We start from the raw sequence: 144,179 nt of genomic DNA, 5'->3' as shown, positions 1-144,179 counted from the left end.
ATGCTGGTATTTGTATGGAGCCTTGAAGTCTCTCATGAGACACACTTTAATCTGGCAATGATTTCCTATGACAAGCTTCTAGACTTACACAAATTCAAGACTGGTGTTTTTAGAAATATTGCTCCAAAAATATATCTTATATCCTACTCAGGTCTTGCTTTCTATGAGCAATCCAGAGCTGTGTGCTGGAGTCTGTCTTTAAGTCCCAAAACAAAAATGGACCCAGGTTTGATATGTATCAAAATAAAGTGAGCAGAAGTGTGAACAGGGTGGGAGTGAGCACTTTTACACATGCAGTGAGTGCCAATTAACAGACACCAGAAGTTTGTGCCAGTGTGAGGCATGCACTCCCAGCCCCGCAACTCACCACAGGCTCTGCTCTGCAGGTACTCTTTGCAAATGTGAGCCAGAAGCTGTCAGGGCTGTGGAGACAAGGGAGTGCCAACCTGAGATTATCAGGAATAGAAAAGAGGGCAATTAGGATGGTGGGATTGATTTGGGGTTCTGGTCTGTGGACATGGTGTGAGAAAAGAGGATGGAGCTTCATATCCAAGCATTTAAAAGACGGGTGATGTGGGAAGCGCTGCTTTGAGGATGTGGCACAGCAGGGATGGGACCTCCTAGTAGTCAAATCCAAAAGCTTTTTCTCATAAATATTTACAAGCCTTTCTCCCTTTTTTTCTTTTTTTCTTTTTTTTTTTTTTTTGGATAAATATGATTCTTTTTAGCTTCCACCAATTAGCTGTATACTAATCTATTAAATGTATACATTCTTGATAATGTAGGGATACCTTTGCAATCCAAATGTCAAGTGGCAGATACAAATGCCTCTCAAAATTTAAAGAAAATGCATGTGCTCTGTTCCTTTCATGTGCAATATTTATAATCTCAGCAAAAATGAAAGCAGATTTGCCTGACGAGATGTAGCATGAAACATTGAAATCCCCCTTTGCCCTGGCTTGCCAGCCAAATAAATCACAGACCACTTCATTGAGTCCCTGTCTGAATACATAAACATGACAGGACAGCTTTGGGAACATCTAGTAAATCTCATTAAACACTTCCACTGATAGCATAATAACATGCTAAGCATATTCTAGCTGCCACACTGCGCTGAGAATCAGAGTGCTTCTCTCCTGCTTTTTGTAATGCTGAGCCTTGCTTCCATAAAAAGAAGCCTTGCTTCCATAGTTTTGTTTTAAAATACTGGCTCACCCTGCAGGTTGTATATTTTCAAAACTCAGCTTTTCTCACTCTCATTTTTGGGATACATCATTTGTTAACCTTGGACTGCTCTCCTGACAAGGTGAAAACTCATTAACCACCTCTGTATAATTTAAACACACAGCTTTGTTACTATGCTGGCACCAGCCCACAGGGAAGGCTGGCTTCCAGTAGCAATAGCTTGTTCTCATGGCAGGTACGTCCTCAATAGCTTTCTTTGGGACAGAGGATAATTATCTGCCCAGTAAAAGAATCACAGCACCAGAAAATCCACAAAAATGCTGTATGAACTTGTAAAAGGCAAGATCACCTCACCCAAGACTGTCATAGAGCAGAAAAAAATAATGCCGCTCTTGAGTTTCCCTTTTCATGTTATCTGAACAGTCCCCATGGGAACGATTCCTCTCCTTGTCTCTCCCAGTACCTGATGGCATGAGAGAGAGAGGCACACACAAAAACTTGCAGCTCTCACGTCAAACACTTTTCTTCCCTCAGCAGCCATTCCAGTGGTAGACAGCTTTTCAAAAGTGATTGTTCTTAATAATAGCCCAGGAGAACAATTTCTCTAATACTTTATATCACTGTCCCCTGTAACAGGCAAAGAAACACTAACATTGCTGCAGGGGCTTCAGGGAAGTGGCAGATAGATCCAAGTGGCAGAGGAATGGCCCCACCAGTTTGGAGCCACCTTCCTCAGCACCAAGGCTACATCCAGATGATTTCTAATTACATTTAGTTAATATGGGCTACTTGTGGTTACCTGTCACCCCTCTGCCAACCTCCCAAGTGTTGTTCAAAGCCTCATGGCACCAGGGATAAAGGCTCCTTCAGCGAGGATCGCTGATTTTATGCTTGCTCATTGCTCCAGTGACTGGGTGCATCCAGCACTGGCAGACTTCCAAAGTCACCAGAGACCCACCAGGCTTCAAAAGCTTGTGGTAGCAATATCTGACAGCAAAATCAAGACTGCATCACTTAATTTACAATAGTGTGGGAGATGGAAGCGAAGTAGCTTAGCATGGTAGGCACTGGGTGAAGGCATTAGCAAACGAAAGCCACTGGAACCCTTATGTCAGATTTCCATGCATGCATTTATTTCTAGGCTGAATACTAAGCAGGATCTGTCTACTTTCCAATTTCAGTTTGAATGATGCCAAAATCTTTTGAGCACAACCCAAGGAAGTCAGAGTGGCAGATACTCATTTCACGAAAGAAAAATAATCTAGGAAGCTCTCTAGAGTGTAATAAAAGCCCACCCACAGAGAGCCCTGAGATGTGGTTTGGCATTCACATTGCAGAGGGCTTCTGGCATTTGGCAAGTCCCCCACACTGCCACTTCCCATATCTCAGGTGCCACCTAGAGCTGCTTGCTATCTCCTCTGATGAAGATACAGTGTCAGTCCAGGGGCAACAGCAAGAAAGCAAGATGAGAAAAGAAAATTTAGTCTAGCATTTAAAAAGCCAAATTCACCAAATTTTTCTCAATATAATTAAAATGGCATGAGACAATTTTGAAGGGATCAAACTAACTTTTTCATATGGTTCACCTTATCTCTCATATGCTTCTTCATCCCATTCTCATAATTTTCCGCCACGGAACAATTAAGGCCTTTAAAGTCCTTGCCATTCCACCAGAGCCTTTCCTTATTTTTCTTTCCTGGTCCTTCAGATCAGGACTTGACCACCTGCCTAAGGGTGGTCTAGATATAGGTAAGGTTTGCAACACCTAGGAACCTCATTTCTCACCACGTTTGCCTGTGTGTAAGGCTCTGGGTGGGAATAAATCCACAGTTCTGGCTCACACCTGGAGCACTGCACCAGCTCCAAGAGCAGCACAGCAGCTAGCCTGTGGTCCATGCTGACAGGGAGATACCTGGCCCTGACTCAAACCTCCACAAGTTAGTGGCAACACGCCCATTGACCCAGATGGAGTCTGGATCAGCACTGTGGTGGGACAATTACAGAGATAATCTAAGTGAAAGACTCCAAGTAAATGATTGCCAATGAATGAGGAGCTGATGAGCAGAAGGGAGAGATTGTGGCAGGAGGGAAAAATTTTAGCAGAAGGAGCAATCAGTCAACAGTGGTAAAGTAGAATAAACAAGATTCCTACAGGATGATACATAGATAACTTGTCATAGATTCCTCTCTGTAACCCCCTCCTTGCAAATCTATTTTATTCACACATAGTTTACATTGGCACTTACTTTATCTCCAAACCTGGACTAATGCATTTCAGATCCATGCAGCAAGCACATTTCATAGCATAGACAATAGAAAGCTCTCTTTCTCCCTCCCAGTTCCTTCCCAATTCACATTTGTGTGGATCCTTCTCCTTCTTTGGGATAACAAAAGCTGTCTCTGTAGTCACAGCAGCAACTTGAAAATGAAGTCTTAAGGAAGTATTTAATGTTGTTTATTTGGCATCAATTTAGAAACTACCCTTTTTTAGGAAGGTGACCAAACCTCTAGGCAGAAAATGCCAGTGAGGCCTTTTACAGTAAATCAGTGCATGGAAACTGCTGGTAGAACTATGTGGAGGCTAATGCCAGAGATGTATTCCCCAGATCAAGCTGTTGGCACTTAAAGGAAGAAGCTGGAAACCTACAGTCCAAGGTGAAGGAAAGAGAACTCCAAAGGCATCCTAGACTGGGTTGAGCCCTCTCATAAGGTACCCTCCTCCTTCCCTCACTGTGGAAGCCAAATTTTGCCTAATACAGACCTGTGTTTGGAGGAGACCTGGAAATGGATCTTGTGAAATGGACTGGCTGCTGAGGTAACACGAGACTGAGCAGATGAAACCACTGGGATCATTTTTCCTTTTAATCATCTAGTTCTGTGGCATTGGAAATAGTTGATGTGGGCAGTTGCTCATGCAGGCAAACAAGGAAAATTTTGGAGGGCAGCAGGATCAACCAAGCACCCAGGTTATCAGCGAGTTTGTCACGATGGGGCAGGTCCTGCAGGTCAGGACCACACTCCACAGAGGCACCCAGGGTGAGAAGTGCCCTGGAATGGCCAAGGCTGTGGAGAGCTGGAGACCTGCACTGCTGCTGCATGGCCAGGGCAGGGACTGGAATAGGGCCCTGGCCCATGGGCAGGATGGGGGGAGGTCCTAAAGGAGGTCAAGCAAGTCCAACAGGGCCTGTTAATACACTAAAGACCCTGGCAGTAGCTTGGCTGTAAATGTTCATGGAGTCCAGCTTCATCGGATTTCATTAAAACTAACGGGATGAAATCATACCTATTCATAATGTGTCTTGCCCTCCTTTTTTAAAATTTAAAAGTCACTCACTGTAAGCAGAGCCTTGAGAACAGCTGCAAGAATGGCTTGTTATGAGGAACCCAACCTGCAGTGCTATAGACTATTGAAATTACCTGAATTTTTACCACTGTTGCAAATTACTCCTGTTGTCAATGTCCCCATCCTGTCCAACCCATGATATGTTATCATTGCCTTTGAATTTTGATTTGAATATTTGAATTTGATTTGAATATTCCACAATGCTGCATTTGTTGCAGAAGGAATCTATTAAAAAACAACATGAAATTTAGAGAATACTTTTGATTACAGATAGCCTGAGTAATACTACATTAACACTCATCAGTCTTCACTAATTTATTCTTGCTCCCTTGTAATACGTGTGCAGACACTCTGTAAACAGGAGCTCTATCAGAATGAATGATGCAGTTTCGTTCCTCAAGCACAGTAGACAGATTCTCACTCCATAAATTGTTCTATTTGTAAATTATCCTATAGGTTAATAGATTTTAGAGCCTGAAGGGACTTCTGGCATCATCTAGCCTGTATTAACTCTTGCATGACCACTGCATATATTAGGTGTACAAGTTTATCCAGTGACTCCTAACAAAGAAGAAATTATTCTCCCAAACTTAATGCAGTTGGGGATCTCTGAGGGGAAAACTATGAATGAGATAAATAATCTTTTGCCCTTAAAAATTACTTCTAAAAGGATATTTCCTTGGTATATAAATCACCAGTAGTTAAAGGCACATTACATTTATAATAAATCATTGATGTTAGATGTTATCAAAGTGATTTCAGGCTTCACTCCACAAAGGCACTTAAGAGTGAATAGCTTTAAACTCATGAGTTGCCTTGTAGGTGTCCGTGGGATCACTCCTGGGCTTCCAACAGAGCCTGCATGTAAGAGCTTGCTAGAATAACTCTTGCAAAAGCTGGCTGAATACATCTATAAAACAGCACCAGATGAGCTTCTCTGTGAACTAAAACTCCAGACTCTAATAGTTGCACTGCAGCAAAATGCCTTCAAGGCAGGCCTAGAAACATTATGGTGTCTTTGTAGCACACCCAGCTGATTTCAACTTGTCTGTGAGCATGGTGATATCCCATTTTAAAATATCAACCCTGGTACATGACACTCAGGCTTGAAAATCTTGGATTTTGCTATCAGTAATCACAAAATGATGCTCATTTCTGCAGCACATGGCAAGAAATAGTTGGTGTCTGTGGTACATACTGAGCAAAGACTGGCTTTTAAATGGTGACTACAGCAGCTGTGGATGTTTGTTTAGCTGAAGCCACCTTCATTTACCTGCCTTTTGAGAAGACAGTATTGTCACAACAGCTGTGTCATGTCATAAACTCAACCCCAAAACAACAATAATTGGAATCCATGGGAAGCACCTGATACTTTTAGGAAAACACAAAATTGTGTCAAAACACATCAAAGTAAATTAAGTTGTACAACAAGAAAGATGTCAAAGTAATATCAATATAGACAAATAAGAAGGTGAAAGGTTAAATGCAGCAAACATTATTGCCAGCTTTTGGAAATAACTGCAGAATATCCAGGTGACTGAATTAATTAATTGGGACACTGGGAAAAGAACAAATTAGCTCACTGGGTATGAGCAAGGGAACTAACAAAAACTAACAAGACTGAATAATACAGCTTCAAGGTATACTTTATAAAATCTATACAACAGCAAGCTGATTTTGGGATATCTTCAGGTAGACCATGGTCCAGTCTATATCTTAAAGAACATCCTTTTTTCCACAGGTTTGTCCCCACCTCTGATGCTAAAGATTCTTTTATCATGAGCTCTGAATCAACTACTTAAGCCTCTAAAGAGCTCCACTCAGAGCAGAGCCTGAAAAAAAACTATAGTACCTTAGCAGTATCAATGACAAAGCTCCTCCAAAGCCAGTAGAGATATTTCTCTTTACTCATCTCCTAAGGTAGCAGTGAAGGGGATACTTGCACTAAAAATTATGAAGCAGACTTCTCAGTTAAGAATTTATCAGCTAAGGTACTTCCCTACCTTGTTTTTGCGGTTGTAACTTGAAATTATGTTCCAAACCTCTAGAGAGGTTTGTTAGTGGCTATGAAGACAATAAAGCGACACCTACAGTTGGCATACTGAGGAGCAAAAGGAATGCCTTCACTGAGTGAAACAGCTCCATGCTAACTGCACAAGCCACCTACACCCCACAAGCAGCAGCAGTGCACAGGGTGCTCCTGAAGGGCATCTTTGGTTTAGTTAAATTTGAAGAGAATTCAATCTGTGTGCTCCAAGACCAATTTTTGATGTGAACCAAAGCATGCTAAGGGGGCAGTTGCTGCTAATGCACACTCTTACTTTGCACTAAGGTATCACTGGCATATTGCCTGCAGGCACCAGCCTGCTCTGCTGGGCTCAGAAGCTGAGCAGCAAGTTAATGCTTCTGGCAGGACTTGAAAACAGGTTTACTAAGGCTCTTCGGGATTTCTAATATAAGTTCAATACTCAGAGGGAAAGATCAGGCCTTCAGGTGTTTTGCTGTAGCGAGCTGCTGTTGAGTTCTGAGTGCCAAGGTAGTCACAAAAGACTTCAGCAATATCTTTGAAACTAGAAAAAGAAATCAATCCTCTTCAAGTTTTGTACAGAGACTGAAAGTCTCATAAATGATCTGAGGTGAAAAATTTCAAAAAATTAGCATGGAGACAAGAGTGTGAGATTGAAGGATATGGGCACCCAAAAAATTAGAAAAGCTGAAGAAACCACTGCAAGGGCTCACTTTCTCACTATAAAATTCAGCAGAACTTGGAGGACTGAAATCTTTGGCTGAAGGATAGAAACACAGTGAGGACCAGAGGTGCAAAAAACTGTGAGTGACCTGCTTTGAACTTTGAATCCCAAGAAGGAAATCAGCAATACAGAACAGAAACTTGTCCAGTAACAGTAGGTCCTGCAATCTTCTTAGCCCACATCTGTTTCCTGCTGTAAGTTTCTGTTTTGTCACTGAAGCATGCCAACTGCCCAAACAATTGTTTTGTGCAGGTACAATCTAGACACAAACAGGGTACAAACGTTTTGGGGTTTTGTCATTTGGTTGCTTCTAAGAATGATTTTCCTGGCTTTGCAAAGACTAGTCCATGTCCAAACAGATGGCACACAGAGTAAAAAAGACAGAGCAAGTTTCACACAAAGCAGTATCACATCAGTCCCCCTTGTCTGCCTTGTCCTGTACAGTTTTCTGTACCAGGACCAATACCCCACATGCTCCCCATGCAGCACTATCAGACCAGTACATTTATGCAGTGGGTTTCTAGCTGCAGCTCTCTGAGACACTGTGTTTTCAGGACATGTTTTCAGATACAAGCATCACTCTGCTACCTCGGCTAACTTGAACATACCTTAGCAACATGGCCAAAAATGAAAAGCCTCAGGCTTACAGACAAGTTGCCAGGCAGTGACGAATCACTGTGTGTCAGCTACCCTGCAGTGGCTATCTGCACTGATGCTGTTAAATGTCTGCAAGGAAAGACTTGTGGCTGTGATTCACTTCTGCCACAGACTGTGTGCACAGTTGCAGCACATCAGCTGATAGGAGGTCATTTCTTTCCCACTTTCATCCTGCCTGTGCTGCCTGTAGTATTTTGCTGGCTGATTTGACAGGCCTGTGCAGACACAGGCTGTGGATGGCTGGAAGCTTGTTTCTATAATTTCCCACTTCGCTCCTGTTTGAAGGACAGCCTGGCAGTGTGTACCCACAGGCGTGGGTCTGGCAGGCATTGGTTGGCAGAGGGCCCAGGGAAGCACCCATGGAGTGGGAAGAAAACATTGGCTGTGATTTAGTGGTTGGGCAGAAGAAGAAGGAAAGAAGAGGGCATAGAGAGAAAAATTGTGCAAATGTTTCTCAGTGGAGTGAGGACAATGAGGGTTCATAGAGGATGGAAGATAATAGCTGAGAGTATGATTGTGGTTCTGAGGACATTGATTCAAAACAAAGGAAAAAGCTGTCACGTCAAGCAGGACCCTCGCCTCACTCCCTGTAAAAGCATAAAGATATTGGGAAGAGAGAAGGAAACAAAACCTGCTTATTCTCTTCTTGTTTTCTTCTTTTTCTCTGAAGTACAGAGAAAAAGTACAATACAATAGGAAATTTAGAAGCACACTGAAAAGAGATTTCAATGAAATGCCTTCTCTGAGAATAACCTGTGAATTAACTTCAAGACTGAAGCTCAAAAATATTTTACTGCTGTACCTCTTTTTACACCAAAGGCTTCCTACAACTACTCAGCATTTCAAATCAGCTTATTTTAAAGCTTACAGTATTACCTTGTTACAGTTCCCATTTGAGCCTAGTTAATTTTTGCAATAATAAGAAAATAAATTGTTTCAGTGAGAAAATAGCTACTGCAGATATTTGTTCGCACTGTAAAAGTGATTGGGTCAAAGAACAACTTCCCCAGAGGGGAAAAAAATAAAGAGATCCAAATAAAACCAGAGACGTAAACAGAAACATGCATCACATCTCTATCCTGGCAACCAGCATGAGGGTTCAACAAATCTGCACCAAATGACATCCAGCTCAAGGTCCAGCATTTTGCCTTTATTATTTAGCTTTTTTGATTAAATCTTTGGAGTTTTTTTCACTGTCATGTTTTGAGTGATTGAGACATGCCTTTCACAAATTAAAATGTCCTTTTTTCTTTAAAATGCTGGGGTTTGGTGGCTGGCAGGTCACATGTATTTCAACAGAAAAACTGGCACTCTCTTCTTACTCAAGCTGACTACATAAAACAGCATAGATTAAACTAAGCAAAGTCACGTGGGAATAATAGACAGGGAAACACATACACTCCAGAATTTGCTGGATTATTTATAAAATGTGATGACTTTAAATAGGTGGTTTCTGTAGCAGCTCATGGGTCCTCTGTGTACTTGAGATTCATGTTGTTTCCTTTTTTTTTTTTTTCATTTTATCTCCTGGGTTTCTTAAAATGTAAGTTGGATATTTCTGCTTGTTTGCATTCCCTCCCCAAACACCAACAAAATCTCTGGAATTGGCACTAGCACTCTGGATGCATAAAGAATCAACTTTTCAAATTAAGCCATGCACAATTTAATTTCTCTTGGGGTCTTAATAACCACAATATCTTTCAAACATAAGGTACAAAGTTTCATTTCAAAAAAAGTTAAAAAAAGGCTTCAATTTGTACATGTCTGCCTTATTCCCCTACTAAAGACAGTATCTCAAAGCAATAAAGCAACAAAGGTAGAGGCAACTATTTAGTCATCTGAATTTGTTTATCATCATTGTTTACTATTTATATCCCAGTGGCATTGTATTATATACACTGCAGTATGGATGAAGACAGTCCTCTGCATCACACAGCTTACAGAGATAACGGTAGCTAAAAGAAAAAGGAAGAGCAGGATGGTCTCAATCTCTCAGCCTTTGGTGTTCATCACCTTTAAAAGGATGGTATATGTGCTCAGAATTCTTGGTCATGTGTCTACCATGGAAAAAAGTGATAGTAAGATATTTAAGTAGCTAGACATTTTACAGACTTCAATGGAGACATAATTTCAGCACTTCTAGCTTCCCTGTTGTATGTGGAAAACTCAGCACATTAGTTACAAATGTGGGCTACATGTTGTGGGAATCCTAACAGCTGAAAGACAGAGGGAAAACAAGACCACAATTTATTACTGAATAAACTAGAAAGCACCATGTATTATGAAGGCTGTTCTCACAAATTTTAGATCTACAAGTCATGGTTTCAAATATTTGAGGTTGCAGGCTTTGCCCCTGCATTTTTTACTGCTGCCTGTGAGTATAGCAGCAGTCTCATCATTAGCACATCTTTATGTTATTCTGCAATATGTCAAGAACTGCAACCTTAAAATGTGTAGATTTGAAAGTATGAATTGGCAAAATTCTCACCTTTTTCTTTTACTGTTAGAGAATGGTTAAACAAACTACAAGTGTAATCTGAAAAAACAGATGATAAACACTCAGTTGAACTGGTTGGTTTCTGGTTTACAGGCTCTTACATTCTGCTCCCACCAGTGGGAGGATCAGATATGATATAGTTAAAAAATTTATTTGCAAAAATAATTCACAGTTCATTTATGGTGGGAATCGTTTGTTTCTTACCCCTCAGGAAGTTTCACTTGGTTGCTTAAAGAAAATTGGAACAATTCTTCTGCATATAGGAGAAGGATCTTATATTTTTTCATAAACCCCTTTCCTCATCACTTTTCCCTTTTTACCTTTGCTGTGTACCACTCTGTCTTGTGGGCTGCTATTTAGTTAAGAGAAGATAGATATACTTTGCTCCAGAACACATCACTATGAGGAAAAGCCACATAAACACTAACCGTGCAGAAGAGAGGACTGAAAAAAAGGCAACTCAGAGTCAACCTGTGTAATTAATCTCCATAGGAAATATATGTAATTAATTAAACATTGAAAGAGAAGACTAAAAGCTGCCAGCTGGGTCATCAAGTAAAAATAAAAAAAACAGTAAAACAATAAAAAGAGATCCAAGAGGCCAACTCACCAACTCAGTGAGTGAGGGCAGCTTCTCTGATCAGCTAAACCACATATTACTTTCAATGCTACCCTAATATATCTCAAGAATTTGCAGGATAAAATCTGCTCAAAAGCTTAATTCCCTCTCCTGTCAGAACCTTCTCAGATTCTGCCTTTCATATGTGAACTGGTTTCTCCCTCACCAAGCCACTGTGGCCTTAAATGCCTCCAGACTGAGCTCTATTATGTATTCTAGCTGAGCATACCTAGTAAACAGATACATGAGCCAAACTAATGATCAGGTTTATAAAAACCTGCTGCACTGTCATCTCCTCCCTTCTCACACATACCACCTGTTCTCCAGCTCATCTGGTTTGGGGTGTTTTTTCCCCCATCCATCTGTTATACTTTCCACTGTCTTCAGTGGTAAGCCCTGTGCTACATCATTGTATAGTAAGCAGCACAAAATTATACCTGCCAGCACTGAGCTATTAATTAAGTTAGCAGTAGTGGGATGATAACAGAACCCTGGCTCAGTACAATTTTCACCTGAACCAGCTGAACACATTTACCTAAAGGAAACAAAGGCTGCTATTCCAGCATTTTATGTATTCACAATTTTTATTCATGGCACAATTAACCATTTCTACCATTACAGACAGTGCTGGACAGTTTTATTTGAAAAGCAGTCTGTCTTTCCAGCACTGAGCAGTAAAGCTCTGACCTCTTGGTAGGCAACAGCAGACAGGCTTGCTTTTGCTCTGTAGTGGCAACAGGTCCCTGCAATGCTGTAATAAGAATGCTGTGACAACCAGTAATGACACCAGCCAGAAGACATCTGACAAACACTGCAGAAATGTTGACATGAACAAAATATTTAACTCTGCAATTTCTTTACAGGGAAGCCAGATTGGCTGCCTGCTGAAAGCAGGACCTGGTGCAGCTGCACAGGGCTGGACTGGGACAGTGACCACTTTGGTGTGCAAAGAATAGTGTGTAAAGACTGGAGGTTTTGGTTCCTTCTCTAGAAAGCAGAAGACTGTCCCTTACATGCCACACATGATGTATGCTTGCACAGATATGTATTAAAATATGTCTGCATAAAGTAACCTGCCTTTCTCCATCTCTCCCAGTCAAGAGAGATGGAGAATGTGTGTTCATCAAACAGCCAAGGTGCCAAGTAAGCAAGTGGAGTATTTGTAACCCTCCTTTTTACCTAAAAAAGCTTAAGCTATGCATATTTTCTTTATTTTATACTTCCATGCTACATTTGCAGGGAGGAATTTCTCCTTCCCTGTGTCTGAACATATTTGATTTATGGAGGAACTAACCATTTATCTTAACTTTGACCTCAATTCTAAAGCAATCTGACTGTTTGAACAGGGGTTGAAAAAAGGCTAACAAGTAAACACAGCAACTTTCTAGAACCTGTGTCCATCCAAGCATTTCACTCAGCACTGGCTGTTGTCACAGCCAAGTAAATCCCAGTTACCTCCTCCCTTACCAGCTCAAGAATGTATCCTACGAAAGATGCATAATCAGGAAAAAAACAAACTGCTGCATTTAATCTCCCCATCCATGCACTTTGTACAACAGCAATGCTTTTGTCTCCTCTGCTTTCTTTAATTAGTGTCACATCCATTACTGAGCTGCAGCAAAACTGACATTTCAGGAAACAATGTCTGGCTCTTGGTAATCGGAAGAAAAGCTGTAAATCTCACAAGGAGAGTGGTTTTAATTTGTGCCTATGGGATTCTGATATTGAAATACTGGCTTTAAATATCTGCTTTGTGGGGAGTTACTGCTGCACATTAATTCTGAACTTACCAACTGTTGAGCTGCAATAAGACCAAAACAAAGAGTGATGAGTGACATAACACTATGTCACAGAACCAGGAATGCTGTAGCAAACACAGGAGTGCACTCACCCGTGAAGCACACCACACCAATATTCACACCCTACACACAGCCTGTACTATCCACTTGGAGGAGGAACCAGCTTCAGACAGCCCAGCTTCACCAGAGATCCACTCCTACATACACAGCTGTGTTGCTGTTACATGGAACAGCAACACAGCCCATCAGAGAGACTTGGGAGGTCACCATCCAATGTGCCACTTCATGCCTTATTTTGTTTCTTTGGCTATAATGACTCATATTGGGACATTTCGAAAAAAAAAAAAAGGGTCAGATTAACTTAGGAAAGTTTTCAGAAGTGCCTCTCTCCAGCTTAACACACTTTGTGATTATGCAGTTTCCTATTGTTTTTGTGAGGTGCCATGAGATCATCATGATTCATTCAAGTTGTCCATGGTTCACTACATTTACTACTGGAAATGGCACTCCAGAATACAAATGCCCTTCAAATTCCGCAATCAATGGAAAAACTTCTGCACCATATTTAGAAAGTCTCAAATCTCTCTTTGCTGTGGCCCTTCATAGAGGAACTTTTCTCAGGGATGGCTGTAAAATGGATTGCTGCTTATTTTTTAAGGTGCAGTAAGACAGTTTAAGGGTCTGTCCATTCTTTAGAAGTCTTGGTAATACACATACCATTACTTTTTTGCTTTTCAATAAGCCTGTAAAAATATGTAAAAATTCAGATTTCCCACATTTTACATGCAAAATCTTTCTAATACCAAATGGTATCAAAAATATATTTGGTAAATGCAAAACTACAAGGAAGTGTCAATGGGATGGAGGCAGAAGCTCTCCTTTTCACATTAGATAAATATCTATATTCATATAAGCTTCAATTATGATTCATAAATATCTCAGAATTATTAGCAGCCTTGTGGCAGCTTCCTGAGGCACAGTAATGCTGTCATGTCTGCTTCACAGAGGAGGAGCTGAAACACTGAGGTTCACCTCAGAGAACTTTTAGTTTCTTAAGCTGAATTATTAACCTGGGTTCCTCTCATCATGAAGCAAAAGAGAAGCAGTCAATTTCAGAGTGACTGGTCCTTCCTAAACTAAGCCAGTTGAAATTACACTCAGACATTATCTCACCCTAAACTAGGAACATGGAGAAACTGGAGTGCTAGAGGATACAAGACACTAATTTTGTTCCTGTGCATAGGGACTTTATTAACAAAGGAAGTATGCAGCAAAACATGATTTTGACCTCATATTTCTCAAAAGTCAAGCCCACATCTTAACTATTGAGTAACATAAAATAGTGGGCAAGACAATAAAATAAGCATTTGCTAAAATTCTTTGATCGATTTGATGCAATAAGGAAATTACAAGATTAGTTTAATCTATCAATAATTCTATAACACAGCTATTATAGATGCAGACCAAAGTAGCTTGTTTGAAAATGCTTGATAGGTACAATGATGTATGAAAAAATTATTACATATGAGAACGGTAAATCTAGTGACACAGCTGAATACTACAAATAACTCAAAATTGCATGCAGCAAGTCATCAAACACATAGATGGATCATGCAGTTGTTTTTTCTTTTGAATCCACTAGAACAGGAAATTAAGCAGTAAGGTCAAAAGCCAGTCTGGATTTCTGGACTAAAATGTACCAACTAATCAACTAAAAATGCGGATTTAAGGAACCATCTTGTTCATTTGTCAAACATAATTTTATTTGCTTTTCTTTACTTTGTTTCTATTTCCTTGAAATATTCCCCTGTCACAAATCTTTCCTGGAGCTTCGGCATGAAATATGTCAGCTTTCAAGTAATACAAGGGCAGGAGAAATGAGCTAGCATCCAAAGAGAAAGGAGAGAATGAAGCCACAAGAGCATAGTTGAGTTTTAAGTGTGTTACAGTTATCTTATAAAATTCTCATCAGTTTGGTTACTTACACTGCAGTTTTTCCCCAAGATTTCTTTTCCAGAAGAAATGAAGTGTAATACTGTGGGTTGTGTTCAAAGTCAACTGCTATCACTGATTTCAGTCGAGCTGTTCGGAGTGTAAAGCTAAGTGCAGAATTGTGGTCCATTTTGTACAGCTAAATGAAAACAGGTGTTTAGAACAGACAGAAAAAGGGTGGCCAAACCATAGGTCTGTTCAAACTAGTATTAAATGTATTCCACATTTTGGAAGCTGAGTCACAGCCAAAGTGTTTTGGCTGTTGGGTTTTACATAGTGTGATTTTATTTATTTCACTTTTACAATGATTTGACAATAACCAAGGTAATCAATTATGAATTTCAGGCAAAGTTCTGGTTTCTGCTGGACTTGTTTTTGTATGCTGTGGTACAGCTGAGAAACACATAAGGAATATTCCTTCTTTTTCTTTACCAAACCTGGCTGGTTTTCAACATTTGTATTTATTCTGAAATCAATTCAGATTGACTCACTTCTAATGAGCCTGCTCCTACATCTACAGTTTTAAAGAGGAACCAAAATGCTTTAAAATAAATGTATTCCAAACCTTGCTTACTCTGGTAACCAGGGTTTACATAGTGCACAGGCAAGGAAATGCCAAAGCATTGAAAAAAAAACCCAAAGAAGCCAGTCTGTAGAACTGATACACAACTACGCCACAGCAGCTACAGAATCAGAAAAAAAAGGAAAAAAAGGCATAGCAGAGTGTTCCTATGGTTTAGACAAGTGGTTCCAGGCAGCTTGTCAATACACTGGCTGTAATATCCCTTGCGCTCTTTTTACGTGATGGAAAGGCACACATGAATATTTAGGTCAAATAAATAATACATGTCTCATAAATAGTAGAAACCAGTGGGCGTGTCCTTGGAGGTTTCAGTTTAGTGGACAACATTTGTATCTTGAAAACAGATGCAAGTTTGCTTTAACCTTTTGTATCAAGATGTGCTGGTTTGGGCTGGGGTAGAGGCAATTTTCTTCCCAGTAGCTGGTGCGCGGCTGTTTTGGATTTGTGCTGGAAAGAGTAATAACTTGGGGATGTTTTGGTTACTGCTGAGCAGGGCTTACACAGGGTCAAGGCCTTTTCTGCCTCTCACCCCACCCCTGCAGCGAGTGGGCTGGGGGTGCACATGGAGTTGGGAGGGGACACAGCAGGGACAGCTGACCCCAAATGACCAACGGGATATCCCAAACCACGTGGTGTCATGCTCAGCATACAAACTAGAGGGAAAGTTGGCTGGAGGCTGCTGCTCAGGGACTGGCTGGGCACTGGTCATTGTTTTTTATTTGCATCACTTATCTCTATAGGGTTTTATTAATCTCTTTATTATTATCTTCTTTTTCATTACAAGTTATCAATATTATTTTTTTAAATTTTATTTTATTTCAATTATTAAACCATTCTTATCTCAGTCCAGAAGTTTTATCACTTTTACCATACCAATTCTCTTCCCCACCATCCTTCTGGCAAGGGTGGGGATTGAGAGACCAAGTGTGGTTCTTAGTTGCCAGCTGGGGTTAAACAACAACACAAAAGCACTGGTGATTTAGTGAATTATATAAAGGTCCTCTTTTTTTTTTTTAATATCCATATCCAGAAGGACGCACTTAGCAAAACAATACAAAACCAAAACAAACAAATGAAATTAACAAACAAAACAACAACCAAAAAACCCAACAAAAACAACCAACCAAAAACAACCAAAAAAAAACCAAAGAAAAAAAAAAGAAAAAAAAACAAACAGGAAAATAAAAATCAAGGAAACATATTCCAGGCATAAATGATATATACTGGGTCAGCTACTGGTTGCTAGCTCGTTTTCTCTCATAAATAGGTCTCTTACCTACTTTTGTATAGCTACTGAGTAGTCCAGAATTTTCTTCTTTCACTTGACACAGGTTTGAATTCTGAAATAAAGACTAAAATTAAGACTATAAGATTAATCACTTATAGAAGAGTACACAAAAGCATGGCAAATTAGGAATCAAAATACAGACAGAGAGATGAAACCCTCCGGCAGTCTGAGACCAACAATTGTGCATTCCAGCTTCTATTATAACATGTATTTATTTTTTCTTTATATCATACCACACATTTTCCTATTCACTATCAGCCAGCTACTATCAGGGATGACCATGTGCTCTCTAACTCACTGCTTTGCTTAATAATGCACTTGCTATATCTTCTTGTCTCACTTACTACACTTGTCACATTTCCAAGCACCCATTTCAAGCAGCTAATTACAGTCATAACTGGGGCACTTTCAGACCAGCATACATGCCTCGTGTTTGCCAGATGGTGGATCCAGATCTCCCTGTCTTGTGTGTACTCAGCAAACAGATATAACCACAGCCCAACATTTTGGAAACCTGTTTTAGATCAATGTTGCATCAGTATGTCACTGAGAACTGATTTGGCCTACATCAATAGAAGGTAGTTCTGCTTAACCTGTTTCATACTGAATTTCCCCAAGAGCTGCTCTCATACTAAAAGACTTTTGACAAAATATTACAAAGATTCTAACCCCTAAAAGGTGTAATTTGCGCCTCTAAAGGTGCAGCTTGCCAATCTGAATTTTAAGACTGCTATGACAATTAAGGGCAATAACAACTTCAAGGTCCTGTCACTGGATGCACTACTCAGGATTTAACATATGTCTGCAGCTCAGAGTTTCACAGTTTTTGTACTCACAGCTTGTCCTGCTCAGCACACAAGTAATAATGTAATGACAGGCCAATCTCAAGCTGACAATGTATAGCCATAGAATTAATCAAAAACATCTAAGAAGAAGAAGAAATATTTAAGCTAGAATGCTTACAGTTCATGGCTTGGAGCGTTTCTGCCACAGGAACTTTACCGTTGCAAGGATGTAAGCTCAGGTATATTTACTTTTTACATACAATTGCCACTACACAAGAGTTCAGAAACTTCTCATGTTACAGTTGGTCAGCATTTTACTCCTTCATCTGCCCACTTATTTTCCTTCTGTCCTGTTCAGTGCACCATCCCTGTGCCACACAGCTTTAGGAAGAAAGATGAAAAGAAGAAATTACCAGTCACAGCATCCATAAATGAGGAGAGAGTATTGTTATAGCTTCTGGTCAGGCCATTTCTGCAGTGGTTATTGGCATATACAGCAGCTCTCCTGGAAACAGCTGAAACCTGAAGGATTACAGCAGCCTTTGTGGCAAGACTGTTAAAAACAGAGCAAATAACAAAGCGATAAAGATACAAAAAGCAAGGTTAGATTCTTCAGTGCTGGGAATGAGTTTGCTGCAGTGTTAAGCTATGAGTATGGACTAATTTTACACAAAGACACTGGAACAGCATTACTTTAGATTCAGAAGTGGTGCTTTCCCCAGGGAAGGCTCCCAGGAGAACCACTTCCAACAATTTTTGTCCCATCCCCCTTTCCTCTCAACCATGTGAAGAAGTGCTGTATTTCCATCCCTGTCAGAGAGAGAAAAATGAGAGAAAAATCATTCTACCAGGCTTGAAATCCCCAAATGCTTTTAGTGGTTGTAATTTCCCCAGTGAGCAATTTTTAGCAGAATGAGCAGATAGAATTACACTGCAAACCATCAGACTGCAAACCATCTTCATGATAATCAGGCATTATTCTAGCAACCATTTCATCTCAGGAATTCCTTGCATATTCATCCCTCTTAAAGGCAAGGGGATAGAGGTCTCTGAATAGAAGCTGTATTCAGGAGTTCCTCCTACATTTTACTGCAATAGAAACAGTGGCTGTATTTACAGGGCCTGTATTTGCTGTTCCATCAGGGTAATCCATGGCAGCCCAGTGTTCCCAGGGTACAGCAGCTGCACAGTTGTACCATCACTGCACCAGCCCTGGGTTCCCTACCAGGATTGTGAGAATATTAAATACCAGTCAGGCACTGAACCCAAATATTTACAGGTGACATCGAGCGGTTATAGATTTACAATCATGTAAATGAAATCATGATGAACCACCAGCTCTGCTCATCACACTTTTCCTCCTGGTCCTCAATCAATTCAAGTACCATTTTTTATTTCATATGACTGCAGTGAAAAATGATGGCTCTTATAAATCTGCACAGGTTCAGATACTTAATCACACACCTCCTGCATCTATGACCAGGGAAGAAGCCCTATAGACCTGGATTTATGAGGCCACATTTCAATTATCAGCTCTATGGTCACGTATTTTACCATTCCTCTTTCCTTCACAGTTTCTAAATGTCAGATGCATAAAATATTTGACATTTAGGGAAATACCAGCATTATAACAAATATAATTTTCAGACAATACATGCTAGTAAGCATGTAATTTTCAAGACTTAATTTCAACCCTAGTATGCATATTTTAAAATCACCAATTTTAAAATTTAAATTAGAACAATTGCTAGTATAAAAAAATTAATTATAAGCATGATCACTGAACCAAAAATAGGAGTGAGTTATAATTAGCATGCCAGCATATAAATGCCATAGTAGGAACTGACACTGGTTACAAATAATTGATTGTGAATAGATATGTTCTCTGTGAACTTCAGAAATCTGTAACTCAGAATTATTGTCATTACAGAAACTGGTCATCTTAGGTGAAAATACGTCTATGGATGAATGATCCAAGAAAATTAATCACTTTTATGGCCACAGAAAGAGGTTGTTCTGGGTCACTGTTCAGATAGTAAAATATTAGAAGCCTGTGATCTTGTTTATAATTCATGATAGGCTATAGTTAGGCCTACAGATATTAAAAAACTCTTTCCTCTCCTGAAACAGAGATTGCTCTAGAGAGCAAACCTAGCTCTTAAAATTTCAGTATTGCTGTATTGTCCAAAAAGTACAATAATAACTTTATCACATCAGTATTTGTTTAACAGAAAAGTGGGAGTGAATGTAAGATGAGTCAATAGGAAACACAGGTTCTAACTTTTACCACAGCTTTGCCTTCAAAAGGGAATTCTGAAAGCAATCAAAAAGAAGCCCATGTGTTGATGTTTCATTATCTGTCACTGGGATCATGGTCTGCTGTCTAATGTCCAGCACCAGCAATAATAGTAATAATAATTCTTTTTCTGTGCATAAATTTGGTCTGTATTAGCCAAATGTGAAGATGCTGCCTAGACAGCTCAGTAGCAAAAGCAGCCAGAGGAGCAGGAGGATTCTGAAAAGGCTATTTCTTTAGATATCACATAAATTAATTGAAAAATACAAAAAAGGCTTATTAAATACCTCTGTTTTATACAAAATATGAACACTTTTAGAAACATGATACACAGAATTAAAATGTAACAAGTATACCCAGCTACATACATGACACAGAGCATGCACAGCACAAAGATCAAATAAAACTCAGAAATCATTGAGATTCCTAACATTTAGGACCAAAGTGTATCTTTTAATCAACAAGTCTGACCTCTGTAAGATCACATCTAATAATTCTTACATTTGAATTAATCAGTCAACAGCTTAAACAGTCTTTTGAAAGGGGATTATGAGGTGGCAACAAAGATGTTTTACAGGACACACATGCCAAGTGTCAAAGGAAGTGATCAATAGGTAGCAGAGGATGGCTCCAGAAGCTCGTTACAGGTCGTGAACACATCTCAATACTAAATTTAACATTTCCTGAAAGGTATTGGAAGTATATATTCAATATTTGAATATAACGTCATATTTGAAGTTTCAGAGGCCACAGTCAATGGAAGGTTGTTAAGAGTGGATTAAATTGTTAAAAGCACTGGTCTAGGTAAGTGACCTCTGCAAGCAGCATTTTGGATGGATATCAGCTGGAGAAGGCTCCATTTGTTGAGGTTGGATAGAATCGTGCTTCAGTGACAAGGGACTGGGCAAGATTTATCACCATGCAGGGGGTGAAGAAAGGCAGTGTGATAATCTAAAGGACATAGCTTGAGTCTGAATGCAAAGAGACAGGGCTGAGTTGGAGAATAAGAGAATAACCCATGAAAAAATAAGTGGGGTGGTGACCACTGACCAAGGTAGGAAATGACCAGGAAAGTCAGGTAAAGAGGTGACACTAGCCATGCCACTCTAGGAAAGTTTCATAACACAACTAAATGTGTTCCCTTTTAATAAAGTAGGGTGAATAGCTTCTGCTCCTGTCTGGAATGCTTTCTTTCACTCATGCATTCCCTAAGGAATACACACACACACACACACACACACATACACATGTATTTCCTTTTTCTGAAGATGACTGGCTGAATAAAAAGCAATTTTAACTTGCCTTTGTTGTGATGTCTTGATAGAAAACTTAAAAGCGGTTCTGCTGCTCTAAAGACATGGTCATATGTGGTACCCATTGTTAATATTTAAGATTTGAGAGGTCTGGCTAAGAAGTTTATAGTAACTAAAAGAATATTTCTTTCAAGTAAAAACTAACAGTGATGGTTTCCAGCTCCCCAGTTTTCCACATCATTAACTATGATCACAGATAATTAAGCTTCTGTCTGACCTGTCCTAAATTGCACTTGCATTATTACACACTTGGATTCCTCAGATGTCTGACACAGGTATTTACAAATAAACAATTCAGAAAGGTGCTCTCATTCAGAGCGGAACTGCAAGCCTTTTCTTTCAGTGGATTTTTCCCAGGGAAAAAAAAACAAAAACTAACTTCCAATTGATTTCACGGATTGAAGCATCACGCCTATGGAGGCGATAATTCTGTGAAAGACATGTGGGATCCACAAAGAATTTCTGACATTTTCTGCTTTGACACAGGAGAGGAAGTCAAACTCTTCCATTCAGTGGATTTTGCCACCAACCAAGCTCACAGCTAAACCCCTCTCACTGAACATCCCATGTAATACAAAACAATAATCAGACAATGAAGCTAATGTTTCTGCAGGAGGAGTGCATATTGCTGGACTACCTCTCCATCCAACAGTTAACATTTCCCATATCATGCACAGTAACACATCTGACTTCAATACTCTTTTAATGACATTTGTGAGCTTGATAACATATCTTTAAGCATTATTACCACAGTTTCCACCAAGGTGCAAGCATGAATATTTAAATCATTTATATGTCTCAATCAATCAATCATCAATCTCAATCAATCATCATTTATATGTCTCAACAATATTGTCACTTACCCTTCAGAGAACTATCTGTGCTTTTCAGAACACTCCCAGAAATACTCTCCATGCTTTTAAGAGCCATGATGCCCATTATCTCCTTATAAAATAGCAGAATAATCAACATGCCTCAAATAATTTTCCACTTTGGGATACTACTTTGCTGGCCAACAGAGCAATCAAATATAGCTGCAAGCCAGCCTTACTACTTAAGCATGGTCAATATAGGGGTTTGTAGCACTAACTTTTTCCAGGACAACATACACCTTTTAATATCTTTAATATGCTGCCTTGTTTTCTCTTCCCTGATGTCTTCTGTGGTCTTTTGAAGAACTCCAAGTACTTTGTGGGGCTCTAAGGAAACTCAGTGCTTCTCACTCATTCATCTCACGCTTTATGCCCAATGGGTAAATGAAGACTGTAATGAAAACCATTTTTGTTGATGTAATAAAAAACTAGCAAAAAGCAGCTTATAAAAGTGCACTTTCTTCAGTTCCAGAATAATCCACCTATGATAAATCCCACACCCCGCCCCCCCCCCCCAAAAAAAAAAAAGAGAGAGAGAGAGGAAGTTATTTAAAGTACCTATGAGAAGAAGTAAAAGAAAAACAGTCAGTTGTGTTAAAGGGAGCAGGAAAGAGACACTAGATACCAAGAAAAACATGAGATATATTTGCAGGGAAACATGCCCCCAAGACAGACAATTTTGAGGACTGTAAATATTCAGCCATTTATCAGACATGGGCAAAGAGCCCATCAGGATAGGACAACTCCTCAGAGCAGTCCAGACTACTGAGAACCCAAGGGAAAAGGGTTTGTTTTCAAACATCTCAGACCATCAGAGTACTATGTTCTTTCATCTGAAGAGAACAAATGGTGAGTTATAAGAAATTTCTCCTTGCTATAATGGCCCATAAAAAGGAAAAAATTAAATTACTACTAATCCACTCTCATTTCTCAGTACTTTTTAAAACACAGTGGCCTGGACTGTACAAAGTTTTCAAATATTGATTTCATCAGTTCCCTGTCCAGAAGAAATAATTATTTCCCTGCTTCTGATCATGATTCTCCTTTTATCACAGCAGCCCTCTGTCACAGCTCTGCATAGGGAACTTATATACAACCAGCTATTTCCCATTCACAGTCAGTGCTGGCACGTACTCGGTACCCTATAATGTAGGAATTAATATTATTTTTTTTGTTGTTGTTAGAAATACAGTTATGTTTATAGCTGTATATACTAAAAAATAAATTGCCTGAACAAGCTATGTTACAAAAGCTCCCCCCTCACCCTGAATTCTCTGATGTCTTCTTTGTTTACCATGATGTCCACCTGTCTTTACAACATGTCCATTCTTTGCCTGTTCTGTGGGTTATGGAGTAAGTGCAAATCTAGCACAGGCTCTGGAAGCTGGTGTTTTAAGAGGTTGTAAGAAAACGGGTATTAATCCCCTTCACAAGAATTTTAATGAAAATTGGCACTTCTGTTATAATGGCATATGATAAGAAAAGTGCCTTTCAAAAATCTGTTGCATCTGTGGAGAAACAAAATATGTCTTCCCATTGTAATAATATCTGTGTGACAAGACTTTTTTTCTATTAAATTGATATAAATTGGCAAGTATTCTTTTATGCTCCATTCTCTTTCTTTCCTTTGGAAATGGGCAAAGACTGATTTAGAATAAACCCAAAATATTCTCTATATAACCCCTACTTTAGTTATGCTCCTAATTGTTTCCAACTTGCCTAGCAATTCAGAAAAAAATAAGTGAAGACTTCAACATGTGATTCACTTGGGAGAGAAAAAAAGGAGAAAGTTAAAATAAAAAACAAAGGTTAAATGGGCTGTGCAGTGCTCAAAGATTCTGAAAGATCAGTAATAACTACACAGTTCTGTGCATGGGAAGAATTTGGTTCATTTCATGGTCTGAGTGTCTAAATGACATTCATGTAACACTGAAGATTAAATCAATGTGAAGATGAAATGTCCTGAAAGGAAATTCTAACAAAAGCCATTTCTACAATGCACACAGGCTGCTGTCATATATTTAGAGTTTTCACACTTCTTTTGTACAGCAAACCATCACTATCTGCAAGAGTTGTTACCAGAATATAAACTTTATTTTCTTAATTTTATTTAAATTACTGTAAGACTACATATGGGGAAAAATAAAATTCAAAGGAAAAATAATTCCAGGTAATGAAGACTCACACTTGAGTAGGTGCTCCTTCAGGGTGGTTTTGATTATATGGATGAAAGACTAGGAGTCAAACCACAGAGATTAAGAATAGAGAGAGGGTGCTTAGGAAGGAATAAGAGAGGCATGGGACCCTACTGGATTTCCTGAAGGGAGGCTTGCTAGATGGTAGGGACCCAGTGTGTTATTTCAGGATCATTTTTCTATTTGAATGGTACTGTTTAGTTTCTGTGGATAGCTCTATAATTTACTGGCTGGTAACTCAGGATGCATCTCAAAGCCTGATGCTCCTACTGTTCAGACCAGGAAGGCAATGGAGGAGATGACATTTTTCATCCCTCAACTGTATGAAGAGGCTCCCCATCCATGGCACATGGGGTCCTGGAAGCACACATGCCCCTCAGGACATGGCTGGGGCATAACCCCGGAGAGGAGATTGCCATGTATTGCCAGTCACAGATACCTGAAGGAAAGAAGGGCACGTCCCTGAATTCAGCCAAAGTCTTGGACACAGCAGGTCACTGACTGCCTTAAGAGTGTGAAACTTCCAGACTATGACCAAGACAGATAAGAGCACTAGACTCCACAGGTATATTATTCCACACAGGCATATATATTCCTCAGGATATGCCATTATTATGCAAAGTCATGTTGTGTTACCTGAGCTGGGCCAGAGTATCTTTGTACATCACCATGGCAGTCACAGCGTCAGACACAGATCCTAAGATCCTGGGCCCAAAGCCAGCACAGCCCGACCTCTGCTTCCAGTTCCAGCACTAGGCTGTTCTGTGCTAGCTTGAGGGTCAGCAAACATCTCTATCAGCAGATTCATGAGAGACAGAAATAAATAGCAAGATAGCGGTACAAAAGCTCTTTAGCTATGACCTATCACTAATTTTTGCATCTGGTAATCTTCATATTGCCTAAACAGAGATTTTCCTCTAAGTGACAAGTGTTCCATTTCACTGGGTGAAATCCATGCCAATGCCATTTGCCCTAATGACAACAGTCTCAGGAAAAAGTGACAAAGTGGCAATATCCTGCAATACAGGATACAAACATTAGCTTGTTTATAATGTGTTATAATTGGAATGGAAATCATTCACAAATTAAATAAGTGGATAAACACAGCTCACCAAAGTCCCAAATTTAAATATTCAATTGAAACGCTTGTCTTAGTCATTTGTGAAACAAATGTTAAAACATTTGAAGAAAAGCTTTTGCATTTTTATTGCAACTGTTCTAAATGGAAGAGTGACAGATGATGAAACACACTAAACATATTCAGTCCAGATCACAGGAAAGTATTTGTCACACTGTCACATAAGAAATCACTGGATAAAACTAGAAGACAATGATCAGCAGCAAGGTGATATCCATTTTTAATTCTTGTTATAAAGCAGGAGGGGCACCAGAAATATGAATGAATCATCTTGAGTCATCCAGCAAAGTTTCACAAGGCTTAGCACAGTGACTGAGGTTGATCTGAATGAAGGATGGCACCATGCAGACTTGCTGAGTCCATAACTCAACAACGGAGAAGGATATCTGTTCAGATTCCAATCATTCCCCAGGGCCTGATTTTCCAGAGGGTTTTAGGTGTATAGTGGTGTAAATGAGGACAAAGTATGTTTTCCTAAAACTTCCCAGGCTCCTCCTCTTATCCCACTGTTTTGATATGCCCTGGAGGACACACTTCTCTCCACTGACTGTACAGAGGAGCTTGAGAGACTATTTTCTGTGCAGAAACCATCTGCATCTGGCATTTAAAGCTGTTTGGTGTGGCTCCTCTAACCCAGTGGCCTGTATCTGAGTTCAGTTCCAACTCACTCCAAGTCCCACTGGCCTGCCTGCACTACTCAATATCTAACAGCTTTGTGTAAATATGACCATGTGTCTCTAATGTCACCATCCAAAGATGGCAGGCACCCCCATGGCCATGCTACCCCAGCAGGCACCCTGTACAGGCAGAAGCTACCTGCTCTAGACCAGACACTGGGCATCACTCTTTCAAATTTTTTATACCATATTTTCATTTTCATGTGGTTGTAGACCACAGAATAACAGAATGGTTGAGGCTCCAGAGTGCCTCTGGGGGTGGTCTGGTCCAGCCCCACTTCTCAAAGTAGGGTCAGTTAGAGGAGGTCATTCAGGACCTATTGGAAAGGAGGTCGTAGCCAGGTGGAGATCGGCCTCTTCTCCCAGAAAACATGGATGAGAGGACACAGTCTTAAGCTGTGCCACGGGAGGCTTAGGTTGGACATGAGAAGGAATTTCTTCAGAGAAAGAGTGATTTAGCATTGGAATGGGCTGCCCAGGGAGGTGGTGGAGTCACTGTCCCTGGAGGTGCTTAAGGAAAGACTGGCTGTGGCACTCAGTGCCATGGTCTGGTTGACATGGTGGTGTTCAGTCATGGGTTGAACTCAATGATCTCAGAGGTTTGTCCAGCCTAAATGATTCCAGCATTCCATGATTCATTTTCATATGGTTGTAGACCACAGGATCACAGAAAGGTTAGGCACCAGGGTGCCTGTGGTGATAGTCTGCTCCAGCCCCACTTCTCAAAGCACTGCCAATTAGAACAGGTCATTCAGGACCACAGAATCACAGAACAATAAAATGGTTTGGGTTGGAAGGAACTTTAAAGACTAGTTTCAAATCTAGTTTCAAATGCCCTGCCATGGGAAGGGATGCCGCCCACTAGATCGGGTCACTCAAGACGCCACGACACGTGGCCTCGAACACTACCAGAGACGGCGATGTCATCAGCTTTTGAGTTACCTCCAGAGGCAGAGACACCACAACCTCACTGGGCAATCCCGTGCCGCCAGCACTTGACCAGCCCCACAGTACGAGGATAACTTTCATTTAAATAATTTCAGGCGGCTCTCGCTGCAAGGGAAAAGCCGGCTGGTCCCCGCGGAGCAGCGGGCGGTCAGGGGCCAGCCGGGCCGCAGGGCCGGTACCTCGGGGGCGGAGGAGGAGCGGCCCGGGGGCGTCCGCCCCCTTTTCCCCCCTCATCACCGCCTCCCACGCGCGCACCTGCGCAGGCGCGCGGGCACGAGGCGCGCCCCCGCCCCCTCACTCCCTCACTCGCAGCCAGGCGCACGCACACGCCCTGCGCGCGCGCGCGCGGGGGGCGCGCACCTGCGCTGCGCCCTCAGCTCCCCCCCCTCCCCCCCCACCGCGCGCGCGGCGCCGGCCCCGCTGGCGCCTGGAAGGGACCGCGGCGACCCCTCCGTGCCTCCTCCTCCTCCTCCTTCATCCATCCTTCCTCCGAGCCGCCGGGGGACAGCCCAGGTGATCCGCCGCTGGGGGTGCGTGGGGGATTTGTGCGTGTGTGTGTGTGTGCGTGTGTGTGTGGTGTCCGCGTCGAGTTTATAAGTTCTCAGAGGATATCGCCCTGCTCTCCCCCCAGCCCGGGCGGGGTTTCCTCACTGGGGGTCGGTGAAAGATATTCCGCCTCCCCTCCTCCTTCCCCATCCTGTCCGCCACCTCCGTGGCCAATATAGCCCCGCGTTGAAATCGCGGCTGCAGGGTACCGGGGTTTACGCCTCCCCGCAGCCAGCCCCCACCCCAAATTGCGGCGCTTAGAACGGGCTTTAGCTGCTTTATGGGCTGCCTCCCGTGCCCGTGCCTCCCTCCCTGTGCAGGTTACCCTAAGGATCACTCAGCCTCCCTGCCTCGGTCCCTTGGAGGATAATCTCGGGCAGTTTTAAATATCCTTCCCCCTCCCCCGTTTTTGTTTTTATTTTCTATTGTCACATTTATGTAACAAGTGCCTGCCTGCACATCAGGCTGGTGTTGCTGTCTAGGGCGTTGCATGCTCCGGGGGGGCGATGTATCCAGTGCTGTGGCTGAACATTAAAAACAATGTCTTTCTGTTGAAGAAGACAGGGGTTAAAATGAATGAAGATCTGAAGGTTAATTTGAGCTGGCTGCCTCAGGATCATGTAGAAGCCAGCTCTACAGAGAATGCCTCAGCTGCAGGCTCCTCCCTGGTTCCTGCCATAGACCCTGAGCCAGAGCTTTTGGTAAACCCCTGGGACATTGTCTTGTGTACTTCAGGGACCCTTATCTCCTGCGAAAATGCCATTGTGGTTCTGATAATTTTCCATAATCCCAGTCTTCGCGCCCCCATGTTCCTCCTGATAGGCAGCCTGGCGCTGGCAGATCTCTTAGCAGGCATTGGATTGATCATCAATTTTGTTTTTGCCTACCTTCTGCAGTCAGAAGCTACAAAACTGGTTACGATTGGACTGATTGTTGCCTCTTTCTCAGCATCTGTTGGCAGCTTGCTGGCTATCACTGTCGATCGTTACCTCTCCCTGTATTATGCTCTGACTTACAATTCAGAGAGGACTGTCACTTTTACCTATGTCATGCTTATATTGCTCTGGGGAGCATCTATCTGTATTGGACTGCTGCCTGTAATGGGCTGGAACTGCCTCAGAGATGAATCCACCTGCAGTGTTATCAGACCACTCACTAAAAATAATGCAGCTGTCCTTTCGGTCTCTTTCTTGCTTATGTTTGCCCTCATGCTGCAGCTCTACATTCAGATCTGTAAAATCGTGATGCGCCATGCCCATCAGATTGCCTTGCAACACCATTTCCTGGCCACTTCCCACTATGTGACCACCCGAAAAGGAGTGTCTACTTTGGCCATTATTTTGGGGACTTTTGCTGCTTGTTGGATGCCTTTTACACTCTATTCTTTAATAGCAGATTACACCTATCCTTCTATATACACCTATGCCACCCTCCTGCCAGCTACCTACAATTCCATCATCAATCCTGTGATATATGCTTTTAGAAACCAGGAGATACAGAAAGCACTTTGGCTCGTCTGTTGTGGTTGTATTCCTTCTAACCTGTCTCAGAGGGCAAGATCACCCAGTGATGTCTGATTGGCAGCCATGGGGACGCTCCTTAACATGTTACTTTCCAGACATTCTGTCTTTGGTTTAGATGCATTCATTAAATGGTGTGTGATGGGTTCACGTAAAAACCACAGGATGGACTGACCTTTTTGTAAACAGAAAACCCCAGCGACCGAAATCAATCGAGTGGTTTAAGGAAGATTTCCAAAATCAAAATAATCAGTGTTCTTAACAGATTTATAATGTTGCTCAGGGTCTTTTTGTCATATTACCCAGACTTTGCCATGTTTGCCATGATTTTACATTGTTTTCTAATTAAAATTAGATTGAAACAGCATACTTCTTTAAAATTGTTTATGTGATTGAGTTTAGTCATACTGCATATTGCAGTCTGTTGTTTGGATATTTTTTTCCTCTTTAATTTGTTTTTAAACAGAAAAAAAACCCTCAAACCAAATCCTGTTACCCCATCTGTATATCATCAGAATACTCTTCAAAATAATGGCCAATTGTACTGATTTATATGGAATTTATTGTAATAATGTCAGTTCAACGAATTTGCTCGAGTGAGAAAGTATTTGTGCAGCTTTTTATTTTGCATCTCGGCATGAATTAGGTTGACAGTTGTTTTCAAGAGCTACCTGTTCTCTCATGTGTTCTGGCTGGGTGTTAAAGCAAGAGATATGCATTGCTTTCCTTTTCAAAAATCAGACATATGTTTTCACTTGCATGTGGGACATTGGAGCTATGCTGTTGATTTTAAAACCGACAGGGGTATCTTTGAAATTGATTAAACAATATGGCCTCTTTCAGCTATGCATTTGTAATAGACTGAAAACTAGGTTTCTCAGACAAGTTTATCTTTTCAGAAGAGTATAAGAAATGTTTCATAAAACAATCTATAGATTGCTTGCAGCACATCTTTAGCATTACATGAAATGTTTCCCCTACATTTTTTACCAAGTCAATCCTATTACCATTTGTTTTCACTGTTCTCCTATGTAATTTTAAATACCAACATTTATAAATTCTCAAAGCATATCTGGTTCATAATTGTATGCAACCAGGACTGCAAGATGAAACAGTGTTTTCTCCTTTTCTGGCAGTTTCATTCTTTGCACTGTACACACATCAGTTCACTTCATTATAGGATTTCATTATAGTTCTGGTCTAGAAAGCAGAGCTTCCTCTCATGAATGGTTAAATTTCGAACTGCTTCTAACCTTCCACTGAAACCACATTAAAATGCACTAGAAATAAAGCATTGTTTTCTGATTTGAAGACTACTTGATTGTCAGAGAGAAAATCTTCCTGGCACTTGTCTTCGTGAAACTTACAATGTACCCTCATGTCAGCGCATGGGAGTTTAGAGTACCGCTTCCATTAGTGTTGATGGGAGCTCAAAGTGTTCATGCCCTGGCATCAGCAGGAGGTTATACTCCCTTGGATGTCAAAGTCAGCATATTGTATTGTTGCTTCAGTACCTTCCATTAAAAAAAAAAAAAAAAATCCAAAACTCAAGTGTAAAACTAGCAATATTTACAATTCAATGAAAAAATATACCTGTGTAGTAGAGATAGTAGAGACAACTGCGCTGCTGGTCTGGATTTTTCCAAATGGAATCTGTCCTTTCCACGTGGACGTTTGAATGACTGTAGCTTTTTGTGGCAAAGTTTCTGTGACGTTAAGAATCATATGCTATACACAAAGCTGAATCTCAAATGTGAGTTGTCTGTAAACAAGGCTCTGTAGAGATTTTTATGAGCAATAATTAATTTTAGTTGCAATGCTGGGTTTAAATTCCATTATTTATTTGGTTCAGCCTTCATGATATTTGGTTCTTACTTGGTAATCTGATTAGTTTAATAATAATTGCATGGCATGACCTAGTAGAGCTGTGAATTTAAGCTCCCCTGGCTTCCCTGTGATTTACAGATGCTCAGCAAGTTAGACTATGACCTCTGCTCAGTGTAGGGTATCGGTGTTCTTTATCTACTTATGAATGTTACTGAAACTCTTGTCATTGAATTTTCTTACATTTTTTGTATAAGAAATACTCATTTCATAAATATCCATGATACATATGTGTGCAGTTTTGCAAGTATGCAAACTATTGGGAAATAATAGCAGTAAAAGTCACGAGATGAATAATGTAGAGAGGCTGAATAATGTAGGATGGCACTTTCAAAAGACAAAGTAAGTTAAAGTCATGCAAACTTTGCTCCCCCCTGCTTTTTCCCTTGTTTGTTCTTCAGTATCAAATTGCTAAAAGTATGATGAAGATGAGCAGCTACAACTGTGACCAAAACTCAGTCCTATGTGCAACTGTTGTTTTCCTTATGCAAATGTGTTCTCATCCTCTTGGATAACTTCATAGGCATTAGTGCTTTTGTCTAGGCAACACCTGTGTGGTAGAGAAGCCAGAGAAAAACAGCACAGAGGGAGATAATGTCATTCCCTCTTCTCATGCGGTTTCACCTCGTGTCCTTGTCATCTTCCTCATTCCACAGACTGCTCAATTCTGCAGAGGCTCTCCAGTGTGCCGGGGGAGCCGACCTCTTCCTTGTGCCAGAGCAGAGAGATTTGTAATTGGAAGCTTCTCTCCTGAGGAGCAGAGCAAGTCAAACGGAGGAAAGAAGGATTAATTATAGCAATCCCACAAAGCTGGCTCATAGGGATGGGATTTGCCCTTGTTTGAGGAGTTGTGCATGGTTGCCTTCCACCACAAACAGATGAGAAACGTGATTCTGCCTCCAAAGATACTGCTGTGACCTCCAGTAAGGATTTTGTCTCTTCCAGAAATATGTTCCAAAACTGAGACTGTGCAGCCTAGGCCAGAAAATCCTACTGAACACAGGTTTGCCTGCAGCTGTCAGGCCAAACTTTATCATAGTCTGCAGCACCGGGATGGGTGCTACATAACACACCTCTGAATGAGCTCTGGGAAATATGGGCAGAGCTGTGGGTGCAAAGCTGCCTACCTTGCTCACCCAGAAGAATTGCTTGACAGCCAGCCACCTTTCAGACCCTGCAGAATTAAGAAACTCTGCTGTCCCCTCAGAATGACAGTGGAGGCCCCTGTTCTGTATGGTGGCTGCCAGCATCCATCCAAGGGCCTCCTGGAACTGGCAGAAATCCAGCCAACTTGCAGTTTCTGATACTTTGGTGTCCCATCAGACAACAGCCGTGCATAAGACCAGGGGGGTTATATTCACCATTCTGTGTACAGAGAAGTAGCTTTCATATCTCTCTTGTAATGACAAAAGGGTTTTTTTTTTTCCTTAATATGTAATTTAGTTTAAAGAATTGAAGTTCATGTTTATTTATTAACACACTTGACCCAAAGTTAGTAACGGGTTGTATCCTGATGGGAAAAATTTATTGTGGTCAGTTTTTCTCATACATTCATCCATTCGTCCTCAAAGCTTAGGAGAGGATTTTTAAAATTGTCTTCTTTTTTTTTCTTTTTCTTTTCTTTTTTTTTCCTAATCATTTACCCCAATAGTAGTATTTCAGCAATAAAGAGAAATATGGTTTTAGCACAAGAGCAATAAAATCCTCCATGATGTGGATACTATAAATGGCTGAGTAAACTCATAGCAATAGAGAGGAAGCAATATATACTTTAGACAAAGAAAAATAACTTGCATAAGGACTTTTAGTAAGCATAAGTCTTCCTTTGTTAAGCAGATTCTATCAGACCAATGTAAGACATTATTTCTGGTTGATTTGTTTTATAATCATTGAATTCCTGAATAGAATTACACAGCAATAACATTTTACCTTAATTCTTGGATCTTGAATTTGTGCTATTTGCTGGAAGAATTATGTACTGCATTGGGGAGTTTTATTCTTTTCATTGTTTGGCATATAGTTGTACAGCATTCTGTGGATAAATTAATAGTGTTCAAGATTTCCAGTTATAACTTGATCCCGAGAATACCTGAATTGGTCATGCTCATCAGGGTGACTGATAAATGGTGCTAGCCTGTTCTGAAGACATCTTGGTTATGATACCAGTGAAGAAAACCCCTACCAATACCCAGGCTCTTTGGAAGCAAGCTCAAAGGACTGATACTGCTTCTGTATCTTCCTACCATGGACACTCAGTGACATAAGCAGTTGCATCCATCCTTTAGTGTTCAGGGACCAGCCTTGAGGCATCTTGGAGTTGCTAAAACTCCTCCATGGACAGCAGTGAACTTTGGCATAGACCAGTGCTCATGCTGTCCCCAAAGAACTATTATTCTCTTGCCTCATTTTCTTAGAGATATTTTAGCTTTTAAAAACAAAATACATGTGACTTTATTTCCTCAAGGTGATTTATTTCCTCAACCTGCTGTGTGACTGGAAGTTGGATGAAATAACATTGCTACAAATCAAGCCCCTGAAGCATAGCTATACACTCATTGCTTAAAAAAAGAAAACAAACAAACAAACAAAAAAAAAGTGATTCTGTAACATTCAGAACAATGTTTTCAAAATGTTGGCCCTGGCTTTTATTAAGAGAAAGTATATAGGGTCTTTTTTTTCTATGTACAAGAAATAAATAAAAATAAGAATTGGACAGAGCAGTTGCTATTTAAAAACCCAGCAGCAATCCTGTCACTTCATATGAGATACTGAGTGGTTCTAGCTTGGCTTAGCGGTAGTCCAGAGATGTTCCATGGAGAAAAAATAAGATCTCTAAATCTCTGCTTATAGAGAACTAAAAGGAAGGTACTATAAGGGAGTGGTATAATTTATATCTCATGAATAAGCAATAGGTCAGGAAAGATAAATTAGGCATGTGTATCTCCCTCATCTGTCAGTAAAAGAATTATGGTAGTCCCAATAAACTTGAAAGGTCTACTGACTGGAAATACTTTTTTGGTACAAGAGGAAATTACCCCTTAAAACTGGGTGCTGCTGTCTTATTCCGACCAAGAAAATGCAGTTCTTTTTAATGGATCAGAAATCTGAATGAAGTGCAAGGATATCTACTTTCATATTAAGTGGATGATGAAAGATGAGAGATGGAAGTCTTTATAGCTTGGTGAATCAGCCAGATTCAATCACTCGGTGCTTGGGGTTGGCTGGGAAGGATGCTTGAATAAATGCACCCCCCGTAAGAAGGGTGTTTAGAACTGTCCATTTGGAACCTTACCCCAGGTACACAGAGCCCCCAGGAGGGCCCCTGGGGCTGCCCTGCTTCCAGGGTGTGGTGCAGCAGTCCCTTGCCCTTGGGGCTGGCAGTATGGCTGCCCCTCATGAGTGGTGGTCAGAGAGCAGAGAGGAGGAGATATGATCAGAAGTGAGGTATCCCTTCCTTGAAAATGTTGCCCCATATTTTATTCAGATTATTACTTGTCTTGTTAGCACAGTCTTGTGTGACCCCACTTGAAATCAGAAGAGGGGTTTTGTAGAAAAATACTGAAAATTCAAAGTAGGACCACCAGAATATTATTTTACAGTAAGTCATTATGTATTTCTGTTCCTTTTGGGGAGCAGCTAAGTCTGTAACTTTGTAGTAAACGTTTCTTTGAAAACAGCATGCCTTTGCTCTAAAAAAGTCCATGCTGTGGTTTATTCACAAAGTTGTTGTGATCTTGTAAGCCCCACAAGAAGAAAGAGTTGCACATTTCACTGTTATCGAAAAGAAGGGAAAAATCAAATCCAAACTTGAATGTAGGTTAGATGAAACCATATTTCAGTTAATTAGTGTGTCGCTGCTGTGATGCAGACCTGTGGAAAAGATGGGGGAGATTTTTTTTTTTTCTTTTTAGTATTTTAACTGAATGGTTCACAGTTTTAACTGATGGCCATAGGATTACAGGTTGGGTTATTTTTCTTTTTCTCCTTCGCCTCCCCACCACCCCAGCCCCCTGCAGTAAGATGTCTGGTACAGTCATTTTTGTTTCAAGGCAAACATTGGTTTGCAGTTGGACTCAATGATCCTAAAGGGTTTTTTTTCAACCTAAATGATTCTGTGATTCTAAGTACCTGCCTCTCATAAGTACAGTGGTGCATTCCTAGGTAAAAGCTGATTTACAAAGTTTTTAATAGTTTGTTATAACCCTTTCAAACATATCAGCAGCCCTTTTTCATTGAACCACTTCCCTTACACAGGAAAAGTCTGATTCACCTGTGGGGAGGGAAAGCAAGTGTACTGCTACTGTTTTCTTTACACTGGTAATAATTTTTTTCCTCTAACCACTTGATCCCAACCATATGATCTACCATGATGCCTAAGCACGGGCCTAATCCTGGTTTCTCAAGGAAAAAATAAGCCAATACCAACTGCACATGCTGAAGACTGCATCCTGCAATGATTTACCTTAGAAAACAGATGGGCCTTTCCCTTTTAAGAAATAGATGCCAACAAAATAGATTTTTTTTTCTTTTAAGTGTAAACTCATTCTTAAAAGGAAATACCTATGTCCAGATTTAACATACTAGTTATATTACATGCTGAGTAGAGAAAGTTTCTTAGAGTATTTTAGTATGCCATTAACTTGATTAAGTGTGATGAGCTATCACTTTTAAATAGCATAATTACATACTTAAATATAATATATATACATACATAATTATTACAATTATTTAATTTAGTTTCTATATGTATGACATGCCATATATCATGCTCTATACCTTCATTGTGGATGTGGTTAAAGTGTAACTTCTTTGCTGAGCAGTTTCTTATGATCAAAGAAAAATATTTCCTAACATGTATGAGTCTTGGAAACACTTAAAGATTCAGCAGTAATTGATATTTCAGCAAAGACAGGCAAGAGGATTTGGAAGGGAAGCAAATTCTCATGTCTTTAATTTTGACAAATACCACTGCCATTTTTGAGATTACAGGAATGTTTTCCATGACCACAGATGGTACAGAATGTAGGAAGGGTACTTGCATGGGCCTATGGTACTGACAACCACGGGCCTATAAAGCAATTACAACTTTTTCCACACACTGTTCCCTCTTCTCTCTTGTTTTTTTTCTGTCTTCCATAGGTGCTTCAGTAACAGGACTGCACAGATCATAATTCCACAGGCGGACATTTTGCACTGGCTGATGCTAACCTGAGGAATGTTAGAGTACCAAAAAAAATTACGCGTTCATTTTTAAAGGGCACACAAAATACATATATGCTTCAGGGGTTTTCTGGGAAAAAGGCCTAGGACCTCTAAGATTTAGGGCCAAGGTATAAAGCTCTAATGCACTGATCACTTATGGTCAGTATAGACCCATAGAATTTTCCTCTTACTTCAGTGTTCACTAGGATTAAACCCATCAAAATTATGAGGAATTTGGCTTCCCCTCCTTTCAGGGGAGAGATATTTTAGAGTATGCAAATAAAAGCAGCATGACCTGGCCCTTCAAACATTGAAATACCCACATCAGAAAAGGACAAAAGGCTTGTGTCCACATGGAGTGTGGGCAGTTGTGCCCCATCCATGGGTTTTTGTGTTTTGCCACTCTTTGGTTGCCCTCTGACAATGTAGTCCATCAATATATGATCAACTCTCAGTCCACCTTGTGGTGCCTCTGCCCCAGAGGGCTCAGGAGAAAAGAGCGCAGAGGTGAGGCTTTTCTGCTGTGTTGATCACAGGTAACAGCACAATGGTTTTGGAAGGGAGCTCTGCTCTCAGCACAGAGATTTCTGAAGATGTGTTAGAAAATAGGGAGCCTTCTTCAATCACATTCCAGCCAAATATTTTCTTTTGTATTGCCCTCTCAGTGTAAGCAGAGACTTTCCTTAGTCCAGGAGGAGGAGGGTGAGTGGTTGCTGGGAGTTAGCATGCTCCAGCACACAGCTTATTACACGGTAGCTATCCCAGAGCTGAGCAGCTGAAGGTACAGTAATCTGGTGCTGAACTCAGGCTGGTCCCTCTAGGAAGAAAATGCACTTTTCCAGAATGCAGGAACAGTGTGTGTGATTTGTGCCAGAAGTGTGGAATGAGTATTGCAGCTGAAGAGGCAGGTAAATTGCCTGGATTACACATACAGCAAAATAGTCAGGCAGTCTCTAGGGTTACTTGCATGTGCTCAAATGTATTTTTTGTTGAAGCTTATAGCAGTCCCATATATGCATGGAGAAGGAGAAGAATATGGACTTTCCTGTTGGGCCTCAGCCAGAGCCAACCAAAGGAAATGGGCATTCTTGGTTTTGTCATTGTTTCTGGAGAGAGACACATTACACCTCTGTCCATTTTGATGTCTATAGCTTTTTACTCTTTGGGGCTAAAGCCCTCCTTTGTTTGGTCTGAGCTTTACTGTCACAGCCAAAATCTACAGAAGTTGATTGTAAATGTGTTTACAAATGGAATTTCATAGGATAAGTGTGCCTCTGAAATAAAGCTGTAAACTCTGTCTTTAATTTCAGGCCGTGAAATTTGGAATACCTGGGTAGTAGAACCACTTGTGATTTTCTAGACTTACTAACTAAACCACCACAACTTTTGTTGTCAAATGCAATTAAAAATAACCTGTGGTTTACCATGTTCATGTCATCAAATCCTCAGAGAGAACTTTTCCTAGGAAACATTGTACAATTCAGGTAGACACCTGATACTACTGACTGCAGTGTAGTTCCGTGCTGAATTCTAAAAGCTTTAGCAAAACCATCTGCATGAAGGATAGTTCTCATGCTCTATATCTCACTAGGAGCCAGGTGGATTGAAATCCTGCATGTTGTGCTTTTCATATGAGAACCAGTTACTGGTTTCATACATAAAGGCCTGTGGTTATTTTTTATACTAAATTAGGTTTTTGGTCTGTTGGTTTTTGTTTTTTTTTTAATTTAACTGTGGTTGAAGTTTGAACCATAGCTTGCCAGTGTATGAAGTGATTTTAAAAGGAAGTGAAACATCTTTGCCTCAGTTTCTCTTAAGCTTAAAGCTTTGAATTGCAACTACAGAGCTTCTTGTTGTATACAAGATAGTAATTTAATGCACTTTATTTTAAAAAGGCACAAATTATTTTCTTTATAAAATATTACAATTGCACTATGCTGTAAGAATTGGTTACTAAATATAAACTGTACAGTTTTGTAGTCAACATTGTGTTTAGTCATAAATGATTGAAACGATTACATGTTTCAGTTAAATGTTAATTTTATATGTGGTGTGTGTAGCCATAAATAAATCTTCCTTTTTAAAAAAAGAATGGTTCATTGTTTCATTTCATTGAATTCCCCATTCTGTTTCAAATAACAAAATTATATCCTTCTACAAATATAAGATTTAAGTGTGTTCCAGTGCAAAGAGATGACAGATGACACTGACTAAACTTGGGGTATTAAATTCACATGTGCAAACTTAAGTTGAATTTTTGTAGATCCCCTGCATCTACAACAATGCAGAAGGAAATACCAGGCACTACAGACAAAAACCCTGAAAGAAGATCTAACAGGAGATCTTGAATGTAGCGTTTCAAGAAGTCTTCCATGTCTACCTTTCTTATTCAAGTTAATTTATCTATACTGCACTCCCTTCTGACACGCTGCCTTTTATTATCATTGTATACACTCAGTTTTGGGGAACAAAATGCAGTATGGATTATAAGAGGTTCTGCATTTGGTCGTGCCAAATGGATCTAAATACTTAATATTTGCATTAGCAGTCATTAACTGGGAGATGTAAAAGTTACTATGGAAGTAAGAAAATATGTTAACCTAGATTTTTTTTTTTAGCAGTTTGGTCCTAATCCTTGAATCAAGTAACTGAAAAATCAGATGCATGATCACAGTTCTGTATTTCCAGTTTGACTGTTTTAGACAGGCTAAAAGAAAACGGTGGACTGTCTCCTTTTCCAAATTAAGTTTTTGTATAGAACACATAACTTAATTCCTCTGAATGGTTTTCTTGCACACCCATCTTATTTTCCAAGCATATAAATTGATGGAACAAGTTACATCTCTAACCATAGGACTGTCACGCACCATAGCCATTGAAATGTGGCTTCTGAAAGAAATGGGACAGTGACTGACAGATATCCAGGTGAATGATCAAGAGTGAGGCTGCTTCCTTTATTCTATGTAGGACTACAGTCCTGCATGTCAGATGGATCCTGGAGGAGATTATAGGGATGTTTACTTCTACCAGATACAGCTGTCGTCTCCACTTCTCACCTCAGCATTAGGCACCACCTGTTTTGTCTTGAGAAGAAGAAACTGGCATCATGGTGCAGGAGCAGAGATCCAGTTTGTTTATCTGAGGTTAAACTATATCCAAAAGGACTGCAGCCCAGTGGTGACCAGGATGTATTTGATAAAGGTAACAGAATTATGAAAAATGGGTATGCAACTTATGTGGCCAATAATAAATGGCCACTGAACTTACAAGGATGAAACAGTTGAAAGCTGTCAGGACATGAAATAATTTCCATGCTACAGTAAGCCAAACAAAGTTTCATTGTATGAGGCCCACAAGTGGAAATTTAAAAGTGTCGTTTCAGTGTTCTTTAGTTCAAGGATGCTTGACCGCATCATTCCAGGTGTGCCTGCCTGTTCTTAGGTTCATTTAAGTGTCTGTAAGTCACACCAGAAATGCTGAGTTGAACGGACTTTTGGACACATGCAGCATATCTTACCTTCTTACTAAATTCTTATGAATTGTCTTAGTTACAACAGGATGTCAGAGAGTGTCTACTACTTCACCACTGTCCTATACCATGAATCTTTGATGTCCATGCAAAGTGTGAGGCCAGTGCAGTTAATGGAGATTTTACATTCATTGCTGAAAATTTTATAGGATAAATCATAAATCTGGCATTTATGACAAAGACAACTCCATTTGCAGATATTTTTAAAATCCTCAATTTTAAAGTTATTTTGAAATTATCTATAATTATACATATCCAAGTGTTTTTTTTCTCTAAAATTGCTTTTAAAATTAGCAGCTCAAATTTAATTTTTCTTTTTCATTTTTTTTAATTGAAATGTCACCCTCATAACAGAAATGCTCCATGGGATTGGTACTACTTTGCATTCCTCTAATGTGGATGTGAACTGAGCTACCCCACTGCTGTACAGCACATCACAGCCAACACTGCATGCAGATCAGCTCTTACCTGGGCACATTCTGCTTGTGAATTTTATTGGGATTTTCTTTGCTATCTGCAAAAGCCTTTCATCCCCATATTTTTCACTAATTGTGAAGCTGGTGGTCTTTCAATGGAGACATTGCTTATCTGACAACAAAAGATATTTTCATGTAACCAGGACACTGCCTTCCCACCAGTGGCCTAGCAGAGTTGCTTTCACCTTCATTTTTATCATGATGTATGGCATTTAAATGGTGCTTGACTGAAAGCCTATATAAACACATTTTCTAAGATACATTGAGTTTGCCGTCATCATCATTTTGAGCTGTCAAGCTCAAAACCACACAATTTCCAGAACAAGATCAACACATTCCAAATCATTCAGCTTACAAGGGGAATACAGAGGATATGGCAAACTTAAAGTGGGAGAGAGCCTCACAACCCCAGTTTCAGGCATTAGACAGGTCTAAATGGCAGCAGAAGATTCCAAAATCTCAAAATAACCTCAAGATTTCCTTCACTTCCCTGGCTATTCCTACTCTTTCACCTTTCCATAAGGGGTGACAAAGAGGGGGCTGGTTCTTGTTTCCCCCCCACACCCCTCACATGGCATCAGTTGCTGCAGCCTCCAGCTCCACCTTTGTTTTTTCCAAGAGCTGGAATTCCTCAGTGGTGCCACTGGTGATGCAGGGCAAGGACGTACATGGAAATTACTGTTAACATGGCAAACCATGAATCTGCAAGGGCATCAGGCTGAAGAAGGAAGCTTTTGCTATATGCCAGTTTAGCCCAACCAAAAAAACACTCCCTGACATCCAAGAAAGTCAGATAGCCTCACTGCTTTCAGTGCTTTTGGCACTGGCCCTGGCCTAGAGGCAGGGACTCTTGGGGTGGAGGGGCTGGTCCCTGCCCAGCCTGCAGACACTCCCTTGGCTCTATTGCTCTGCAGAAATGGTTGAGTTCCCTGCCTGGCAAAGGAACTGAGCCAGGGCCACATGGCAGCAGCTCATCTCTCCTTGATGCTTTGGATCTTTCTGCAGCCTTTTTTCTTGCTCAGATGGGCTCCAGGATTTATTGTCAATGCTGGATTCCCAATCCCTTCACAGCTTTTTGTGGGAACTAATAAAAATTTTGTTGTTTAATTAACTATATTAGTGTCCCTGGAGCTCTCTGCGCTGAGGTTGGTTTTGGTTTGGGGTTTTACCCTCTCCTAGGAAGATGTCACAGAAAAATGGTGTGGTTTCTTAATGTTTGGTCCATTTCATCCATCATGCTTTTTCTGGAAAGTGTTTGCTTGCCTTCCACCCAGCCACAGCTTTACACAAACAGTCAGCCTTGCCAATAGATGTGTCTGGTGTTAGATCTGCAAACCCCTGTGTCTGCCATCAGAGGGTCATTCAGGCTGGCTCCCATTCAGCAGCTGCATGTCAGCTGCGTAGTCGCGCTCAGAAGCCGCCCCCTTCCCCAGGAGCAGCAGCAGCAGTGACCTGCCTTTGCTAAAATCAGGTGTTTCTGCTGGCAGAAGGGGCAGCCAAGAGAGTGTTCCTTGGTGTGCTGTTTGCTGCTGCAGTGGTCACCACATCCCTGGGGCCTGGGGATGGTGGGTGTGAGGGTCAGACAGCAACAGGCACCATTCAGGGAGGCTGATTTCCTTCCCTTGTGACCCCAGGTTGCAAGCAGGTGTAGGAACAGACATTAACCTGTCCAGGATATGTTTTCTGCTCAGCCATCCATGGTGCATCTTCCCTCTAAGATTCACCTGGCTAGGTGGGTGCTGATAGATGCCAGTTCTGCCCTGTGGACATGCAGTGAGGCTGTGCTGTAGGAGGGTGTACACTGGAGACCCACAACAGCTTGTTGGCTTCCAGCTCACATCAATTCAATGTATTTCCTTGCCTTACCAAGGAATGTTGTATTCTTCTTCAGAGATGAGATAACACATTCATCAGAGCTCAGTAGTTTCCCTTATTCTCTTCAGTGTTTTTCTGCTTCTCCTTGATTCTATTAGAGGCTGTTTTAGTGAGCAGTCGTTGATCACACGTCTGTCTCCAGAGATCTAAACAGCAAAATCTCCATAATTTCCACTGCTTCACAAAATGATAGTGTTTCATTAAAGACAAGTTAAAAACAGAACAAAATGCTGCTCTATGTCCCTTTCAATCACCTCACCTTCAGCAGTCATTTGTAAAAAGACTGTTCCTTTATCCTCTGCTTAGAAGTTATTTTTTACACCATTTAAATGACAGCTTAATCATATGATAAAAGGACTTCCCTGAGCACAGGTCTTCCCCTTGTGTCAAAATATCAGTGGATTCCATATTTAACATCAGACGCAGCTGCATTGCAGCCGTAGGTAAAGTTTCCCCTGTTAATAGCTTGCATGGTATTCCATCGCTGTGGAGAGCACTTCCTCTTGGAAAGCTGCTCAGAAACAAAAGTCAGCAGGCCTCCAGCCCCCACAGTGGAAATCAGCAGCAAAAATCCTGAGCAGCAACTAAGTACCTGTAAAGATGTCAGTGTTCCTGGAAAGGTGAGGCCTTGTATAGTATAATTCAGACTTTCAATGATAAAGTAGCAATATTGTTTTGAAAGATACAGAATGCTTGACAAACACCCATAAAGTGCTTCATAACAGATGGCAACTTGAGCACAAAGAGGTCATATCAAGCATGTGGCAAACACAAATATCTGCTGCTCTTCCTTCTTGCTTCCCTAAGTGTTTGCTGTGAGAATGTGGCAGATAAGACTAGTGCTCTCTGCCACTGTGCATTGTGGGATTAATGTCTAAAATAAATTATTACAGTTAATTTAACATTTACTTAAAAGCTCTGAACAATTTCCACTCCTCAACTAGGATACATCATGTTACATCACCTGTATGTCTCCCTTACAGTAGCTTATATCTGGAAAAGTGCACCACCACACAGCAGTTTGTAAAGCTTAACATAATATTGCCTTGTTTCAATCTTAGAGTGTAAAACAGGCTGGCATCAGCCTTCTGCTGATGCAGAAGCAAATAGCAGCATAAAAAAAGAGATGGCAATTTGAAAGTCTTCCAGTAATGGGGCAGGGGAGAGATAGGGATACTTCACAGATTCTGTAAGCTTTGGGCACTGTGCCTCCTCTTGCATGCCGCAGACATGTTTCCAGTCTGAGCCAGGGAAAACCCAAGGGGAGAGACAGCAAGTGAGAGTTTCTGGGCAGTGCATCAGGTTAGAATCTATGAGGCCTAAGGTTTATTTGACCCATTAATATTTACTAAAAGTCTCGCTTCCAAGAAGGTTTTGCCAGATGCTTTTCTTTCCTGGTGAAGCTGGAGCCCTAGAGATATTTTGCAACGACATCCACTAGTTCAGCTGCAGCAGAGGTACAATTTCCTGCAGAAAGGTCACAGGCCATTTGCAGCTTTCCGAGTCAAAAGCAGTCCTTAAAACTCCATCTAAAAACCACCTGGCAGCAGTTGTCAACCACTGTAATTGCCCCTGTGTTGTAGCAGCTGACTGTGAGAACCAGAACTCGAAACAAAATCCTGCCCAGGAGAGATTATGGGTTTGTTACTGATGGTAAAAGCAGAGCAAATGTGTAAGTGGAAGAGCAGGATGTTGCTTTTGAGTGCACAGCATCACGGCTGGGATACAGTGTTCCAGAAATAAGTGGGGTAATGAGCTGGTGTTATGTGAGAGCTCATCTTATCTACAGTGAGCATTGTAAAAGAATTCAGGAAGCAATGCAGGAACTTTTTGATAGCTCTGCTTTCCCTCTGTTTCAGCATCAGGAGAAAGAGAGGTCTGGGTAGCCGGTGAGGTATAGAGATGGTATTTCAGATCACTGTGAGACAAAAAGGCTTGGAAACCAGCAGGGCAGCTGAGAGGGACACAGTTTGGACCAGCCTGGAGGAAAGGATTTTAATGTTGATGCCTGAGTTTTGATATAAAATCAAATTTAGCAGATGAAATCACTAGAGAGGAACTGATGGGAAGCTCTGACATTTATGTAAAACATACAGACATCTGTCCTTTAACCTACAAAGGCTTTATAATGCCTAAATTGTCATCAAGATAACAGAGGTCAGACTGCTCAACAAATTGACATCATCTTGTGCTGCATTTGCGTGTTAAGAGATTTGTTGTATAAACACACATCCCTACAGGTAAGTCAGAGGTTGCACAACAGCCTGTGAGGAGATGCTGGGGGAGCTTGGCTCGTTCAGCCTGGAGAAGATCTGGCTTCACAAGAGCCCAAAAAAGCTTGTGGAGGTGTTATGAAGACAACAGATCCAGGATCTTCACATGGTGCATGCTGAGAGCCTGCAGGCCCAAGTGAAACAGTGAGGAGGAGACTGGACATAAGGAGAAACTATTTCCCCATCCTGACAGGAGGCAGTGGCACAAGTTGGCCAGAGAGGTGGTGCAATCTCTCTTGGAGGTTTTCAAGACTCCACTGGATAAAACCTTGAGCACCCTGGTCTGACCCTGCTTTGAGACAGAGGTTGAACCAGAGACCTCCTGAGGTTCCTGCCAACCTGAACTATCCTGTGATTCTGGTGGACAATGAGACACACCTGTGGGTGTCCATACCATGATCTGGAAGGCTTAGACCTTGACAGAGCATTATCATAGAATTCTAGAATGTTAAGGGTTGGAATGGGCCTTAAAGATGATCCAGTCCCAACTCCCTGCCATGGGCAGGGACACCTCCCACTCAGCCAGGTTGCTCAAGGCCTTATCCAACCTGGCCTTGAACACTGCAAGGGTTGGGACATTCACAGCTTCTCTGGGCAACCTGTTCCAATGTCTCACCACCCTGATAGTGAAAAATTTCTCTCTAATATCTAACCTAAATTTCCCATCTTTCAATTTGTACCTGTTACTCCTTGTCTTATTTTTAGGTCATAACAAGGAGGTAGATGGAGATCAAGCCTTGGAAGATACTCCCTAGGAAATAGGGGATCTCCATCTCCTGCCATGTAGATCAGTTACTGAAATAGCTTGAGGCAAGCACAAATCTACTGGATTCAGCAGAAGAATAAACGACAGACAAATTAAAAGAGCCTATAAAAAACTGGTGGTCTGGCTCAAAGATCTAGTGGACATTTCTGGAGTTAAACAATAGGAATCAATAACCATGGTCACAGCAGAGGCATTGACACAGCCTCCACAAGTTACATATTGGATCTTCCTCCTATACCTCTTGGTATCTGCTGCCTTGAACAGTAATAAACAACTTTGGTGCCTTCCAAAGAGGAAGGGCAGAGAAAGAAATTCCAGCCTTTTTTTTTTTTTCCTTTTTTACACTATGCCCTTCATAATTTTAAGGATTTCCCCTATTATTCATAACATTTGGTGCTCACAGAAGGTAACACATTTTAAAATTTCAGACATTACAAAAAGATCTGCCTTGGGGCATGAGCATGGAAATAAAATTAATTAAAATTATACCAAGATCTTCATTGGCCCATAGTGGGTTTATGTCATATCAGAGGCAGTATTTAAAATAAAAAGTTAACACTTATGTGTCAGTCTATTCAACAGATAAACCAGAACAACAGAAAGATCAGAGTTACAGCATGAGGCAGCATTAGCATTTGGATTCTGAGTGGGAAAATTTTCCTAATACCATTAAAAGCATGTTCATTGTCAAACCAAACAGCTCACAGTCACTCAATTCCAGCCCAAGTTGTAGGCAGATTGCAAGTCTGCAGGGCCATATTATCTGGAAGAGTTAAAGCAGAACCTTCTGTCTGCAGGATACCTGGCACATACCTTGGTCCTCACCTTAGAATCATAGATAACCTGTGTTTAATGCAAATAAAAAAATACGACTATCAATCACAATTATGAGTTCACTGTGATTTATTTATCTACTTGAAATAATCTGAGGGTATCAGTCTAGTTGGTCATGACTGATCCATTATTCCTTTGATGTTTGACTCTTATTCACAGACTGGAAAAGGACCAAGAGCACAAAAGTAACTTAAAGACATCCTGTCCTCTGTAGGACTGAGGTACAAGGAAAAGCTTGCACAATTTCTGGATGGAGTGAGCCTTCCAGTCGCTTTCAATGCTGAAGTCACAAGGGGGGAAAAAAGGGATGAAAAAAATCCTGCCTCTGCCAGTATTACTAATCAAGTACTAATGGTTATGACATGAATATTTTCTATGGCAGCTAGTGCATTGCTAAACTCATATATATTCATTAATACTATTTTCCATAGGATTATGTCTGGCCTTATCTCTCTAGAGATAATACCATTTTGCTGCTATAACAGAATAAAATACTAAACATCCACAGTTTATAGAAATGCCTGTTCCCTGCTCTGTCTTTACAGTGGACCAAACCACCTGAGGATGTGAAGTAACAGCTTGTTTGTCAGTGTCTCAGCCACCTAAAAACCCCTTGCTAGGAATCCTGGTCAAGCTGCTTTTAGGCTTTTGTCCTGTTGAAAAGATTCATTGAAAGTCTTGAATCTGCAACAGGAAATTTTTCCTGACTTATATTGCATGAATGTTTAAGAAACGTTCACACTCAAAAAATATCTGATGGAAGTCTCCATATCAGCCATCTGGACCAATTACAATGGCCCCACCACCATCCTGCCCAGCCAAAACCTGCTCACCTGGCAGCTTCCATCTCCATCAGCCAGAGAGAGAAACACGTCCCCAGTTCATTTGCAGCTGGTCGCTGAAAACCCCGAGTGCTAACTGCTGAGTGACATTCAGGGAGCCCACCTGAAACAGAGCAGAAGGTGCCCTACAAATCCTCAGCAGCTCAGCCTCGGAGGGTGTGAGGCTGCCAGGGAGAGTCATCACTTAGTCTGGGGGAAGGCTTGTCTTTAGGAGAATGTGGGTTATAAACTGTGCCAGGTTTCACCTTAAAAGAAAAGCATTATTTCCTAACTTTTCATATAAGTGGAAAAAAACATACCCACACAGAATAGGGTGAAAAAAATGTCCCTCCTTGCCATATAAACCTGGGCTCTCTGACCTGGGTTACTCTACTGACCACCAAAGGCCACCCTTTGGGTAGGAGGGAAGTTCTCAGGAAGGTGTAGAAAGTGAGACCTGGGGGACACGTGTTCACATCATTCCCTGAACACTTGTGGAAATGAAGGTGTATGGAGAATCCCTTCCACATGGAGTGTATTCCCAATGGAGACTAACAACAGAGAGATCACGAAGCTCCAGACGTACCAAAAATAATAGTGTCACACATTTACACCCATCTATAAGGCAAAGCCTGTCCATGACCACTCTGCTCCCTGACAGGAGAAGGAGCAGCTGATGAGAGTTCCTGGGCGAACCTGCTTGGTATTGGTGTTTTCCCAAGTGGGGTCTGAGCAACAAAAGGAAGTGGAGCTTACACAGCTCAGCAGAGCTGCACATCAGCTGTGCAGGGTACCTGCCACCTACCTCTGCTACAGCACGAAATTGTGTGTGAAGAAGAAATCTGCCAAGAAGCTGATCTGAGGTGCACCAGAACACATTCTCACTTGAAAGACAAAGAAACTGAAATAATGAAGGAAGAAGTTTTGTCTTTATGAGTATAACTCCCAGGATAGCAGGGCTTTCCCTCAGCTCTATATAGCCAATAAAATGGAATTACAGAAACCACTTTACTAAAATTTTCTTAGGCCCATGTATATTCCTGCAAGCATTAGGAACAGATTAAAACCAGAGCAGCTAGTAACAGTGCTATGTCATCCAAACGATTTGCCTACCAATGAGAGACTGCTTGTGTAACGCTGTCCCAAGGAGAAGCCAAGCACCAGGAGATGAAGGATCCCAAAGCTGCTGCAAGGCAGCCCTGGTGTGAGCAGCAGGGCAGAGGTGTCCTGACTGAAGCCCAGGAGGATGTGCAGGACAAGCTGCAGTGCCACCTCCCTTTTTGTCCTGTTTTTTTTTTTTTCTCTGCCCCATTCTAGCAGGTATTCTCTTCTCCCTTTCTGCTTCCTCTCTGCCTCCTGCCAAAGTAGTTCAGGAATTAGCAGGGGATGCTCTTTGGCCTCCTTGTCATTACATTTAATTAGAAGACACCCTCATTTGCTTTTGCTCTCCTACCTGGCAGAGTAATTTGCATTTCACAGACCATTCTTGAGTCTTGTTCTTCCTCTGCTTGAAGTGAGCAGCACAGAGGGTTACACTGAGCGGCTTAGCAGAAGCAGCTGTGGCACAGCCAGAGTCGACAGCTGAAAGAACACCTGAAAAGTCTACAGAACTGGTTAAAAATTAATGAAAAGGGGAAAATGCTGAACATGCAGCAGGCCTGGGCTGTCTAAGATCAGTGCAGACACGGAGAGCATCACAACTAGGTGGCACATGGAGAGCAAATTGAACCCCAAGCACCTCTCCAACACAGAGTGATAAGAAATTCATAGCAGTTGTATGATCTATGCCCTCTGCATGTGCCTGGAATATCTGGACAGCAGATATAGTTCTGGAATTCCCATCTCCTCTTTGAATGGCACCGCAGTGAGGCAGCAGTTCTGCTTCCAGGTCCCTTTGTTGTCAAGCTGTGCCAGTGCTGCTACCAAGAGCAGCAACTCATACCAGATCCAGTGCTGAGTCACTTTTTTGGCTTCATTGCATAATTTGCAGCAGTATCATAACAAACCATCTGCTTTCAGAGACCAGACATCTTTGCAACACCATGCCCCATACCATAAGTTAGTAATACAGCAACCCTCATGGGTACCCAGATGAAGATAATCACAAACACTTCCATAATGTATGAAATAAATCTGATCTTTCAGGAGCAGTCACCTTCTCAGTGGATGCTAAGCACATTGCAGATCTCTGCTATTATAGTACAGATTACAGACAGAACCATTTCAGATTGCTCTTGACTTTGCTTTTGTCCCAGCTGTGCTTCCATGGCTGAAGCTTCCAGCCTTCAATACTTACAAGTAAAATTTGAACCTTTGGATGTGCATAAGCTTTTCCTCAGGTCCGCTCTTAAACTGGCCAGGAATTATTAAAAATACTAGTGGGCCAGGAAAAATATGTATGTTGCTACATGGAATCCTAAAAGAGATTCACTGCTGAGGAGGCAATCTAGGAACAGAATGATGAGAAGGATCCTGTCTGCTCTATTTCTTGCCACCTATTCACATAAGGCTTTTTTAGTCTGGTTCACTTAAAGAAACAGCAGTCATCTGGCAGAGCTGAAATGCAAACAAATCAAAATGCCAGCCCTGGAATTTGTTTTGGCTAGAGATTACAGAGATAGGAAAATATAACTGTACAATTCACAAACTCTAGGCATTTCAATAGAATTATCTATAAGCCATGTTAATTACCTTGAAAGAAATAATTCAGAATCTGCTCTTTCCTAGAAAACATCAATATGTTTAATAAAATTTGCAGTATCTAAAGTTTTCTTCCATATTTTTTTGCCGAGATAGGGCACAACCAAAGAAATCAAATTAATTCCTCATGGCAGCATGGGAAATAAGGAATGCATAGTAGATATAGGCTTTAAATGCTGCCATAGATAAGAAGTTTTACAGAAAAAAAATTGTCTGTCTGTACATGGTTTTGCTGTATACACAAAAGCAGCTGCATTACAGAAAGTTATTAATCAAATAGGTTCAGTACTTTAATTTCTAATCCACAAGAAATTCTGAGAAAACTGCATTCTAAAGAAGTCACAGTTTTGAGTAAACTACTTGGAAGTCATTACATGTTCTCTGAAAAAGGTTATTTTTGAAGCTATTAAAACAGCCCATCTGAAAAGCCATCTATTTTCCTCCCACTCCCACAATTTTGTCATCCTTCTCCCCCTACTTCAGTCCTTGTGCACCTGCTGGTTCTTCTTGCACCTTTGTAAGCACAGAAGACAGACTTAACTTGGTTGTGCAAGCTGATTAAAACTGGAGGAAAAGAGGTGATGTAAAGAACCTGAATAAAGTTAATCTTGGACTAATGGCTGTATTCATCATACAGAAGAATAGAGAGCATTTGTGGGGGGGGGGGGGGGGGGGTGAAAGAAAAATAGCACAACTTGGAGAAGGTGCAGAAAAACAGTCAGGGAGTGTCAATACTCCAGCACATCATGTTCACTGTGCTCTGCTACTGTGAATCATAGCACAAGGTTTTATGTACCAACCATGGCCATTCAGTCAATTTAAATTGTATTTCCTGTTGTAACATGCCTTTGAAAAGAGACATTGTTCTGACTGAAATGTTTTCTTTCACTCTCACTTCTCCCATCTATTCAGAGTCAAAGCACATTATAGCAAAATAGAGCCTTCAGAATGGCTGAAGCAGATTGTTATATGGCTCCAGTTAGCTCAAAGGAAAGAACAAAAAAATATCAAGTGGCAGGAATGCTTTTCTAAGACACAGCAGAAATGGATGATGGACTGGGAATCACACCATTGCTGTAGGAATGGCAGCAGGTTCTTTGCAGGGAAAGCTGGGTTTAATCTGAACCCACTCCTTGTTTGGTATCAGTACAGCGTTAAATTGAGTACAGCTTGGTCCATAGCAAATGGGCAGGCTTTGAGTCAGGAAAAAGTCAAGGTTACTGTTCAGATAATGTGGCTGCCCATCAACTACCCCTCAAATTCAGATTAGACTGCAGGGACCACCTTTTCTTTCTGTGGTTATGCACCACCTGCATTGCAAGCTTCTGGCCGTAACCTCAAACAGCAACAAAATGATGAAGACTGCAACACATTTCCCATTCAGAAAGAACAAAAACCCCATCTGGAAACAGCCAATATATCAAATTTATTAAGAGAGGATAAAATGATAAAACCTTTTATGCTATTAGTACTATTGACTTGTAATCTCTTGATGCAGTTTAGATACTATGGGATTTCAGACTTAATATTCTACCCAGAGGATGATATAAAAGCCATTATTGATTTCCACTCCTTATAAGCAGACTTCATCTCTATGTAAATTAAAGATTGTATAATATATTTCACAATATAGATTAGTTGTCATTCAAGCGTTGATCAATTCTCATACCAACAGGCAAGTTCCAGGCAATAACACACCCAGTCAAATCTGGTTAGACCTTTGGCCATTAACACTCACATCTACAGGTACATCACCAAACACCATAAGGAAAATTTGGGATGTATTTCTTGTGAGAGGACTGGTGTACACAGCAGTGCTGCAAAAAGCATCACTCACAATCATTGTCCCAGGGGAATAATTACCCCCTTTCTATTCACCTGAGGAGGACAGGGGAAGACAGCAATGTCTTCCACCTACCAACTACTCAAATCCTTCAGATATTTGGAGAACTTCCAGAAGAGGGAAAGTAAAGCAGCAGCATCCACATGGCAAGGTCTCCCACACAGCACCCCAGCCAGCTTCTCCCCTAACACACACGTGGGGAGCAGGGAACTTGGGCACTGCCAACAGCTCTCCCCGTCCCACAGTGAGGTGTTTCCTAGGTGCTCGTCCCTTAGTGACCAGGAAGCATTTCTTTTCTCCTCCTCAGAGCAATTGAGACTGTGGTCTCAATCATTTGGCAGGGGAAAGCTTAACCCCACCATGAATGTCCTTGTCACACACTGGAGGGGAAAAAAACAAATGTTACTGTAGGCATCGGGGCCACATCAAGCCTGGAGCAGCTTGGTTTGACCCTGTTGCGAGCAGGACACTGCACAGGAGAACTCCTGAGGCATCCTCCTGCCTGAACTACCCTGTGATCCTATGAAAGAGCAACCTACTAAGAGTGGCTTCCACCACACAAAAGAGCAGCACTGGAGTCTAAGGAAACAGCATTAGCTCTTGTTGCTGAACATACTTCCCTTCCTGACTAGGGGATGAGTTTCAAATCACCTCCCCATCCAAACCTGTGCTTGCACACAACAGAATGTAGGGAAACTTGTCTGCCAAAACCCCGTTCTGACCCTCCAGTCCTTCTCTAAAAGACAGCCACAAAACTCTTACCTCCTTGAAAAACAACCTTACCAAAACCAGCAAGGCCCTCAGATTATTTCTCATTAGGCTGCCAATAGGTTTTAGAAAACCTCGCTGGGTGGTGAAATTCAAAGCACATTACCCAAGCAAGGGTGGAGAATAATCAAGGTTTTCTAGTTTCGTATTAGGCTCAGCTTCAGCCATTGGAAATCTGATGATGAAACTTGCTGTGCAACTAACTTTTTCTTTTACCATGTCACTCAGAAGCTGAACAGCACATCCACCTCTAATCACACACCATTTTCCCTGTAAAAAGAGAGACTCACGATTTTTAACTCAAGCGTTGCATTTACAGCAACAGTTATTCAGCATTGATGGGCAGCACCTGTAGAGCTCAAGCACACAACTTAAAGCAATGGGCACAAAATGACACACAAGAGGATCCCTCTAAACATCAGGAAATGCTCTTTCACTGTGACCCTGACTGGGCACTAGCACAGGTTATCCAGAGATGCTGTGGAGTCTCACTCCTCTGAGATAATCAAAAGCCATCTGGATGTGGTCCTGGGCAAAGAGCTCTAGGTCATCTCCTTCAGTAGGGGGCTGGAGCTCATGACCTCCAGAGATTCCTTCTCACCTCAAGCCCCCTGTGATTCTGGGAATGAAAAGTTTAAACATCCAACATTAAGCAATTCATATCCCTCTCCCAACTTCCTTGGAAGCCTCTGCTTCATCATCTCATAACCAGGGCAGGCTCAGGGGACTTGTGAGGACATTTACAGGTGGGAGCTCAGCCAAGGTGCAGTAAGTTCCTCAGCTGTCAGATGTTGTCGCTTCGGTGCTTTTAGCTTCATGTCAGTTTTACATTTCAGAGCACTTTGTTCCAGGTTTGCCAAGGACCGAGACTCTGAGTCTCCAGCAGTCAGCACAGTTGCACATGCACAGAGATTTTTCTGTACATCCATTTTTACCACACTACCACTCGATAACTAGGAGAGGAACGTCTCTCCCTCTCTCTAACTCGAACTTCATCATCTTCTCTCCGTCTTCCTACAACTAAATTTTAATTAGAACAAGCACCTATGATTGCCCCGTTTGTCCACTGGAGGTCAGTCTCTTGCTATAGAAAGACTGTCCCTCTTACCTGGTGGGTCTGCAGGGCACAGAAATCTTACAGGAGCACCTCATTTTCCTGTCACAGGATTTTGAGGCTTTGGGTACAAGATGAGGAGAGAAGCCTAATGCAGTCCATAATGGAAGGTTGCTCCTGGCATGTCATTTCCCAGTCAAAGTGACACAAAGAATTGCAGGAAGCTCAAATGTAGTGTTTTCCCAGCTACTGAGTAGGTTTGATCCAAAAGCTGCACGTGCCCTCCTGCAGCTCTTCCACCATCACTGCAGGAGCCAAGTGCCAGACTCCTCCCTTGGGTTAAAAAGCATCTCGTTGGGCAGGGAATTCATAACTGATGAATGAGCATTTTGAAACATTTTCATGCTTTCTGCATTACCTGGCTTTGTATGTAAATCAAACACTAAAGTGTAATTACCAGCCAACAGATTTTTACTATCTAGTAAATCCTACTTGGCTTGTGTGCCAGGATGAGCTCCACAGAAGGCGGCTGTTTCGGCTGCTGCTCAGGCTGTGTAGGAAGGTGCTGCACCACGCTGCTTTCAGCAACACCCGCTCATTAGCAAGGCTTCCTCAGCTGCTGCCAACACTTTGCCAGACATTCAGCACAAAGATATGGGTGTTTGCCTCTCCCAGGCTGAGCAACAGATGATGTTGAAGGATGGCAACAGCAGCGACCGGGAGCCAGGGAGTGTGGCAAGGAACGGTGAACAGCCATGAGAACAGGGCTGTTTGGCAGTCACACACAGAGCACAGGCACTGGAGTCCACACCAGTACTTTAGTTTGGATCAGAAGCACTTTGGAAGCAAATCTGCTCACTCCAACTCTCCATGCTGTAATTCCCACCATGGAACAAGCATGTGAATTCAATTCCTGCCAGATGCAGGTAGGCACAAGACCTGCTCTCACTACAGCTCCAGGCATTTAGTTTGCATGAAGCAGAACTGAAGCCCAGCACCTGCCATGCCCTGGACTATAGACTGGCTCCCTTTGAGCCCCACTTCTGAGTCACCTGGACATGATCTCACTGGCCAGCAGACATCAGGGCTGTGTAGGCTGCAGTTTCAGCCATTAAGACTGATGAGACAGTCCCCATGCTGTGGATCACAAGACCTGGAACTTTCAAGTTCTACTTTATTTTCTTTAACTGCCATGCTAAGAAACTAATGGTGCCTGCTGTATCTTCAGTTCCATCCTGGCAAGATCACTGATGTTCTCAGAGGGAAATTTTCTTCTTTCCATCCCACTAGCTCTCCATATCATTCCATATATGCTTCCTAAGGCAACAACATTTTTCTGCATTTCTGCATTTCCTTTCTACAGCACTGATACCCCTGTTAGCATTCAAGCAGTTGGGTGAGAATAAATGGTTGTAGCCCAAACCTAGAAAGAAGCAATACCTGCAGCAGGCTGGTAATTGCAGCAATTGTGCAAAGCTCACATCTGGAATCCTTAAATCAGAGCAGCACTTTAGAGGTATGCTTTATCCACACATTCTTTTTATATATCCTACCACCCTGAGTATAGTATGTTTTACTTTCAGAGCAGAACACATTACCAGTTCACTAGATTACTTAAGCAATTTTTGTATTCATGAATTTTAAAAAAGACCTATTTACTATTTAAAATGTCAGCTTAAGTATATTAATTCTAATCAGGTATCGAGGCCAGCAGCGCCGCCAGTGCTATTTGTACCCTCATGTCTCATCTGATCAGTGAAGGAAATAAAAGCTGAGGCAGGCAGATGGCTGAATCGAAGAGAAAGGTCATTGCATACAGCAGCTGATAAGGTGAAGAGAATAAAAGGTGATCTTCAGGGAAAAGGTTAAAACGTAGCCTCACCATTTGGAGGCTTCTGTATGGAGATAAAACAAATACAAAGAGATGCATCATCAATTTCACCAAAGCACTTTCTCCTATTGTTTAGAACAGAAAAAAATTCCAGACCTTTCTCTTCTTCCCCATCACTGTTGTAAAAATCTTTATTTTCTACCTCCCATTTAAGAGACAGAAGAATGGCACAGATCTGTGCTGTTATTCTCTCCACGTAAATGATGCATCCATGCTTAAATGCTTTCACTTGGCTAAAACAGTAAATAAGAAGCAATGTTATAGACAACTCCCATATCTCCTCTCGAATTATTTTAGCTGTTGGCAGCTGCTTCACCATTTGGTGTATTTTAACTAGGTTTGAAAATCCCTAAAAGTAAGGATTTATTATCTCTTTCAGTAAAGTACGAAGTAAATCTATCAAACCATATAAATTATTCACATAAATTCTAGAAACATAGCAAATAATAGAGGACAGGAGGGGCACCACAGGAGAGGGATGGAGCATCCTTTACTTAAAAGCCTGTGGTAGATCTAAATTCAGTTTTCTAAGCAGACCATGTCAACTTATAAAGGCAGCTCTTAAAAACTTTTAGAAGCATGGGTTGTCACGATAGTCATTGTGGGTTTTGAAGAGAGTACAGGAGATGATAAAAAATGGGATACTCTTTCAGGTAAGCATTTGGCTGATGGCAGTTGGTTGAGTACTGATGCCTTAAGTTTTAGCTTTCATATTTTTTAGATTCTGTGCTGCCTTAGTGTGTGACTCTGAACTTCATATAAAGTGTTAGCAAGTTCTCCTCACAGTTTAGTTAGACAAAACAATCCTTTTCCAGCCCAAGAACCAAGGACACCATTGCAGCCTCAGACCAGAAAGTATAAACAACAGTAAATTTTGGAGAGCAATCTGGGAGGATGGGACTTCATAAACTGAAGCTCTAATTGGACAATGAACCCCAATATGTAAATGGACCAAAACTTATAAAAGTGTAAAGACTCCTGACTTGGGGTCCATCTTGGGTAGAGCCTTGGCCAGGCTCTTGTACGGCCCAAGGTGTATCCTTTGAAGGCATTTCAATATATACCTACTTTATTTCTTTAACACTGTCTAGCCTCTGTTTCAGGTCAGCCTCTCACGGCCTCAGTACAAGGCAGCAACCTTGCTTATCTTTCTGTAAACATTTGTGAAATGTCACAGTGGTGCTTTGCATCACTTATGCCAAATCAGTGACTGGTACTGGGAGGAGCAGTGAGCCAGCAGGATCCAGGTATTTTAAGGTAAACCCCAAATGCCCCAAGGAACTGCAGACGTTTATAACTAATCAAGCTCACATCACAGCATGGCACTGCACACATTATACATCTTAACAGTCTCAACACAGTCTGATTAAATATTCTGATGAACCTATACAAAAGTTCTTCACAGCAATACAAAAACTTTACCATCTGCTGTAAGGAAAACTTCTAAACCTTTGTTACAGCAAAATGTGCTATTAATACAAGTTATGTAGAAATAAATTTATGGGGAAACTTTAACAGCCATCCTTGAAAGTGTTACTTTGGTTGTCATTCTGAGCACATGAAACAAACAAAAATCCTTCTTCCTTAAAGACAGAAATAATGGTTACAACATAATGGTAACCATAAGCAGTGTACCCAGCTGTGTGAAGGTAACCTAAGAAGAATTTTAGGAAGCATACTAAATTTGGAATGAAACACAAACAGAACAGAAAAACCACTGCAACTGATGCCTTATGAAAGCTGACCTAGAACAGAAGCTAAGCAGAGTTAAAGAATAAAATAGGTATTTGTTAAAAGGCCTCAATGGATACACCTTGGGCAGTACAAGAGCCTGGCCAATGCTACACCCAAGATGAACCCAAAATGGTCACAAAATGGACAACCAGTCATGAGGTCTCACACTTTTATAAGTTCTAGTCCATTAGCAAATTGTCCAATTATAGCTTTAGGTTATGAAGTCCCATCCTTCTTGTTTTTCTCTCTTCAGTCCACATTGTTTATGCTCTTGGGCCTAAGATTTGGATCAGTTGTCCTTGTTCCAAATTTAGAAACGGAATTGTTTTGTCTACCTACTCTGTGAAGAGAGCTTACCATCCCTTAATAGGAAGCTCAGAACTACACACTAAAGCAGTACAGAATCTGAAAAACATAAAAACTAAAACCTAAGGCATCACAGGTATAGCTGAAAACACTGCAAAACCAGACCAGAGAAAATGAATAGAAACAAATATGAAAGAGTGTCTCAAGTGAGGCTAAGGTGAGGCCTCACATCGTTAAGCAGCAACTTTAAAAAGTCTTAGTTTAGTGACAAAGTGTGACTCAATGATAAACAATCCTCCTCCATGGAGAGGAAAAGCCCTGTGCCTTGAAGCAGCACCCCTTTTAACATCCACTGGTACCAGCACACTCACAGAAAAAGGATCTACCCAAGAGAAAGACACAATGGCCAACCAACCAAACCACAGGTCCTGCTGAAACAGGGAAGTGGAATACCCTTGGCTGGTAACGTGCAAACCATCTACAGAAAACCAGGAGGACGAGACTCACAAGGAGAGGAGGCAGAGGGACAGGCTGCAGGTGACTCCTTGCTGGGCTGTGGAGTTCAGGAGAGCAAGGGCACTGCCACCATGGCTGGTGACTGCATCCAGTTTGTGAAGGGTGACAGGCAGTGGGCATGGGCCATTCAGAAAGTAGAAAAGGTGACTGGTAAGGGACTAGAAAGTTAAACTCACTAGCAAAATCAAGCATTAACAGCAGGATGACTCAGAAAAACTTGACTAAAAATTTCATCAGCACTATCAGATACCAAGAGAGCACCTGATTTCCAGGAGGAAAGAGATGAGTTCTGCCACCCCCTTCAGTGTAGTTGGCAGGACTTCTGTTTAGAGCTGCTACCCCAGACAAAGAGGACAGGCTGTCCAGTATTAACTGGCATTAGGGTAATTAAGGTAGATTCCCAGGCCTCTCTTCCCTCCTCTACCCTACACCTGACTGGCAACGAGTGACTGCTGAACAGAGCAGTTTTCTCATGGTGCCACAGCACATGAGAAGTTGAAATGCCAAGTGACTCAGAAAGACAACATGCTTAAGACAAGCTGCTGAGACTTCTCAGAACAGTGGCCCTCAGCTCTAATCTCCAAATCACTCTGCACATAACCCCCTGACAAGAGAAAAGCACAGAACTCCACCCTACTCAGGCTAATCAGATAAGAAGTTCTCTATTTATCTGCAGCAGTTAGAATAATCTCCAAGAGACTCCTATATTTAGCTAAGAATCTTAGGGGCAACTTGTCTTCTTATGTAGCTGAAAAGCCCAGCCCAGCACAAACCTGAGAGTACTTTCCACTTGTAGGAGTGTACATCTATGTCACCCACAGATAAGAACACATTTCTCCAGAGAAACCTAGAGAGACAGCACATGAAAAGAGATTTCTTTGCCTGTTAGTAGAGAAAGTAAGATATGAAATTCCTTCTCCCTGCTTTATACCTAAAGGACTACTTTTTCTCAGTGTTCTTGTTCTTCCTCTGATTTTTAATGAAAGATGGGCAAATTGGGAGCCCACAGTCCTTCTGGAGTAGCCACACTTCCTCTAAAGTCCAAGGAAACTGGGAAGGGTGTTCAGTGGTAAGCTCAAGTCTCTCATGACTGTTCTGCAGCAGACACCAAGGCCTGAGGGATTCTAGTAGGGATCATAATTTATTTCTATTCCCTATATATCACATTCAGTGTTTTAAGTACCTGAATGCATTTCTGCCTCAATATGCTAAAAATTCTTGGACTTGAGTTCATGTATCTATGTGTATGGACTCACTTTTACCAGGAATGCTTGACTCAGAAGTAAAATCCACATCCCTACAGGGCAAGCACTTTTCCCCAAAGCAGATTAGAGCAGGCTGAATTTCTGTGGTTTTCCAGAAAGAAAAAATGTGTAATGTCACCTTAAAGAAAACTCACTGTAAAAAACCATCTCTGGATAAGCTGTTCTAATATTTATTTTACTTCTTGGCTAGGTACTAATACCTCAGCTCAAAATTTAATTTGTACAACTTCAGCTTCCAGTCACAGGATTCCAATGAAGTCTTCATTATTATCAGGTTTACACTCAGTTCAGTTCACAGTGAGATTTTAAACAGTTTTAGAAATTACATCTTTGCTGTACCCTTAGGTATGTTGTTTCAAGGAGAAAAGAACACCTCTTCATTATTAAAACAGTGCCCAGCAAAGGAGAGAGAACATAGCTGAAAAATACACCAAGCACCAATTTCCCAAGGAGATATTTCCCTTCCTCACAACTCCATCTGCATACCGCAAATGAGTTCAATTTGGAGCTTGCGCTCAACACCATGTGCCCCCTCTTACAATAAAGGACATTCATCTTAGTAAAGAGAAATCTCAAATACCCAAAAATCCAGTTCAGCTTAGTTCCATGAAAATTCTTTAAAATGAAAAGGACAACCACAAAAGCTGTAGAAGCAACATGCTGAGTGACCATCAGTCCTAACTCCAACTGAGCTACAACAAGCAGTTATAAATGCTTTACTAAGAGAATTTTTGAACCAAAAAATTTCAAGCTTGCATATTCAGTTTTTATGCAGAACTGGTGCTAAGAATTGTGGTCTAAATTATTTGAATTAAGTTCAAATCAAGAAGTGGGAAATTTGAGCGAAGTAAGAACTGAGAGTCAGAGGACTGGAGTTTTCAGTTAAACAGAATAAAGATTAATTTATTTTCCCAAGAAACAACCAAGTCTAAGATGCATAAACAAATCTGTTTAATTTACAATTAACCTACTATATTACACAATTGGTTTATGTAAGTTCTTCCCAGTAGGATGAAAAGCCTCTCCTGGCTTTAATCTGATTACCATTAAAATATTAAATTTAAAGTATTTTTCTAGTAGGCCTACATGAGTTTGTATTTATAGTATTGTGCTGGGTGTCACTAACCTACAAAGATAACTTCTTATTAAAAAAGTGGGCAAGAAGACTTGCTGATGTAACTTGTATTTTCTGCTTCTTTCTGGAAGCAAAGCTGGCATTTAATGCATTACACTGGAAAAAAAACCCTAAAGCTACCTGTAGGGAAATTTATACCTGCCAGGAACTTGGAGCTTGAATCAAGGCTGCAAAAAAACAAGTATGGATGTTAGCAGGAGCAGCAGTACCTCAAGGGAATCTGGTATTGTAGACTCCATCCTTCATCCCAGGAACATCATGCCTTGGGATCAGAGATAGCATTTGCAAGTCTTATATCTTCACTTCTGTTATTGGCAAGTTAAAATAAAGATTAACAGCACAATCTTACTCATCTAAGGAAAGAAACACAGGTTCAAAAGTGAGATTTTATTCATATTTGTTACTTATGCACAACCCGAAGTATGATAAAACTGATAAAAACAGCCTAGAATAGTGTTTACATCACTAAATTCAATTCACATTTCGTCCATAAAATACCAAAAGGAAAATTACAACATTGCAGGTTCAGAAAAACAGGTTGGCTACTATGACTGAAAAATCTACACTATCTTCACTGGTCACAACTGATTGCTTGTTTAATGCTTATTACTTAAAATAAGCACAAATTACAAAATTTTAGACACACCCAGCTTCTGTGCTCATAAAATATATCTTCTGTCATATCAAATTTCAGTAGATTGGAAAGAATTTTCTGTTGAGACATTTCATTTCAGCATGTATCAAAACAACATCAAGAGTGCTCTCACCACCTATGCAGTGATGTAACACTGAGGTCCCAGTTGCACCTTCAGCTACCTCTCCAAAGAATCATTTTGCAGGCCACTGTGCAAGCACACCATGAAGGTAAAGACAAGTCATCTTCAACACGATGATGAAAGCCACCATCAGGCTACAGCCTAAATTCTGTCCTCCCTGGTGGACACGCAGACCTCAGACTCCAGGACACAAAAATAAAGCACCCTTCAGCTCTGCATTTTAAGGCAAAGACAAAACCAGCTCCAAGTGGGACGGCGATCATCAAGTACCTTCAGCTGCCCCTGGTTACCAAGAGCTGTGGTTGCTCACCGGTATGCAGAGATTGGTCACACTTTGTGTCATAAATTTTACCACCAGCCCTGAGGCAGCATGTTATCCCTCTACCATAAAGGCAGCCACCAAGGATTGAAAAATCGTATGCAGATTAAACAGCAATGCAGTAGCCAACAGTTTGCATGCAAACATTGTGTTAGACTGTTACATTCTCAGGACTAAAACTGTTAATGGTGTAAACACAGGTTAGATAATCACCTTCCATTTCTCTTTTTATTTTACATACTTCTTTTAAGAACAGATGGGGGGGCCTCACAGAACAAAGGACGTTTACCAAATGTTAGACCTGGAATTACACAGATTTCTGTTACAAAGATTAAAACTGTGATCTGGTAAGGAAAGAAATCTTCCCCTATTATGAATAAAATTTAAAAGCCTCATTAGGCAGAGCAGCAGCCTGACTCTTGGTCCAGAAAAGGAAAAAAAAAAAAAAAAAAAAACAAAAAAACTCAAAAAACCAAACCAACCAACCAACCAAAAAAACCCAACAAAAACCACCAAAAAACCTCCCAAAACAAAACAAACCATTTTAATACTGTACAGTTGATAAAAAAAAATGGAAAACAAGGAAAACAGAGACAGTCAAAGCAGACTTTATGGGAACAACTATGCCTAAGAAAGGACTAAGAAAGTGAATGTGTATATGTATATATATATATGGCATAGTACCTCAACAGCCATCAAAGCTGCTTTAACTGCCCATGTTTTATCCATGGGATGTACTGGGAAAGAAATACATTCAAAATAAGAGTTCTGAGTCAATGTGCCACACAACTACACATGTACAAATCAACAACAACAGAACTTATTTACACACATTTATACCTACAGGCATAAAGACCAAGTTGAATACTTGTGAAATGTATCTGATTGCTAGATCCAGACTGTTTCAATCTTTAGCAATACCAGTAGCCTTTCTGCACTGCAACAGCCACAGGGTTTCCACCAGGTCTATCCTGCATGCAGTTGATCTTACTGTAAGACTGAAAAGCTCTACAGGTATTTTCATTTCCATTTATAACACGGACGTGCATCTGCTACCCAGCAGAGACCCCACCTAACACTCTTCCCAACAAGCAGCCAGCAACTTAGAGCTGGTACTGTTGCAGATGTATCTGTCTGCTCACCAAATGTTCTTTTTGGATCATGTGGGTTCATTCTTCAAAGAATACATTTAATCATCTGCTACATTTTCAAGATAAAAAGGAAGCTAGTATAAAATCAATTCTGTATGCATAAAAACTTAAGCCCAGAAGTGGTCAAAAATAGACTAATGTGGGCATAATTAGTACCTAATAAAAAAGCTAAAGGTCACATTTATGGAACTCAAGACTTCACTCAGGCACACAGTTAACTGCCTTCAAAGACTAACAACCAGACCAATTCACAAGTATCTAAGTTGTTTACATAATTAAAAGAATAAGATGTAAAGTCAAAAAAATATATTTTATCCCTTCAAGAACAGGAAAGTAAAATAAAATGCTGGTTCTGTAACAGTGCAACAACTGCATCATATTTTGCACGCAGCACAAGAGTTGCTACATTTAGTGGCACTTAAGTATTATGCAGTAAATACTGAAAGTAAGACAAGTTTCTGATCTGCATAAGCATAATCACATCATTATTACCAGAGTTGCTAAGCTACAGCATTCTGAATAATACCAATTCAATTTTAGCACTTCCCTCACTAGCCTTAATACATGTCAATGTCCTGCTTTACATCTTGCTAACAAAGCAATCACTGAAGCCAAGTATTTAATGTAGTTGCCAGCAGGCTTGGACCACGTTCAATCTGACCAGTCGTTCTCGTCAAACTCGGAGTCGTCGTCGGAATCGCTGTACTCCACGGCAATGCGCCTCGACAGGATGGTGGCCACGTCATTGCCAACGGGCTCGCGCTTCGCCTCCTGCTCACGCTGCTCCTGCACCTTTTTCAGCTGAATTCCTGCAGAGACAATCACTCTCAGAAAAGTTTTCCAGGCAAGAGATTTCGTATTTGACACTGTTATTGGTGAGTTTGTTGTATTCTTACAAAATACTCAGGAAGGAGGGGGAAAAAAGAAAGCGAGCATTGAGAGAAGAGAGCCTCCTTGAGCAAGGAAGAGGGAAAGACAAAAAAGGCAGATGGGAAATAATTCTCAGAGACTGAATACTTCTGGACTTCTAAAACTGTCAACAGTATGTTGAAGCTAAATATTCAAGACTGTAGAGGTCATTTTGATCTGAAGATGAAAGTTTTTAAAACTGTATTTGGAAATAGTGTTAGACCTACAGCTCCATATTGTAAGTGAGGTCAGGAAGAGCCGTAAGTCACTGGTTAAAAAAATCAGTGCGCTGAAGCCTGGTGTTGGGTAATTCAGTTCTTCTGAACAGAAGCAAAAATCCATGTACTTGTACTGGCACTTTACATAATGAACACAAGTGCTGTGTTCATTAGATTAAGTACACAGAAACACTAGAACATGCTTGACAAAGCTGTGTAGCTTTAGGTGCTAGAAAATGATCCAACCTCATGGCTGCCAAGTGTCAGAACAGGTGTGTGATACCTGTGGTTAGTGAAATCTTCCCAGCTGGGAAAAGAAGCCACAAACCCATTTCAGTGGAAAACACTGTGCTCTCACTGAAAAAAAGGAATACTTCAAACTGAGTGTGCACTTACCCATCCTGATGGCAGCCAGCAGATCACTCCGTGCATCGCTCATCGGTGCCTGCTTTGCCTCCGACGCTGGAGGAGCGTGCATGGGGGAGGAAGAGAGGGATGCACCTGCAGCAGGAGGGCCTGGAGGGGGAGGAGGTGGGCCAGGAGGAGGAGGAGCACTGACAACAAGCCCACCAGAAGGAGGAGGATGAGTAGCTGCATATGTAGAGCCAGTCACCAGTCCAGAATGGGAAGGTGGCACAGGAAGCTGAAGAGGACTAACAAATGCAGTTTGTGCTGAAGGAATCATAGGAGGGGGAGGAGGAGGGGGAGGACCTGTAGGATTGTAATAATCCACCATCTGAGCTGGGAGCATCCTATATAAAACAGAACAAAAACATTTAATGCATTCAAAGTTAGAACTTCCAAAATTATCATCCCTTAAACTGTACTCATCCAACCTCAGGTAAAACAAAAATCAGAAGTAATTTAAACTGGTGTCTTAAATATACAAGTGATTATACAGGTAAGAATTGTCAAATTGTCAAATATTGCTGATTTGAGATTTAAGACAAATGTTGAAGTTAAAAAGGCAGTGTCCTTTTAGCACTCTACAAAGTGAACCCCTTTATCTTAACTCTCCTGCCCAGTTACGTATGAAGCTGTATTTCTTATTGAACATCTACTCTGTGGGATTGTGAAGTGCAAAGTCTTTGAAGAAGAAGGGACCAAGAAAACTGCAGACTACACCCTTCAATTCCATAGAAGGTCAAGAGGTAACAGAGGACACAAACATGGAGAACAATGGAAAGTATGAAAGGAAAGATTTATCCAAGGGTAAATGTATCTCATGTGCTTCTGTTGTGTTGTTTTTTTAAGAGTTTCGAAGTTTTTTAAAAGTTTTTTGTTTTTTTGATGTTTACATATTTCTACTGGAGTTCTCACGCACTGTTTATGTAAATAATTATTGTTTTGCTGTTTTTTTTGTGGGAGGAGAAAATTGATAGACTGTTAGTTTGACTAGTGTAGCTGGAGAAGTAGCAATTTCATCCTCCAATTCACTTTCACTTTTAGAATTTTATATATCGTGAGGTCAGAAATAAAAGCTACTTCCTTTTACCTTTTTGATCTTAGCGTGAGTGCATGAGTTATTTCATGTCGTAATGTGACATGCTTCTTCAGTCAAATTTATCAGTTTAAATACCATTTAATTAAATTGATACATTTGATCGATTCTTTAAATAGGAGGCACAGGGAAGAGCTCATTTCTTTGTTAAAATGTCATTGAAAGAAATCTCAATCAGAAAAAGAGAATTGGTAAGAGTTATGAAATAGGTAAAGAACTAGATACAGGAGAGAGGAGTTGAAGCAAAGTGACTGATGACACTGAGTGACACATGCCAGTATATAACAACTGCAACACCCTGACAATGGTCATGGACCTGAAGATTAAGCCCAGTAATGTCTTACACATTGGAAACAACAGAGAAAGGGCAGGCTGGAGCAGTCACTCCTAACTGAGTCATCTGCAGCACGACAGCCATGAATCAGGCAAATGCTATCCCAGGATGTATCAAGCAAGGATGACAAATCTTGGCTTGCATGGTAAAAAACAACACAGGCAAAAATGACTATAACTTTCCTGGGGTTACAACTTGAAAGTTTAAGCTATTTACACAAAAGAACAGACACAGGCTCATTATAAAACAGATGTTTTCTTGCTACAGGAGAACTAGAACTCTGGAGCAAGCCTTCTTTCAGAATGCATTCAGGCAAAGTGTCTACACAGGCGTTTGATAAATCTCTGTCTTGAATTAAAAAGTGGCATTCCTCCCGTGGCAGTACAGAATTTGTGTCTGAGGAAACCCCTTCCAATTCTGTCACAAGCTTCTCTAAAAAGGTCTTTTAGGGATTTCAGGGATGCAACAAAGACTGCCAGATTAATCACAATCAACAATACTCTTTCTGCACATTTCCTGAAGTTTAACATATTATCCAAATTATCCTGCAACTACTTTCCACTTTAAAGGAAAATTATCCCTTCTTCAATATTGTATTAGGCATCCGTAATATTTTACAATCATACTGACTTCACCAATACACACTTCATCAATACAAACTTGGTTATTTCTGCTTTCACAATTTCTTCACTTAAATTCAGTTCATACATAGAAATCATACCAATTTTCTTCTGTCCTCCCCAGGGAGGTAACTAATGTATTTGGGGTCTTTTTCTTTGATGCATTACACGTTACAATGGTTACAAAAAACATGCATTCCTCTGGTTTTGCCAAGAATCCCCTAGAATAAATCAGACTTACCCATATTCTGTTGGTACCACAGGTACTGAGCTGTGCTGGCCATCTGAAGGCTGGGGTGGAGGTGGAGGTGGCTGCTGAGGTCTGTTTAAAGTAGCGTGTCGGACAGTAGTGGAGGGCGGTCTGTATTCATGCTCATGGCTTTGGGATGCTGCCATGTACTGTGGACCATCTCCTGCTCCATAGGAAGGCATTGCTATCTGCTGATGGAGGGAATGATTCGGAGTAGCAGGATAAGAATAATCCGTAACATCGGATGCATGGGACCTAAAATTAAAGTAAATTGATGCAGAAGAGCAGATTATGTGAGTGTAACAGGGCATTACCTAAATAACTGACACAACAAGCTAAAAAGAATACAATCAGCATTATTTTTCTTGCAAGAGGATTCCCCGATTTATCAAGTACCACTCCCTTTAAAGTCCACAGAAAGCACAAGAATTTTAGTAGCCATAATGAAGCTTATGGTTTTTGTCAATGATTTTGACAGTCCATTGTTTGAAATGGCAATACTTACCAGCCTGCCTCAAGTTAACAATGGCAGCAGAAAAAGAAAAGCAATACTACAAGCACTCGCAATTATGCAGAAGAACATATTTCACCAATGCAGAGAAAACCAACTTTGAAAGTTAGAAAATGCTTTTTATTTTGTTTGCACAATTAATTTTGTTGGAAAGGCTTAAAGAAACTGGGAAATGTAAGTATTAGTTGAGCAGAGAGTTCATAAAGATACAAAGTCTAGGATGTTCTGTCAAATAAGCCCAAGAGAGGGAGCAAAAGGATCTTTTCATCCCATTACTGTGAAGACTTGTTTTAGTAATGAACAATGGTGCAGCCTGGCTTTTAGTGAACACAGTGAACTGATGCACTTATCTGTGAGACTGGAAGCAAGGTAAGCAACAAAAAGCCAGGGCTTTGAGCAAAACAAAATAACAAACCCTTTGGGCATTTTGTCCTCTTTCATGCTTCCTGCCTGTTCCATTTTCTTTGCGTCACTCATGAACTCAATGCCCATTTTCCTTCTCTCCCACTCTTCTTTTCTTGTTCTTACTTTTCTCACATTAATTTGCTGGTTTCTGTTTGGATTCAGCTTGTGTTTCTCTCTCTAAAGTACAATAAGTATAACAAATACATTGTAAATTGCCAAACATCGGGATGTTAACATTTAATGCTTAAGTCTTACAAGTAGCAAACACAAAGAAATATGACCTTTTTTTTTTTAACTTTAGCAATAGGGAAAAAAAGACAGTATAACCAAATATACTTATTTGGGACCTGACAAAACATTGCTCATGCAGTAGCTGGCAGCATGAAAATGTCTCTCAGGCCAGTACATATTTCTTTATGTATGGATTTTTTTTATATAGCTTAAGACTACTCCAAGGTGATAAAATAGAAAGCCCTCTCTCCACCTCACTAGCATTCTCAGAATTAACCCTTTACGGATGTAAAACAGATTTCAGGATTCAATCTCAGATATTTGATTCACTGAAATGTAAAATACACCATAATTTATAAAATATAAAAGGCTTATGTAAGTACAAGGTATCTGTCACACAAGCAACATCAAAATCCAACACAGATGCATCTCTACGATTTCTGCTTTAAAAAATCCCACAGATTGTGAATACTACATATCTGCAAATAGCCAAATACATGTTGACATTGCTGGGAGATAAAAACAAATCAATTCAATATGATAATTTAAACTCAGGAATCCTGGAAGCAAGATGTTAAATCTGAAAAAAAAAAAAAGACTCAAAAAGTGTGAAACAGAACTCCTGATGAAAAAATCCACAGCTTTTACTAGATCAACCCATGTAAAGCTATGTCAGTCTGCAGTGTTTCATTAAGACTAACAGGAGACAAAGTTTTGCATTAGAAACTGTAAAATAAAACCAACCAAACAACGACTTTTAGACAGGGAGGGAGTCTAAACACATTTTTGAAAGACCAATAGCAATATCAAGTACTATGTTTCAATTACAAGTTCATTACTTTTCACTAAAACCACAACATTGCAAAGTTCTGAGCTGATTTTCTTCTTTTAAATTAACCTCCTACTGGACAGTGGACTAAAGGTATCAGTCCACACTCTTGCAGTGGTAGCTGCCTCCTCAACCTAGCCATTCAACAATTTAAACACTTTTTCCAGTGGACCCTATTTATTTCTATGCTTATTGCTAGTACTTAATCACAACAGACATAGGAAATAAAATAAGTGGGAAAATCCTCTGGTGAAACCAGCTTAGTGTAAAAACTGATACTTCAATGCACATCAGTTAACTCCCACTGAGCTCAAAGGGAATCTCAGTCAATGAAGATGAATTCTGCTGAGTATCTCTAAGCACAATTTTTTGTTATTTCAAGCAGTAACATCTCATCTGGTTTTGTAGCTTGGTTTTTAGACTAATGTAACATCAAAAAGCTGAACTCTTCTTCCACCGAAGCATTCCTTACAGGCAAAAGTATTCTCGACTGAGTAGATCACAGAAAAATATTTATTAAGCTACCAGCAGAGCAAACAACAAACTAGACACTAAGGAAGAGCTACTGACATTATCTAGTAGAGGCTTAAATTATTTGTAACTACAGCTACTGAAGATGAAATACAAAGCATGCAGCAAACACTTCTTTCTCTGCAATATATAATATTAAGATGACAAAATGCTCATGTGAAGCTGAGGAAGAAAAAAATCATTATGGAATCTGTTATGTCATTTACACTTTAAAATAAATTTGAAAAGAATGTTTTAAACATGCATTGTATGTTTTGTCTAACTAATCCCATCCTACAAAAACACCTAATTCTACTCAGTATTGCTGAACATACAACTGTGGTATAACAAACAGCTTTGCTGTAAACAGACCTAGTATCTGGGGACAGTGATCCCTCGGAAGATGCTCCATGGTACAGACTTTGAGACAACCTGTTGTCAGGTCTAAGCTCTTTGTCATATGCCATCATATTCCACTCCTGGCGTCTGTTCCTGGCTTTTCTAACCTTTTTCACCTCACGGGTGGTGCCATCTATACGCTTTTGCTCCTAATGTCCAAACAAAAGAAATAAAGCATGCAAAGAGAGAGAAAAAAAGGAAAGGGAAAAAGCTGGTTAAAATGTAGTTAGAGTGCATGAAAATAAGACCAGATTTACAGATGAAGCCAAGTCTTCATAAAATTTCTCTGCACTAAAATATCTCCTTACACTATGAACCTCATTAGTAGCAGGACTTTTGGTTTGCCTTTGCCCTGTAAAGATGCATGTTCTACTTTGATGCCGATCTCCCGATTCTCCTAATACAAAAATGTGACCATTTTTAAAAGCCAGAAAGTTTCATTTCTTCTGATGTCATGTCTTTTATTTAGACCACCCTAAGGCACTTGTAATTTTCATCTCCTGAAAATCAAATTTCTGAGAATGTTAAATAAGCTCAGGACTATTCTGGTTATTCATTATGGTCACAATCAACAGGGCCAGGGGAAGTATGGAGAAATTGGACACACTTCCCTAGTCTATGTGAAATTATTTTTGTTTGTTTTAACTTCCTCTCCCTTCTTAGCTCTAATTAACTACCAAAATTCCTCCTAGTTTCTCCTCATCATTGATTTAAAAATTAATTACACTAGTTCTCTCTGCAGTGAGTCAGTAATACTCAGGCCAGCAGTATGGGCAAGACGGCTTGACAGGTTCATGACAAACTTGGCTGCTTTTATCTTTCAATGTAACATCAGGCTCAACCAATGTCAGTGTTTATCATACGTATTTGTCTTTACCTCACTGACAGCAAGATCTCCTAATATTGGGACCCAATGCTTTCACACCTTGGAAATGTTGTACTCACCTACTTCTGACTGCTCAGTATGAATATAAAACTCATACTGGTGCTTCAGCACAAAAAATGAACAAGATTGCTCAATTCAGACTGAGAAGGGTCTGTGACTCTTTTTCTCAGTATTCATGAGAACATAGGGGTTTTTTTTTCAGTCAGCTCTAGATCCCACACCTTAGAATACATGTCTGATCTATTAGGAAGTTGGTATTAAGCCTTTGGCTGATAGAAAAATAGTTTCTCAGGAAAGAATTATACTGCTATTCTGAGAATGCAGTCAATGAATTGCATTGAGAGAAGAGCTTGGTCAAATTCTGGTAGGCAAGCCTTTTATTGGGGAATCTAGACCCACAAAATAAGGGATAATAGTTGGAAAGCTAGCTCAACAAAAAGTTCATCACAGATGAACACAGGTTTTTTATTCCAACTGTCGAACAGCACTGAGTAAGTAATTTTGATATAATGTGTTTGGCATTACATAACTAATAAAAAAAACCGAATAAATGGTTTCCTTGTCCTTGTTTTGGTTCTCCTGCTTGTTCATGCATGTTTGCATGAGGGACCTGCTGACACTGCTAACATTTAGAATGACAGAAAAGATTTCTTGAAGTTCAACACCAAATGTTTTGACAACTCTTGCTCATTTCTACAGTAAACACATTTTTGGTCTGATTTATGTTAAATATCAATGATCATCTTGGTTCTTAATCAGTTCTATCAAAATATTTTTCCTCCATTAAGTTTTTAGAATCACACCCTTTTTATGTCTGATAACGACTTTTTCATCAAATTCTGCCAATACCAGATTTGAAGCAGAAAGGACACATATTTGGTCATGCTTTATTTTAAATATATAAAGTTTTGCTAATTTCAATGGCTGAATATATGCTTGTTAGAAGCTTTTCATCTGTCTTTTTCAATTACTTGTTGCAAATATTTTGGGTTTTTTAATTTTCGACTTTTATCCTGATTCATTTAAGATTTTGTTACCTGAGTCATGTTGTATTTCAGAAGAAAGCTCAAGTAAGCGTTTTCACTGAAAACATTTAGTTTTGTCTTCTTTCATAACAACAATTTTGTCATCTGGGGGTCATAACTACGTATTTCTTACAAGATTCTAAATAAAATATTCACATTTTAACCAATATATGATGCTACTGGGAAGACAATCATTTTGATACAATTCCTGTACAATCATGACTGCTTACATGACTGCTTACAGTTACTGCTTACTCTTTAGAAGCTTAGTTTTAAAGAGATCACCTTTTTTTTAATGGAAAGGTAAATACATATGGATGCATAAACAACAAAAAGTAAGTACAAAGCTTAGCTGGTTTTAATTGGATCAGATTTCAGCTGGACAGGTTGTTCCAGATCAGCATCTGTAAGCACGCTTGAATCCTTTTTACTCAAGCAGTACTAAACACTACTGGTAACAATATTTTGATTAAATATTTTATCAATACATCTCTAAAACATTAAATGTCTTCCAAAAGTGGGGCAGCCCTATTACTACCAGCTGACAAAACTACATGAACCTCTAAGAATAGTTCTAAGTTGTTCCAGCAGCAGTTTCATTCCCTTGACAATGGTGACAGCTCTAGCTTTACTACCAAGGGCAAAGATGACAGCGTTTTAGGGGAGCTGAAGCCTTTCTAGATAATTACAGGTGGAAATATTTCTCAGAAAATTAAAGTAATATTAAGAGGAGTTACGTTTTCTTAACTGTAATAGAAGCTGTGGCAGACAAGTGGGTGCTGTAGATTAAGCCAGAAAAAAAGTCATTCATGTTGGCAGGAAATTATTTCAGCAAACACAAAACATATTAGAGCCTTCAAACAGGGTTAATTTTAAGTTTGATATGTGCATCAAGAATTAGCAAACAATATTTTAAGCATCTTAATAAAGAATTAAGAGCTAGTAATAAAAAGCAGCTTCAGCAAGTATTTGCAATACTTTCAAAAAAATGGAAGCACAAGCCTAGAGTATTTTCCTGACCACAAATTTATAAAATCCTATCAGAACATAAGTCATCAAGAATGATTTCTGAAATTCAAGCTTTCCAAATCTAAAAATTATACTTGCTTCAATAGCTAATTAGTCTCAAATAAAAAGTCAGTACAATAAAGAGCAAATTAGAACAGCTTATCCTTTGTTTAATCACAACTGCACTACCTACAGTCATTCAATTTCTAATACTACTGGTACATACCAAGTCAAAACTGCACTGAACTCTCAGACACTGATCTATGGAAAGTAAGAAATAGGCTACACAGATTTTAAACTTAAAGAATTAAAATTACATTTTTCTTCAGAAAATTTGCCTGAAAGAGCAAAATCAGAGGAAGCCTGTCAGATATTTTCAATTAAACTGTATACAGAAACAAAAAGCATGATATTTGAGGCAAGAAAATTAAACAGTTCATAAACCTCCTGCTGCAACAGCTCAAGCACTTAGGGCAAATTATCAAAATAATACTGGAAAACTGATTCTCCGGATTCTCTGGTGCAGGGACTACGCTCAGATTTCACCAAGCACCTAAAAAATTGAGGCTAAAAACTAGCTGTATTTGGTCAGCTGAGTAGGATGGCATTTGGATATCTAGCTTGTACTTTGTTAAACAACACACATTTATTTCACCTGCACAGTTTCTCAACAACTATCAAATTTTGTGCTTCTGTAGAGCACAAATTGAGTAAAGAATTCTCATTTAATAGATTGAAAATTTAAGTTCAGCTATCAAATTGTTAATAAATGCTCTGGATTCATTCCTGGTTACTGCTACCATAAGGAACAGAACAAAAGAAAAAGGACATTTGGTTCAGCAACCTGTGGAACAAAGCGTGCCTGGGAGACATCTCACCCAAACCATCCTGCTCTCCAAAGGACACAGATCATAAAACGCATGAAAACCATCTTCTGGAAAGCTAAACCTGAGATTTCTTTCCATCACAAAATTAACTTTATCCACGCAAACTCAAGTCTATGCTGCTTTCTTCTTAGTTGGACTTGGCATATATTTAATCAAAACATATAGCACTTCAGCTAGAATTTATCAAGTGGTATTTCTGTGATGTTTGGCTATAATCTGACATGATTGGAATTGAGCATATTTGTATTTGTAGACTGCAATAAGAAAATTAAAATCTACAAAAAATATACTATGGATGGAAATAAGCAGGATGTATTGCCTAAGTCTAAAAGTAACTTTTATATATAAATTAGTTTTGTAGAAATAATTCTATAGGAATAGAGAAATGCTCAAGTGATTTTATTAATTCTTATAAAACCATCTCTATTTTTTCCTTTAAAATCAGAACAGAATAAATGGGACACTGGAATGGAAAAAACTCTAATTCCAATTCCTTTCCTCTCCCATTACAGTGTCTTTTTCTGGAGCATAACAGGGCCATTTTTTCTGGGTACCAATAAACAGATACTGGCAAAAGATTCAAGACAGCATCTTGGAAGATAACCACAAGCACTCCTAAAATTCAATTTGCTGCCTTCTTAAAATAGACAGGATAAGCTATAAAAATGGAATGCACTAAATCTACAGCCACTCAAGAGGAACAATCTTTCCATGCACACAAACTAAGTATGACCTGGAAATTTTTATGTTCGGACAACTGCACATAAAGTTGTAATGCAAAATGTGCTATAATGTTTCTGCTTTTACCTTTTGTCTCCTCTTTTCTTTTCGCTTATCCTCAGTATCTTGTAACATTTTTTCTTTCCAAAGATCGAAAAAATAGGAAGGATCAGTATAGAACTTCAATCCATCTTTCTTATCATCCCTGGAAAAACAGCAGAAGAAAAGCTAAAAATACATGAATTAGTATGTTTTAAATCCAGAAAACTTACATTTGATAATCATCCAAGCCTCAAGTTGATCAATAACAACCCTTACTAACTGGATGTCTATGAACAAATACCACCACGGTCTGTAGCAGCAGAAAAAACACATCCCTTGGTCATAAATCCTACACATTTACCTTCCAATTAAAAATTCTTAAAAATTAAATACACTGCAAATGCTGTGCTATACCATTCCTAAAAAAGAAATAAATTGTTTATTGCAGATTACGTTTCATCAATATTGAAAAATAAAATCTCAATAATCAATACAGCTTTTCCCTTCTGCTATAATTATTCTCTGCATACAATTAGGAAATAAAGGGCAAAGTACAAGAAGGTAAACAATCAATATTTCCTTACCTATAAGGTGAAAGAATATTCAGAGGTGGTGGTTTGTCACTTTGATTATAAATATCAGCCACCGGGTTCGGAATGCTGTTCTTTGAAACTACCTGCTGGTCTTGAACTGTTGAGCTCTTGAAGGCTTTTTTCATGTTGATGTCCTGTAAGGATACTGTTAGAAACAGAAATGTATTTACCATAGGACTGAAATGAATGAAAGTGGATACACAACATCCATTTTTCACTAATTTTTTAAAATATTTTGAGCAAGTTAACAGAAAGACAGGTTTTCCCGTAGTGGGTAATCCTGACATTTAAGTGCAAAAGGCATGTAAGAATGCCCATAATAAAAAATATTTAAGTCTCACTTGGTCCAGAACCTCACTTAAAATAATGGGATCATGGACTGTATCTTGGAAGATGATGCAAGAATGCCGTCACATGCAGATGTCCAACCATTTCCCCTTTTTATAAGACTTACCCTGGAGTTCTAACAGCAGAAACACCGGCATCAAGACTGAAAGTTCCTCTGACACAGTGTTTTTTATAATTGCACATGCCATCTATATAAATTCCAGCCTATTCTAAGTATAATTAAATTAGAGCTGCGGCAGTCTCTTGTGAGAGACAGACTTCCACTTATTTTACCCTCTTTCAACTCCTATGTCTTCCCATATAACTAAACCCTCCTTGCTTTTAAGTTTTGCTCATGTCTCTACAGAGAGAAATACTTGTACTCTCGTACTTTCATTTTATCTTTCCACATACACAGGTCTGGGGAAAATGACACCAGGCTTTTCTTTCTTTCTTTTCAAATGAAAGGTTGAAGTTGGTTTTAATTGTTCCTGTCACTTTTATCAAGACTTTCTTTCACTCGTAATACAAGTTTTCATGAGATGCAGCAATCATTGTTAAAGAAGCTCCAGTTAAAGGCCAATCACAATTTAGAAGTGGCAGTAAGCTCTTGCTATCATCTTCCACCGCTAAGCACGTGAAATACAGGTTTTAGACTGCAGTTGAAGAGGATGTTGAAATCTTCACTGGGATGTCTACAATGACACTGACCACTCCTGGATTCTATCCAAGTGTTTTATAAGAGTGTAAGCTGTAAGACTTGTGCAAACAAAATGCACCGGCTTAGACTCCTTTTATTCCCACTGACATTTCATCTAATACTTCTTGCCCATTCATCCAATTTATTGAGTCTCAAGAACAAACTGTGAGAAATTTCACAAGGTAAATTAACAGTAATGGCCAAAAATGTAGTATACTGATGACCTGAAAAAAGAAAAAGGGATGAAATTTTACACTGTTAATTAATTGTCTGTCATGATGGGCACCAAATCCCACTCAGACTTCTCTGCCCAACTATTTTTGGTATCTGTGCTGAGGACTTGCTTCTCACTCCAACAATTACTTAGTTTCTTATGTAACTTCTACAACAGCACAAAATCAAAAATAGAATATTTCATGTCTAATACTCATTCCCCCACTCACATCATCTGAAATATCAAAACATCATTTATGAAAGTACTTTCTATTTAAATCTGCCTGTAAGTAAAAGGTAGTTCAGACAGATTTTTTTAGATGGGTATATCTGAATTGTTTCATTCTTGTTTGATGGAAGACATTCAAAAGAACAAAAAAAATTCTGGAGATTTTTAGAATAGGTTATTTATATAGTTTTTAAAACTTAACCTCAATTATTTTAAAATTTTTTTAAACTGTAGTTTTTTTATATATAAAATATTTTTATACACACTGTATTAGTTATAGCTAAGAATATAAGAAATCGCTGATGCAATCAAATCTGAAAGGCTTTTTAAAACAACCTTGCAACTGACATTTTGCTTAAATGCCAAAGCTATCCAGAAACATTCTATTTTTGACAGTACAATGAATTATTATAAAGACTTCAACTTCTACAGCAGAAGAGCTAATAAATTTACTACTGACTCTAAGGTGACAGCAGTTTGTATATACAGCTTATTAATATGAAGCTTGATTAGCAATGCAAGAGTAACAACTGCTGTCAATTTAAAATAAACACTGATTAAATTCTCAGTCCATACACGAGTTTCCCCTTCCAAAAGATTGCTTTTAATTATTCTCCAAACTCTGAAAACTAGCTAGGTGGTACTGTATAACACTAATGAGACATTAACTAGGCATTAAAAAAAAAAGAGGGAAAAAAAACACAAACCAGCAAAACCAAGATGAAAACTGTCATTTCCAAAAGTACAGTATATTAATATCATCTAGTTTGCTCATAGTACCAACACAATATGCCTCAAAACTAAGCTGAATAGTGATCCCATAGGAGCTTATTTTATGTTCTCATAAAGCTCTTGACTCCTAAGGCAGCAAAATGCAGGTGCTTGTACCAAAAAATCAGAGTGGTTTGGTTTGGAGGAGATCTTAAAGATTATCTCATTCCAAAACCCCTGCCATGGACAAGAACACCTTTCACTTAACCAGGTTTCTTTGGAGATAGGGCATCTACACCTTCTGTGGGCAGCTGTGAAAGTCTAACAGTTAATACATTCCAAAACCATAAAATCATGACACGTAGTAATTTCCAGACAGTAACCAGCTAAAAAAGGAAGGCTAAATATTACACCATTACACTATTAAATATCAACAGTAAAATTTAATATTGGCACTAATAATTGGCACTATAAATATATAAACCACAAAAACCAGAATGGCATGTGAAATATATAAGCCATATAAACAGCACTATTAAATAGCTCACAAGTAGCATTAACTACTAGTGAGTCAATATTACACTACTGTACTGATATAAAAAGCTTTTATATTTTAGTAAATGTGAGGAATCATCTCAACAGGAAGTACAGGCATTGGCTGGCTCAGACATGTAGCATGGAGGCCAAGATGCACGTTAACAGCTTTTAAAGCTAGACAGAGAAATGCTTTATCTACCCAAATAAGTGTTTTCAAACAATATAATGATGTTACTTAAATACTTTGTTTTTACTGTGTAGTTATGAAGTGAATGACCAAGCTCGTAAGCAGGAAATATTTTTAAAGGAAATGCAGTTTCTAGTGAGTAGAATCCCCTAAAGAATTTCACCTAGTTGATCCAAGCATAGTGCCTTGTTTAGATACAAAGTATTATAAGATCTTTGATGACCACAGAACAGACTAATGTACTAACGAAGTTTGTACATTACTCTGAAATTGATGGGGACACCCAGTGTCTCAAACTTTTTCCAATATTCTGACTTACTCCCAGTAAGGTCTATATTTATTCATTTATGATTTACTACACTCACAAACTCAAAGTTTTCCTCATGAAAAAGGCAGCTTAATAGCTCCATTACTACAGGGGCTTCTTGACTCAAGAATACTTTCACTTGCTCTGCTAAAGTGATTATTCCCAGCTTGCCTTGCTGAGACAACAAGATGAAATATCGTTACAGGATTACTTTGAAAAGACAGAGGTTACTGTGCAATTAAATACTGTGCTCTTGTCAACATCACTTCTGGCTCAATGCTTTCATGCAATTACCTACCCTCTTCCACTGTTGAATCCAGCTGGGTGACTTTGACAGCAAGGCGATCAATTCTGTCTTGGAGGGAATTTGCTCTGATGTAGAAGCTGTTGGCCTCATTAAACAATTCACCAAATATGTCTTCAGCATGTTTGCCTGTGTAAGAAAATAGACAAGGAAATCCCTTTGCTAGTGGCTTACAAAACACAAGACAAATGGTTTCAATATCATGAAGCATAATAAAACACAGTAACTGTAGGATTAGAACAGTGCAGTTTGTCATTCAGCAAAATTTGGGGCAACAGATTTGCACAAAAAAAGTCAAAATATACCATAAATTCTGCCCGAAGTGTATTCTTCTGGACATCCTGGTTATCAGTCTTCTTAAAAACACAGGGAGACTTACAAATTCTAATCCTTACGTAGCTGAACTAGTGCAAACTGACAGACAACTGAACATTAAAACCTGCCTCTGTGATGAAAAGGCCTGAGGTTACTGCAGTCAATAAAAGCTTCTGAAGTAGATTTTGAAATTAAGATTTTGCAATCCATAGTAGCACAGGCCAACATCAAAATTGAAACAGCATGAAACAGATAAAAACAGCAGTCTACTTACCTCTACAAATGCCGATTGCAAACGTTGCTGTCCCTGGAGTCATTTGAGAGAGGGTCAGAGGCCATGGACCACACTTACCCATGGCCACAACTGGACTTGGTGCACAACCTTTTCAGCCTCCCTTTCACCTGCCGTATGTTCTCAATCACTGTGACAGTGGACAGTGCAGTCCAGATCACCAAATCACAGAATCAATTACATTGGAAAAGACTTCTGAGATCATTGAGTCCAACCTATGTTCAAACACTATCATGTCACAACTGGACCATGACACTAAGTGGAACATCCACTCTTTCCTTAAACACCTCCAATGCATGGTGATTCCACAATCTCCTGGGCAGCCCATTCCAATTTCTAATCACACTTTCTGTGAAGAAATTCCTCCTCACATCCAACCTAAACCTCTCCTGAAGCAGTTTAAGACTTAGTCCTCTCATCCTGTCAGTTGTCACCTGGGAGAAGAGGCTGATTCCCACCTGCCTACACCCTCCTTTCAGGCACTTGTAGAGAGCAGTAAGGTCCCCTCAAGCCTCTTTTTCTCCAGGCAAAACACCCCCAGCTCCCTCAGCTGCTCCTCAGACTTGTGCTTCAGACCCTTAACTGGCTTTGCTGTCCTTCTCTGAATCCACTCCATCACTTCGATGTCCTTCCTGAACTGAGGGGCCCAGAACTGGACACCGTACTCAGTGTGGCCTCACCAGTGCCTAGTACAGATTTGCAGCCTCAGGCCCTTCCTTAGAAGTGCTACAGTTGACAGAAGGTGCCACATGATAAACCAAATCCCTCCCTGATGCTCAGATCATTGTGCTTGGCCATTCCTCTCCCAGTCCTTCCACAGGACTAGGCATACTCATCCGCAGTTTGACTCTCTTCGTGCCCAAGTCCACAACTCTCATCCACTCCAGATCAGTGGTTCCAGATACCCAATTTAATAGTTCACCTGCCCCAGAAATTCCCCTACAAATTTCAGATTCCACTCAAACTTATTGCTCCCGCTCACTGAACTGATGGTCCCTCCTACCCAAATACTGATATTTCATTTAAGATGTCTCCCTCTACAATTTCTGCAGCCCAACCCCCTCAAGAAATCCTTGTAGAAAGAAAAGTCCTGCCTCCTGCACTTAGCCATGCTTTATAAACAAAAACAAATTTTAAAACCCTACTTCTGAATTAAGCTCATCTTGTTATGACCTGTATCAAGAAGAGTCTGAAGAGAAGAAATGGAAGGGAAAGTAAAACTATCCAATTAGTTGAAAGAACATGGAATATGCATTAACCAGTTAAATGACAGGGACTTCCAAAGCAGCCATTATTGACATTTTACGTTGGTCCAATAACCAACCTTAATATTTTATAAAGAAAAGTAAAAATACAATGAAAATTTCAGTTAAGATCCCATTCTGTGAACATCTGCAGATAATAACTCAGTGTAAAAAAATGGCCCCACTTAGGAAGTCAACAGGACAATCTGGCCTTTTCTTGGTCACTTACCTGGGCGGCAGGAGGAAACAACAACTACTAAAATATTATCTGAAAACACTGTGAATCACAAAAAAAAAGTGATGGCCATTGAATGAAGGACTTTACCAGCAATAATTGTCATTACTACATGTAAGATCAACCAATAACTAACCCAAAATGTTAGGATATGTCAGTGTATGCAAGCTCTGCTTAATATATACATGTGGAAGGTGGACAAGAAAGGTATGCTATCTACCTGCTCCTAATCTCCTCCCCCTCCAAAACAGAAGTCACACAAAAGCACAGAATAGCTGAAGTTCAAAATCATCTGGTCCAATTCCCAGCTCAAAGCACAATGAGACAGAACTCTGACCAGCAGGGTTTTGAACACTTGCAAGGATGGAGGCTCCACAACTCCTTTGGGCTATCCATGCCAGTCTTCAACTGCCTTCATACTAAAAGTGTTCTCTAAGGGTTCCCCGCAGCTAGTTGAAATTTACTTATAATCCCCACTTGATTTAGTTGCTCCAAATGAAGATGTTATTTCAACCTTTGGAAAAAAATAAGCTTTTCAACTCTTCAGCTAAATAAAGCAGTTATTACATTCTTCAGCCACCAGTATTCAGAGCTCAATTAATTTTAATAGATGTTAGTTTATGTTAATATATTGAAATCAGCCTGCTGAGAGAGGACTGCCACATCCTAGGATTAAACAAATCACCCCTGGAGAAGTCAATGAGATGGATGTTTGTCATTTATCTTTCAGAAGGCAAAGTGGGAGCATACTTCTTTTAATACTTGATTTTTTTTCAACACTTGCCAGCCCAGAACATGTGAAAGACAGATTGTCAATCTCCTGTCTGTGAAAACAGTCACATGGTGAAGCAGTATTGGACATACTGTTGTGATTAACACGATGCAGTAAGTTTTAGAAATAAAATAATACTTCAAGTGTTTTCTATGTTGCCATTGTTTAAATTAGATCCTTAATGAAACAGAAATAATCAGGGAAAAAAGCATGTGTCTTTCAATTTAAGAGCTGATTTTGGTACTGTAAGACAGTAATTTAAAAACAGTAAGTGTTGCCCAACATGTGGCCAACCTGTACATTAATTTAAAAACCCATCTAAGAAATTATGCAGCCTTTCCTTCTAAGGTTCCCTCCAACTACATATGACAGTGATTCCATGGGTGTGTGGAATTACTGTAACTGGATTAACTAGAAACATAAGAATCATGCTTTACCCCTCCTCTTTTTTTAAACATGCAAAAGTGGTAGGCTGTTACTGACTAGGTCTTGATTCCCACCTCCTTTCTCACAGTACCTCTAGCATGATACTTAATGGCAAAAAAGCAACCTTTCCAACCCAGCCTGGTTCAGCAGTACTACAGAGGAAAGTGACACAGAGGGATGCAGTGTGCTCAGGCCTGCAAGAAAACGAGTGAAACTGGGCCAATGGCCAATCAACCCAAGAAAATACTAGGAGGCAAGTTGGTAGATGTTCCCTGCATGAAGAAAATTGTCTTCCAAGTCTCCACAGATTATACTTCCTCCATGCTACTTAGAGGTACGAGTGGCAAATGCTCCCTGTCTTTCCCCTCCAGGAGATTCTCTCCTCTCAAGTGGAGGCGAATCTCCTAGAGAAGATCCTGCCTTATATAAAAGTGCACAGTTTCATACAGAATGCTGCTCACTCTGCCTGTGCTCTGAGCCAGCTGGCTGGAAATGAACCCAAATCTGAAAAAATAATATAGAAAAAGCTCTCCTGAGAGCACATTCCCTTTGGATAGGAACTTGTTCACATCTCCCACAGTGAACAGAGGCAGAAGCAAGCCAAGTCTGTATGCAACAGTACAGACCTGCCAGTTTTTAAAATCCACACTGAACTCACAGTGCAACACTAAAAACCCAGTGTGATTGCAAGATAGACTTGAACGTGCTCACACTATGGCTCAAGCTGTGGGAACACCAACCATCCCTGATGCAGTCAACAGGACATACTACTTCAGCTCCAGCACAGCATTTTTCTGTGATCATTTCCTTGCTCCCAGTTGGCTCAAAAGACAGGCAAAGCAAATGCTGTCTGCAGAAAAAGCCCTCTGCAAACATGACATATTTCAGAATGTGGATGAGAGTGGTGGTACATTTCACTTGTTAAATACCACACATTCATCTGTTAGACTAAGGACACATCATTTATTTGCATAGATCTTTAACTTGACACTAACAGACCTTTAGGAGCTGTCTACAAAGACTTCAGATGACTGTAGAAATCCGCTAAGGGAAAACTGCCGGATATGAATATAAGTAGTCAGTTCCTCAGCAACAATCTTAAGAGGATCTAAATACACTGTATAACAGATTAGCCCCAAGACCAAATCTGGATAAATGAAAGCTGTACACATTCCTAGCAAGTCAAGACAAGTAAAAAGTGTATTTTCCATACTTGGACAATCATAGCACACCACCAAAATGAGGTCTTACCATGTCTCCTTCAGTATAATTAGAACATTAACCATTCTTACTTTTCTGAAATTTAAGGATGGTGCTACTAAGCAATTGTCTGAGAAAACAGTAAATGAAACTCGGTGACAATGCCAACACAAAGTAACTCCAAATAACATTAGACACTAAATCATCAGCTACCTTGCAAGCTTATCTGAAAATAATAATTCAATGCTTATCAACAATCAAAATTCTACAAATTCCTAGGGCAATGATGATAAAACAGAAGTCTGTTTTGAATATGATCTTAAGTCCTCAACACTCCACCTTAAAAAACCCACAACATAGCCTAACTTACATATCCAAAGAAGAAATAACAGTGATCAGAAATACAAAATGGTTTCTATTCAAAAAGATCACTTACAGATCAGGACACTTCAACCTGGAAAAGACATCACCAAGAGAACAGGATAAAGACTTAATAAAATCACAAATTATTGTGGAAATGCACAAGATGAAAGCACCTTTCATTATTTTTCATCACACCAGAATAAGAAGGTATCAGGAGGAAGTATAGGTCAACTTCCATTGTGGGACATTCTGCCACAGGTCATTGGTCAAGAAGAAGGTGTAATCCCTATTTCAACAGATCTAAGCAATACCATAGATGATATTTTACAAATGCTCATTACATAGGATGATTCAGATGGATCTCCAGCTCAGAAAAATCCCTAAATCCCTGACTACTGCAAAGAGGAAATGCTGTGTTTCTTGTCCTCTTTCCCTAAGCAAAGGCTTTTTCCTATCATCATGAACTAAACACCAGTGGGCCCCATAGTCTGAGCTCCATACAGACTCACAGTTTTAAAACCACGTCCATTTACAAAGAGAAGCAACTGATGAAGCAGTAATTTCTTTTCTAGGAGTAGCGTTATCAGCACAAACAACAGCTGCTGATCATTAAAGACTGTCTGAAAAACATCTCTTATCCCTTTCATCAAAAATATTGCTCATCTTGCAAACACTCCAGTCATGCTTCTAGAATTGCTAGTGGTGGTGTCACCTGACAGGTGTGGTGTGTAGGCTACTCTGTACAGAGCTGATGTTAGCCTGCCTCAACAGTAGCCTACAGGCTTGTTCAGCAAATGGCATCCTTTCAATGTGCTTGATTTCATTCATATGAATTGAGCACACATATATATAAAAGAGAAGGCTTAAGAAATACTAGCACACTATGAAAAACTAAAATTTCAGTCAAATGTGTCATTTGATGCCAAGAGGCAGAAGAGTTTGCTGGGTCAATGCTGTAGAACTCAAGTGCTGGTCTTGTTTCTTGCACTAATTTCTCTCACCTTAGAAAAATTTCTGGTCTTCTCTGCTCCAGTCTTTTGGCTGGGGTTTTTCTTGGTAGTGTTTTTTTTTTCTTGCTTGTTTGTTCTTTCGTTAATTTGTTTTTTGGAGTGGGGTTTAAGGGTGGAGGGAGGGTTAGGTTTTTTAATAAACTTCAAAATATAGAAGAGCATAAAGGCAGTTATTATTATAATACATAAATAGTAATGTCCCATACCATACTTTTGCTATTTAAAACAATCCATCTCAAAGCTTTTTATCATGAATCATATACTTGCAAGAAGTTACAGATACTTACTTAAGCTGCTTAGCTGGCGTATGATAGCAGCAAGGGTGCTATTTGTTACACATTCCAGTTCACTTGTAATTCCCTCTGGCAGAGCTCCTCGGCAGAGATGCCGTGGTTCAATGTTTCTTTTCACCAAAGGCATGGCTCACAATCTGGAATTTACAAACAAATATGTATGACATTTACAAAAATGAAATTAAGAGTTCTGAATCAGTGTAGCACATGTTCAGGCTTTTTTCCTCCAAGAAGTACTTCACCTTTCTTCTTTTAAAGCCTTGCTTCAGCCGTCCCATTGTAAGGTACTGTACAATTCCTACTGGGGCACCAGAGCTGCGCACTCATGCCAGAATATGACAAGACAGCAGAGAGTAAAGGCAATATAGGTAATGTAGGCTTTTTGCCTTAGATTTGGTGTAAGATTTACTATATGCACAGACTTGTGCTGCAGTTCCAGAATCACTGGACTTCAGTGCACATTTGCATTTAGAAAAAACTGGCAGTCCCCACAGGAGTGGCAGGAAAGGTCACTGTCTGGAGCAGGCTGGCATCCTGCCTTGGCAAGCTGGCCACCAACAGACCGACCAAGCACTACAGCCCCCAATTACGTCAGACACCGACCTACCCCAGCTCTGACAGTTTTCAGTAAAAATGATAAATTCATCTGACACATAAGGGCAAGTGCCTCTCAGAATTAGGCTGTATGAGGAAGAAGATGGTTTTCCACAGGTGGAGCTGTATGGCATTCTGAATGGGATAAGGGCATTCACTGAACAGCTTTTGGGAACATGCCAGATGCAGGAAGACATTTATCTGAGAAAACTAAGGTTGTCAGAACTGGTTTTCCTGGAAAAATGAAATAAATGAGGATGGTGTCTTGGTTCCAGCCCAGACCAAGGGGAGGAGCCAAAATACTGTGTTATTCGATACCATCTCACATCACTGCCAGGGGCAGGGAAAAGGGATTCCTCTCTCATTTCCAAGAAGCAGTGCATTCCTCTACAGTCAGGAACAACCTGGCTTCTGTCAAGTCAGGCTCAGCATTTTTTGAGCATTTTTGCACGGGAATCATTCTCTCTTTTTATATGCTTTTTTTATTAATATTGTTGCTGCTACTGTTTGTTTTCTTATCTCATTGCTGTCTCCAGTAAATTGTCCTTATCTCAAGCTGCGATCTTTGCCTTTTATGCACCCAGTTCTCCTCTCTGGCTACCTGGGGGGGTGGGGGGCAGAAGAGGGGGAGGAAGGGGAGCAAGTAAGAGACAGTGTGGTTTGGAAAGTCTCGGGAGGAGAACTAAATTGTGGAGTACCATTCCTAAAGCACAACAGATGGGGAAAACAAATAAAAAAAGAGATCTCAAAGCGTCAGGAAAGGGCACAATGGCATAGAAAACATTGTCCTGCAGAGAGCAGCTTTGAGAGCAAGGATGCCCAAGTGAGACAGAATTCTCTCAAAAGGGAAGCAATATAAAACAGTTTTCTTTAAAACTACATTAACACAATAGTCAACTTGATTACATTTTGAACAGCAACAATTCAATGTCCATGTACTACTCATGAATAATATTCTGTTTAAAACTATGTGGCATGGAAATTTTCTGGAACAAGAAGTTACATTATTACCAAGGACACAGTTCATTTGGAAAAGACTTAGCTGAAATTTCTTTTTTACCATACTAAAGCAATTAAAGTAGCCTTTCAATTTCTCTAATTAAAATCACATTAGTAAATTAAAAAATCCTTTTGTCTTTCAAATGTTGCACAGTAATTTTTGTAATGACTTCCGCCTGAAAATTTAAAATATTTTATTCTCAAGAACACTTCAAAAAGCTTAACAGCCTTAATGAACAAAAAGAAACTATTTTACTGTAAGACTATTTCGTAACAGGTCAGGAAGGAACAAGCTCATGAGTTCTAAGCAGTAGCCTTAAATTATATTGTACTTCTTTCTTAATATGAGACAATTTGAATACGTCAGAATTTAAGGTTAGCTGAGTTTGCTAAATTTTACACAACACATCAGAGATAACAGAGGAACAACTTCTGTATTTGATGAAAAAACATTCCTGTTTCTCTGTTCTATGTTTTTTCTAGTTCTATGTTTTTGTATTCCTCTACAAACATAAATATTTCAAAATACTACTTCATATCCATTGCAGACACTTTTCTGAACTTGATCAAAAATAAGTCAAAACTGGAAATTCACTATTACTGAAGAGCAACATCTAGCACCAACACTCTGCTAACAGGCTAGTACAATGGAGCTACAAAATAGAAATCATTATAAGGAATTCTTCCACTGTAATGTAAATGTCACCATGAAAAAGCATTTCATATAAACATAATTTGTAAGAAATAAATTAAAAGGAGCACAAATTAGTGCTAAATTAACATTTTATATGACAAGGCCTGTTTTTCCCATGGCTTTCTGTCTAGCACTCTCAGAGCTGCCCCCTGCCCTTACCTTTTGCAGTTCACCCAAGTCCCTCACCTGCCCACACAGCACTCTGGGCCCAGCTGGAAGCTGGCTGTGCACTGCCCAGCTAACCTCCTGGAACACCTACCATACTGAGTACACGGTCAGAATGCCTTCCAACACAAGCTCTTATTTAAGTCCCTTCTCCACATAATGTTCTTTCTTGCCTGTAAAAGCTAATTTGGAGAAAACTACAACTGCAGTTTGAGCTTTTGTTTTCTTGTCACTTACTGACAAAACAGTCCAGTGTGTTCAAGAGCTACCAGGGGAGTGACAGACCAACACAAGAAATCCCATTTCTTTAAAGAGCAGGCTAAAGCACACACCAGGGCGGAGGGTAAGGGAAAATAAACAACTTTCATATTTGAATGCATGATTTAAATTATTATGTAGCAACCTCATTTCAGTTTGAAGTTTAATTCCAAAAGGTAAACTGAACACCAGTGAGTAAATATATGCAAGAAATTAGGCAATCCACTACTACCTGCTCCTGATCAGATGAAAAGAAAAAAAGAACTCTGCAACCGCAATAAGTTTCTTCTAATTTAAAACCTTTACCTAACTGAATTAAACACTTACAGACCCATTCAAATATTAACCCATTACTAAGTAAAAAGCTTGTGTCCTTACTACTAAAGCACAACTACCTTTTTCTTCACCACACACAACTCAGATGAACTTAATCCTTTTTAAAGAAAATGCATGAGAAGTGAGGCTAAATTAATTTCAAAATCTATGTAGCAAGAAGGTAGATGAGAAATCAAAACAAAACATGCCTCTGAATTACAGGGTCTTCATGAGACACAACCAGACTGAAAGGGAGTGTTTTACCAGGAGCAGAAAACAAGAATTTGCAATGGCAATTCCACTGCCTTCCACATTGATCTTCCACCTGTTTTGAGTCACACTCATTCCCAGTTTGTTCCTAGACAAGGTATTCACTGTGATGTCACTATATTAAAAACACTGGCATTTAGAAATAATATCCAATTTTGCAATACAGAGGTTTAATAACTTCTCTTCCCTTCTGCCGTGGTTTAACCCCAGCCAACAGCCAAGCCCCCCAGAGAGTTGCTCTGTCCCCCACCAGCTGGATTAGGGAGAGAATGAAGAGAGTAAAAGATAGAAAATGCATAGGTTGAGATAAAGACAGTTTAATAGGGAAAGCAAAAGCTGCCCATGCAAGAAAAGTACACCAAGGAATTAATTCACTGCTTCCCACAGGCAGGCAGGTGTTCAGCCATCTTTAGGAGAGCAGGGCTCCATCACACATAATGGTGACTTGGGAAGTCAAAGTACTGCACCATCACTCCTTCTTCCTCCTTCTTCTCCTCACTTTATACACTGAGCATGATGTCACATGGTCTGCAATATTCCCATGGTCATTTTGGGTTGCCTGTCCCAAGCAACCTCAGTATTATCCTTGACAATGTCAAAGTATAATAAGCAAAAAAGGCCGTGGCTCTGTGTAAGCCCTGCTCAGCAATAGCACCTCTAATTTATCAACCCTGGGTTGAACATAAATCTGAAACACAGCTCCCTGTGAAAAAAAATAACTCTACCCCAGCCCAAAACAAAACACCTTCCATCCACAAATAACTGAAAAATCTAATGCAAATAAATTATTATTTTCAAAAATTATGTCGGTGCAGTAGATTGGTTGCAATCCTAAATTTGGAATTTTTTTACTCATTTTACCCCAGTAAGTATACAATGAAATCAGGGACTTATAATTTGGATAAAGGGGTTCATCTCCAATGTGAGGCCACCTATGCCTGACAGCTGCCTTTAAACCATCAGCTGCACCAAGCACAAGAGAGGAAGACTCTAAAAAGATGCTATATTGCACATATACAACTGGCTGAAGTGGAAATGTACGACACGTTAGTGTCAGACCAGAAAAGTCAGAGGAGTCTAAAGGGAAGAAAAGAAAAACTAAGGGGGTGAGATATCACTTAACATCTCACTAAACCCATGAGTGCCTCACTGGACACGGATCGGATTCGACATCTGGCTGGACTGAACTCTGACTGGAGTACAAACAGACACTGCTCTCCAAACCCTCCAGGCATCCGCAACTCGATTTCCACACACATTCTGAAAGGACAGGACATCAAAAGCTTGAATTAGCTTAGATCAACCCACTAAAATTCAGATTTTGCACACTTCCTCAGTATTCTCACCTCCCTTTCTCTTCTTTCTCTGTCCCCCTCCCATAAAAACTTGCATAACAGCTCCATAACAACTTGCCTTTTGTCTTAAAATTAGAAGGTACTTACCCCAGTAGTCATTGCTGTACAGGCAAGTGTGCTACAGAAAGACTTAATCAAAGCATTTTTGCTTTTCTTTGCATGCTTCCCCTGTAGCCACAGAAGTACCACTCCAGGTCAACTCAGACCACCTTCCCCTGGCCAGCAGCTGTTAAACTGCATGCAAGAAGTCTGACACTGCCTTGGCAAGTAAAAAATCATGAAGAGCGCAGATGTACAGTAACAAACTAGAAAGACGACAAACACCACGTGCAATCTTTCCAAACAACAGCAGAGCACAGCTATTACAAGAGACAAGATGAATTTTTCAAATATTTGAGCTACTGGCAAAAACTCGAAGTACAAGCTGTTCCCCAAACCTGCCTTTTGTCCTTTCACATCCACAAAATGACACTGCAATTTACAGGAGTGCTAAAAATAATATACGTGAATTCCATGGTTCTTGAAGTTCTTTACGTGTTCACTAATGTCACAAAACAAATTCCAATTCATTAAACAGCCTCCCTATTTGTGAATGTTTACTTACTACATTTTCTCAAAGACACTGATCAATCCCTTTCTTAAACTCTTCTGAGATTTCTTCTTATATCCTCTAGTAAAATATGACAAAGCTGAACATTTTACCATGAAAAAGAACTTACTATACATCAATTCTAAATTCTCCTTGAATATAGACTATTCTTTTCAGAGAGCTTTGGAGCTTTCCATTGATCAATCTCCCAGCTCTCTATAAAAAGAGAACATACTATAATTCTATTTCTATGGAGAAGAAAAACGAGAAGACTGAATACACAGCTTGCCATGAGTAAAGTACCAGATGGGATTCCATTCAGGATTAAGCACCTAAATTTGTATGACTGTATATATATATGAGCTCAGCAGAAATCCAGAGAGCAACCAAATCCCTGCATCTCTTGACAGATACAAGTGTGACATGGTGTGCTCAAATACTTCATATGTAAGCACTGATAGGTACTCACCTAAATTTCAGTGTCTGAATCTACAACTGCATTTCGCCTCATCAAAATCAGCGAAATACTGTTGGCTTGCTCACATCAAGCCACACAATCAAGTTACACTACCTCCTAATCACACTCTCCATGTCTAGGGCATTTAAACATTTAAAACTTTTACAGACAGTTAAGTTTTCCCTTATCTGATGTCCTAGCAGTCAATTCAACATAGTTTCCACCTCTGAATGGCACCCAATTTGGTAATACTGCCCATTTTCCTGTTCAAGTTTGTAATACTAGATAGCCTGCCATCACCCACCTTCAAGATTCACATATGTGCTAAATTGGAATAGAAGAGAAAGCAGAAAGGTGAAAGACCCCAAGCACCAGCTTTGGAGATGCTCTCCCATCCCCCCTTTTTTTTTCCCCATGGAGGTGCCCTTATCACACATCTCCATGTCCTCCAAAGGCTTTTCATCCTTCACAAATGAAAGAAAAGGGCTACATGGAGAATAAACACTGCTATCCCTACTATTCTAATGGAAGGAAAGGAATAAATATGCCCTTAATCCATGCTCCTTTCTGGTTTTTCCTTATCCTAAGTGAATGAGAACCTGACGTTTGTGAACCTTTCCTACTTGTCATCTCTGAATGTCATTTGCTACCTGATCAGTAATGGCAAGTTAAAAACAAACCATAACTAGCATGTATTCTGGAAATTACTGAGTTCAAGATTCATCTAATGTCATTCTTCTGTACTTTTAAAAGTTTTGTGCCTTTTTTTCTTTTTTTTTAAACTGGCTTCATTCTAATAAGAATCTGAATCCACATTTTGTATACTGCAGAACAATACAGAATACTTAGCCATCAGTTATTGTCTCACAGTGCTCTCTAATACCACAGAATTATTTCTTATCAAAAGGCATCTAAACAAGACTAATTTTTAATAGTCTCTTCTATCAAGTATGCAACTCCTCAGCCACATTACTATGTAATTAGTATCAAAACAAAATATTGTTTTACTAAACCACAATCATGCTCTAAGTACCAAGTACTTTACTTTTATTAGAACTAACCTAATCTAAGGGACATTGTATTTTTTAGTTAATATACATATTTTTTTCACGTCTGCCATAATTTTTAATGCAACTCTCTTAATTTTGATAGGAGTTTGGTGATGCAAGGGCAGACTTTTGATACAAATATGCACAAAATCTAATAGAATACTATTTCCTACGGATAATTAAAAATCAAGAACATTGCTTATCTACAACAAATCACATCTTTCAACAATACATGAAAAGTGAAATACCTAGAAAATGTCCTCCTCACTACAATTTAATATATATATCCAATTCTACCACCATAGTTTTCACAGCTCTTCCTCTTGATTGCCAGGTCTGCGTGAAAGGAATGAGAGTCAAGGCTGGAATGAAAGCAGGTTTTTTTCCTCTCAGTATAAGACCACCACTTCTCATCTTCCTCTCACATCATACCAATCTAAGTACTAGCGATGATGAAAAGGGCACAGAAATTCCTAAAGCTATTTTGTTTCTTTAATAGAGCTCTTCAGTGTCTGTTGCAATGAGCTGTTTCTGAAGGTTCACCAACTTGGACGGTTGTTTTGCTTTCTTTTCTTTATTTGGCAGAGCATTTGTCTGTGCTGAGATCTTCAGGGCAGATTTTATGGTCCAGTGATATTATGAAGGAAATCAAGACATTAAGTAATGACAAGAGAAAGGACAACAGGAGAAGGGATGGTAATTAGTTTTGCTTATCTGCAATCTAAAATTTCTACGGATGCATATTTTCTTAGTTAACTCCTCATATCTCCAAAAATGTGTAAGAAGCAGAACAATACCTACCACTATTAACAGAGTGGGCCTGCAACACAAAAGCTTGCAAAACCATTGAAAGGTGAATGCATTATATCAGGAATTTCCACTAATTAAAAAGTTGGGAGAGAAAAAAGTGAACAGATCTTCACAGCAGTGAACATTCACAGGTACTTTAAATTTAGTTCTCAATATTTCAGATTAACTATAAACATGCATAGAAAAGATAAGATTCACAATGTTATCCTGAGGATGATTCAACCTAAAATTAAGTAGCTATTCTTTCCTTGACACTACAGACTGTAATATAAAAGGCTTTGAAATAATATCAACAACTATGATGTCAGAAATTGACTTATTTTCTCTACAGCTTCCAGGATGAGTATTTTGGGGTCTTTTCCCCTTTGTTCTACAACCCTATGTTTGCATTACCTGTCCACTGTAGCTCAAGATGCTCTTTGGGCACCTGCCATTCTTTGATAGTGTCAAAAGTTTCCTCAACTTCTGCTTAAATACTCGTGTCTGCAGTTTACTAACAAATAAGAGTCCCCCAGTGAAGAAAAGAAGTCTGAGGGACCACTTCAAAGTTATTGCATTAACTTTTCCCTCTCAATAGAACTGTAACATTTCAAAGCCACAATCCTAAGAATAATTCTTTTCACAGTTTCTAAGAAAATAAAAAGCTTATCATCAGGAAGTACGGACAGATTATGATGAAGTTTCATCTCCGGCTCCAAAATAAGGGATTACATACATCTCACCCTATTAAATGGCTTCATCATTGCTCAAGGAAGAAATAAAGGTATTTCTCACTCTCTGCTAATGAAGCCACTTAACTAAAGGTTAACACTGGTATATCTCAATTTCCAAGTAGGCAACTTTTAAGGGCCAACTGCAACATACCTACGGAATACAGAATGTATTTCCCATATTAAGTTCTCACTGTTCAAATTAATGGACTTTGCCATTTGACTTTGCTGCCCGCACAGCATTTTTTCCACTGCCCAACATGCAAAAATCTTTGCCAGTAAACTGCATTGCATTTTTTAACTCCTGTCACTTAAATCTTTATACTTTTTTAATAATTTATGATTTAAAATTATATACTTATCACTGATAATGATATACTTATTTTCATAAAAATACAGGAAAAGCATATACACAGTATATTTGTCATACTGAATATGAATATTTACTTAATTCCATCACTCCATTTCTTCACATAGTAAGTTTTCCCCAGAATATCTATGCATATCCCTTAACTAGTTTTACCCTCTCTTATTTTTCTCATGCTTATCTTTACTCTGAAAATGGAGATCTGAAAGCTGATATCGTGGATTGTGTCACTTTCTTCTGATTATCTTCTTCCTTAGAACAGCTTATGGCACTACAGTAGTAGTTTCAGACTTTAAACATCTCATTTTAAAATAACCTTCCTGAATCTGATTTCAGATTTCCATTCTTTAAAATTCTCTTCTTTGAAAGAAACACAAAACAATGCAAGAAATACATTGTGGTACCACTGAACCTGTGTGTTAAGCTTTGAAGTCCAATTTCTCCTTCATGAACACATTTTAGTCTTCCTTGACACCCAATGTTACTCAGGTATCTATTCAGAAACAAATTTCTTACCTGAAATCTAACAGAAGTTCAGAGTGCACAATACAATAGCTTCCTGTACTGAATCCAATCACTCTGCCAGCATCAGATCCACCCACTTTTTTCTACTCATTCTGTTTCAGAATACAGATGATCCAGGGCACCTTCACACATGACTAAAGCCCCTCACTTCTAAACAACCAGCTGTCCTTTCTCCAACCAAAATTTTATTCATTAAGCCAGAACACTTACACTTTATCTCAAAAGATGTAAGGCTACAGGGTACTAAAGAATTCCAGCTGAGTAAACTGAGAGACATCCACACATGGTATACTTGTTTCTGTAAAAAAGAAAAATCCAAGGTAAAAAAAAATTAAGTTCGTTAAGAGCATGAACTGAAAAACATGTACAGAAGTCTCTTCCCAAATAAGTAAATTTGAATCTGTTTTAACAGAATGCTATTACCTGACACTGTGCTTAATGGAAAAGGTGGCCAGTCACATCAATACAGCTGAATGGGGAAAAAGTTGGTTTGTATGGGTCTAAGTCCAGCCTGACAACCATTAAATTAACTGTTCTATATAAATCACATTTTCTCTTCTGCCTTTTTTCCATAGCCACATGAATAATCTTAGCACACAGGGAGTCATGAGATGCCCCATTGTTTCTTTCTGCTGAACAAACAGTGACCAGTTTAAAGTATCACAAAAGATGCCGACACGTTAATCTTGTTCTTAGCGTGATGGCTGCTCATCCTGCTCCTAGTCCCTTCCAGATGGCTCCGTGTGAAAGAGATGGTGGGATGGGGAACAAGGAATATTCCATGCTGTTCTGAACATCTGCTCCACTGCATTCATACATTTAAAAAAAACAATAAATACCTCACCGCCACCATCAATTTTACAATTTCAACCTAACACTGCTAGACTAACACCAAATACAGTGTAAATGTTATGCATGCACTTGAGAAATGAGAAAATCTCCTTTCAAATCATGTAAGAGCATATGTTTCATTTCTGCTATCTTAAGGACAGACTTGTTTCAATCACTAAGTACTTATGCTGCACTGAAAACACTGTTTTCTTTCATACGACCTTTTTGTATTATACCTCAAGAATTTATTATCATCCCTTCTCCTATTCAAGCAAACAGAATTGAATTGAGTCATCATTTGTTTCCCTTTGGTTTTATTATTTGTCTTTACAGCAAAGATGCACACTACGCATTTGTTGGAGCTTGTTTAAATTTCATTTGTCCAGTTTAGTACAGCAGCTAAAAAATAATTTGCTTGTGCATATCAAAAATAGTGGTAGCCTTTTGTTTTTTAAGCAGGGTTGAAATAAATGAAAATATAAATACATTACTACACTATACTGCCTACCTCTCAAGTGACATTTACCCTTCAAAAATACCACCTCTTTCTTGAAAAGAAGCACCCAGCCAGAGTTAGGAGAAACTCAGAACAGAAAGAGGAAGAAGCAGTGCTTTGTCCTACAGCACAGGAAAGAAGACTTAGATTGATCATCCCCCCTCTTTTGTATCATCTTGACATGTGTGAGCCATACGGCTGCTGAATTATTCAGCTCTTTGTACTTGGAATACCTAATGATTACATGTATGAAAATTTAGAAGTACTGAAACACTGACTGGAAGAGCAGCAGATTGTAAAATCTAATTTTGTTTTGACCTTTAGTACCCTACATGGTAACATCCAGTGAGAAGTATAAACCAGATGAAGTCAAAAGGAACAAAATCACAAAGCAGCAAAGAGCTAGTTCTAACACCGAGCTAATTAGGTCACGAAAAGCCCTCCACTAGCAGGTCAAAATGTTTCCAGATGTCATCTGGAAACAGGCTTGGATCTTAATCAGATGTGAGCAGAGTTCGTTATGCAGACAGAGCCACACAATTCTCACTTTCCACAGCAAAACTCAGCAGCCCAGACAGTTTAGAAAATGTCTATAGGCCACTATCTCAAAACCCAGTATTCCCATAAACTGGCTAAAATAAATTAAGCCTTAAAAGTAAATCATGGTTCAAGTAACTTGTTGTGTACTGCAATACTAGTCATTCCCACTTGTTTAGTACCTGTTCATTTTTCTAGCATAGTAATACCACAAAGCAACAAACAATAATTTAAAAAAAATTTTAAAACATGGCATAACCAAGAGATCTGCTATTGAATAAACATTGGTACTTAATTAACAATTAACCATACCATCACCTGAATGAAATTTCTTTGTTCCCTACCAACCTACTGCAGTCCAAAAAGCATCATTACAAACAAACTCCTTCTTCAGCTGACAATTAAACTAATAAGACAAAACACAGCTTTTCATGTCCCAATTTAGGATACACCACTGAGAAACTACTGTAAGTATGACTGTTTCAATTGTCTCTTGAATGATGGCATTAAGCACCTTGTAGTGCTTACTTTAAGCCTGTTTTGGTTATCTGATGCACATTCTTTTGATAGTTTAGAGTTATATACAGTCACATTGTATTTACACTACCATGAAGTGGAAAAATTCTTTGACAAGAACCATTATCCTATAATTTCTTGACACTGCTTCAGACAATTTGATGCTGGAAGAACTTGTAATAAAATAGTGAAAGTCTGCAACTGTAAACAAGCCTTTTCTTAGTGTTTTAGACAACAATAATTACAAATAACTCCTGCAGACCATTTAAAGTACATTTGTCCCAGCTGTCCTCCTTCACAAACAGCAAGGGTTATCACAAGCAAATGCCTTGATTATATAAAGAAAACCTAAGATGCAGCTAGGCTTGCTGACTTACATTGATCCCATTTAACAGAGCCTTACTGGATTTAAAGTGCTCGAAATAACTGTCTGGGTCACAGTCCATGCAATAAAGGCCACCTGGTGAGGCCTCAGGAGCCCTCCTGCAGGGACAACACACCATTCAGATCCTCCAATGACCTCAAGCTAAACCAGAAGCAAATTCAGTAATTTGTTTCTCAGAACTCCAATTAACCTTAAATTGGAAGGGAAAGTAAAAAAGGGATTAAGGATTCAATTTTTTGTCAAATAGTATCCATTTTATGGCAATACACAGTGTTCCCCATTTCCCATATCTAATATTCACCACGAAAAACCTTTTAAAACAGGATTTTTCTGGGGGAAAAAGATCTGTTCTTAAAATCTTTTACTCCCAGCAGCTGATCTAAAATGTCACATGGAAGTGTTACATTTTCACATAATTCAATTAATCCAAAATTTAAAATGTCACAGTGAAGTGTCAAGTTTTCTTATAGCTCTTTTCTGCACAAGAAACCCTCTGGATGTCATATATGCATATGCACACAAGTACACTCCGTTTATGTTTATGTTCTATATATATACATGCAATTTATACACATTTATTATACATATCACACACAGAGATGATGGAAGAGAGCAATAATGTAGGTCAAACAGCAAAAGAAAAAGCACTTAAGATTAATGTTGAATTGCCATACTTTCTCCACCTCTACTCCCAACAAACCTCCTCCACTCCCAATTCTCACCAGGCAGGAAAGACTTTACCACTGGGACACACCTGCAATTACGCTTTTTTCAGGCTACCACACTACGTATCACAATCCTTAAAATACTTTGCAGTCAAAGCAACTTCAATATCCAATGTCTGAACAGCCACACAACAGCAGCAGAAATTTCCTGGCATGTGTTAGGAAACACATGGACAGCCCATGAAGATTTAAGTTATTACAAACTAAAGCAACATTCCTGGAGTTCCTCAAGGTGAAGCTTTACACCTACATCACAAATTTTCCTGATTTTGACACTCCTACCAACACTTGACTTTACCTATAGATCAGAAACCTGAAAATGGCAACTAGTCTGTGTAGGGGAAAACCAGATTTATTTTGGGTGCTTTCATGGAAAAACTGAACTAAATATTTTGTGTCTGGATCCAACAGCTGATCCAATTCACTTAGAATTGAAAATTCTCAACTATTTTTATCCTGAGCCAAGTGTGCCATCTGTTCACATGAAGTCCATCTTCTGGTAACTACTATAGTACAGCATTATCACAAAGTGCCATGTGATCAAGGACTGGTGTATAAATCAAGATACTATGAGTGACAGAAAGCAACACTCAAGACAATCATAAAAATAAAAATTAAAAAAACCCAAAGAAAAATAACACAAAAACACCAACCCACCACCCCCCAAAAAAATCACCACAAAGCTCAAGCAGCCTTATCAAGGTCCCCTGTTAATACAGTTTTTTGTGTTGTGGTTATTTCACTCTGATGCCTAAGGAAGGCTGAGCTCTGGTCACAGACTTTCTCACAGTGGGGATGCATTTTATGTCTTTCCTATACATTATCTGCCTGTGCACAGTAACCAAGCACTAAGGATGCTATTTCCCTCTTCCAGCTAATCTTCCTCACTCTCTTCCACACAGTTAACATCTTCATGTTAATCACAGAAATCATTCCTGCTTGACCCATGAGAAATAAGCAATGTGTAATTTTTCAGTTCATAAAATGAAATAGTAACAGTTACAGATGACAGCAGAACATCCAGTTATCAGAAGTGCAGGAGAGCTCCCTGCACCCCAACAACTGAATCACAAGTGAGTAACATGGGTCCAGCAGAAATCAAGACAGATCATACTCCTTTTTCCTGTCCTTATCAATACTGAAGACATTTTTTCAAAACTAATTTACATGGGCAGATATCCATTTGTACCTCTCACCATAAACAGAATACTAAGAGAAATGAAGCTGCAGTAAAAATTTAAATCTAAACACACTTGATATATTTGTTATTGATATGTAAGGCACACTAAGACTGTAAGCAGGTACAAAACATCACATCCTCTCTTGGTGTTTCTGGCTCCTTTGTGACAGATCCTCTCTCTTGCTAGGATCACAAATTCAGTTGTCAAGGTTCTGCCCACCATTACCTTCTTCATAATTCAACATATAATGCTGGCCTCAGATTTTTCTTTTTCTGCTGTTCTGAAGTTTTAGTAGCATTTTGTGTTGGAGTTTTATGGGGTTTTTGGTGGTTTTGGAGGTTTTTTTTGTTTGTTTGTTTATTTTTGGGGTATTTTTGTTGGAGTTTTCTTGGGGGGGGAGGTGTTAAAGCTAAAATCAGTGTCAGCCAGTACTACAAGTAACATGCTTTGATACAGTAACACTGGCATACAAAACCTCATTTTCAGCATTAAAGAGATCTCCTCGTTACACATACAGTAACTCCCATTGTGAGACAAATAAGCTACTGTAAAACAATAGTGAGTCTCAGACAGAATTTAGCAGTTAGTCTTCTGTAAAAATCCCCTTTCAACACTTGAAGGCTGGAAAGAAAGTTGTGTTCCATGAAATCTGGCATTGTATCAACACATCTCCATGGAGCTGGCAGGATAGAAGTGCTCCAGAAACCAGCTTCAATGAAAAAAAGCTTGCACATTCTTACCATGTACAAATAATCACTAAGAAGAGGCTTAGGCAACTTTTTCTCCTAGCTAAAAATCATCAAATCACAGCTAAGATTACTGAGGACGCAGAGGTTATCAATGATAATACTAAATTATTTAAATCTGCTTTATTCCTATATTTCAAATCAGTGCATTAAAATACACCTTGTGGAACCTTTTGTCTGTCTTTCTTCAAGACACATATATATAAATATGACTTGAAAATGTAAACTTAGCTTTATAAGGAACTATGAAATTTCAGAACCTGAGTATTTGAAAGCATCACAATGATTTATAGCTATGTCTGTAACTCTCTTCTTTTAGTCAATGCCAAGAGTGGGTGAATGCTAAGTGTGAGCTTGGAGGAAAACACTCTTTACATAGAATAATAAAAGCACAAATCATCAAAATACATGGAGTCCACAACAAAGAACAGCATGAGCCACCAAGGTGTTCACCTGTGAGCCTCTGGGGATGTTCAAAGACTTCAGAGACTACATTAGCAAGTTGTGTGGTAAAATAGGGCATAAGCACCTTCAGAGCAGAATAGCTGCTGGTGATGATCCTGAGTCCATCTTGTATACACTCTTTTTTGTAGGGAAACAAAAAACTAGCTTGTTTGTTGCAAGCTAGTGCTCTCCCAATCCTTGGACCATCAGATGCTGACACTGTCACATATGCCCCTAGAGACAACGTTTTGGTTTTATGCTCATCTGAAAGAGTTCATATACTTCACATATGGGGAATTTGCATCATAAATATAATCCTGGATCCAAACCAAATCTACAGCATAATACATCCTACAATGTTGTTTCCTCATGCTTTAATTTGCTATATAAAGGCTGAAAAAGAGTAGTTTTATTTTGTTTGAATTTTGTCAGGACAAGATGGAAGACGAGAGGCAAATACAGGTTAGAAAGAAAAAGAACCATCTTAGGGCTGAAAATATGTCACAGTTTTTTTTTAATTTTGTGTCCCTCCAATACTTACAAACGAAGGCTACAGGAGTCAGAGTTACCTTGATCCTCTCACTCCCCCATAATGCACTCAGCCTCGCAATCCTTTGGGAAGGATCTCATCTTCCTTACTGTCAGTCAAACACACAGCAAAATCCTGGCAATAGAGCCAAATAAAACCCACTGAAAGAGGAACAGACTGCCTAAACCTAGCAAGGCTGCAACTGCCAAGGAGCATCATCAAGCCTATTACAGTAAGGTTACCCAATACCTTCACTGCTACAGTATCTGTACACCCTGACATTAAATTTACTCTCCAAGCATAAGAAAGGCAAGAAGCAGCATCTCATACTGCTGAGCAGCACAAGAGCCACTTGTGTGCTGGTTAGCATCATCAAGGCCTGTAGAAGGATCAGAAATTGGACATAGATCACATCAATACTTAGCAACAAATGTTTCAACCACAAGATGAGTTATGTCTCCTTCTCAGAAGCAAAATCCAGTCACTGCCTTAAGATCTACTCCACTTAAAGTTGTGCTTTTTAAGACAGCTGCAAGCTAACAATTCCTTGATTAAATTAAATAGATTCCTTTTCCCATTCCTGTTTCAACATTAGTGCTATTATAGCTGTTGCTCCTGGCTGAGCTGCTTCTCATGCTGGAATGAGATTGGAAGTCAGCAAAAATCTAATCCAGGGGAAAGAAGTCAAAGCAGTTTATGGAATTACTGTCCTTATATCTGAGAGCATGGAAGTGATAGTGAAAGCACTCAGTCTGCTTCAGCACAAAAGAAAAATAAAAAAACAAAGCAATTCAAGCTGAATTCCCATTTCATACCAGTTACAGTGTTTGGTTGTGTAGATGAACAGCAAGCTAAGCACAAGTGACAAGATAACAAGGCTGAAAGACTAGCAACTTTTTCCTACAAGAAATGGCACCAACACTGTCACATTAGAAGAATTTTACTTAGGTCATAGAATATGCTGAGTTGGAAAGGACCTGTGATGATAATTCAGCTCCTGACCACACAGGCAAGCCCAAAGTTACTCCAAGTACTTAAAAGTGTTGTCCAAATGCTTCTTGAACTGACAGGTTTGGGGTCACGACCACTTTCCTGTAGAGCTGGTTCCAGTGCTTGACCACAACTCTCAGTGAACAACTTTTCCCTAACATCCAACCTAAACTTCCCTGATACACCTTTATGTCATTCCCTTGCATCTTGTCACTGGACATCTGACACAGGCTGCATCAGCACCTCCCTTTCCACCCCCCTCACAAGGAAGCTGTAGACAGAATAAGGTGCCCTCTTCCTGAAGATTACATACAGTACCTTCAGCTGCTGCTCAGAAGTCATTCTCTCTAGTCCCAGTCCGTCTTATTAGTAGTAACACAAACGAATGACACTAAAGAGCTCACAACTCTTGCAATTTTCAGGAACTTTCTGCTGACACATTTCCCAAAATCATGTAGGCATCCCAACAAACTCTGAGTAGGTCAACAAAAAATTTACTGAACAGAAGAAAACAGATATCCCCATGTGTGTATTACAAATTCTGCTTATGTTAGCCACATAAGTCATTTATGTCTATATCCTTTCCATCTCTTTCTGAAAAACATGCTTTTACTGAATGCTAACCTGGTATACATTGATTTCCGTGGTTTGTTTATAAAAAGAAACAAGCAGCATATACTCATAAATATTTAACACCAATTTTATTTTTAGAGAATGAAATATTAAATACATACTTTTTAATAAATACACAGTACTCTGAAACAGAAGCGTGGGTAGCAACTCAAGACAAAAATTAGTGTCCTCTTCTCAGGAACAAGAAGTCACTTATCAGATGAAAGGTACCATCACATCTCAAGAAAAGTAGTTGCCCTTAGCTCCAGGTGAATTGTGAAGGTCCCTTTTTTCTTTTCCAAGAGACTAAGATAGAATCAAGGACAAACCATTGAAAAAATTAAGGAACCATTTTCTCTATGTTTTCAATCTGCAATCCAAATTTAATCCAATTGATTATATTGATCTTGTAAATCATAGAGAACAGAGTATTTCTTTACCTGTTTACCATTAATCACTAGTCATAAAATGCGAACAGGTAGATTGCATGTTGAACTGATCACATTCATATTTCCCAATTGCATCTATCAGCATTCTGCAGACAAACACCTGAAGCCATTCAGTTTTATATTGATGATAAGATGCCCTGCCCATATTTTAGAGCCACAGTCCAACCTTCTCCTTTACAGGAGTCCTGCTGCTAGTGCTTTATCTCCTCCTTCATATCCAGCACCACTGCTTTGTGCATATTTGACATCCCAGTTGCCAACACAGCAACCAAGATTTTTGTCCTTCACGTGCCCTACAGCCACTTTCCTCTACTAACCTGGACTCTGCTCTCCACACTTCACTTCTGCAATGCCATGTCTCACTGTTTCTCTGGAAGCTGCCAGCTGGTCTAACAAGAGTTGGAGGCATTGGTAGCTAAGAGAAGAGATATAAACTAATCCTTTTGACTACCCTTTCACCCCTGCAGTTCTACAATCCAGTGTTTGCCAACAAGCCCTATGTGGTACAAAACATTTATTTTTATTTTTTTAAATCATTTAAACTGTTTACTATTCAGAGACAGATTTCAAAGACTGTTTCTTATTCTCAGAAGAGTCCAGTAACTAAAAGAATGGGACTGGGTAACTGCTCCTCCCCTTTCCTATCCACTCCCCAGAGACATTACAAACTCCCCTCCCACTGTCAGTGTAAAACATCCTATTCAAAGGCTGTGTTCTTCTTTGAATATGAAAATCCTTCCAACACACTCCATAGCATGTCAACTCTTTTCACAAACCCTCAGAAATAAATGCTGCTTCTCCCCAAACAATAAGGAAAATGCCCCTAGCTTACTAAATGCTGACAGATTACAGACCAGGTAGCTATCTGCAGACTCAGTGCTCTATTTTTTGAGTATAAGGAGACATCAATGACATTAATGCATAGCTGAGGCTACCTTGTAGTTGCAACCAGGTAACTTCAGGGCAGTCTGTTTTATCTTGAAGGCTCTTCTCAGTGGTGTCAAGCAAGACAAGAGGCAATTGCCAGAAACAGATGCACAGGAAGTTTCACCTGAACATGAGGAAGGACTTCTTTAGTGTGCAGTGATTGCACACTGGAACAGAATGCCCAGAGAGGGTGTGGAGTCTCCCTCACTAGAGATATCCAAGAACCATCTGGACACAACCCTGTGCCACATGCTCTGGGATGGCCCTGCTTGAGCAGGGAGGTTGAACCAGATGCCCCACTGCGGTCCCATCTAACCTGACCCATTCCGTGAAATACACAAACCAAATAATAAATGAGGAAGCTTTAAATGTTAATGTTTTATTTACAAGTAAAAGTATAACAGTGCAACGAGTATAGATGAAGTATGCTTTAATTTTATTCCTGAATTTAAAAAAGAAAGGGCAGCCATCTAGATCCTGATGATCACAGCAGTCTCTTGTAAACTTAAAGCAGCTGAAAATCAATTACAGCACCTGTTTCCAAAGAAAGAAAAACCCAACCGATATTTTTCACCCCTTCAGTTCCACAGTGGTTACTAGTGAACTTTGCCATGAGTTTGCCTTAAAATAGTTTGCATACTGGATCAAAACACTTTCCATATTTCCTATCATTAAATTGCTTTGAACAAAAAGATTTCCTAGATGTTCACTCTTAACACTATTAAGTAGATTTTGAATATAAACATGTTGAAGTGAATACAATGGCAGGGAGGGGGAATGAAATCCTGGCATGTCAATATTCAGGATGCTTTTGTTTTTCTTTAAATATACAACAGAAACAAAGAAAGATGCTGAATTCTGAAGTGAACCTATTCTAAACTTGCCTCCCTCACAGCAGTGCTGTTGCTGTTATACTGGTGATAAAATCTTCTCCTGTGAAATGCAATTATTAGTTTAAAACCCATTGAGCTGATGAGATCCCCCAGTCCAAGAGGAATAGATTTCTTAACTACAGCTGTGACCAGCTGGCTGCTGAACAGAAAAAGGACTGCTATTGCTATCTCTGTGATGAGGCTCCAGGGGCAATGCTGTGGTTGTTGGCAACCTTCCTGAGGTTGAGAATCACATCAAACCAAGCAAAACCTGTTGTGACTGGAGACCAGTTTGTTCTTATGGACTTTCAGGGTGACTGTAGGCACAAACACCAACTCTCAAAGACTGTAATTTTAAGTTATCTATGATTACACAGATCTTCCAGACACCCCACCAAATTATGTAACAAACCTATCGATACTTACATTGCTCTTAACTACACTTTAAAGTAATCAATGTAATCTACATAGATTACAAGCACATATGGAAAAAATCAACCCATTAGAGACTAATCTACACACAGTTCAAGAAGTAATTTAACTACATCAGTTAAATTTAGAAGCTGATTTATTTAATCATTGCACAGGCAACCAAGATTTAAACCTCATCTTCAAGCAGATCCCTGTGCACTAGCTGCATAATTCAGAGGGAAGTTATTATGATGCCAATCACAGAAAAGTTCAGAGAAGAGGCCAATGATTGCATTTATTTGCAGAAGTGAAAATTTCCCAGTCTCAGACAGTGATAACAAAGACTATTTCTAAATGTGATGAGCGTGCTAAGGCTCTCACAGTGCAGACATCAGTTTTAATACACAAGGAGAAGAAATTTGCTAACATCAAACCCATTTTGCCAGGCTGCAATTTAATCCAACTCCATGCAGTGAAGTCCAAAATGTAAATCAGTGCATACTGAAAAGAGTTTAACCCCAAACAGGCAAAAGCTAAGCACAAATATTCAGCCTCTCCTAACATCAAAATTGGACAGAAAACAAGAAAAAGTTAATAAAAAATGCATGTGACTGAAGATCAAAATCTGTGATCACTTCTCTATCCTGTTTTAAGTCAGTCTCTCCCAAAACCAGTTCCACCTCATTTTGGCTTTACCATTTGTAATGTAAGAATTCTGCAATACTTCTGCCTTTCTCATAGGTCTTTTTCCACCCCTGGGAGACCACTGGAAAAACACTGTCCTCCTACTCCCCCCACCCACTGCTATGCAATTAGTGATCTGCAGTTTTGGCTGGTCTAGTAGTCCAAAAACCTTCCACCATTCTCCAGAGACTATTTCTCTCCTGCCCAACCTACTTTTCACACTCAGTCTGCCCCATTCTGAAAAGCTTACTTCTTTCAGGGGACTATTCTTAATGGTTTGTTTTAAATAAAACATTTAACTTACTAAGTAATTCTATAATTTAGCAGCCATGAAGGTTAAAGGATGCAGGTTACATGACTGAAGAGTCAGACAGTACAGGCAAAAGTCTTGGCATATAAATTTGGTTTAACCCTGACTAAAAATATCCAAGCTATTTTCCCAATAAAAATATTTCTAAAGACTGGAAGAGTATTATCCACGCAGCAATCACAAACATAGTTTTAACATCTCTTTTCAAAACATGTAACTGAATATACAGTATTTTTATCTGCCAAACTACGTGTAAAGGTGTATTTCTTAGAACTGCTTGTATGCGATGACAAATTCTTCTGGTAGTCTACTGAATTGACAGCTGAGGCTAGTAAGCATCAGAGGCTGTTTTCAAGCCCTGCATCTGGTATTTTATTCCTCACTCCATGCTCTCTAACTTTCTTTGTGGAAGACACTCTTGTACCATAGTGTTGTAGGTTTATAACAGTAATTTAGAAAAGCCAGTGCATGCTACTCACACAGTATGGCATTTTAAGCAATCAGCAACTTGTACAAACATTTAATATAGTGTTTTTATCACCACTGACAACTTTTGGGGGCATTTTTATTAGCAAAACACAGTAGGAAATCCAGAGAAGCGAGACAAGGCACAATGATAAACCAAGTGACAAAATCAGTGACTTGATTTCAAATTCAAATGCCTTACCCTGCATACAGAACAGGTGAATTAAGCTGTTTAAATTTTTATTATGACTTGTAAGTGAAATTCTTTGAATAGAAATTTAAAAAGAAAATATACTACATTTCTGTAGAAATCAACCTATATTTTAAGTACAAGTTTCTCATTTTATTGATCCAGTAGTTTCCAAATTTTATGTACAATCCGAATGTTTGTGATACATGAATGAACAATGTTCAACCAAAAAATCAGAATTTGTTTACTAGAATTAGATTTTAATATTTTTTTAAAAAACTTAAAGGTTGATATTTTCCAGTATGTTCAGCATTGTCTTTATACACCCATCTGTTACATTAAACTCCAGACTAGTTAAACGCTTGACACTTCAATTAAACTCTACATGAAAGTTTGGCTTAAACTGCACAAAGAAACAGGAAATACTTGATAAAACTGCACTGAGAGTGAACAGCAAATATCTCAAAATGATTTCTGAAGTTTTATTAATGAATATAACCTAGATAAAATATTCCAAAACCAAGGTTCTTATTCCTGTAGTAACTAATTTCTCTAGCTCCCTGTGAATAAAAGCAATGATGTTGCCATGCAGCAAGAAAAGCAAGTGAAATGTAACAGTGCTGTAACATTCACTGCTTTGTTAAATAATAAGCAATATGCTGATCTATTAATCTAGTAGTAAGGTATATTTTCAATCTTGAATATGTCCACTTGATTTACCTTTTTTTTTTTTTTTTTTTTTTTTGCAGACTACTTACTTTCCCTGACACAATTCCACCGCTTTTGACATTTAAGCAAGATATCTTTTTTCCAAATGATTTCAGTATACAACCATTGTTTTACCTTTTCATTTAATGGGTAATGCAAGAGAGGTAAAGGGGGAAAGAGTGGGTTTTCTTTCACCCTTCTCCTTCAAAAGTTGTAACCATAACCCTCCCACTCCTGTGTGCACCATATTGCTTCCTTACGCCTTCATTCCTCAAAACAGTTTCCTACTTGAAATTGTGAATGCACATATTTTCTAGAATTCTTCTTTTTCCTAACTGGAAGTGCAATCTCGTTCAAAACATATATGCTGAAAAGCATCTTGAGTATCATCAAGCATATCCTCAGAACTCAAAACTGAAATAAGCAAAAGTTAATTTCAGCTGAGGGAAAAAGTGTGCCAAAGGATCATAGGCAGGGCTATAGACAATCAGCTCTAGGACACAGGAGAACAGTATCCTAAACAACAGTCTCCTAAAGCACTGCTGCATACTTTACTGTTTCTCACAGACCTTGAAGCAAGGCTGGCCATGGTTTCCGGCAAAGGTAGCACTGTGGGGTACAATGCAGGAAGAAAACAGTCTCTCCTACAGGTAGCTAATACTACTTTTAACCTCACCCTCTCAGAAGGAAGAACAACAAATCTGCTCTTCAGCTTCTTCCCCTGCTCAAAAGCTTTCTCTCTCCCACTGCAGATGCCAACAAGCTGCAGTTCCCTGCACACACTTACCAGCTCTACTTATTGTAACAAAATTGTCCGCACTTTGCCAGCAGTCCTTCATTAGCACCCCCAGGTGTGTCCCACCTCTTATGTCACACGGCGAGGGAAGTGCTACTCTTCCAGCAATGCAACAGATAATCCTTAACTAAAGGTCCCTGGTGTTGGGTGGGGCAGCTGAGACTGGGAAATATTTCCCTAAACAGCTAATTTAATATCAATAAATACAAATCTTTTGTTATCCTTTGCACTTTGATGCCAATAAACATTCAACTTCAGCAGATTTAGTTTAAATCTCTTAGACAATACATCAACAAAGTACAGATTATACAGGGTAAAAGTAATTAACAGATGCAAATTTATAAATCCAGTATCTCATGAACAACCATGAATAAAGTAAATTCATTCTGGTTTCTACACAATAAGATTAGTATTTAAATGCTACCAGTCTCCTGGGTGAGCAATGCTTTTGATGTTTGTTTCAGGACCTAATCAACATTACAAAAATATAAACCTCCTATATATCAAAAAATATAAACCTCCTTCCCAAGGCTAACTCAAAACCTTCTGGACAAGTTTCTAAAATTCATCACTGGTCTTCAGTTTGAGGGACTTATCACAATCATCAAAGATATTTGTAATAGAGTCACACAAATGCAAAGTAAGTGACAGGGAATGTTCAGCAAGAGCTCTCTTGAACAACTTACCATTTAAAAAGGAGTGTGGAATATCAATACTGTTCACTCATTTGAGAAGACAGCTGTTCTCTAACTTCCTGGCACACTCAGGTGGCTTTTTCTGCAAACAAAGACAAATCTAACTTAGTCTTTCAGTAACAGAATAATTAAAAATATTAATTAAAAGTGGGGTTTGGTTCAGTGATCAGCTAAAAAAAAAACTTAGTAGAATATGCATGAGTAGAATCCAGATAGCTTTAACAGTTGTGTGCTAAATATTTCATGATACAGCTTAATTTTTTTCAAGGTAACAAAATAGCTTGTGTTATTTTATAATCAATTTTTAAACAGGAATATCAGCAGAGAAAGTAACATTTACCCACTTGAAGACTGTGGGGATGGAAAAATGACGTAACAGCCTAGAGTAATGCACAATAAAACATCAGTCTTAAATCCCTCTGAGATTCAACACAGCAAATTAAATATTACTGAACAGAAACCGATTAAAACAGACTAAAAAAAAGCAATAAGAATCTCTTGCAAAAATTAAGTAGCGAGATGTTTCCACGAAAATATTACAGTTCCTAGCATCAACAGAACATTGTGACTTATAGATTAGCATTTAGTCATACACTAAATTTTTATAAATTAAGGTTTTTTGCAGTTAAGATATAAATGCCCTTTCTGCAAGAACTATATAAAAATGATCCCTAAAACAGATCACTTGCTTAGAGGAAGCTGATACTATTACCAGAATTTTACCAGAGGTGCTACTATGCATTTTTTTTCTTAAATATTTTACACAGTTAAAGTTCACAAGAGCAAAAAAACTCCTTTATCTCAAGGACACAATTATAAACTGTGATGTATAAGAAAGACAAAGCATCTAGAAGAGCAAGACACTTAAAGTCACCACCCAGATTTCTCAAAGGCAAGACAGCAGTGTCCTGCTTGCTCATTGTCACCACCTGCCTTGCTCACATTCCTTCATCCTCCCTCAGAATACCAGAACTTTAAGGTGCCTAGACCTTGATTCCACTAAGCACTGGTGCAGTAACCACCAATTCCAAATAAAATATTGTCCTCTAGTTAAACCTGCTCGCAAAATCTACCAGTTTGCCAAGGTCTTGGTCCTCACTTAAATGTTTATGTGCTTAGAGAAAAATTAAAGAGACACATTATAAAGGCTCACATACCTACAATTCATTCATGTTCTCATTACCAGGACAGGTGTACTCTATGGGGAAAGCTATTTGCCTTAGTTGACATAAGATGGACGTGGACCTGCAGAAGGAATTCCAGGAAGGCCACAATGATTACTAGAGGGGCTAGACCACTTTGTCCAATGAAGACAGGATCCTGAACAAGAGAAGGAGATCTTACAGCAACTTCCAGTACCAAGAGGAGACCAACAAGAGAGCTAGAGACAGACTTTTCACAAGGACATATAATGAAAAGTACAAGAGGAAATGGCTTTAAATTGAAAGAGGGTATATTTAGGTTATGTACTGGAAAGAAATTCTTCACTGTGAGGGTGGTGAGACACTGGAATGAGTTGCCCAGAGAAGTTACGGAAGTGTTCAAGGCCAGCTTGGATGGGGCTTTGAGCAACCTGGACTAGTGGGAAGTGCTCTGCCCATGGCAATGGCATTGGAACTAGATATTCTTTACAATTCCTTCCAACCCAGCCCTTTCTGTAAGTGACTTCAACCAGCAGTGATTTAAGTATGCCTGTGGCTCAGGAAACAATAAATCTGCTTTAGAGCAAACAGCACTACATTAAAAACACTACAGAACAGATATCATAGAGCACTTGTAGTACAAGGGACTCAAACTTTATATAGATCTTAAACTCTCTAGTAACTACCAGGGTGTCTGAAAATGTCTGAAAATAATTTACACATTATGTTATCCTCAGCAGCAAAGGCACTTTAGGAAGTTCTCAGTCCCCCACATGAGTGACAAGTTTTTGTCCACATGCTGCAGTCTGCTTCCATCATTTACATTTACACTCTGTCTGCAGTGTTGCACTACATAAATAGGATCCCTGAATCCATTTTCTGATGAAAGAACTCCTCACTCAGACCAACAATACAGAACCTATACAGGGATGGAAAGAAAGCTGAGAACTACCACGCTGTGAAAACAAATCTCAGCTTTCACAGTGAAAATCAAATCAATTATCTTGACATGTATTTCTGTCTAAATCCTTACCTGGCTAAATACAAACACCAAGACATGCTCAATGTCAAGCAGTTTTAGGTTTTTTTTTTGCAATCAGATTTTTGAGATTTTTTTATATGTAGAACATTGAAAAAGGCCCAGGATAAGCCAGAGACAAAATATTGGACTATGTGTTCCACATTTAAGATACATAGCTATGATGAAAACACAAGATACAGGAAGGAAAATATGTTTTGGTACACCACTAACAGTCCAGCAATACCTATCTACTGCCCAACTGTGAAAACACACATATTCCCTTTCGAATGTATTCCTTCTTTCCCATGAAATCCCTAAGAGGAAAAAAAAAAAAAACAAAAACAAAAAAAAAAAAAAAAACAACAACAACAACAAAACAAAAGCCATTATAAAAACATTTTACTCATTATCAAGAACATCACTGACTCCTCTGCCAAATGCCCCATTTGAAGCATTCACTGACTAAATTACAGAAAGTACTAAACAGTTTCAACAGGATAAGAATTTAGACATGCAGAATGTGTAACACTGAATGTACAAGAAATTTTTATCCAGCTGAATTTTGTTTAAAATCGACGTTTTAAAGCTTTTTAAACAAAACTCCTAGATATTATAGGCAAGCAATTTGAAGAACAAGCTATATGGCACACAGAGGATTACTTCAGAAATTCACAGGAAAAAACCATAAAGGATTTAATGCAAGACATAACTTTTACACAGATTGAGGATTAAAAGTGTCCAAATGGCAGGTCATCATGAAAATGGTGAAAAAAGGATTTTATTTTCAAGTCTGCTTTCTGGGGTGGGGGGAGGGTTTTTAATATATGCTTTCATATATGGAGACCCAAAGCTTACCACTATAGTTTGAATTCAAGTAACTGCATTACCAATGCATACACACAAAAAAAGGAAGTGGTTTAAAACTTCAGTACTGGTTTGCCTTGTTAAATTTGTGCATGTATTCTATCTTAAAAGCATGAAATTCAATCTTGGAAGCTACTGTAACTCTGCAACACACATTTGGAAAATCCAGATAGGTTCTGAAGTCTTCAAAGAGTAGAACCACACATCAATTAGTGGTTAGGTCCCCCTTGATCTTAAGTACTCCTACTGTGGGACAGAAGCTTTTCTGTAAAAGAGCCATACAATCAATTACTTAAAACTGAGGGGCCTCTCAGTAACATATCCTAAGCAGCTTTCATAACATTGATCAAGACAACTCAAAAGTTTCTTATCTTTAAACTAGACTATTGTTAAATCTCTAAACTAGAATGTTCCATATCCCAGTCTTAAATTCGAGTACAGAACAGGAGCAGCATAAAGACATGGCAACTCATGTTTTCCAGGTGGTCTTCAATTAAAGATTCACTTGCTGCTGTCTAATCCATGAGCCTCTGCAGCATCCTGAAAATTACTTGGGATAAACACTGTCCTTGGAGTGCAGAGAGCAATCTGCCCTTTGACAAGCCCTCAAGGGATAATTTCCTACTCTGCATCTTCTTGAGAACCACTCTGACAGTCAGACTTAGTCACCACACTCAGTGAGTCCTTTGCCACCAATTCCTTCCAAGGAACAAACAAGTTCAAGTTCTTGAATTTTTTCTTCAGAGCACAGGCAGATAAAGTAAAAAAAAATCCAACCTGTGTGGAGTACCTGGTGCCTCTTTTATTCCATTTCACTCGCTGGATTACGGTACAAATATTCACTACTTGACTGAGTATAGCAGTCCTTCAGTACTGGACAGAGGAAACCCACCTAAACAGCAGGCTTGCAAAATCCTAAACATCCTGTGGAATTTATCTGAGGTTAAACACTTGATCTTCAGAGATTTTGCAATCTACAAAAGCCAGCCCATCAAGCCTACAAGCCAGCCAGTAACAGCAGTGGTTTGTCAGACATTCTGCACTGGTAAGAAGCTTGACCATCCCTAGATCTATCACCTCTAGCCTCCACAAGAGGCTTGCCCAGGACTACGCTCTCTTCTTATGGTCAGCACTGACTCTTTACTGCAAATGAAGCCAAACAAAGATTATACCACAAATTACTAGTACCAACCACAAGAGACTGGAAGTAGCTCTCTTGTCTTTGATCCAAAAAGAGAGGGTTATTCCACCACCAGGAAAGACAAAAGGCCAGTACCTCTGAAAAGGAACAGATTTCAGATGGGATATCAATATCAAAATGTTTTCAAACACTTGAAAAGATTTGCTGGCAGCATTCATCATCCCTAAATTCTTCACAGATAACAACCCTAATATCACAGTACAAGTCTTCTGTACTATCAGCCTGCTCCTTCTCCCAGTACTGCCCTGCACTCTTCTCCAGAAGGTCAGAGTACACATCTTTACAGAATAGCAAAGAGCTCCCTCCTAGCTCCACTCCTAGAGATGTCTCCCTAATGCTTCACAAAATTAATGTTGATGGCTTTACTCAAGTGGATCCCCACTCTCATGTACAACTCTAAAAATGGGTCATCCTCGGCAGACAGCATCTCTAATTTCAGTTGTTACTCACCCAGCATTACACAGCACAGATTTTCAATTACTAATATTTAAGAATATGTTTCTTGAAATAGAAATTGTACTTTCTGGAACATTCAACCTCACTTCTTGTTGTTAGCAGGCACTGCTAAAAAGCATGAACATCTAGACAGATGCTTTGTGTAAGTACTCCAGACAGAAAACCTATGGGTTCATTAAGGGGATTAGTTCAAGGCTAGGTGATGCGACTTTCAAGTTAAATGCTTCATTAAAGTACCTGAATTTGGCAACAAAAATCAATCAAAAAATATTTTCAGGTCATTAACAGCCAACATTCAAATCAAGTATCAGATTTCACCTTGTGCTGAACAAAACTTAGTATTTTCTTCACTCATACATGTCAAGAAATAGTAGAGGGTAATGCAGGTTGTACTCTACAGTTTCAAAATGTTAGAGAGAAGTGGCAGAGTAAGGGAAGCATGAATCAGGACAGGCCACAGAACCCTGCTGAAAAGCATTATCCAAAAATACCATACACACACACAAACCACAAATGAGACACCTCAAGATTAAGAAACAAAAACTAGTAGGTTTCAGAATGTCCAGGGAAAAAAGAGAAATTAAATAGAACTGATGTTTTTAAAAAGGGGAAAAAACACCACACCAATAAAGAAGTGCAACAGGGAAGGAGGCAGCACCAAGGTCCTACTAAACGACTCAGCACTGCTGGAACTGACAGCCAACTTCAATTCCATGGAATCAAAATTATGCAGATGGTCACAGCCTGGATCAAGCAAGCAGCTGCTCTATCTAGCACAACCCATTCAGGGCCAAGACATATTTTTACATCTGGATTTAGCTGAAAGCAACAACTCACATCACTCCATGGCTAATTCCCCCCACAGCTTGGTGGTGAAAGAGAAATGAAAAAACATAAGAGGACTCAGATTTAATGTTTGGAGAACAGAAGGCACATCCTTCACCCCGGCAGACAGAATGATGTGATGCTTTGTGATCTAGAGCTAGGTAGATATATGGAAAAACTTCACATTCCCTGTTATTATGTCCTCCTAAGAGACCACATCCTTTGTTAAAAAACCACAACTGAGATATGAAGCTTGCTTCCATTGGGAACTGCTTTATGATCCCTTAAAATGGCTTTTTAAAGTACATAAATAGCAAGAGGTCTAAAACAAAACACTGGACTTGTGGGAGATGATTAAGTGACTGCTGGGGGTGAATTAAAAACAATGCATTCATTTTTTTTTTTTTCCATTAGAGAATTACAGAATGGCTTCGTTTGGAAGTGACTTTAATGATCATCTTGTTCCAAACCCCCTGCCATGGGCAGAGACACTTTCCACTATCCCAGGCTGCTCAGAGCCACCTGGCTTTGAACACTTCCAGAGATGGGGAATCCACAACACCTCTGGGCAACTTGTTCCAGTGCCTCACCACCCTCTGAGTAAAGAACTTCTTCCTATCTACTCTCTTTCAGTATAAGGCCATTACCTCTTGTCCTGTCACAAAAAGCCTTCTCTTTCCCAGGCTGAACAGCCCCAGCTCTCTGAGCCTGTGTTCACAGGAGATGCGGTACAGCCCTCTGATTATTTTCATGGCCTTCCTAGGGATTTGCTCCAACATGTCCACATCCTTCTTAGGCTGGGGGCCTCAGAGCTGGATGCAGCACTGCAGGTGGGATCTCACAAGAGCAAAGCAGAAGTTGAAAATCACCTCCCTCAACCTGCTGGTCAGGTTGCCTCCGTCACAATACTGATGGACCTGGGGCTGCCCAGTCCCAAGTTGGAAGACCATGAGTGTGGGAACAGTGAGTTTCCACTTGTGGACACTGAAATTCTAAGAGACCAGCTGTATGAGCTGAATATTTCCAGTTCCATGGGGAATGTTAGGATTCATCCCAGAGTTCTGAAGGAGCCAGTGGATGCTTCAGCAGCACCCCTGTCCATCATCTACCAAAAGTCTTCAGAGTCAAGAGAGGTCCCTGATGATCCGGATCTAGTTTTACTCTAATTCACAAGAAGGATATGAAGGAAGATCCAAGAAACTACAGACCTATTAATGTAGCCTCAGTCCTTGGAAAAATTATGGAAGAAAATATTATACTGGGTAATACTGAAAGGCATTTAAAGAATAATGCAATTATCAGGCACAGTCAATATGGGTTCACAAAAGCAAAGTCATAACTAATAAACTAATTTGGTAATCTTTTCCAATAAGATCACAAATCTAGTAGATAAAGGGAAGGCAGTAGATGCCTTTTTCTGGATTTTTAGGAAAGCTTTTGACACTCTCACAGCATCCTTCTGGACAAGCTGTCCAGCTGCAGTACGAGTGGGTTCATGGTGTGCTGCGTGCAGGACTGGCTGAAGGGCAGAGCTCAAAAGGTTGTGAAGTGAAGGGGCTCCATCCAGCTGGTGACCAGTCCCCAGCAGTGCTCCTCAGGGATCCAGGGCCAGTCCTGTTCCTGTACTTCCCAACGATCTGGATGCAGGAGTGCAGTGCACCATTACTGAGTTTGCTGGTGATACCAAACTGGGAGGTGCTTCTGGCTTTCATGTAGGGGGCTCTACATAGACTGGAACACTGGGCTATGATTTATAGCATAAATTTAACAAGTCCAAATGTCAGATTGTGCACCTGGGACAAAGTAATGCCAGGCACAAGTATAAACTGGGAGAGAGAGGGATCTGGATTACATGGCAGAAGCTCAGACTGAGTCAGCAGTGAGCCCTGGCAGACAAGAGGGTAAACCCCATCCCAAGATGCATCAAACAGCATCACCAGGCAGGCAAAAGAGGAGATTTTCCTGCTGCATTCAGTGTTGCAGTGGCCTCATCTCAAGGACTGTCTACTATTCTCAGCTGCACAATTTATGAAGGTTGTGAAAGTGCTTGAAATGTGTCCAGAGAGGCACAACAAAGCTGGAGAAGGGCCTGTGAGGAAAAGTCCTGTAATAAGTGGCTGAGGACTTGGGGTTTCTCTAGTTTGGAAAAACAGAGGCTGAGTGGTGACCTTATTGCTCTCCACAGCTTCCCAAGGATGGGATGTGAAAAAGAGAAGTATTGAGTTCTGCTCCTTGGGACCCAGTGACAGGATACATGGCAATGGTTCAAAGCTGCACCAGGGCAGGTTCAGGCTGGACAGTAGGAAGTGTTTCATCACCAAGGGAGGGGTCACACACTCAAAAAGACTTTCTAGAGAGGTGGTTGATGCCTCAACCCCCGACAATGTTTGAGAGGCATTTGAACAATGACCGTAACGACATGCTTTAACTTTTGGTCAGCCCTGAAGCAGTCAGGCAGTTGGACTGGACAATGGCTGTAGATGCCTTCCAACTGAAATACTCTGTTCTCATAAACAGCTCTCTCATATGCACATACTTAGGTATGCATGTAGTAATGCTCTAGTTATTTCATTTTTAAAGCCTTGTGTACCTACAGATCTCGCTATATACAGAAAACCAGTACGTTTTATCACTAGGAAGGTATTTGTGAAACGTGTGGGATTTTCCCCCAGTTTTAAAGTCTCAAAAACCATATGAATTGTCTTCAAACACACAGAGGTATCGTACAGACTAATCATTAAAGAGCCACTATTTATAAAATTAAAACTCACTGCAATTCAACAGTTAATGAATCCTTACAGCTGACCTATGGGGTTCAATCAAGGACATTATTATGTAAAGAAATAAGGTGGGCGAGAAGGGAGGGACAGAAATTAAAGCATTTTAACAGGTAAAACTTATGTATTGAATTATTGCTTATTTCATCCCAGCTGGAACGCTGTTCTTGAAAGAGACTGGCATACTTTAGCATTAGCTACATGGTTCAGGTCTATCCCAGTTTCTCTAGGGTTTTTTCCCCCGCCTCCTCCTGTTTTTAAAGGGTCGGATGCAGTTTTGTTTGTTTTGTTTTGTTTGTTTCTTTTGGGTCTTTCTTGTTATAAACATTTTTCTTTATAAGCCAGTTAAACTAAAGCAGTTTTGCATGGATCTGTGACCTCAAATGCCACTCAGTGCAGAGGAGCTTAGCAGTTTAGGAAGACCAAACAAATCACCAGAAATCCAGAAGTACGTGAAATAAAGTCCACTTTTTCTTTTGAAAAGAAGGCTGAAGTGGCTTAAAACAATCATGGCTGCTGTTACCATGGGATTTTTATGGTTTTAATTAAGACCTGCTTTCATAAAAAGGAATTTTAAAATACTTTCTTAATATGGGTAATGAAAAATATCGACTTCATTATCCTAATCACATAACCCATCCAGGTCATCTACTGCCTTACCATCAGATTCAACACCACACAGTTGATACTAACTAAAGAGACTAATTTTACCTGTTCCCACTACATATTCCCATAAATTCAATAAATCTTATCCTTCAGATGACTTCACTATGATGTTCACAGCCATGTTTAGTATTTTCTGCTGGGGGTAAGGAAGAAGAGGCAGTCAGCTGCCACAAACACAGCATCTTACAAAGTAATTTCCATTAAGAGATTTAGAAACAATTACTAAGATATGATGTGATCACAAAGAAAACCTAAATTACTTAACACATACAATATATACATATAAGATATTTCCATAATAATGTGATGCAGGTAAATTATCCTGTTCTGGATTGGTTTCTTGTCTACATCCCTTCCTCAATTTTCCAACAACCAGAAAATAGCCATTTCAATTTTGCCTTCCTCTATTAACATTTTGAAAACTATAAATAATTTAGATTTCCAATAATTAAATACATATCTACATCATGTAAGATGCAAAATATCTTGACTTTTGGGAAAAAAATTAAACATTTAATGTGGCAACTGGTTGCTGAAAGACATGGGCTGCCAATAAACATGCAAGAATTTTTTTTTTCATTTGAAGAGCAGTTATTCTGTTTAACCCTATGTAGGCAGGAGTGGTGGCAGAGGATGTGTCACAGGAAAGAAGGCCTGCCATGTCCCAGGGCAATGCCATGCCTGCCCAGGCAGCAGCTGACAGCTCCAGAGCAATGTGTGGCTTACATTCGGAAATGGAAGCAACGATATTCTGGATATTACTGACCACTTCGTTCTGGGATGGAAAGAGAGAAAAGACAGCAGGAAACCCAGCACAATTTCAAATCCACCTCTTCCCACCTCCATATAAAAAAGCAGAAACCACACAATGCTTTGAAGAGTAACAACTCCACTTCCCAGAGGGCAGGGCCAGAGCTGCACAGCTGTGACACATGGCTTCCTCTTTCCCTCTTTATTTAACAGCTGCTTGGTGCTGGCAAAAGAGCAGTAGAGGAATAAAATACAACCAAACAGGGAGGCTCAATTAAAACTACTGATATGCAGTGCATTAAGCTTTTGTTCAAAGAGCACCAGCACATGCACGGCAGATGGGTAGAAGGTTGCAAGTAAAGCCACACCAGATGCAGAATTTGATGCCTTTACTCTTCTACCACAGCTGACCTCAGTTTGAAATGCTCATGTAGCTCTTCAGAGGTGACCTCTATGACCAACAAGTGCTGAGGAGGTGTAAGCACCACAATCATTCGAGCTGATCATTCATGTTATTACAGGTTATGAAACCTCTGGCAAATTCTGCATCAAGCACAATGAACTAAAACAGATCAGCCAAGAAGACATGGAATCTTGTTTGTTTGGAGATTTTTGTTGATGTTTGGGGTTTGTTGTTTTCTTTCAGAGCCTACTTTATGAAGTACCACTTAAAACTATCATCTGATGCCAAATAATATAGTGTTTCCTTCTGCACAGCGCAGATGAATACTGGCTTTGTTATTTTAGAAAACCTTGCTGCAGATTACCATGGGAATCACACTTTTTTTTAAAGAGATAAGTGCCCCCAACACTTTCAAGATACTGTGTTTTCATAATTACCTCATTTTCAAATATTACAACAGTATAGAGGTATTTTGTCCTTTAGAAAGGCATTTATTTAGGAGTAGCCTAATCCAAGTTAACATGTAAATAAAAGTAAGTCTGTTCTGCAACAAACCTACTTCTCATGGGCCAGCTGTTCCATAGGTCGCATTCTCTTATATGCAGAATCACCAAAAGTTGTTTTAAGTCTACAAAAAAAATACTGCTTAAGGTTACCACTTTGGCCAAGTTTGTTCTTCTTTTAACACTCAATAAGAATCTGATTTAAATCATCAAGTCCTACATGCTTTGAACAAGAAAAGAGGATGAACACTTCATCATACACCTGCAGAAATGAGCAAAAAAAAGTATGGAAGGCATATTTCAGAGAACACTACTAATATAATGCAAATTAACTAATCCACAGTGGAATTCAATTATTTCTATAGTCTTATCTTCCTACAGTTACATTTATTTTAGTACTTTTTCAAAGTGGATTTAGAAGCCTCAAAAATACACTTCTGACAAAAGAACACTTGTCCTTCAAGCTTTGTATTTCCAACAAGTTTGAAGTTTCCTCCATATTTTAGCTCTAGAATATCAGGTTAAACATCTTAAAGAGATTACAACTCTCAGTAACCCTCAATTAAATTCACTGGTTTTACTCCTCTAGATTCAACACCCACACTTCTCACCCTCACAGTTCCATCTCCCTGATGTGTCCCACCCAGTGCTAAAGCAGGTCGCTTTTCTCCTTTCTTAGCCTATCCCTATAACTGAATGAACCTAGACAAACTTCTTTGAGTAACCTGGACTGCTCTATGCTGCATTTATTGTTCTGTGATGAGGCATGAAGGAAGTTATCTTTGACCAACAAATCAAAGCCGTTCACTATTTAGACTGTCATCCCTTAGGTTCACAAAACCTAATTCAGTATACTTTCTAATGCTTCATATTCAAAACCATTAGCAGCAATAATTACACCAAGATGAATGGTAGTGGGGATACTTGAACTACAGATTTAGAGTCACAGGTTGCCAGAGCCTTCCCCCAGATTGGGGTGACTCCGGGTCGTGGTTAAGTCTCTCCTCCAACCCGTGCCTTCAAAGAAAGACTCAGTAGTCTTCAATCATCTGGTCTCAAGGCAGTTTATTGCATGTTATCTCAAGGCACACAGACTCCCTGACATTGTCCCTGACTCCTTCTCCCTCTGCGTCTCTCTCCGTCTCCCTCCGTCTTCTTCTCTGTCTCTGTCTCTCGAGGGGCTGGTGCCATCTTTTATATCACACATTACGTATTAGATGTTTATAGTTTTTCCCCAATGCCTATTACCTATGTTGAACAGTGACTTTCTACTCTAAACCAATCTGTGAGTGCCAACACCACCAAGAACATGGGGAATAGGAAGAAGAAAGAAGGAGGACAGGGCACGCCCAAATCCCTCCATCTTAGAACCTCTGACCCCCATGTACAAAACTCAGAGCCCTCTGTACAAGGCCTAAAACCCCCCTGTACAGCACTCAAAAATCCTACCTTTCACTTTGTTACTACTTCTATTATAATATCTAAACTTTTGTGATTTCTTGTTCTTCCTGCAAGGTTGGTAAATTGTTCCATTGGTCAAACTCAAGACCACAGGGGTTCTTGGCTGCCTGCCAGGGTCTCAGAGGCTTCTGACCTGGACCCGGAACATCCAAGAGTGTCTGAGGGACACCTTGGGTTCCGACAACAGGTCTTGCAGTTAACATCACCATTACCAAAAGTATAAAATAAGGCTGCATTTTTTATAACTGAACCTCAACATTTAAGCTGCCTATGTGCTTCTCTAACTTCTTCAGCTCACTTGGCTGAGAAAAACACTTACCAAGCTTGGATTAGCATTTAGCAGCTTTGGGGCTAACTGTGCTTGTTGTTTCAACCTTGACAACCAACTGTATGGACACACTATTATATTTAAGCTTCCAGAAACATTTAACATTTGATTCTGGTGAAAATACAGTTCTACTATATGTTTTGAAAATAAAATCACTCTTTTAGAGGTCTATGATGATGCCAAACATATGCTTGTTTTCCAAACAACAACTGTTTAAAAGAAAGAAAACTCTTTCTGATGTTCCTGCCAAAACCAACATTCTGTGGCTTAAAGAAATTTGATAGTAAGCAGTTCACTCAGCTAAGGGAAGAAGGATTTACATTTGGCAAGAATTTACACTTCATGTCTTGCATCTACTTTCCTCCATTTTAAAATTTTTCAGGGATGCACGTGGCAACTGGGAAGGGTTTTTATGGTTTTTGTTGGGGTTTGTTTTTTTTTTACATCTCCCAAGTATTTCACTCTCTAAAAATAAGGCATCTGTGGTTTTACTAGAAATGACACAAAGCAGAAGTTCATCATGTTTGTCTTTTCTATGGGGAATACTAGGATAAAGAAGTGAGTTTCAAAGGGAAGTAAAAGATTTCAGAAAAAAATGCATGAGCAAGAGTTTCCAGCAAGAGGAAGTGGAACAGAAAATGCAGATGAGGAAGTGGTACACAAAACATTTAACAGCTTCATTTTAAAGCGTGGAACAAGAAGAGAAGGCAATGAATTTGGGGTTTCAGCAGTCATTGTCACAGGCAGCAGTAATACATACTACATACCCAGTAAAGGTGGTTATTTCACTGCTGCCTCAATAGTTTCAGATTAAGAGAAAAAAATGGCTAACAGAAACATGCAGATTGGACTACATACTATATAAGATTTATTTCTGTACATTTCAGAAAGCCAGAGGTTTAAGATGAGGGTTCAGTCTGCTACAATATTTGACTCTGTCCTTCATTAATAATGCACAGAAATAGTAACTGGACCAATTTACTAAATAACATAAAATATTTAGTCCATTCCAAGCAGCTAAGACAACAGAAGTTCTGAAATTCTCCCCAGCTGTGGAGTATTACCTGCTTCTCCCCAATTTTTGCAAGCAGACTTCAAAATCACATTGAACAGAACCTTGCCATCACCCTCCAAGATACAGGAGTTACTGAAGACTGCTAAACCTGCTCCAGTATCAAGCCAACTAGTCAGACAGTGCTTCAGCCAGCTCTGTGACCAAGCATGACAGCAAGCTGCAGATCCACACCAGCTTCAAGGCCCTCAGAATTGTTAGTACAGCAACCATAACATTTCGCAAAGCACACACCTTCTCCGGTAAGATGGCAAGTATTCCAGAAAAAAGATCAGAATCCAAATGATGTTACATTAGTATTTCAGATGCAGATATTTCAGGATGATAAAATTCCTTAATGTTAAAAACTTAACCACTTATTAGCACACCAACATGGAAGCTTCTCTTGTCATTACCAGTGCAAATCCAGTACAGAAATTCAACAACTAGACATGAAGGTCTGTCTTTACAGCATGAATAGCTTGAGCTATAACTAGGCGTAGCTCCTAATGTTCACTATGTGCTTGTGTGGAGCTACCCACCCGGAATCAAAGGATACCTGAAATTTCATCATAGTCTACAAGGGCATGAGCAGTGCTTGATGACAGAGGCAAATGTTATAATAGCTACACTTCATGTGAGGGTTGAAAGATTATACCTTAGTGTGTTCTCAGGCACTCCTCTGGAAGGCATTTGCACCTCACCTTCAACCTTCAGGTATATCACACTTACCATGCCCAAGATTCACAACTCTTTATTAGCTATAAACATACAGTGAGTGCTACAGTGAGAATGTACAAGACCTGTAGGATTGGAAGGGAAAGTTTCAAGAGAAGCAAGCTGGCTGAGCAGAAGGAGACAGCATCTCCTCTATCTAGGGGGAAAAAAAAAAAAAAAAAGAAGCTGCTGAAATGCTAGTTCCTGGTTCCTTCTGCCAAAAGAATGGATAGAAAGCACATGGCTTGCACATCTGCTTGTCTAGCAATGCAAATACCCTTCTCCTACTATTCAGTTAAATAACCTGATACTGTAACCAAATCGCTTGTATATCTGTACCAAGACGTCCTCATTAAATATGACTTAAGATTTAACTGCAGCTCCACTCCAGCTTGACTTGGCATGCAGAGGTGAGAAGAAACTTCAATGTTCCATGTGCAGAAAACATTGATACAAGAGTGTCTTCAAATTCAGCATGAAATCAAAAGCTTCATTTGAAGTGATGTATTCTTGTCCATGTTTGCAGCTGTTTAAGCATTCAAAGCAGCAGCCAAGCTTCATAAAGAAAAACACTACTTTCCCAGGAAATAACTCTGCAGTAAATCTGTGCTGATATAAGTTCCAGAGAATTTCAACATTCTACAGAAAACTCATCAGCAAGAACCTAACTGCTGCAGAAAACAAACTAAAAAGCCACATTGCCACTAAATCCCCCCTTCTAATTCACAAGTTCAAACTTCATTTATCCATTCACGTGTAATGAGGCAGAAGAACTTCTCAAAGAAGTGTTTCCAAAGGCTGTTTCAAGTTTCAAAATAAAACAAGCTCTGCAGGCCTTGTCTTCTAGCATGTTAGTCCCCACAGCTGCCTGTTGCTCTGTTAGGACAACACCAAGTCCATAGAAGATGAATGGTTTTCCTCAGCATCACTTAATACTGACCTTTTCAACTGTGAGATTTCAAAACCAACATCAAGAAATCAATTCCAACGTTCACTGGATACTATTAACATCTTTTGATGTATTCTGCATCACCCATTACATACACAAGCTCTCCAACTATTACTTGTTACGAGCAAAGTAGTTTGCCACTGTGAACATGCCCAAGAAACCTGGGACCCGTCAGCTGAAGCACTGAATAACACTCAATTTTTCTGCTGCTAAAACAGATACTTGAAAATGTAAGAGTAAATCAGTTCAAGCATGCAAGTGGCACGAGTATAATGAGTACTCAAAACCAATATATTTAATAAATATGACATACTATGCTTTACACTCACTAGAAACACACACTATCCCTTATCACTGAATTTGACTACCAAAACTGTTAGAATAAAGATTGTATTTGTTAGATAGGAAGGGGCTCCAAGAATCTTGAAGGAGTAACTAAAATTCTGCTGAATTGAGAGGTCCACAAAAAAAAAAAATCCCCATACATTCTGGGTCATCTCTAGAGACAGAAAACACGATCAGTTCAATAGCAGAATATTTCAGTATGTGAGAGGAAAAACTATACCACAAATTCCAGACGCCTATAAATCCTGAACATAAATAAAAACCAGCAAAGCAACAAATATTTACTGTACTTAGAAGCCTTGAAAATAATTCTCTAGCTACCTCACCTGGCAAAAATGAAGAAATCAAAGATAAGCTCCAAGTTCACAGATTAAAACAGCACAAAGGCTGCCATTTTGATCTCCAGCTGTTTGTACAAATTTTTTAATTTCTTCCCAAGCATTTTGATTATTCTTAAATTTTGATTCTTCTTTAATTCTTCTAAATTACATCCAACAATAGCTAAAAATATTTCAGTTATTTGAATTTTCAAAACAGGGGTGAAAAACATCTGTGCTTTACCAGTTACGAAAACAACCCAATTCAACATTTCAATAGCTTTTATCAAAAGTTTGCTTAGATCTAAATTATAGTTAAATGTGAAGGAAAACATTTGGTTAAAATGTAACAAATAATTCTGGTGTAACTTGAGGTTATTGTCATTATTACCTCTAAAGGCAGACTAAGTTCTCAGGAGAGAATGTAAGTGCTATGGCAGTTCTGCTACAGAGCTAAGGCTCAAGATGCTTCAATTTAATTCTCAATCAAGACATTGATTTTTCTTAGATCACAGGTATTCTGTATGTGAGCCTTCCATGTGGAGAAGTTAACAGTCACCCTCTACCTCCACCTTTTAAGAGAATAAAGAGTGACAGCCAGCGACTCATCATATTCCTTGTACAGGGAAGCTTCCAAAGGCAAAGAAGCCTATATATAGAAGACATTTGTAATCTGATCCCATCAATGATCTCCATATACTGCATGCCATTTAGATTAGAGAACTAAGAAATTAGCCTGACAAAACCAATTGCTCCTCATCAGTACTGTACACTAATGTATTTCTGCTATTGAGATAATTAACAAAACCTAGTATCATAACCCACTGGGCATGCACAGCCTGGTCAGTAACTTATACCAGTAGTGCAATTCATGTGATACACTGCCTGTGGCTCAGGATCCTATGCAAGCAAAAATAAAAACAAGTCAAAAGTAACGACCACAACTTGTCTAATAATTTTAACTGGAGCCACACATGAACCAGGAAGTAATAACACATCTCATTTGAAATGAAAAGTCCAAGAAGAGTTGTATTATACAACCTGTATTAGATTTCAGTGCAGTTACAAGACAACATTAAGTACACATCAGCTAAAGACAGGCCTGCAAGAGCAGATTGAAATTACCTGCAGCAGTATTTTTTGCTCCTTCCTCACACAAAGCAGTCAAGAGAACTCTGGAAGACTGTGCTCTGAGACTGCTCAAAAGAACGAAGAGTACTTCGTTATGTGACTGTTCATGCAGGAAGTTTAATCAAAAAACAAAGACTTACAAAGTCATGAAAGCTAATTCATGTCCAAGTGACACTGATACAGTGATAGAAACACTGTCAGCTCTTCTGGAATTCTTCACCAAAGTATCTGCTCTTGTTTGGTTAGCTTTTCAGAAACCCTGTCTTTCTCATCACTATATAAGACACTTCAAAACACCATCATCTGTCAGATGATGGCTTTTCTTTCTCTTTCCCCCATACAGCAGTATTGCCCGCAGACAGTGTTATTCTTGTTTCAGAAAAGTAAATGGCATGTACCTTCTCACTGAAGAATAAAGTAAATAAACCTGAGCTAAAGTAGGGACACTAAAGAGTAGCTGATGTACAAGGAGTTTATATTGCTACTCCTAAAATCATGATCCCTTGAGGCATGTTTTACAGATAACAAAACAGGTTTATGCTGTTATTAACTATGAAATGTCGCACATGTTACACCATATAAATCAAACATGAAGCCACAGTAACTGATTCCTGCTATGAAAATACCTTTTTAAAGCACAAGCAATTCTATTTCTGGCATGTAAAGTAATTTTTAATACTTCCATGGACAAATAGGAAGATTAACAAAGACTATTCAATTTCTGTAACCATTGAGTATAATCAAGACTATTGTTTCAGTATCTGATAAAAATAATGTTTTCTATTTTCTCTTTATTTGAGGAAAACAGCCATGGAAAACGAGAAGAGGGCTGGCTCAATTATACATTATTTCATGTACAACAAAATCTCTGTGTTCACTGCCTAATAACTCTATTCATACTGCCGCTAGCTATATAAACACTAATATAAAACTAATCTTCCAGCAAGGGACAGATAAAGTTTGCTTTGCACAACTCATCCCCAGAATTCAGCTGGAAACAAATCAAGTTTCCACATCACTTAAGGAAAACATAGTATGGTCCTAGTCTCAAATGAATAGCTACAGATAAAACATCCTAATTCTTACTAAGAATGACTTGGGGCCCCATGGGCAGATAACTGTCCTTCCATCTTAGGGTATTTTCTTCTGATGAGAACTTAAAAGGCAAAAAGCTGTAGCATAACAACTGACAAAGCTCAGTTCCACGGCTCAAACACAGGGTTTCATCTTCAATCACTGAAGTTTGCAAGCACGGTAACCAGTAACTTTCACAAATTTCCAGTTTGAGCACTAATGCAGCATAATTATTTTGTATAATGTCAGCATCCATATATTAGAGGCCACATAACTTCACATCTGAACTACAGAGCACCATAGTGTGGGACAGCCTACAGGAGGATAAGAACTGCAACCTTATTCCATTACTTCATTCCTCTCTTCAAGTACACTCGCTATTAGTTTATGGAAAATACTGTATCAGCCAAAGTCAAAACAACGGTCTGTCTCCTCTAAACGTAATATTTTTTATTCCCTATGTAAAGTTTTAAAAAGAAGGCCAATCTTGCAACCTCCTCATCCCCAGATTTAAAGTTTCTTGAAGTTCCTGGCTGCTTTCGTAATTTGCTCCCATCTTTTTCTAATAGGAATACCATCCCCTCATTCGCTGCAGTTTACAGAAGAGGCACAAAGAATTACAGCTTTTTCCTAGTCCTGCACAAACAGCACACACACTACACCATTTGTGCTTTGAAGTGTTTTCTATCAAGAAATCTCAAAACTGTATCCAATAACCCATCACTCAAGTACTGGCCCCACTTCACAGATTACTGCTCAACCTAAAACTATCAGCTCTTCTCCTGTTATCTGCAGCAATTACTGAACTATATCAGAAAGAAAGAGAATAAACAAAGCATTTCTTAACTGCTTTTAGGTCAGTGTTAGACACTGAGCAGTTGAGATAAATCCCTGTCTTCACACGCCTGCACTCACTCAGACTCCAGGCTTCTTCTCAGCGATACATTTACTTAAGAGCCAAGTAGAAAAAAAAAAAAAAAAATTAAAAAAACCCAAACGTAGGGGGGCGGGGAAGGGTTTAAAAGTTCCCGAGCTGTCAAGGACTCCCAGCGCCCTTCAAAGCCAAAGACGATTATTTCTTAAGTACATGAAGAGCGCTGGACATCAGACAGCCTCGGCGGTGCCACGCCGCGGGGGCCGCTCTCGGGGGGCGAACACGAGCAGGGAACGAGTCCTCGGGCCGGCGGCTCCCGAGCCGTATTCCCGCTGCCCGAACGGAGCGCTGCGGAGAACACGGGGAACAGTTCGGGGGCCCGTCCCCGACCCCATGCACGGAGGGCTCCGAAGCCTCCGTCCGAGAGCGCGGGGGGAAAGTGAACGTGCCCCGCGGCTCCGAGGACCGGCGAGGGGCCGAGGCGGGCGGGAGGACTCGGAACAAAGCTGAGGCGAGAGGGCCCGAGGACGGGCAGCTCAGCCCGGGCCAGCGGAGCACAGCCAGCAGCTCCGGAGCGACCCACCGGCGCCCCCGCCGCGGCCGGGAAGAGAAAGGGGCTCCCGCAGGGCAGCGCCGGGATTATCCCCGCGGGCTGAAGACCGCTAAAAAACAGCTGCTCCCCCTCCGCGCTCCTCGCAGGCGGGGAAAGGACCCTCTGAGCGCCGCCGCCCGCCCTCCTGCCCTCCCTGCACGGTAGTTGCGGGGGGCTGGAGCGGAGCCCCGCACCCACCTGGCGCCGCGTTCCGTCCCATCCCGCTCCAGCCGCCGCCGTTCCAGCGCTCCAGCCGCCGCCGCCGCCTTCGCGGGCTAAGCCGCCGCCGCCCCGCCCCCTCAGCCGCGGGCCCCGCCTTCTCACCGCCCTTGTGGCTCCCATGCGAGGGGCGGGGCGGAGCCCGCCAATGGGAAGCAGGCCCCGGCGGCGCCGAGCGCTGATCGGCGTAGGCAGCGACCAATGAGAGCGCCGGGGGGGCGGCGCCAGCTGTCAATCAGCGGCCCCTACCTGGGGCTGCCGAGCGGCCGGGCGCGGGGGATGGCGATTGCGTCCCTCGTCCCTCCCTCATCCATCCCGCTCTTCATCCTTTCATCTCTCTCCCGGCTGGCGGGCCCATATCCGCCGCTTCGATCCCTGCCCGCCCCGGCCTGGGTCCCTCCTGGCCCCGTGAGGCCGCCCAAGCGCCCAGGGTGTGGCGGCTGCCCTGGGGCTCCCTGACGGCCCCCGAGGCCCACGTGCCTCTCGGGAGCAGCCGCCTCTTCCCTCAGTGCCCGAGCTGCCCCTTCCCCGCCCGGCGCCGGCGGCGGGACGGCCGTGCCCGGTCCCTCGCAGTCCCCGAGGCCATCTGGCGCCTCCCCCGCGATGCCCGCGGAGTCGGTGCTGTCACCCACCCTTCGCCCCTGTCTCTTTTCTGCCCGCAAGAGACCTCTGCGGCGCTTCTGCCCTCATTCCCGACTGCCACAAGCACACCCATCCCCGCTGCCCTTTTCTTGCCCTTGCGACCCAATTCCGGCTGAGTCCAGCTCCTGGGCATCCGGGCCCCCAAGAGATCCGTGTTTATGCCGACGGGCTCTCTCCCCGCTGGGCAGGTGCATTGCGAGGGCTGCAGCTGCCGACCGAGCCCCAGCGATGTGCCCCTTCCAGCTTTGCCTGGGCTGCCGGCCTTTGTGGTTATCCCTGTAGCGGGGGCTTTTGATGCACGCCGTAAAGCCTTTGGGAAAAAAGGAGGTGGGAGTGAATTAGATTTTGGAGGGGCAGAGTGGGTAGAACAACTGCTACATTTATTTTAATGGCCCGGGCAGCTTCAAAAACTAATGACTACTAACACAGGACACCCAAAACCAGAGAGCTCATGAAGGAGACGACCAGCTGCTCTGTCCCGTTCAGCAGGCGGTCCAGATCGATAGAGTCTCTGCTTGGCCTCTATATGGGACAAAGAGGTCAGGAACAGCCCCGTGATCATGGAAAAATGCTCTCAATAAGGGGAGAAGGCAGGACCCACCGCGATGATGGGCAGCAGTCGATCTAACCAGCTCAGCAGCCTGCCCTCATCCATGGGGGCTCGGGCTGCTCCACTGCGGACACTTGGACGCCGAGGAGTAGTGGGGCAGTGGCGTCTCAGGCTGTGGAAGGCTGAAGGGGCAGCCACTCTCTCTGGAGTCATATTGAATAAATACTATTTAGTCAATAAAAATAATCACAGCTGAAAGTAGAGTTTTTAAAACACCATCTCCAGTCAATTGGCAACCAAAAGTTTGTTCTTTGTATTTGAGGTACTTGTGTCGGTCTTGGTAAGAAGCAACAGCTGAGAACCACTGCTGTAATCGCTCCAGGTTACACAGCAAAAAGCAGCAAGCCAGCTTTGAACTGCTGATGGTGACAGTTTTATGATCGCTAGCAAAGTAAACAGAAAAGAAGTCTTTAACTAACATAACCCTAAAAGAAGGAAGCAGCAGGCTTTTTACTCAGCATAAGGGCTTAGTGGGACAAAAATCCTAAGAGCAAAATAGTCTCAAGGTTTTCAGAAAAATTCGTTCTCTATCCAAAAAAAGAGTATTTTTCCTGAAACACATATGCAGCAAGTGGAAACTCTTCAAAGACTGTAAAACAAAACAGAAGGAAAATGATTTGCTATTGTTAAAATACAGCTGCATTCATGCTCATTCAGTGGTCCTTTTTTCATGCTGAAAGTGGGATCTTGATGTTTTAAAAATATTAATTTCAAACAGACCTATCTTTACCAGTACTTTTTTTTGGCTCCATCAATACAAGTAAATGGCCTGTGTGATGCAAGGTATTAATTAACATTTATTTCGTTCCGGCTGCTTCCCAGTCTCCTGGATTATTTCTTAGCTTTCATTTTTCTCCTCTGTATTCATGACATTTTTAATGCCATTTCTAATAACATCTAGATCTTGTAAGAAAGGAACTCAGGCACAGCTTTATTACTGCTGCTTTGACCTTGCCTTTGAATTTGCATATAAGGCAAATCTGCCAAACAATATGTATTGAATTGGTATTGAGTTTTCATTAAGAGAAAAAGAAAGGCTGTTAAATTAAATGCAAGGAAGAATTGAATCAGCATTTGTATGAACCAATATTATTTTTCAGTTAAATCATGCTTCAGAAAAGCCCTCTGCATGCAGTAAATAGAGGTTTAGTCTGAGGCATACCAAGAGATATCCAGGATTGATCTTCTATTAATTTCACTTGAAGGAAGAACCAGACTTCAGAGGGTAATGAAAAGGGAGGTTACTGGGGACTCAAACCAAGATGAGTTAGTGAAAGTGAGCATGACATTTTCTTAATGTCTACTTATAATATCACTGGTTTAGATCAAATTTATAAGGACTTCATCTTCTTGAATACTTAACTTTGCACACACACAAAAAAAGATACAGCATAAGAGCAAACAATATTTTGAAAGCCTGTTATACAGCTTGTTGCTTCCTGCTGGAGAGCATATTTCGTGATATGAAAACCTTTTTTGTCTTTCAGGAAACATAAAATTGCTGAATAATGTTGAAATAAATAGTGTTGTGCAAATGATTTACAATGCCACTGATAATTGTTACAGCATCTCTGATTATTAATGGTACATTGATAGGCCCCTGCAGAGTTTCTTGCTGAATCAGCTTTTGAAATAAATTGCTTTCCCTCCATCCACAGCCGCACCCCAGAGAAAGGGGAACCATGTCTTGACTGAAGTAATTGATTTAGGATAGCCAGCAGATACAGACACTGCACAACCTAAGATGCTCTGTGAATTACTACATCTCTGTTAATGGAGTTTATTTTACTTTATCACGAAACTGTTTCGCCTTGATAAGGCTACATATGTATTTCTCATACTATTCACATTTTCAGTGTTATTGATATTACCATATGACTCACATTTTTCAGGAATACTTTCCTGACACTATTAATTATTTTGCTTTTTCTTTATTATTTTCCTTCTACTATCCCTGGATTGCTGGAATACTGAAAGACTAATAAAGAATATGAAACCAAGATGCAAGTAGATCCTCAAAGGAAACATTCAACGTAAGTTCAAAGAGTCACTGTGTAATCAATCTTGAGAAAAAAAATGCAGGGAAGAAAGAACAAAAGGAAGCCTAATAACTTTTCAAGACAGCTACTTTCATCAACTAAACAGGAGCTGTAATTCTGCCAATTAATAGTAAGGTCCATTAACTGTAAGTCATAAAAACTATTTGCTATGCAAAGCACTCATTTTTCTTTGCTGGCCCTGGCATTTTGGGAGGGCAGTGTAGCAGGATATCCTATGAAGCAAGGACTGGTGATCTATAGCAGGAGTGGACAGACTCTCTTAATGGTTTTACAGCATTGCCAATTGAACAAGCTCCCTTTATAAAAATAAACACAGGAAAGACATGATGCCAAGTTCCCTGAGATTAAAAACTTATATGCAGAAAGCTGTAGTTAGTAGTGCAGTGTTGATTTACTGTGGCACAGCTGGGACTAATGTGATGTAACTAAAAATTGGGAACCAGGGTAAATATTAAGGGGAAGGGAAGGGAAGGGAAGGGAAGGGAAGGGAAGGGAAGGGAAGGGAAGGGAAGGGAAGGGAAGGGAAGGGAAGGGAAGGGAAGGGAAGGGAAGGGAAGGGAAGGGAAGGGAAGGGAAGGGAAGGGAAGGGAAGGGAAGGGAAGGGAAGGGAAGGTCACAAGGATAGTTGAGTTTCTGCAAACAGGACAGTGTGAAATGTTTCAAAGAGTACTGTAACAAACACTTTCCCATCAGATAAAGATGACCACATTTATTTTTTCTCCTGGCTGGATTCACTATTGTTTTTTACAAACCCAGCAGTCCTTTCCTAAACTTCTGTGCCTCCTTGTGTTATGGCCACCAAACATAACAGGGGTGTAATGTCAGAAGAAATCTCTTATATAGGTAAAAATGGGCTTTCTTGGAGAAAAATAAAAGGGTAAGGAATAACAACATATTGTTCAGTGTCAAAGGATTTATGCAGTGTTCTGGGAAGTCCCTAGCTGCTTTCTCACTCTACTAAGCCCATAAACAGACATGGATATTGAAAGATTCATGATAACTGTGTTGGATTGCTCCCAGCCTGTTGTCCAATAGTTACTGGTAGCCTCACTCCATCTGATTTGTCTGTCCCTCTTGTCTCTCTCAAGGGTAAAGTTTACCAACAGAGATTGCAACCATCCATTTCCCACTGACTTTCAGCAAGAGGTTATCATCTAGGTCCCTTAGGGCCCCTTAGAAATCTCTCTTCTCATCCGTAGAAAAGAATGAGTGCCTCAGTGTTGTACTCCGTTACCATGTCTGACTTTGGGAAAGTCAAGGGGACAGAGTGAAGATAAATTATCTGAACAAGAAGTGGCTTTGGCTTATATTTGAACCCCTGTGATCTGCCTTAGATATGAAAGTACTTTGAATGACACATGGATGCCCAAAACTGCAGAGCCAAACCCAAGCTTGTTCAAAACCTTGGAATGTCCCAGCAGCATCCCACTTCTTTGGACAGACATTAGCTGCAGTCTAGTATGTGAGGTAAGGTGAGGGAGGAATAATGAAGGAGATGACTGTGATGAATGGATGGGTTATGGTAAATTATTTTTCTTTTTTTAAATTCAATTTTAAAAATCATAGTAGGTGCCAATAAAAAATATGCTCCTGGCATATCCTGTAATTGTTAGGATGAATATTACATAGCAAACAAACATGAGAAGTACAGTAAAAAATGGATAAAAATAGAAAAAATATAAAATCTATCACTTTCAACCATACATACCTCATGGGAATAAAGCTGTCATGGGAGCACCCTGATTACTGATGTCTGTGTCTGCCTCACAAATATCAGCTTCTTTTTAGAAATGGCACAGCCATTTAGATGGCAGGGATCAAATGACCAAGGGTACAAGGATGCACAACAATGAGTACAAAATGCTTCTGAACTTTCCCTGGCCCATTGTACACAGCTTCCTCTTAGGAGTGCTGTGACAAGTGAACTGTTATATCCTGTTATGTGACAGGGAAGTGACACAAGGCCAATGAGACTGTCTTCTTCCAGCAGCTTGACCAAGGAGTTTATTTTCCAGTTGAGATGAGACTCTCCAACTCCCCAGCTTCTAGACACAGTTGGATCACCAGTTTCACAGGCTTGCCCAGTGGACTTGGCATCTGGTGTCCCAGAGTGGAAAAAGCTGAAATGTAAAGGATTAAGGTGTGAAAGTAGAGGTAAAATTTGGAGAACACCAGAAGAAAATTAAGTCTATGAACCACAGAGGTGAGATGGAGTTTTAGTGAGACCATCTTTCAAAACTGTGAGCAAATTAACTGCAAGTAGAAAAATTAACACTAGAATTACACCATGAGAGTAGTGATAGAGATATGGAAAATGGGGCCAAAATGGCAGAAAGAGTTATCTTATTCCACCTTCCTGTGCCAAGCCTGCATAAATGAGAGAGGTATGGTTATGGACTGATGTCTGCTTTATTATTTTAAGGTATTTAATCTAAAGCAGAGAATTTCACCACTTCCCCATGTATTCTTGCCTAGTTTCTATTGTCAAAAACTTTTTTCTAGTATCTAATGTAACTCTTCCATTATGTAATTTTAGCACATTCTTTCTTCTTGATATCCACAATAGATACAGAGAACAGATGACAACCTGTGATTATTTGAAAGCTTCTCACATCTCTCCAGTCATTGATTCAATAAACTAAAGCCTTAGCCCTTTCTTTCTTGCCTCATTGGACATGTTTTCTAATTCTCTGGTCATTTTCCTTTCTTTCTTTTGAACTGCCTCCACATATGCTGAAGTTCACTGCCCAGAACTAGACATGCAGCTCTCAATAGCAAAGCCTCATGTTTGTTTTTACTGTAATAGCATGACACTGTTGATACATATCCCACTTGTGAGTCACTGCAACCTCAACATCTTTTTCAGCAAAGTTGCTGCCTAGTCAGCTGTTTCCCATTCTGTGTTAATGCACTTGATTTTTGCAGATTAAGTGCAGACCTTGCGTTCTCCTCTTTGAAGTAAGTTCATCCTAGTTTTTTTGGCCAGCTGTCCCATTTGTCAGGATCACTTTGATTGCTACTCCACCAGCTTTGTGACATCTGCAAATGTGCTAAACATACTTTCTACTTCATCATCCAGGTCCCTGAAGTAAATACAAAACATTACCAACTCAGGACACATCCCTGGAGAATCTCAGGCAACAGTTTTCCATTGTAGTAGTGAACCTTTGCTATCTATTACCTGATCACTGCTTTTCAAACAATCTTCTCCAGCTTCTTAAAAGAACACCTAGCAATGTTAAAAATCTCTCTCTATACCAATGTTTTAAAGGGAGCTGAAGTTAAGAATTTCCTTAAAATTTGTGAGTATATTAAATTTGATTGCTTATCTCTTGTTTCTATTATGGAACATTTCGTATTTTCATGAGAGACACAAAACCGTATTTCAGAAGAGACAGTGAAAGCCGAGCATTTTGGATACCAGGCAGGGAAAAATTGGATTTTCGCTCAAAGAAAGTCCTTCGATTTTGAACATCAGTAAGTAATTTGTATGTGAGTGTTTGCTTACATGGCTGAGGGTCCACATCACTATGATTGATCTTGAAAATTACAATTTTCTTTTTATGAAGTTTTAGAATTCTGTATTTATTCATTTCCTTTTTTTTTTGAAGCTTATTCTTTATTGTCCTTAATAATATAGCTCCAGCATATGAATTCTCTAGCTTTTATTCTTTTTGGCTAGAGCTAATACAATTTTCCTACATTTTAGACTCGAAAGCAAGGGAACTCATGCTCCTCCTCAAAGCACAATGCACATGTCTTTATGCAAAGTTGAAGAGCAATCACTGAGATAGGTTTCCATCTTGCACATTATATCCTAAGCCTCCTGTTGTCTCCAATTAGACCTGTGCCCATGAAGCACAAATCCTTTCAGATATCAGTCATGAGCTCAGTCCTGCAAGGCTCCCTTGCCCTCGCTTTATCTTAGGCCCTTCTGCCAGAGCTACATAGGAGTTTCCAAGATCCACCTGTACTTTCTGGGTCAGCACGCTCATTTCTTTGCAAGATGAAACCTGATATGAAAAGAGCACAAAAAGTATCACTTTCTGTGGGTCTTGCATCTGCCTGAAAGCTGCACGGATGCCTGGGGCCTTCAGGGGACATGCCTTGGCTCTCCTTTCTCATATACAATTCATATTGTATTCACACGTGCCCCAGTGCGCAATCAAATCTCATCTGAGTGCATGCAAACTGGAATAGGCAAGAGGCACTGGCTGCACTCCGAATGCTTGCTGTGTCAAAAGGAACAGGAGTCCTTACTCCCAATGGTAATTAAGCCTTGCTGGGAAATCAAGCGTATGTCATATAGAATAGGCTGCCTCTTCCGTTCTCTTCCACTCCCTCCCCCTCTCAACCCCATTTTGGATAGGAAGGAATAAAAAAATGGAATGAGGGGGAGATTTTAAGTAATTATTAACATCAGTTTTTCAGGTGTAGGAAAATGTGTTGTTTGGATAACAACATTATAAGAGGAATTATTAACTGACACTGGAAGGAAATAACAGCAACCACAACAAGACAGAACAAAAACCTGTCAGAATAAAGAAATCTTGGTCAACCCACAGAAAGGGCTATTGGGAGGCTCTGTTGCAGAAAGAGAATAGCAGATCCTTTATGCAATGGAGATGCTCAGGGAGGCGAGGCAGCAAGGAGAAATAGAGGCTATTTGCTCATTCAGTTTTAGCTGGAATGGGAGATGCCTGTCTTTCCTATCATACATCAAACTGAGCTCCAGAACTCTGCAACGAAAACAGTTCAATACAGACTGTCTGCAGCTATGTGCTTTTTATTCTCCTTTTTCAACCAGTGCTGCATGGGAAACCACATATCACACATACTCCCCCAGCTGAAAAAAAAAAAAAAAAAAAGTCAGTTTAGAAACAACTGTTATTACATAGCATATTTTTCTCATTATAAGGCACTCAAAGAACAAGAAAAAGCCATCTGCTGTAACTTGGCTGTCCTTTCCGTTTTAGGTTAATCCACATTTCTAGCTTTTTCATTCTCATTCCCAATTAAATCTTTCTCAAAAAAAAAAAAAAAAAAAAAAAAAAAAAAAAAAAAGATGGTTTTACAATTTGTATTTAAACTTTCTTATTTGTCAGAGTATCAGACAAAATCATCATATCTTATAGAAAATAGTTCTGCCTAAACTTTGAACATGTAACTGATCTTCCATTTTTAAGCAGATCTCTGGGGAAAAGGACTTAAGATCCCATGGGATTAATAGTCCTAGCTTTGTGCTAGATGCTAAAGTATAATGGCATCGTAGCATACCTTGAGTGTTAAATACTTCCTTGTACAGAGTTCTTGTGTGAAGCATTCTGTTCACTTCCACTTTACATTTCTAGGAGGTTGCTAGAAGAAGCTGTTGTGCTGTGCTTTGTACAGTCAGAGAATTGCACTATGTCCTGTCTCTTGGGGAGGCGTTTGATTTTTGTTCTGCTTAGTTCTATCTATTGTGCCTTAATCTAATACAAAAGTATCTGTGTGGAGAGCAGAATGATGGGAAATGTTTGCCCTCGAGTTCTAACGCTGTCTCTCCTATTTCAGTCTTGTTAATGAACAGCAAAACAATACAACAAACCGACAAGTCTGAGCTGCTCTTTGGTATCACAGCAGGCACATGGAATGGCTTCTCCCAGGCATACTGATCGGTTTTACCACATTTATAGTGCTCTAATAAATGCTGCTTGGAGCCGCTCCAGGCAATTGTAATTAATTCTCAGTGGGATGCTCATAGTGGTCACCTCGGATCAGAAAGGTCAGGACTTTGTCTGTGCCTTTACAACATCAGTAAAAATTAAATACCCACTTTCCCCAAAGGTCATCACAAGCCAAATACACAAAACAATCAATCTCAATCAGTTTCTCGTTCCCTGCTGTTTCTCATTATTTCTGCAGATATCGTAAAAATTAAAAGTAAACACACAAACAAATCAAGGCAGAAGGCGTTTTCAGTGTTCATCTAATCCTCTCTCCTATGCAAGCAACTGATGAAGATAACAACCAGGGAAAGTGAGAGAGCCTCCTGAGCGTGTGGAGAACCAATTCACCTATGGGGACTCTGGTTTTAATTAATCTCCCTGCCTTCTTAGGGTGGCTAAAAGAGGAAAATCCAGGCTGGAAAACATCTGTTGCACCGCGGAGGCAGCAGCAGTTCAAGGTAGAAGCCTACGGAACCTGAAGGATAAATGCTTCCGTGCTGCCGGCGCGGGCGAGGAGCGAGGCTGGAGCCGCCGCTCAGCACCATGGACAGGGCGCACCGGGCGAGACTGGGACACGGAGGGATGGCAGGGAAAGACCGGGCAGGCCGGGAAATATGCTGCCCACCCCATGGACCCCCGAGACTGCCGCCCCATCCCCGCGGGACCGCCCGGCAGCCGGCGGGAGGGGAGCCGGCTTGGCGAGACGGCTTTCTTTGCTGCATGTGTTTATCGCCAGCGCTCCGCTGTATTTTCCATAACTTCTCATGTCCTTTGAAAAGGGCAATGTGAAACTGGTTGTCAGTTTTCTTTCTTTTACTTTTCTTCCCTTTTTTTTTTTTTTTTTTGGCCAGTTTTGCAAAGGAGGAGGAGGAAGGAGGAGGAGACCTTGGTGCAAGCAAAGCACAAAAACAAGGAAGAGAAATAGAGCAGTGTGCACTTCAGCCAAGAGAGGAAGCATCAGCTAAAATCATGCACAAAATAAAACTGGTTCTGGACCGTTCTAACCACATCGCTACTCATAACCATGACCTTCCTCAGGGAGAGAACATCAGCCAAATATTCCTCATTGACATTAGTGTAAATCCAGGTGCCTCTTCCCATATAACTGTTTTCTCTTTACAGTGTCAGAGAGCACAAATTTGACCTTGGTGATTTTATTAAAAATATATAAATTTTACAGAAAAAAAAAATCTGCTTCTTCCCCTGTGTTGTTTCTTTATCTGACAAATATTATTTTTTTTCACTAGCATGGTGGAAATCCTGAACACATTATCATTTCTTTCACAAACCAGGTAATTTTGCTTGCAAATGTCAAGTCCTGTTGTTCAGTATGGGAAGTGCCAGGTTCAGAGCCAAGGCAGCCAGGTTGGCTTAAACAACTGCAAGAAACAGTCTTCAAAGGCTATCAGACACTAGGTATCATTACACTGCTAATTTCCCTTGGGACACTCAATCTCTGCTCATAGGCTTCTCACAATCCCCTGCAAAATCTTCATCTCAGCCTCACTCTCATTGCATCAATCTCTACCTCCCTCTCCTCTGCTATATTCTCACTTCTGTGCATCATCTCTCTCACTCTGTTTTTCTTTTTAGCCATTGTGCACCACCATTAAACCAGCCAAGGAAGAGAAAATGTTCCAGCCTCACTGCCTTTTCCTCAGCGCTCTACTTCCTTCAAAGAGCCAAGAAGCCAAATTAAGGTGGATACCATCACATCATATATGATGTTTTCAGGGTCTCTCTTATATTTTACTTTCTTTGACTGCAAATCATGGGGTAGTCAAACTCTAAACAGTACAATTTCAGTTATCTTTGGCTACTGCTGAAGTACAAATGTGAAGAAATTATCTGCCTTCATCTTGTACACAAGATAATTTCATTTCTCATCAAAAAGTGTGTCTTGTAAGAGATGCAAACAGATGATGGGACTCTGGCTGGTGTTTATTATATGAAGTTCAACAACTCCTGTGATGCAGCCCTCCTTTTCTGCTCTCTCTATTGATTCCCATCACATAATTAAATTGTGAACTCTGAAAGGGAAAGCCATCTTTCATTTCAAGTACTGCTCAGCGTCTGGCCCAGCAGGGCTCTGAGCTCTTATTAGATCCCTGGCAAGGCTGCAATGCAAATAGCAAAGGGACTGCATCTGCCTGCTCACCAGCCCCAAGACTCCATGCTTGCCTCATGCAGGGGTCTTATATATCCACTAACACAATAGCTGGAGTGACAGATCACTACAGTGCTATTGTGCCACAAGTGTTGTTATGAATATAAAGGATTGAGCCAGTTATTAATCATCTCAAAGCACTTTACATGGGCACAACCATAAATCACAGCACTCCATCCAGTTGGGTAATTACATTCTGTCACAATAAATTCCTTCTAAAATTTTATCAATAGTAGTATTTTTCACTTACAGTCCTAAACTTTTTTTTTTATTGTTTCATACCACTAAATAGCTTATGTATTTCTCTTCTGAGGTGATCAATTGCTTTCTATGGAAATTCAGATGTCTGGAGAGCTGCAGTATGTTCTTTATGCAGCTGTCAGAGAACTCTAAAAAGCCATTTCTTCATATTAAATTATGTATAAATGCACAATTTTTTTTACTATAAAGAAAATGCATGAATGATGTTAAGCAACAGAGTTCTTCAAGCAGCCTTTTTAAATGCCAGAAGAGTAAGCATAGATTCCTAAATGGTATTTATCCCATTATGCCATCAAATCCAAAACAATCCAGAAAAGAGAGAAAATACTCTAATCTCCTCCTAATGCACCTTTCAAAATCTCCACACAACTTGGACAGTTCTGAATATAAAATGGCAACTTCATTTGCAACTGGCTATTTATTATTTAGTATGCAGTCCATATAGCTGTGCATTCCTTTATAATACATGAAGGAAGCTTTTAATTAGTAAAGTAGGGAAGATTTGGCCCTTTAGGCAGCCATGCTGGAGAGCATTTGAAAAGCCTTGTGGAACTGCAGTTTCTGAAGCCTTGTGATGCTATTCATAGCTACCACTTAGGATTTGTTCCTCAGAGAGAGCAGCTCCCCCTGAACACAGTAAGGTGTTTGTGTACAAATGGAAATAGCATAGTGGAGCATTCCATGCTGGTGACAGTGCAGGTAATTTTCTTTGTTAAAAAAATTAAATAAAAATCACTTTCCTGATGTACTCTTACAGCTTCCAAATAGAAGATAAATGGACCATCTTTTCAAAACAATGTATCCGAAATTATGTATTACACCTGATATCATCAGTTTTGCAGCTATCTTTGGAAGCTTCTCTGGTTTAGCAGCAAACTAAAGAGATAAGCCAACACACACTAGGATCTACATCGTTGCTTAGGAACAATCAGTTTGGGAATGGCATAATCCTATTAGTCTGAGGAAGACCAAAATTTTAATAGACTTCATGCAATTCAGATGCAAACTCTTCCTCTCAAATCAAATTTTACTGCACATATAACAGCTTTCCTCTTTTTTTCTCCCCTCCCTACTAAAGGGCGTACAAAATGCCTCATGGCATTACAACAATGAATAATGATGTGCTAAACCTTTATTGATTTGCTTGGCATTCTCATAGACTCCCCACTCCCAAAACATATGCACTGAATTACACACTCATGTTTGCAGTATTAAAAATGCATTACATTCAAAAGAGAAGATTGGAGAACTTAAAGGACTGCTAATGAAATATAGAGGTCCAGATTATTCAAGCTGGGCTTGGCACAAGAGCACATCTGGGTGCACAGGAGGGATGCTGACACCACAGTTTTAGGCAACTCAATCAGTTGGCACGTCTGATTAGATTACTGCTATTGTGAATGGAGAAACACTGGGATCTCCTGTGACTGAGCCAGAGCAGGGGCTCACTTTACTGTCTTCACTTTCTCTGCTGACTACAGAAGCCTCACAACCTGAGAAGATCTTTGAAGTTGAGCAGAGTCTCAGGCGTACTCTGATGTATTTTCAGCTGCCTCAGGAGTCAAATTGACACCCTGGGGCTGCTGCAGCACGGGGAAGCCCTGTGCTCCTCGTGCTGTGGTGCCAGCGAGGACTCCAGCTGACTCCTTTCCTCAGCTCCAGGATGCAGATAGTTCTAGTGATGACTCATGAAGACAACTTTCTGAATTCTAAGTGATGCAAAGCACCAAGAAAGAAATAGAGGTTGAAGTCTGTAGTCTTGCATAGCTACATTTCCAATTTCAAGAGTACTGAACTAGGCACTGAAATCCATCTTTATTCAGAGGAGCTCTCATTTACACGCTGAACTCCCTTCTGCTTCAGTGGAGCAGAAACTTGTGTAAAGTGCACCATACACACAATGCTTTCCCAGTGGAATTACTTCCTGCCTCATGGCTGTGGCTGCTGGCTTCAACCCAGCCAAGGAGGAGAGTTATCTAACCTGAGTGTGTCAGTGTGAAATTCACCTATTGGCCATGGGCAGCTCCTTCTCAACAGATATCACAATCAGAGCCGCTATGACAACCCAGATTCAGTTCATACCTGCTCAGCAGCCACACAAAGGATGGGAGCAGCCTTATCAACAGACCTGCTCTTCACCCCAGGACACTCCTCTCTGAGGCAGGGTTGAGACTTGCAGGGCAGGAATAATGCTGAGATGCTATTGATGTTGCCTGGACTGAACTCCATTATCTCAGACTGTCAAGCAAACTTGAACTTTCGATATTAAAAGCATGAATTGCAAAAGTACAAATGGGAGATGATTCTCAAAAGGCATTTTTATAGCCAGCAGAAAGCTTCATGCCAATTGCTTAAAAAAGGCTTTGAAAGTTTTCCAAGACAGCGCAATGCAGGCCCAGATCACTCCTACTGGTTTAGTTTCATAATTGCCTTCTCTTTCAATGCATACTTTTGTCTTTAGCTGAGTGTCTCCTACCCTGCTGCCCAAGTCCTCTTTCACTGCCAGTATCCTTCAGGAAGGGATGAACAGAGCTTCCTTTCCCACCCCACAAACGTGACCTGGCTGTGCCACAGGCTGCCGTGGGCAGAAGCACAAGGTGCACTTACCCAGCTGTGCCCAAAAATATTTCCAACATTCCCTGTGCTAAGTATGAGGGAGAAAGTCCAGCTCTGAGGCACAGCACAGCTGACTGCCAACTCCTAAAACCTGGAGCGATCCCACAGCATTTGGCAATTTCCGCTTGGCCAACATAATGTTCGCAAAGCTTAACCTATTCTGTCACCAAGAATTACACAACCAGCTGAGAAGAGGAGGTGTTTGTGTTTCAGCCAGCCCCTCCAAGTGCTGGGTTTTACTGAGACAAGTTTCTGCAAGTAATTTGAATAAAAGATCGTACTCTGAGCTCTAACACTCCTTCTGGAGGCCTCCAGAAGCCTTTTTTCACCTGCATGATGCCTATCTTCAACCAGTGCTAGAGGTCCAATGAATTTTTACATGCAGCATTTGGATCAGAATTTTTCTAACCTTCTTTGCTGCCATTTCTGCACATGTTGCAGAAGAGCTAGTCTGACCTGAGATCTCCAAGACTATCCTAGACTGTTCTAGACCCGTTGTCTAGACCTCCTGGACATTTGTATTTCCACCTTGAGATCTCTAGTGGTGCTGTCCTCACTCCTACATCCAAGCACTGAGAAAATTTTGAGCTAGCTGCTTCAGAAATGCAAAGCAATGGATAATAACCTCTTCTCACTTGTGTTTCTTAAGTGTTAACAGCTACACACACCAAGCACCTGAAGGCACTAACGTTCTCACCATTTTCTCAGAGCAATGTGAGTAAGAGTGGGAAAGAGATGCTCAGCAGTTGCAGAGCATCCATTACAGTCACTGGGCTGGGTAGCACTCTCACTGAAGCCCTACATATCCTCCCTGCTATAAAGGATTTCTAATTCCTGTAAGAAACCTCACTTTTTCCCATGGCTCTGCAGCACATGCAGATAATTCCCATCAGCTCCTAACAGCTCTATGCTATGTGCCTTAATGTGCTTTTCTGAGTATGACAGAACAAGGTCCTGACAAGTGTGAGATCATCCCCAGCACCTTTGGTTTTGCACTGTAGCAAAGGGGCTGTAACACTGTATTGAGATGGTTTTTATCCAAGCACCGCAGAGCAGAAGAAATCCCCAGCTGATATGGGACATGTAGGATCCATTATCCCTGTTCCTTGCCCACAGAGGCAGAGTCAGCTCTTAACTATTCTGGGTTTATGGTCATTTTGCCTGAGGAGAGCAATTTAAAGCAGGTGCAGCATCACCAAGAAATGAGGCAAGTGACCTGGAGTTTCAAAAGGATTTGAGCATCTAGATACAAGTACAACCTTGCTGAAAATGCCCCACACTCCTCGGGACATTCCTCCCTCTACTACTGATTACTTGGAACAGTGTTTCCCCTGGTTATTTCAACTCTTCCAACATTTGATAAAAAAATTCCAGATCTCTGATGGAATGGATGAATTTAGGAGACAAAATGCCAGCATTTCCTTCTATAAGCACTGAGATAATTCACTGAATTTCCAAAGCTGCTACCTGCAAATCTCACTCAGTATCAGCACCTCCAGTGGGAATTCAGTGCCTCTGAGAGTCCAACAAGGAACAAAACCACAGGCTAAAGACAAACTTCAGGGGATATTGGTGAAAGAAATTGAAGAATAGTTTTCTGAGAGATGTCACATTCCCTGGAGAAAAGGCTGTCCAACCTGGCTGCTGTATAGATTTTTAGGTTGCTTTTGTGAGAAAAAAAAATTCTAATTATGAATGTGTACAAAAACGTTTTCACTGCCAGATTATCACCTAAATCCTTTGCAGAAAAAGTGAATTAAAGAGGAATTTGAGTGGAGAAAGAACAGTGCTTGGGTCAGGAGATCAATCCCTTATGCACAGTATATATCCCTTTACAATGTGCACGCATTTTCCTTGTGTTTCCCAACTTTCTTTCTGCCCTTTAATTTAAGGTTGCATGTTCTGATAGTAAATGTCACACAGCTGCAGAAAGGAAGTCACAGACAGCCTGTAATTTACTGCCAAGCATCACTCTGAAGAAGTTTGCAATTTGTGATAATGGTATTGTTCCTTCAATTCTGTTCTTGTAGCTCATCCTTCATTACACACAACACTTTACAAAGCCTTTTGTGTTTAGCAGCATTAGCCCCTCAAGCAAGAGATTACGGTAAGAATATTTAAAATTGTATTACTGCAGCTTTTTTTTCAAGTCCCTAGTGGCAGTAAGTACAAGGTATATGTGGGTGATGCCAGGGAAAAAACATCCTTGTTTGTGTCAAGCAACAAATAAACCCCACCTGTGTAATACAACTTGACATGATAAACCATCAGTGCAATTAGCCCTTGGATTAGTAATTTTATAATTCAGCTGTTCCACAATGACTCAAACCATTGTATGCCATCTTTCAAGATATAAATAGCTTTAGCAAGCAAAACAGACACCTGCAATTAATTGCTTCAAAATGCACTTTTCCATTCCAGATAACTGATCTTTTTTCCTGATAAAACAGAAGATGATTTGAATTAAATGGATGGGCTTTACCCAAAGCAGTCTGAGGCTCAGATAGGAGTGTATAATCTATGTCAGCCCTGGATGGGCTGGGGAGGTGCACCTTTGCCTCACAATAGGCCATTTCTCTGGTAAAGAATTTGCATTTTACTGTTTTCCCAGGCAAGAAATGCATTATCTCTCATCTCTAAGGAGGGGTGTGGGTGTACACAGAGAATCACTGCACAGAATCACACAGGCAGGATTCAAAACAGACAGATCTGCTGTTTCTTCAGGTTAAAGCTTTGGTTTGCTTCTAATTATAATACTAGTCAAATCCACATAGGATTCAGAGTGGTGAAACCCAAATTTATTTTGATGTGTGATATTGGTCTTGTTGAGTTTGCCCATCAATGACTCTCTCCAGACACATTAGTTGGTGCTTCCAAGGGCCTCCCCAGGATGGGGGAGTGCTCAGCTCTGCTGCAGAGCCATTATCCACAGACCACATGCAATTGCCCAGGATCTGTGACACTGCACTTGGTTCACAGATTATTCTGCATTGTATCAGTACCCAGTGCATCCTCTTGAGTGTTAAAGAGCTAAGCTTTTCCTCTTCTGTGTTCCAGTATGATTTTTTTCTTTTCCCCAGCCGGGATATTCCTTTCCTCTAAAGAAATCATATCCAGTGCCTTTTGAGG

General features: G+C 40.0%; 2 protein-coding genes across 4 annotated transcripts; one reads left to right on the top strand and one right to left on the bottom strand.

Annotated features, from left to right (window-relative positions):
- The first annotated feature begins 28,040 nt into the window (after positions 1 to 28,040).
- On the top strand, positions 28,041 to 29,060 carry GPR12 (G protein-coupled receptor 12). The gene has a single exon (XM_053970998.1). The coding sequence runs from the start codon at positions 28,056 to 28,058 to the stop codon at positions 29,058 to 29,060; it is 1,005 nt and encodes a 334-aa protein (XP_053826973.1). The 5' UTR covers positions 28,041 to 28,055.
- A 29,834-nt stretch (positions 29,061 to 58,894) lies between these two features.
- Positions 58,895 to 127,031, bottom strand: WASF3 (WASP family member 3). 3 transcript variants are annotated; one of them, XM_053971608.1, is made up of 10 exons: positions 126,966 to 127,031; positions 107,312 to 107,402; positions 83,659 to 83,801; positions 77,509 to 77,643; positions 73,991 to 74,144; positions 73,452 to 73,569; positions 68,812 to 68,987; positions 65,945 to 66,208; positions 63,645 to 64,000; positions 58,895 to 62,930 (listed from the first exon to the last, which is right to left on the bottom strand). In XM_053971608.1, the coding sequence occupies exons 3-10, from the start codon at positions 83,789 to 83,791 to the stop codon at positions 62,773 to 62,775; spliced, it is 1,494 nt and encodes a 497-aa protein (XP_053827583.1). In that variant the 5' UTR covers positions 83,792 to 83,801; positions 107,312 to 107,402; positions 126,966 to 127,031; the 3' UTR covers positions 58,895 to 62,772. The 3 variants fall into 3 exon arrangements, with proteins under 3 accessions (XP_053827583.1, XP_053827582.1, XP_053827585.1); XM_053971607.1 differs by lacking the exon at positions 126,966 to 127,031 and adding an exon at positions 124,222 to 124,276; XM_053971610.1 differs by lacking the exons at positions 83,659 to 83,801; positions 107,312 to 107,402; positions 126,966 to 127,031 and adding an exon at positions 78,104 to 78,150.
- Positions 127,032 to 144,179: the final 17,148 nt, after the last annotated feature.

This window comes from Vidua macroura, chromosome 2, assembly GCF_024509145.1.
Source record: "Vidua macroura isolate BioBank_ID:100142 chromosome 2, ASM2450914v1, whole genome shotgun sequence".
NCBI classification, from domain to species: Eukaryota; Metazoa; Chordata; class Aves; order Passeriformes; family Viduidae; genus Vidua; species Vidua macroura.
The sequence above is the reverse complement of the archived record's forward strand: the minus strand, read 5'-3'. Positions and strand labels throughout refer to the sequence as shown.

Bases quoted from the DNA above. Each gene is read 5' to 3' on its own strand.
- GPR12 (XM_053970998.1), top strand. From the start codon at position 28,056: ATGAATGAAGATCTGAAGGTTAATTTGAGCTGGCTGCCTCAGGATCAT.
- WASF3 (XM_053971608.1), bottom strand. From the start codon at position 83,791: ATGCCTTTGGTGAAAAGAAACATTGAACCACGGCATCTCTGCCGAGGA. The intron at 68,988-73,451 runs GTAAAAGCAGAA...TTTGGACATTAG, and splicing joins AAGAAAAGAGGAGACAAAAG to GAGCAAAAGCGTATAGATGG. The intron at 62,931-63,644 runs GTAAGTGCACAC...TTGTCTCTGCAG, and splicing joins GCTGGCTGCCATCAGGATGG to GAATTCAGCTGAAAAAGGTG.